The sequence below is a fragment of the Antechinus flavipes genome, chromosome 3 (genome assembly GCF_016432865.1).
Source record: "Antechinus flavipes isolate AdamAnt ecotype Samford, QLD, Australia chromosome 3, AdamAnt_v2, whole genome shotgun sequence".
NCBI lineage: Eukaryota > Metazoa > Chordata > Mammalia > Dasyuromorphia > Dasyuridae > Antechinus > Antechinus flavipes.
This window is the reverse complement of record NC_067400.1, coordinates 241,650,068-241,794,246: the sequence shown is the minus strand read 5'-3', so window position 1 is coordinate 241,794,246 and position 144,179 is coordinate 241,650,068. Positions and strand designations below refer to the sequence as shown.

The following is a 144,179-nucleotide window of genomic DNA, read 5'->3' as shown; positions in this document are numbered from 1 at the left end:
AGACAGTATCTAGTATGTGAGTCAGGGAAGATTAAGGGAATCTTGGCTGACAAGGGACACCAAACCCAAATGTACTGTTACCCTGGGTAAGAAGAAACCAGAACATATCCAGTGGGTATAAAATCAGTATAGCAGGGAAGCTGCTTTTGCAGGCACTAATACAAGTACAGCTGTCAATTTTGGATTCCAAGTCAGAGGGGAGAACTGAAGGAGGACCTGATGCCAAAAGCATCTTCCCTACCACCACCATCACCAAAGTAAAAAGAGATTATTACACTAGCAAATTCTTATTAAGAAAAAAAAAAATAGGCACAAGAGAAAGAATCAAACAATGGAAAGGGACTATAGTAATTGGAAAGACCAGGAATGATCTTCAGAAAATGTTGAAGTAAGAAAAGCCTGTCCTATCCCAAAGAATAATGTTAAATGGTTATCTGCCCAAAAAGAATTCAAAGAAGAATTCAAAAATATTTTAAAAATCAAATGAGATTGAGGAAAAATAGTTGACAGCATAGCCAAAAAGAGGAGACATCTTTTTCTGAGCTCTCCACATGTCCCTCAAATTAACAGCAAATCAAGCTTCTAAACTGGTTTTAGAGTGACAGAACCCACAAATATTTGGAATGTAATAAATTTCCAGCAGAAGATAATTTGGAAGATCTTCAGAAAAAGTTTTATACATTCAGAGACAGAGGGAAGCAGGCCAGCTGAGGCAGTGCAGAGATGCTAGATGGTGTGTCATCCTGACTGTTGGAGAATCTACCAGAAGGAATCTACAGCAGTATTGGCTATTCTGCCTTGGTTGTAAGCCAGTAGATCAGTAGGTGGAATGTTGTTTCATTATGATGCATATTATCTGAGACACTATTACTGATTTCTCTGGATATTGAATCCTATGTTTTTTAAAGACTTCAGAGACAGCTTAGAACATTGAGCTGCATAATTTTGGCACCCTAAATGGTTTACTTTAGTGCATGTAATGATTGCAAATTCTAAGTCTGAATAATATAGATTCATGCATCAGAAGACATCTTGCTAACCCCAGACCCTATTAGCATGCTGAAATTCCCTGTGAGGTCTGACCTTCTTAATGATTGGTATACAACTACAAGGTAAAGCCCTGGTCTACTCACAGGGAAGCTTTTCTGTAAGCTTCCTTGGCTGGATCCCAGTCCCTAGTTTTTAAAGATTTCTGGTTATTGCCTGATGATCCTATGATGCAAATAGGTACCTATATTTGATGCTATTTCTTGATCTTTGCTAAAGTAGTTATGTGAAGAAGCTAGGCTATACTCCTTCTCCCTTCTACATTTTTCCTCCTATTTTCCCAACTTGACAGACTATGTACCTCTTTTAAAATACTTAATGTGTAGTATTTCCCTCTTTTGCTAAAATTATTTGTTCTGCATGATTTGGCATTTAAGTTTACAAGATTGTTTGATTGAGCTACACTTTTATTATATTTGATATTGATTTGATTAAAAATCATTTTCAAATCTAACATTTATTATAATCCATAGATTTTCAATGGGATTTTAAATCAGTATGTTAAAAGATGTTGAATGAGATGAGTTGAGATCTCTCAAGACAGTTGTGAAAATTGAGTAAGTCTTCATCTACTTCAGAGTTGGAGTAGGCCTGAAGGTCTTTGAGCATTGACTCAAGGACATACTTAAGTCCTCTCCCTGCTATACTCTCATGACATCATTTTCTCCCTACTTCAATCAAATATGGGCAACTATGTACTTATTGGCCAAGTTAAACTTTATGGGTAGTTCCCCTGTTTAAAATCTAAAACTCTCAGTCAGTGAGGATGATGGTCAGTGGTGGGAAGGGTATTTGCATTAGGGACTATTTAAAGTGTCAAACCTGCCCTAAAAGATGCTTCCTCCCTTAAGTAATACACTTATTCGAAGAGAAGGATGCCTGATTCTCAAGAGAATGTACAATAAACTTTTGCTTTGATCCTAGAGATCTCTCCAGCTTTTTATTAAATGGTGACCCCCTCACCATTCTGAGCCACACAATGTTTATCTTTATTCCTTGTATAAATTCATCACAATCCCCTCTTGGCTTTATAGGAGCCACAGTACTAATAATCACCCAGGGACTCATCTCTTCAGTGCTATTTTGCCTAGCTAATACTAACTATGAACATATCCACAGTCAAACCTTGATTCTGACTCAAGATCTCCAAATAATTCTTCCACTTATATATTCTTAAGTTTTTATTTCATGTAGTATAGTGCTAGGCCATGCTGTGGTATTCCATATTCATTTGGAAATTTCTTTAATCCTGTAACTTTTCTTCCTTTTCATATATTGATATATTATTATCATTCCCTCAATGGGAAGCAGGACTTCCAGACATGCTAGAAATTTTTTAAATTCCCTAAAAAAAATTTGGTGAATGTTTCAATCTGATAAAAAAATACTTAGACCTTATAAGTTCAATTAATCTTCCAACATATGTTTTTATATTACCTTGAATCAAAAGGTGAGTTTCATCAATAAAAATTACTTTCCCCCCAAACTTCAGCACTCTACTCTATGCCTATGAGAAGCATTTTTTCATAACACTTGATAATAGTTCCTTTTTTGTTTTCTTTTGTTTTTATTGATGTTCTCACTGTCCTTCCAACTTCAAGAAGCCCTAGTGTCCCTTGCAATTGAAAGTTTCTTCTAATTTATCAGTTTGAGAAATTTTAATTTTTGCTTCAGTTTAACTGATATTTTTTTTTATTATGGGGTTTAATGATCCTTGAAATGCTTGTCTTTCTCACACCAACAGTCACTGCAGTATTGAACAAGACTATCTCTATTATATCTTTCAAAGAATATTTTATAAATTTGTCACTTGCATAGGAAGCTCTCTGTTGAAAGATGGGCTTTTATGTGATATTGTGTTCTATTGAATTAAAATTTTTTAAATGATCAACAAATAGTGAGTACAGTGGAAACTTGCGTTCTCTGTATTTTGTTTTGAGTTACATGATGACTGATATTTTGTCAACTTTAAAATACCTTTTGTAAAAGCTTCCTTGTTTCTTTCTGTAATCAAAAGAATCATTAAGACTTAAAGCTTTTTCCATGCTTTTTCCCCCATCCTTCAAATAACTTTAGAATTGATTCCTCAATTCCTTCACAAATATAACACCTCTAGCATAGATCACATGTTCTGTTATGCCAGAGAAACTGAGGTAAGATAGAGATTAGAAAGTTTTTAATATTTTATTTGAAAAGGAGAGATTTACTGGGACCAAATGGATCCATGGTTTGGTCCAGGGCTGAATGAGACTATGGTCTTCAAGAATCCTGCTAATAATGTGAGTTCTCTATGACACATATATATGTGGCTCAGCTATAGAGAGTAGACTGAGGCAGGGGTGGAGTCAGAGTGCTGAGAGCAGGAACAGGACTATCATCAATACGGTTTTGACAGAGTGGGTGGGAGTTAAGGGGAACATCTGATAATTGGGATTACAGAATGGGGAGAAGCACCCAACATTCTGATGATGTCTAAGAAGATCTTTCTCCTTATCTGGATCATCATGATTAGGAGGGAGAGGTGGTGTTACAGTATTGACCAGAACAATTAGGAACTGAGGCAAAACAATTCAGGGAAACTGAGGCAAAACAATCAGGGAAACTGAGTCAGGACAATAAAAGAGAACTGTGGCACAACATTCCACACTCTTTCTCTTCTGAATACTCAAATCATTGAATTATCTTCCTCTAGGTACCTGGAAGGTCTTAGTATCATAACTTTGACCAACCCTATGTGGAGCAAATAAACCAAAATAAAACTAGAAAAATGCAAGGACTTATGGCAAGGACAAGTGTAATGTTCTCTTAGTTCGGTTTTCTTGGAGTTCTCTGGGAGCAGCCTTCATTTCAGTTCAGTAGTCACCACACGAGTAGCTAAGGGTTAAAGTCCAAATCCTTTATTATCTCTTCGAAGTCCTATCTCCTTCACTTGGGGCTCAGCTAGTTTTCTTGGAGGCTTACTTCTCTCCTTGGTTCCGAGAGTGTGAGCTCCCACCTGTCTTCTCTGCCCTCTAAATTTCTCCAAATTCAAAGGTTTGTGCTTTAGCCTCCAGCCACCACAAAGGTAAAAAATGGAATGAATCTGTCTCAGTCTCCAAGAGCTTCTAGTGCACTTCTCTTCTCTGGCCCTGAGAGCTTCTGGTCTGTGGCTCTCAGTCCCTGCTTATATACTCCACTGAGTACACACCAAATATTATATCACTAGGAAGCCATTATTTGTTGTAGGATTAAATCAATGCTAAACTAGATTTAACCACTGTCTCCTCAATTCCACTTAGCACCTTGTAAGCATTCTTTGTTTCAAATTCAGAGTTCTGGCCCATAACAGACAAGGGTGTCCCTGATAATCCCAGAGTTAATCAGCAAATCAAAGGCTCCCTGTTGCTATCATGTCAGGTTCTCTGCAGTTCCAGAGCATCTCAGCCAGAGAATCCAGTTTGAGATGGACAGTTCACTGTGAGTTACACAGTCTGCAGTCATTTGTGCATTAAACTCAGCCTCTGCTTAGATAGGGAGTAGCAGTGCTCAAGACAGTCCTCCTGCCCATCCCAAGAGGGGCACCCCAAGTCTGTCAGGGACTTTAAAAGGGGAGAAAAGTGGGGGCTGAAGTAGCTCCACCTGTCCCCTCTCAATAGAACAGGAGCTCCTACTAGGATCCAGATTTCTGAGCAGATTATTTACAGTTAAAACAAGGCAGGCAACCTTGAACTTTTAGAGGCATGATACCAAACTGCAAGGTCCTTTGAGAATGCTGAAATACTAATTAAGGAACTGGGGTTACAGAAGTGGAGAAAAAGATCAGAGAGACTGCAAGTTCCAAGACAAGTGTCTGATTTCTGGTTGTTTCTAAAAAATAGTCCCCAAAACTGAGTCTGCCAGGGCAATTCCAGCAGAATGAGGGATTCCAAAGTTAAAGCATAACTGCAAATCATAGTCCAGTAAATTTAAGCAAGGAGTAAAAACAAAAAGGACTGTTTAAAGGACTTCCAAGTCAATCTGAAGTAGTGAGACAGGTGGTGGGGCAGAAGTGCTTAAGGCAAAGTGAATAGGAACTAGGTGTTCCCATTCTTTCAGGTATTTTGGGGGAAATCCACTAGTTTCCCCAATTTTCTATCTCTTCCTCCCCTTTTTTTCCTCACAGAAAGGAATTATCAAACAATCATCCCACATAGAAATCCCAAGAGTGAATCAAAATTCCTATACATAATAGACTAGTACAGAAGAATTTCCTAAAAATCCCTCAAACATAACAGCAATAGTTACACAGTTTAATAAATTGTATCCCAAATCTTAAACACACAGTAATAGATGACCCAATCAGGGTTCCCAAATTCCCCATATCAGTTCATCAGGGTGAACTTCTTCACCCTTTAATCTTCATTCAAAACTTCTTCAGGCTGGGCACTGGCAGAGACTCTCAGTCCATGCAGGAGATATGTGTGGTGTGGCCTGACGTGCTGGCAATCAAAGCTGATCTAGGTCCCAGAAGCAAGTCAGTTTATCTGTAATTTGATCAAAATCTAGAACAAAAAACAAAACAAAACAAACAAACAAAAAAACCCACAAATCTAACAAATAAAGATTAGAACAGACTGGTCCACAAGGACTGCTACAAGATGTGGGGAGGCCAAACTAGATTTGTCCAGCAGCTTCCTATATAAAGAGATGCTTGTCTCACAGGCAAAAGGCTGTCAGCTATAATCCCCATAAAACATCAAAAATTAGGTCTCACAGACCACTGTTAATTGTCCTCTCATTAGTTAGAAACCTTTTAAAAAAAACACTTGAATATTAGCGACACAATATCTAATAACAGATAAATGAACAGGCTAAATATTTATTTGCCCAAGTGTTTAGGACGTAATTATTACAGATAACCAGATTGGAAATAGCAAGGTAAGGGTCCATTAGAAAGATCAGGCAAGCGCAACTGGGATATGAGTAGGCCAATGGTCTCGAGGTCCCCAGATGTGATTGGAGTTGAGTACATAGGGACTTCCTTTGTGGGTGGGAGCTCCAGCCACAGCTGGGATCATAAATACTGTGAAATCACATCAGGTTTGGGATGTAATCTCCATCATCAATTGGTTTGTGCCTGTGACCTCATAGACCCTATATCAACTCAGAGGAAGAAGGACTCAACTTCTTTTACTCTCTCTTCTCCATCTCTTTTCTAACCTTCTTTACTTGGAGACTTCAAAAAAGAGGAAAGATATCTAATATTTACCCGAGTTTCTCTGATTAGACCTAGAAATCAGGATTGATTAGTGGTAGTTAGGTGTGAGAGTGGCACTTAACAGTACAGTATAATTGAATTGCAGTAAGTTTCTATTGACCATTGCTCTGATCATAGAAATCAGTCACAGGAGGAAAAATGAAGGCTCATAATTATAACATAACATAAGCAGTTAAAACTCAACTTTCAGCACCTACAGGATAAAATAGCTTTAATTCATTTTTATTCCAGTTAATTGTCCCACTAACTGTCAGAGGGTGGAGCTTTCAAACTCCCAAATAGGATTAACTATAAGCCCAAGAAATTTTATCTCCAATAACAAATCCCATTAACCAAAGTTTCGGATAAATCCCAAATAAGTATTTACCATAACCTTCTATTTATAACACTAAGAATTTGTCTCAGAAGGTTCACTTCTTTCATATCTAATAGAGAGTTTCATAAGTGAACAATATACATACAAGCCAGTTTGCTTTTAAAATACCCAATACATAGACAAATATCCCAAATTGAATATTGTCTATAACAAAAACATTTTCAAGAGGACAAGAAAAAAAATTGTTATCTTCCGAGCCCCTTTAAATAACCTCAGGATGACCCAATAGACTCAATTAAAACTTAGATAAGAATATCCTATACAAAATATCCTAATACCACACAAAAGACTCCAAAAAGTTCTTAAAAATGCTAATCTTTTAAAATAACCCTACCAAATTATGGATTACATTTATGACCATATTCCTTAACCAAGGAAATCAGTATGTATCAAAAGAAACAAGTATTCAGTCAATTAACTTAAATCACACTTTGCTCCTCCAGGTGGCTATGGCTGGAACACACTTAATGGGGGAGAGAGGAAGAATTCCACATGGTCACCCTTCCCCCCATTCCACCTCCAAAGAGGCAGAGGGGAGGGGAGGTGAGCTAAAGGCACCCCTGGCTAACTAGATGCTCATTGCTAAAGTAGCAGAGAGCAGTGGGGGAAGGGGGGTGGAGTTTTAATCTTGACCTTTGAAGACAAAAGATCCCATTTCTCCCTACTCCACCCAACCTTTTTTTTCCACATGCAAATTTTCCTTCTAGTCTCTCCTAAACTGCCTTCAAAACTATTAAGATTCACAATACAGGGGATAGTTAAATGATTCCATAAAACCCCCATGTTCAGCAGAGCGGGATTTAAAGCATAACTTTTAATGTTAACTAATTACCCAAGGTGTTTCAGAAGGTAACAAATTTTACCTAATTAGAGGTACATGGCCCCATTCAGGCAAGTTAACAGAACTCTCTTTAACAAACCATTATTCTTAAGATCTTATACTCAAAGATAACCAAATCTAGCCTGCATAGGCAACAGTAAAAATATTTTCCACAATTTTAAAACTGCCCCAAAGAATAATTTTTTTCACTTAGGTTTAAGCTAGTTCTCTAAAACTCCCCAAGTTTCAAGGCAATTAGTATAAACTCCTTTGTCCTCCAGAGGCCTTATCTGCCCTGCCCAGCCTAGGCCAGGCTTGAATTTGATTCAGGTAAAGTGTTATTGCTCTTTCCTTTAGAAATCCTACTAGCCAGCTTTGAAAACTGCTTCTGCCAGTCTTAAGTTAAAAAGTTTAAAATCACAAGCAAATTCTATACCAAGCACAGTTGCCACATTGAAATAACAAATTCTTAATCAATGTTCCTAAACCTTTAGCAGAGATCTTTAACCAACAAGACAGATAGACAAGTCACACAGAACACAGAACACAAATCACACAGACATAGACTGCATAGTTACAACATTAAACAAAACATTTGAGTTATATATATATATATATATAGTAACTTTGAGTTATATGTGTTATAATTTGTGCCCAAAGTTATAACACATATAACTTTGTGTTATATGTGTCATAAGTACCCAACTTATAATACATTTAAGTCTTATATATATGTTATATATAAGTGCCCCAAAAGGGGGATCATCCAGCATCCTGGAATGATACCCTTCTCAGAATTTAATGCCTGTCATCATTTTATTATTTTGAGAATCCAGATGCTAGCGCAGACAGACAGAGCAGGTAAATAGATTAGATTGTTTCTTAAGACATTCAGACTTAGTCTCTGGTGGCCAAAATGGAGTGTTCACTGTGGCTGAAAACTGCTCTCTTTCTCAGAGACTCTGGAAAATAATCCAGAGGGCCAGCCTTTCCAGGCCAAGGACCCAGATCTCCAGCCACCCTAAGGTCCAAGGCAGAGACCCAAAGGTCTCTAATTGCTGATCCTGCTCTCATTTTCTAATATCTTGGTGGGAAGCCTCCAAAATGTAAAGCCAGAGAAACTGAGGGAATATAGAGATTAAAGAGTTTTTAATATTTTATTTGAAAGGGAGAGATTTACTGGGACCAAATGGATCCATGGTTTGGTCCCAGGACTAAATGAGACTATGGTCTCTAAGAATCCAGCAAACAATGTGAGTTCTCAATGACATATATACACATGACTCAGATACAGGTGGGTAGACAGAGGCAGGGGTGGAGTCAGAGTGCTGAGAGCAGGAACAGGACTATCATCAATACAATTCTGACAGAGTTGGAGGGGAGGCACAGGAGACATCTGATAAATTGGGATTACAGAATGGGAAGAGGCACCCAACATTCTGATGATGCCTAAAATAGAAGGTCTTTCTCCTTATCTGGATCATCATGATTAGGAAGGAGGGGTGGTGTTACAGGATTTAGCAGAACGATTAGGAACTGAGGCAGAACAATTCAGGGAAACCAAGGCAGGACAATTTAGGGAAACTGAGTCAGGACAATAAAAGAGAACTGTGGCACAACAGTTCAACTGCTTTATTTTTTTAAATGTTTTCTTTTTTATTATTATGAACTTGACAGACATGAATGTCTCATATAAAAACTATTTGAAATGAGGATAATTCTTATGTGATTTTTTTCAGTATATAAGCTTAACATAGTTATTCTGAGAATGTCCTACATATCTTTATTTTTTTTCTGAACTTCCTCCTGCTAGTTGAAGTGTATTTTTTTTGCTCTTTCTTTCTCCTTCTCTTTCTTTTTCTCCTTCACAGTCACTCAAATACCTTTTTTTTCTCATGGAAAAAAAAACCCCTGAAATTTAGATATCATTGAAATGGAATGTCATTTGTAACTGAAAGCTCTTTGTATTTTGTTAATCTTTGAAACAATTTTAAATTATGGCCAAATTTACTTAATGGACTTCCTTGTGGATAGAAAGATTACTGAATGTACTCAGTGACAGAAGTTGAATAGGAAAGCTATATATATTTTTCTTCAGATTCAAAGGTAAGTGACAAATGATTCATATTTGCCTGCATAGGTGTGGCTAAAGTGGCTAATATATGACCAGTTTTTTTCCACAATGTTAACACATAAAATTTGTTTTGAGTTTGTTCTAGTCTTTGGAGAATAATAAAAGTGAGAGCATTTTTTTAAAGTAGAGTTCTCTAGAGAAATTCCATATTTGGGAACTGGTATTAAATCTGAAAACCTAGAAAGTAGTCCACATGTTACCAGAATCAAGAAGCTTTTTTACAGTAATCTCTCTGAGTGGGGGATGTAGTCTCGCCTAAATGCACTCAGGGACAGGGAATTCATTACTTCATGAAGCATCTGAGTATACTTTTGCATGATTCTAATTGTTACATAGTTTTTCCTTTAATTCAATTGATATCTGCCTTTCTGAACTGTTCTTTCATTTTTCTACTCAGCCAAATTCCTAATCCATCTTAAATATCATGGTTCTTCAGATGTTTGAAAATGAGCATGCTATTCCCCCTTAAATCTTCATTAATACCCAAATTTCTCTTTTGGAAAAAAAAAAAACTATCTTTGTTGATGAGATTTTTTTTTATATCACATTTGTTTCTGAATATATTTCCTCCTTATTCTGAGAGCCATACCTCATAATAAAGATTTAAAGAGAAGGAAAAAAAAAAGTCATTTTACTCATACCAACCAATTACATCAACTACATTTGACATCTTAGATGATATGCACTTTTCTCCGTGGCAAACCTTAATCATCCTGATTATAGAATACTCATTTTCAATTTGTTGGAGTCATTGTGAATATTGATTCTCTTGTTTTTCTTATTTCTTTCTAGATGAGTTCATATGTTTTTCCAGAAAAACAACACTCATAAGTTCTATTCCCTAATATACCAGGTTAGTTTTTTACCTAAAAGAATGGTTTTATATATTTAAAATTTGATTAGCTGAAAGAACTCAGACTTGTGATGATTGATATGGCTTCCTGATGATTAAGTATAAAAAAGCCAGAACATAAGCTGTTATACCTGTTCCTCCTTCAGGCTTCTGGGTGACAGACCAGAATGACTAAAACAGGGATAGGGAAGTTAATTTAACTGAATCAATATTGTATTCTAAATTAACATGATTGCAAAGTGTCACCATGCCTTCATTTTTAAAAGTCATGTAGAGGCAGAGCCAAGAAGGCAAAGAATAGAGAGGACATTGCCTGAGCTTTCCCTAGCTTCCCTCAGAATCAATGCTAGATCAAGCCTCTCAACAGATTTTAGAATGACAGAACCCACAGACATTTGGAAAGTAATAATTTTCCAGCTTAAGATAACATGGAAGGACTTCAGGAAAGGTCTATCTTAATTGGGGAGGGGAAAACATGTTCCAGCTCAACCTCAGGGAGCTCAGAAGGCAGTGAATCAGCAAACCATCTGTGAGATCTCCAGTGCAATTACAGAAGGCAAATTGTGAATCCCCAAACCATAGCACAAAAGATGGGACTTGGCCAGACCCACCTAATACAGTGGGAAGTCTTGAAGCACAACCGTCACTACCACAGATTTTCAGCTCAAAAGACTCTCCTGGAAGATCTTAAAAAGAATCTTTAAAAAAAGATAGAAGAAAAATGAGGAGGAAAATGAGAGCTATGTAGAAGAATTATGAAAGGGGGCTAGGGAAGAAGCTAACAGCTTGGTAAAGGAAGCACAAAGATTGAAAAAAAAAAACAATTCCTTAAAAATAAATTGGTGAAATGGAAAAAGGAAACAACTTAAAAACAGAAATGACAAAATGATGGGAAAAATCAACTGAAAAAAAAAAAAAACCAGCTTTTTTAAATTAAAGCTTTTTATTTTCCTAACATATATCTGGTTAATTTTTCAACATTGACACCTGCAAAACTGTTCCAAATTTTTCCTACCTTCCTCCCATCCTCTCCCCTAGATGGCAAGTAATCTAATATATGTTAAACATGTTAAAAATATATGTTAAATCCAATATATGTATCTGTACAGTTATCTTGCTGCACAAGAAAAATCAGATCAAAAAGGAAAAAAAATGAGAAAGACACCAAAATGCAAGCAAATAACAACAAAAAAGAGTGAAAACGCTATGTTGTGATCCACACTCCATTCCCACAGTCTTCTCTGGGTGTAGATGATTCTCTTCATCATAATTGATAATTTCATCTAAGAGAATGACAAAAATGAGACAACATGCCAAAATTTATGGGATCTAATCAAAGCAATTTTACGGGAAATTTTATATCTCTAGATGTTTACTTGAATAAAATAGAGAAAAAGAAGATCAATAAAAATGAACAAATTTAAAATCCCCAATTAAATAAAGGGAACATTAATATAACTGAAAGTAAGAAAACTATTGAACTAATAAACAAATAAACAAAGCTGAGTTGATTTTATGAAAAAAAAAATACAACAAAATAGGTAAAAATTTTGATTAGAAAAGGGAAAGAAGAAAATCAAAAGTAGTATCAAAAGTGAAAAGCAAATAAAAAGCTAATCAAAAATGAAAAGCTAATATCAAAAATGTAACTTATTTCTTTTCTATCTTTCCAGCTAGGGGGCAGCTAGGTGACACAGTAGATAGAGCACCAGCCCTGAAGTCAGGAAGACCTGAATTCAAATCTGGTCTCAAATACTTAATACTTTCTAGCTTTGTGACCCTGGACAAGTCACTTAACCCCAATTGCCTCAGCAAAAAGAAAGAAAGACCACCTAGTATCAAAAATGAAAAATGAAAAAAAAAAAATTAGAGCAATAATTAAATTATTTTGCTCAACTGTATGCCAATAAATCTGATAATCTAAGTGAAATGGGTGAATACTTACAAAAATATAGATTGCCCAGATTAACAAAAGAGGAAGTAAATTACTTAAATATTCCCATTTTAGAAAAAGAAATTGAACACATTATTAATCAACTCCCTAATTAAAAAAAAATTCCAGGGTCAGGATTTACAAGTGAATTCAACCAAACATTTGAAGGACAATTATTTTCAATACTATGCAAATTATTTAGAAAAATAGTCCTTCAAATTCCTTTTATAATAAAAATATGGTGCTGATACCTAAATCAGGTAGGGTAAAAACAGAAAAGCAAAATTACAGACCAATTTCCCTAATGAATATTCATGCAAAAATCTTAAATAAAATATTAACAAAGAGGTTAGAACAAGTTATCACCAAGCTAATACAGCATGACCAAGTAGGATTTATGCCAGGAATGCAGGGTGGTTCAATATTAGAAAACTATGAACATAATTGACTATATCAATAACCAAACTAACAAAAACCATATGATTATCTCAATAAATGTAGAAAAAGCATTTGACAAAATCTAACACCCATTTCTATTAAAAACACTAAGTATAGGAATAAATGGAGCTTTCCTTAAAATGATCAGTAGCATCTATTTAAAACCATCAGCAATCATTCTATGTAATGGAGTCAAACTAGAATCATTCCCAATAAGATCAGAAGCAAAACATGGTTGCATTTTTCTCTATTAATTCCCTTGAAATTCTTGATCTTTTTGTTCTTTCAGATGAATTTTATTATCATTTTTTTCAAGCTCTGTAATTTCTTGGCAGTTTAATTGATATGGCACTAAATAAGTAGATTAATTTATGTAGAATTGTTATCTTTATTATATTAGCTTGTCCTATCCATAAGCACTTAATATTCTCCCAATTGTTTAGATCTGATTTTATTTGTTTAGAAAGTATTTGTGGAATATTATTGTTCTATAAGAAACAATCAGCAGGATGATTTCAGAAAGGTCTGGAGAGACTTACATGAACTGATGCTAAGTGAGATGAGAAGATCCAAGAGATCATTGTACAGGACAACAAGATTATACCATGATCGATTTTGATGGGCATGGCCCTTCCCAACAATGAGACAAATCAGACTAGTTCCAATGATCTTGTGATGAAAAGAGCCATCTAAACTCAGAGAGAGGACTGTGGGAACTGAGTGTGGATCACAAGATGGCATTCTCACTCTTTTTGCTATTGTTTGCTTCCTCATTTTTGCTCAAAATTGTTTTCTTTCTCATTTTTTTCTTTTTGATTTGATTTAACTTGTGCAGTGAGATAATTATATAAATATGTATGCATATATTGGACTTTAATGTATATTTTTACCATATTTAACATATATTGGATTACTTGCTATTTAAGGAAGGGGGTGGGGATAAGGGAGGGATTAGAGCACAGAATTTTGTAACAGTTAATGTTGAAAAATTAACCATGCATATCTTTTGAAAATTAAAAAACTTTAATAAAAAAAGTGTTTTATAATTGTGTTCATATATAGTTCCTGATTTTGTTTTGGCAGTAGAATATTTTATGTTACCTACAATTATTTAAAATGGAATTTCTTTTTGTATCTCTTGCTGCTGGACTTTGTTGGTAACATATAGAAATGCCAATTATTTATGTGGATTTATTTGGTATCCTACAACTTTGCTGAAGCTGTTAATTGTTTCTAGTAATTTTTTAGTTTATTTTGTAGGATTTCTAAGTATACCATTATATCATCTGCAAAGAATGATAATTTGGTTTCCTCATTATCTACTCTAATTTCTTTCATTTCTTTTTTTTTTTTCGCTTATTGCTAAAACTAACATTTCTAATACAATATTGAATAGTAATGGTGATAATGGGCAACTTTGTTTCACCTCTATTCTTATTGGAAATCATTCCAATTTATCCCCATTACACATGATGCTTGCTGATAGTTTTAGATAGATATCACTGATCATTTTAAGGAAAACTCCATTTATTCCTATGCTCTTTTGTGGCTTTCTTCTTTTTTAAAATATAATGGTTCTCTCTGGGAGCAGGTTTCTTGGGGAGATTTTCTGGAGGCAGCCTTAGTATCAGTTAAAAGTAAATAATCAAATGCAGCTAGGTGCTAAAAGTTCTGATCTTTTATTGTCTCCAATATAGCCCGGTTAGTTTTCTTAAAAGCCTCTCTCTCTCCTTGGTTGTAAGAGCTCTTGCAGCTTTGTCCTTTGCTTCTGCCTCTGCTTTCTTCAGCCTCCAGACAGCACAAAGGTGAATCTGTCTTGCCTCTGAGAGAGGGCTTCTGGCTCTCAATCTCCCAGAGTGCTCTGTGTCTGTCCCAGAGTGCTCCTCTCCAACCCCTGGGAATGTTCTGAAGTAAAACTCTCTCACCCGAAGCTAAGAGCCTCTTTATATATGATCTCCCAAAGGTTGACTCCTCCTTCTGGAGGCAGGGATTAAGGGAGGTGTGAATTCGGATATCTCATACTAAACCCTGAAATCTCCCAAATGTGTGAACTCCAATGAGTAAAGGTGTGAACACAAGCATTGTTTCTCAATTCCACTTAGTACCTTGTTTCTTTTGGCCCATAACATCTCCTTGTAGGATCAGATCAATCATACTGAACCATGCTAAATTAGGTAATTATTGTCTCTATCGATTCTAATGACTTAACAATTTGTAAAGATTCCAACACTCTTTAATGTTTTTAATAGGAATGGGTGTTGGATTTTGTCAAATACTTTTTTTTGCATCTATTGAAACAATCATATGATTTCTATTAGTTTGGTTATTGATATAGTCAATTATGCTAATACTTTTCCTAATATTGAACTAGTTCAACATTCCTGGTATAAATTCTATTTGGTCATGCTGTATTAGCCTGATGATAACTTGCTGCAATCTCGTTGCTAATATTTTATTAAAGTTATTTATATCAATATTCATTAGGGAAATTGTTTTTCTGTTTTGACCCTATCTGATTTAGCTACCAGCACCATATTTATGTCTTAGAAATTTGGTAAGACTCCTTTTTACCCTGATTCTACTCTACTACCAGCTTCATCAGTTCAAGACTGTATTACTTAAGAGATTGCTGGTGGATTTCTCCATATTCTCAAGTCACTTCCTATAATTATCTATACTCCATTTTGCCCTTATGGTGATTTTCCTAAAGTACATATCCATATTACTCTTCTGCTCAATAAACTCCAATGGTTTCCTTTTGCTTCTAAGATCAAATACAAAATACTTCTTCGAGTTTTCAAAAATCATCATAACTTATTCCTTTTCTATCTTTCCAGTCTTCTTTCACCTTACTACTAGCTATGTACTCGTTGGCTTAGTTCTCAAACAAGATGTTCTAACTCTCAACTCTAGACATTTTCTCTATCTCTTATCCCTGAAATGCTCTTCTTTCACCAATCTAATTAATGACTTCCATGACACCCTCTAAATCCTAACTAAAAATAACCATATTCTAAAGGAATCCTTCCCCAAACTCTCTTAATTCTAGGGTTTTCCCCTTTTTACTTTTCTGAAACTTACCTTCTATATATCCTGCTTTGTATGTATTTGTTTGCATGTTGTCCCTCCTGTTAGATTCTGAGATGCTTGAGAGCAGGCATTCCCTTTTGAATCTTTTTGTGTCCTCAATGCTTTATACAGTATCTGATTGATTGAAATTGGCTCTGAGTCTCTGGTTATAATTCTATAAAATGAGAGTAATTTATAACATTTATTTTAAATGTCTACTATGAGTATAAAATGAGATCATATATGTTAAGTGATTTACACAGCTGAAAGAGCTGTGAAGAGGCCAGCTTTTATTTTTGTTACTATAGCATTTTGGTGGGAAAAAAATAATCCATTTGTTTAGTTATTGTAAATTTTGTTTGGCATTTACTTGGGATTTATGATAATTCTTGCATAGTACTCATTATCCTTATTTTACAAATAGTTCAAAACAAGGTATGTAACTCAGGAATTGTATGTTTGAGATTTGTTATATAATAGAAATCTAACTGATAATAGAAGGATAAAAACTGTATCTACAATTTCAGCGATTTCTGGAACTCTTGAACAAGAAACTCTATCGATACTTTTGTCAGGTCATCTATCACCATCTCTGCAATTCAGTCTTTATTGCTTAAAGTATGGAGAAGTAAAAAGACTTTTCTAGAGCCACTCAGCCAGTATGTGTCAAAAGCTAAAAATCATGTCAGTGTCAAATGTAATCTCCATGAAGCTTTCCCTGATCTCTCTGGTTAGAAATAGACTTCTTACTTGGACCTCATTCAGTACCTTATTATCCACCCCTGTGATGCATGTGTTCGTGTATTATTACCTATTACAGTTATCTCTGTTTTCAATACCTCTGTTTGACTATAAACTCCATGGTTGTAGGAATTATGTCTTAAGGTATTACATCTTTCTGAATATGATCTGCATAAGTCATTACTTAATAAATGCTATTGAGTAAAATAAAAAAAGAACTAGAGATATAGTTTTTAGCAATAAAAAGATCACAATGCCACCATATTCTGCTTTTGTCAAAACTTCATCTAGAGTTTTATTCTGTGCATCAAAGTTTAAGAAGGACATTGATTAAGTGAGGAGGAATTACAGTTACCTTGTTGAGAAGGGCAAACAATATAGTGAAAGACCTTGAGTCTATATCATATAAACATCAGTTAAAGGAAAGTGGGCATGTTTAGCCATGAAAGAAAAGGCTCAAAGGGAATGATGAGATTAGTGGCAGGTTCAGGGTTCAGGGAACCAAATAAAGAAGTTTGGTGCAGGGTTCCCCTAGAATTCCCCTAGGATTCGGCGCAGGGCAGGGACTTGTGGGAACCCCTTTTGGTGGCTCAGAGGTCCTTCTGTAATGCCAAAGAAACTGAGCAAGACAGAGATTAGAGACCAATTCAATAGTTTATTAAATGGAGAGAGATCCATGGTTGATCCCAGGGCTAGACTAGCCCTGAGTAACAGGACAGCAAGCTTTTTATAGAATAACAAGAACAATGACATAATGGAGGTACCTAGGTGGGGATAATCTAATGGAGGGAGGTTATTGATATTCTAATGACATTTAAAATGGATAAATCTTTATCTTGCCAAACATTAAGAAGGAATGTCTATAACCTAAAGATTTAAAACCTTTATCTCAAACATTAAGAGGGAAAGATTATAGCCTGAGGCAAAATAACTAAATAGGATAATTGGAGAAACTGGGTCACAATATTAAAAAGGGAACATTGGCACAACACTTCTTAAAGGAATTTATGAACCCAAAAAACTAGATTAGCAAAAAGAAGTTTATTATTGGCATTGGAAAGTCAACCTTTGTTATGCATGAATAGAAAGATTGAATTCCTTGGTGGCAAGGTCCTGACAGAGAAATAAAGTTTCTAGTGAAGAAATCCCCACAGAAAGGTATAAACTCTTCTTAGGGAAATAGGTGAGAAAGAGATAAAGAGGGGGTAATGCTGAAAAGAATATCATTTCAGCAGGAAGAGGGTTGCAACTTATGCCAAGGAGAGAGAGATTTCTTGTGCCATAGCATGGCATGAAATGGCATGTTGAGTCCTCTGCCCCAAGTTGGCTCTTTTTATAAAAGAAGCCTAGGCTAGCAGCTCTTGATGGGGGCTGGGTGCAGTTTGAGCTGGAATCAGAATGGAGAATCTTGGAACTGAATGAGTATCTCTGGGCTAATCTTCATCTTAATGGGGAGCTTAATCAGTAGTGAGTATTATCAATGGAGGTGGTGCCCTTCTCTCGGGATAACAGAATGAAGCTATTTATCCTGTTTCTCTCTGGCAGGGTATTTTACAGAAGCCAAGATTCAAGGAGACTTTCTCCTTGAAGGAGTTTCAGAGAGAGAGTTTCGGGGTCCCCTCTTTAGTTTCAGGATCCCCTCAGGAATGCAATAAATTGTCTTCAAGAATTTGAAAGGCTGTTGTGTGGAAAAGGGATTTGAATGGTTTCATTTTGTTTCAGAGGTCAGCAACAAGAAAGAATGAAATTTAGGCCTGATATTAGGAAAGACTTCTTAACAATTTGAGCTGTTGAGAAATGGAATGGGATGCTTTGAGAAGTGCTGGATATCCTCTCCTTGGAGGTATTGAAGCAGAAGTTGGATGACCAGATAAGATATGTAGCACTGTGAATTCTTTTCAGATATGATGGACTAGATTACTCAAAGACTCTTTCATACTCTTGACTCTGCTTCTGTAATTTGTAGCAATACTTCATATGGTTAACCTCAGGAAGTAGATATTAGTAAATCAGGAAATGAAAAGTAAGGAAAAAGCAATGTTATTGACCCACCCAAAAGTGTAGTAGAGGTAGAATCTGGTACAAAGCCCAAAATCAGAAAATAAATTTGAGAAATAAGTAAATTAAAGAAGAAATTAGTATTTAAAAATTAGTACAGACCCATAAACCCTCAAAAAGTAGAAAGAGTAATTCTACAATAACTACAAGCAGACAAGCAAAGGAAAAGTGGGTTTTCCACAAGAACTACATAAATGTCTAGAAAAAAATAAAGCAAGCCATGAAAATTAAGTAAAAGTTCTGGAAGAATGAATTTAAAGCAACTTAGAAGAGAAAATGGTAAACCTTACCTAAGAGCATTCCCTGAAAACTAGAAGATACAAAAAAGTACTAAATGATGTCATGAGACATCAAGAAACATTAGAAGAAGATCAAAGTATTAAAATGTAAGATATCTGATACTTTTAAGATATTCCTTAAAAACTGACCTGGAAAAAAAAGTCAAGTATGGATAATTTAAAAATTCTTAGATTCCCTAAAAAATATCATTTTGAAAAATAGCCTAGGTACTATATTTCAAGAAATTATAAATTAAAACTGGAGAGCAAAATGAAGTTAAGGAGAATCCACTAGTCACTTTATGAAAGAAACTTCAAAAGGAAAAGTCCTAGTGTAATGCAGGAGAAACTGAGCAAGATAGAGAGATTAGAGATCAATTCAATAGTTAATTAAATGGAGCTACTGGGACCAATGGATCCATGTTTGGTCCCAGGGCTGGATGAAACTATCATCTCAAAGAGTCCAGCAATTAATATCAGAGCACAAGCTTTTATAGGATAACAAGAACAATGACATAATGGGGGAGGTACCTGGATAGGGGTAATCTAATGGGGGTGAGGGGGGCATTAAGATGACACAATGGAGGGAGGTTACTGATATTCTAATGACATCTAAAATGGATAAACCTTTATCCTGTCAAACATTAAGAAGGCATGTCTATAACCTAAAGGTATAAAACTTTTATCTCATCAACCATTTAAGAGGGAATGGGGTTATAGCCTGGGGTTTTGGGGCAGAGCAACTCAGGTAGATCTTTATCTAATCAAACATTAAGAGAGAAAGGTTATAACCTGAGGCAGAATAAATAGGGCAATGGGGAAACTGGGTCAGGACATCAAAAGGAAACTTTAACACAACATTCCTCACTCTTTATCTTGTAACTTCTGCCTTATCCCCTATCTTACTAGTTCAGATTTAAAGGACTTCCAATAGACAATCCTTTTCATTTTTTGCTCCTTGCTTAAATTCACTAGACTATGATTTGCTGGTTGTGCTTTAACTTTGAAATCCCTTATCCTGTTGGAATTGCCCTGGCAGACTCAGTTTTTGGGATCATTTTATAGGGGAAATATAGCCATGGGGTTTTTTCTCAGGGAAACTATAGAAGTAAAGGCAAGAACTCAAGAGGGAGGAATTAGGAGCCAAATGGCAACCAAACCTGACAGACCAGGTCCCAGACTTCCCTAAAGATAAGCTAATCAATAACTCAAAAGATTGTTTGAAGATAGTCAGTTCTGATGGATGTGGCTCTCTTCAACAATGAGATGATACAAATCAGTTCCAGTTCAGAGATGAAAAAAGCCATATACACTCAGAAAGAGACCTGTTGGAAGTGATTGTGGACCACAACATAGCCTTTTCACAATTTCTATTGATGTTTGCTTGCATTTTGTTTTCCTTGTCAGGTTTTTCTTTCTTTCTAGATAACTATAAATATGTATACATACATACATATATATACATACACACACACATATATATATATGTATATATAATATATATAGTTTAAGATATATTTTAACCTATTCAACATGTATTGGACTACCGCCATTTAGGGGAGGGGGCAGGAGGAAAGGAGGAAAAAATTGGAAGAGAAAGTTTTGCAAGGGTCAAGGTTGAAAAATTACCCATGCATATGTTTTGTAAATAAAAAGCCTTAAAAAAAAATTTATACCAAAGGAAAGAAAAGAAAATTAAGAGGCAGCTAGATATAAACTTGTCTAAGAAGGCATGGGTTTGTGGCTCAGTTGGGGAGAGATTGCCATCCCTTCAAAGCTCCAAAAGTCATCCTTACATCTCAAGGCCAGCAGAGGGAAAAAACTTGAGGGGTAAAGGTTGTTTTTTTTAGTATATCCATGGAGTTCTGGCTTCACAGTCAATAAAAAATGTCATAATGTCTGATAGGAAGTATTCAAAGTGGAAGGAAGCAAAGAGGACCTCTAAATCATGCATGTCTTAAAAGAATACTATTCCTATCTGTGTGACTTATGATTTCACACTTTAACTGTGATTTATCTTTTTTGTGTTTATACATTTATAAAAGAGATACACGAATGTGTCTTTTTTATCTCCAATTAGGTTGTCAACTCCTTGAGAACTGCATTTAATTTTTTTTTCATTCTTAGCACCAACCACAGTACTGTATATATAGTAAGCATTCAATGACTGCTTGCTGAGAGTGTTACAATTTATTTAGAGTAAAGAAGAGAAAACTATATACATATATACCACAAAAAAATAAGTAATGAAATTTTCATCCCTCTCTAGACTGCACCATTGACTCATCTCTACAGAATTTGGTCTACTATGCCATCTCTTGACCATGGAAGCTCACTCCACCCTGGATGACTTTTTCCCTCTCTGATTGGCTGGTTCCCCAATAGCTCTAGTTTAAGGAGAAGGCCCAGGCCAAAGATAACTTCTGCCTTCTTCAGGATGCTTTGCTGACTCATCTTCATTGAAATTTTTCTGTCTTGTACCTGAGTCAGGTACTTTTCTCTGTCTCCTTGCACTGGCTCATTTCAGCTCCCTTCTATGTATTATCTTTAGTCCATTGGAATATCAGGTCAGGGAGGATTCTGAGAAGATGGCAGAGTAGGTTGGTAAATTTCAAACTCTCCAGCTTTCCCCCACAGGTAGAGCAGGTTTGCACCTTGGTGCAAACATGGACTAGTGAGGAATCAAAAAAAAAAAAAAAATACTGGGGTGGAGTGGGGTTCTTCCTCATGCAGCCCAATGAAGATTAACCTGTCTGAAGTGCAAACACTGCCAGGCTAGCTCCTCAGAAAGATCAAGTGGGGACTCTTCCTACTAGCTAAATGTCGATGAAGCTTCAACAGGAACCACAGAGATTTTCACCTGAGAAACTATGTTTCTATTTGGAGTTTGGGTCTAGGGAGGACTGAGTGAGCCTCAACTGATTAAGAACACTAGCTTATCTGAGCTGTGGAGCTACAGCCCTGGGCAAGAAGGAACTAGTGCAGAGGCAGTGGGGTGGGATGCTGCTGGCTGTGAGCATTTGCAAGAAGGTGGAGCTCTTGGTTTGGGGATCCTGGTCAGAGTGGAAAGCTGGGGGGAGGTTTGAGGCATTTATACCTCCACCCCAAAATTAGAAGTACTTGCCCTAATGCCTCTCTTACTGAGGAAAGGATGAATTTTCAAGGAAGAGAGAATCCTACCATTGAAATTTTAAGATTATAGGAGCAGGGAAGATCAGGGTTCAAACTCAAGAGGGGACACTTTAGTGATGAGAGCTTCTGTCCTAAAGTGATTTGAAGTGGCTCCTTGCCCAGAGATAATTTGTAGGGGTATTCAGAAAAGAATTTGGGAGTGTGTGGGACAGTAGAACCCCTGACCAAAAAATGACTACTCAGAGATCTCTCAAAGTGAGGAGTTTTATTAGAATCTCGGGAGAAAATTAATAAATGGTCAAAGGATGTGAACAGACAATTTTCAGATGAAGAAATTGAAACTATTTCTAATTATATAAAAAGGTGCTCCAAATCATTGTTGATCAGAGAAATGCAAATTAAAACAACTCTGAGATACCACTACACACCTCTCAGATTGGCTAAGATGACAGGAAAAGATAATGACGAATGTTGGAAGGTATGTGGGAAAACTGGGACACTGATGTATTGTTGGTGGAACTGTGAACAGATCCAACCATTCTGGAGAACAAGATGGAACTATACTCAAAAAGTTATCAAACTGTGCATACCCTTTGATCCAGCAGTGTTACTACTGGGCTTATATCCCAAAGAGATCTTAAAGAAGGGAAAGGGACCTGTATATACAAAAATGTTTGTGGCAGCCCTTTTCATAGTGGCTAGAAACTGGAAATTGAAGGGATGCCCATCAATTGGAGAATGGCTAAATAAATTATGGTATATGAATGTTATGGAATATTATTGTTCTGTAAGAAATGACCAGCAGGATGAATACAGAGAGGCTTGGAGAGATTTATATGAACTGATGCTAAGTGAAATGAGCAGAACCAGGAGATCATTATACATTTCAACAACAATATCAATGATCAGTTCTGATGAATGTGGCTTTCTTCAACAATGAGAGAATCCAAATCAGTTCCAATTGATCTGTAATGAACAGAACCAGCTACACCCAGAGAAAGAACACTGGGAAATGAGTATGGACCACAACAGAACATTTCCACTCTTTCTGTTATTGTTTGCTTGCATTTTTGTTTTTTTCTTCTCAGATTATTTTTATTTTCTTTCTAAATCTGATCTTTCTTTTCAAGATAACTATATACATATATTGTATTTAACATATACTTTAACATATTTAACATGTATGGGACTACCTGCTATCTAGGGAAGGGGGTGGGGGAAAGGAGGGGAAAAGTTGAAACAGAAGTTTTTGCAAGGATCAATGTTGAAAAATTACCCATGCCTATGTTTAAAAGCTATAAATAAAAAAATGAAGACAGAATCTCTGGAGAAGTAGACAGTTTGTTCCCTTAGAGCTTAGAGAAAGGAGGCCGATTTTACAGAGGCTAAGAGATAGTTTAAATGGTCAAAAAAAGAAAAAAGATTACAGAAACTATTCACCCACCCATCTCCTGTTATCCTCCTAAAATCATTGGCAAACTCGATCTTTATTCCTTTATTTGTCTTTGGAATACAGATGGGCTTTTGTGGTACTAGGGTCTTGATTAAGCAATAAATGTTTCAAAAGGGGTCTATTCTGCTTCAAAGATTAATAATCAATTAAGCCAGAGGGGTTAAATGTTTCTAAAATAACTAAGGAGACTTGGTTTACCTGAGGCTTTTCTCAATCAACAAATAGAGACAGTCAGTTTGGAGACTTCTGGAATATCTCCTGGCCATTAAATAATTAGTCAGGTTCTTCTCTAAGCAATTGAGTAAAGGTCAAGGGAGTTATCTCTTAAATGTTTTTTGCTGGAAGAACAAGTCTTTATTCTTCTTCCCAGAACCTAATGATTAAAAAGATCCTTGGTGCTGAGTCTTGAATTACCCAACATTATTATTCTGAGAAGTCCTCAGTTTACCATTTCACTCAAGGGTTAGGTGAGAGACATTGAGGAAAAACTAAAGTGACAAGTGGAAACCATTCAAGAAAAACAGGAGATGTTTGAGGAGTAAGTTGGCCAACTGGAAGGGGAGGTACGGGATCTCAAGAATGAAGGTAATTTTTTGGAAATTGGAATTGGTCAAGGGGAAGCCTGTGAAGCTGTGAGAGACCAGGAGATAACAAAACAGATTATAAAGAATGAAAAAGTGGAATAGAGTTTAAAACATCTTATGAGAGGAATAGGGAATCTGGACAATAGATTAAGAGGAGAAAAAGTAGGAATAGTTGGACTGCCAGAAAGTTGTGACCAAGAGGAGATACTTGACACAATAATACACAATCCAGGGAAATTGTCCTGGAGTGGTGGAACATGGGGGAAAAGTAGAAATAGAAAAAAATCCACCAATCACCATTTGAAAGAGATCCTTTGTGGAAAAACACAGGAATAGTATTAAATATTGTATACTAAATATTATATTAAAAATTATATTAAATATTGCATGTTAAATTTACAAAATTTTAAACCCCCATTTCAAAGAGAAAATTTTGTAAGAAACAAGGAAAAAATAATTCAAATATACTGATGTTACAATTAGAATTGTATAAGACTTAGCAGCAGCTACAATAAAAAACAAAACAAAATTGCAGGTCCTGGAATCATATCTACTGACAATTAAAAGAACTAGGCCTTGTTGTGCCACAGTTCTCTTTTATTGTCCTGACTCAGTTTCCCTAATTGTCCTGACTCAATTTTCCTAAATTGTCCTGCCTTTGTTTCCCTGAATTATTCTGCCTCAGTTCCTAATTGTTCTGGTCAATACTGCAACACCACTCCTCCTTCCTAATCATAGTGATCCAGATAAGGAGAATGTCCTTCTTAGACATCATCCAAATGTTGGGTGCCTCTCCCCAGTCTGTAGTCCCAATTTATCAGAATGTTCCCCCATGCCTCCCCCTATCATGTCAGAACTAGAAGAGATTAGAGACCTTCGTCTCTACCTTGGGCCTCTGGGTAACTGGGGATCTTAGTCCTTGGCCTGGAGAGGCTGGCCCTCTGGATTTTTTTTCAGAGTCTCCGGAAAAGAGAGCAGTTGTCAGCCACACCCACGCCCGAATGGGAGACACCTCCAATTCTGCCATGGGAGAGTAAGTCTGGATGTCTTAGGACATAATCTGATCTGTTTACCTGCTCTGTCTGTCTGTACTAGCATCTGGATTCTCAGAATAATAAAATGCTGCCAGGCATTAAATTCTTAGAAGGGTATCATTCCAGGACGCTGGACGATCCCCTCTGTTTTGGATGTCTTCTAAGACACATCTGGTCTGACCTGACTCTGAGCGCCTTTTTTGAGCACTCTCTGGTTATATGTGTTAAATGTTTTGTTTAATGTTGTAACCATGCAGTCTATGTCAGTATGATTTGTGTTCTATATTCTGTGTGACATGTCTGTTTTGTTGGTTAAAGAGCTCTGCTAAAGGTTTAAGAACAATGATTAAAAGTTGGTTATTTCAATGTTGCAACTGTGCTCAGCATAAAATTTATTGTGATTTTAAACTTTTTAACTTATTATTTTTTTTATAATAACTTTTTATTGACAGAATCCATACCAGAGTAATTTTTTTTACAACATTATCCCTTGCACTCGCTTCTGTTCTGATTTTTCCCCTCCTTCCCTCCACCCCCTCCCCTAGATGGCAAGCAGTCCTATATATATTAAATATGTTGCAGTATATCCTAGATACAATATATGTGTGCAGAACTGAACCGTTCTCTTGTTGCACAGGGAGAATTGGATTCAGAAGGTAAAAATAACCTGGGAAGAAAAACAAAAATTCAAATAGTTCACATTCATTTCCCAGTGTTCTTTCTTTGGGTGTAGCTGCTTCTGTCCATCATTTATCAATTGAAACTCAGTTAGTCTCTTTGTCAAAGAAATCCACTTTCATCAGAATACATCCTCATACAATATCGTTGGTGAAGTGTATAATGATCTCCTGGTTCTGCTCATCTCACTTAGCATCAGTCCATGTAGGTCTCTCCAAGCCTCTCTGTATTCATCCTGCTGGTCATTCCTTACAGAGCAATAATATTCCATAACATTCATATACCACAGTTTACCTAGCCATTCTCCAATTGATGGGCATCCATTCAATTTCCAGTTTCTGGCCACTACAAACAGGGCTGCCACAAACATTTTGGCACATACAGGTCCCTTTCCTTTCTTTAGTATCTCTTTGGGTATAAGCCCAGTAGTAACACTGCTGGATCAAAGGGTATGCACAGTTTGATAACTTTGGGGGCATAATTCCAGATTGCTCTCCAGAATGGTTGGATTCGTTCACAACTCCACCAACAATGCATTAGTGTCCCAGTTTTCCCGCATCCCTTCCAACATTCATCATTATTTTTTCCTGTCATCTTAGCTAATCTGACAGGTGTGTAATGGGATCTCAGAGTTGTCTTAATTTGCATTTCTCTGATCAATAGTGATTTGGAACACTCTTTCATATGAGTGGTAATAGTTTCAATTTCATCATCTGAAAATTGTCTGTTCATATCCTTTGACCATTTATCAATTGGAGAATGGCTTGATTTCTTATAAATTTGAGTCAGTTCTCTATATATTTTGAGGCCTTTATCAGAACCTTTAACTGTGAAGATGTTTTCCCAGTTTGTTGCTTCCCTTCTAATCTTGTTTGCATTAGTTTTATTTGTACAAAGGCTTTTTAATTTGATATAATCAAAATTTTCTATTTTGTGATCAGTAATGGTCTCTAGTTCATCTTTGGTCACAAATTTCTTTCTCCTCCACAAGTCTGAGAGATAAACTATCCTTGTTCCTCTAATTTATTTATATCTTTTTAACTTATTAAGACTGGCAGAAGCAGTTTTCAAAGCTGGCTAGTAGGATTTCTAAGGGAAAGAACAATAAAACCTTACCCGATTCAAATTCAAGCCTGGTCTAGGCTTGGGTCGGCAGATAAGGCCTCTGGAGGACAAAGGAGTTTATGCTAATTGCTTTGAAACTTGGGGAAAGGTTTTTGGGGAACTAGTGCAGAAAAAACAAATATATTCTTTTGGGTCGTTTTAAAATTGTGGGAAATACTTTTACTGTTGCCTATGCAGGCTAGATTTGGTTATCTTTGAGTATAAGAACAAGAACAATGGCTTAGTTAGAGAAGTTCTGTTAACTTGCCTGAAAGGGGTCACGTGCCTCTAATTAGGTAAAGTATATTACCTTCTGAAATACATTGGGAAATTTATTAACATTAGAAGTTATGCTTTAAATTGTAATGCTGGAGAAACTGAGCAAGACCAATTCAATAGCTTATTAAATGGAGAGAGATACTGGGACCAAATGGATCTTGGTTCCAGGACTGGACTGAGACTATCATCTCAAAGAGTCCAGCCATTAAGTATCAGAGGGCAAGCTTTTTATAGAATAACAAGAACAATGTTCTTGGGGGATAACCTAATGGGGGGAGGCACCTAGGATGACACAATGGAGGGAGGTTACTGATATTCTAATGACATCTAAAATGGATAAATCTCTATCCTGTCAAACATTAAGAAGGAATGTCTATAACCTAAAGATATAAAACCTTTATCTCATCAACCATTTAAGAGGGAATGATTATAGCCTGGGATTTGGGGGCAGAGCAACTGAGGTAGACCTTTATCTCATCAAACATTAAGAGGGAAAGGTTATAACCTGAGGCAGAATAACTAAATAGGACAATGGGGAAACTAGGTCAGGACATCAAAAGAGAACTTTGGCACAACAAACTCCAGCTCTGCTGGACATGTGGATTTTATGGAATCATTTAGCTATCCACTGTATTGTGAATCTTAATAGTTTTGAAGGCAATTTAGGAAGGAAAATTTGCATGTGGAAAAAAAATGGTTGGGTGGGATAAGGAGAAATGGGATGTTTTTTCTTCAAAGGGGAAGATTAAACTCACCCCCCCACTGCTGTCAGCTACTTTAAAAGTTGTAAGGTTGGGAATTGGTTAAAGTATGTAGCAAGAGGGAAAGAGGAAGTTGAGTAGAGGGTCGGGGAAGCATGGTGGAGTTAGAAGAAATGCCACACAGAATAGGGGAAGGGCAGAAGAGAGGCCATGTGAAATCCCCTTCCTCCAATTAAGCCTGATATGGAAGAGCAGCCACATGGAATCCTCTCCTTCCTTCCCCTCCTACTAAGTGTGTTCCAGCTTGGCTTTGACAAGAGATAGGCCCACTTTTAAGTTAATTGAATAAATATTTGTTTCTTTTGATACATAATGATTTCCTTGGTTAATGAATATGGTCATAAATGTGATCCATAATTTGGTAGGGTTATTTCTAAATGCTTATTACTTTTAAGAACTTCTTGGATTCTTTTATGTGGTATTGGAATATTCTGTAAAGGATATTCTGTCTATGTTTAATTGATTGTATTGGGTCATCTTGAGGTCATTTATTTCTGAAAATAAAAGTTTTTTTTCTTTGTTCTTTTGAAAAGGTTTCAGTTATGGACAATATGCAATAGACAAATATGGGATATTTGTCTATATATTGGGTATTTTAAAAGCAAACTGAATTGTATGCATAATGTTCACTTATGAGAACATTATGCATACAATTCAGATATGAAAGAAGTGAACTTACTGGGATAACTTCTTACTGTTATAAATACAAGGTTATGGTAAATACCTATTTGGGATTTATCTGAAACTTTGGTTAATGGGATTTGTTATTGGAGGTAAAATTTCTTGGGCTTAATCCCAATCCTATTTGGGAGTTTGAAAGCTCCACCCTCTGACAGTTAGTGGGACAGTTAACTGGAATAAAACTGGGTTAAGACTATTTTATCCTGTATGTGCTGAAGGTTAAGTTATGTCCCTGCTTGTGTTATGTTATGTCCCTGCATTTTTTCCTCCTGTGACTGATCAGAGGCAATGGTTAATAAAAACTGTTAATGCAATTCAATTATGTCATGCCTTGCTATTTTCAGTCTAATTGTGTGTAATCATTATATCTTAAATACTTAGGCAAATGAATCATCCATCTGATACTGAATATTTGTGTCTGTAGTTATTTAGGTTTTTAAAGGTTTCTAAGTAATGAGAGGACAATTAGCACAGTGAGACCTAGCTGCTATTTATTTGGGACTATACCTGCCAGCCATTTGCCTGTCCTGTGAAGCAAACTCATCTTCTCACATAGGAATCTGCTGGCTCTTCACATTTTGCAGCAATCTTGTGAACCAAGTTGTTTTTTTTTTGTTTGTTTTTTTTTTTTTTTCTCAGACTGTTCTAAGCTTTATTTGTTAGATTTGTGAGGGTTTTGTTTGTTTTAGATTTTGGTCAAATTACAGATATTAACTTGCCTCCGGGACCTAGATCAGCCTTGATTGTCAGCACACACCATATCCATCCCTCTACATGGACTGAGAGTCTCTGCCTTCGCTCAGCCTGAAGCAGTTTTGAATGAGGCTTAGTCCCTTATCTCTGATGGATTAATATGGGGAAGTGGGAAAGTGATTGATGAATTATTGTTAACATTTTAACTGTATTACTGTGTGTTTAAGATTTGGGATGAAAATTGTTAAAACTGTGTAACTATTGCTGTTATGTTTGAGGGATTTTTAGGAAAACCTACTGTACTAATCTGTTACATAGAAATTTTGATTCACTCTTGGGATTTATATATGGGGAATGTTTATTTGAAAATTCCTTTCTGTGAGAAAAAAAAAGGGAGGAAGAGATAGGAATTGGGGAAACTGGTGTTTTTTTCTTCTGCTCCACACCCTATCTCACTAGTTCAGATTGAATTGGAAGTCCTTAAATTTACTGGACTATGATTGCTGGTTGTGCTTTAACTTTGGAATCCTTTATTCTGCTGGAATTGCCTTGGCAGACTCAGTTTGGGGGATTATTTTTTAGAAACAACCAGAAATCAGACACTTGTTTTGGGATTGACAATCTCTTGGATCTGTATAATCCCAGTTCCTTAATTAGTATTTCAGCATTCTCAAAGGACCTTGTAGTTTTATATAAGGCCTCTAAAAGTTCAGGGTTGCCTTCCTTGGTCTAACTGTGCACAATCTGCTCAGAAATCTGATCTTTTTTGGAGCCCTATATGTTCCTTTGAATGGGCCTTGCTGCTCTATAAGCAGAGGCTGGGTTAAATGCACAAATAACCACAGACCTAATTCATAATGAGCTGTCCATCTCAAACTGGATTCTCTGGCTGAGATGCTCTGGAACTGCAGAGGACTTGACGTGCTAGCAACAGGGAGCCTTTGTATTACTGATTTAACTCTGGGGTTATCAGGGAGAGACTTGTCCTTGCCATGAGTCCTTGCATTTTTCAAGTTTTGGTTTTTGTGGTTTTTTTTTTGTTGTTGTTGTTGTTGTTGTTTGTTTTTTGGTTTATTTGCTTCACATAGGGTTGGTCAAAATTATGGTGCTAAGACCTTCCAGGTATCTGGAGGAAGGTAATGACTTGAAATATTCAGAAGAGGGAATGAGGAATATTGTACCATAGTTCTCTTTTATTGTCCTGACTCAGTTTCTCTAATTCTTTTGACTCAGTTTCCCTAAATTCTCCTGCCTCGGTTTCCCTAAATTGTCCTGCCTCCATTTCCCTGAAATGTTCTGCCTCAGTTCCTAATTGTTCTGGTCAATATGCAACACTACCCCTCCCTCCCAATCATGATGATCCAGATAAGGAGAAAGACCTTCTATCTTAGACATCATCAGAATGTTGGGTGCCTCTCCCCATTCTGTAATCCCAATTTATCAGAATGTCCCATGGCTCCCCCTCCCCTGTCAGAACGGAATTGATAGTCCCCCTTTCTGCTCTCAGCGGTCTGACTCCACCCTTGCCTTGGTCAATCCCTGTAGCTGAGCTACCTGCATATATATGTCATTGAGAACTCACATTGTTGGCTGGATTCTTGGAGATGATAGTCTCATTCAGCCCTGGGACCAAACCATGGATCCATTTGGTCCCAGTCAATCTCTCACTTTCAAATAAAATATTATAACTCTCTAATCTCTTTCTTGCCTCAATTTCTCCAGCATTACAACCTGCAGCCAAAAATATCTTATTCAGCAAAATTATCTATAATTTTGAATGAAAAAAAAAATGGACATTCAATGAACTTGCAGATTTTCAGGACTTTCTATCAACCAAACCTAAACTTAACAAAAAAAAAAAAAATTAACATATATCAGTCAATATAAAAGATCAGTTTTAAGGAACCTAAACATGGACAAATTGTTTGTTTGTTTTTTAACATGGAAAAAATGTATGCTTTTTTTTTTTTTTAAGATTCACAAGAATAGAGTAGCTCAAAAGAAAAATTGGTAGAGTTAAGGTAAAAATAGTAACCATGCTATATAAATGAGGTGCAGAGAAAGAATAGGCACAGAGCCACTGGAGGGAGGAGGAGGGCTCATAGTTCTGAAAACCTACTCACATTGAGAATGGGTTCAACAGGCAACACTACATATATCTCATGAAAGGTGTAGCACCCTCCAAAATCTATAAAGAAGTAATGTGGGAAGAAAGCAAAAGGTGAGGAAAGAAGACAAGGAAGGTATCTTGGAAACGGGGAGGTTGAAAAATAGCAAGACAAGTTTTAGAGCAGAACTTAATTAGAGGCAGCACAAATAGGAAAGACATGGTTTGTGAGGGAAGGGGGGAGTGTTAGTATGTGTATATATCTACATATGTATATATAAATATATCTTTTCTTAATTGTAGCTTGCTTGGGATTAATGGGGGGAATGAAAGGTGTAAAAAAGAATAAAGTAAATAAGGTACACAGGAGTGAACTAAAGAACAATTTACAAGGAAGTAATTAAAAGATGGATATTAATCAATATAATTTCTTCAACTAATACATATACTTTTTTGATCTGGCAATTTGTTGTTATATATTATGAATCCTCTCTGATGTTCTGCTAGGCACATGAAAATATTCTCTTTTGTTTTGCTTTATTTTGTTTTGTGTTTCCTGTTTTTCTTTTTTCTTACTCTTTTTTCAAATAAAATAAATTTTAAAAAAATAGTTGCTTGTCTAGATCTTTGTGGCTACTGATCATAGATCCATTAAAACACATAAATATTGAAGCATTAAAAAAAAAAAAAGAATATAAGCTCCTTGAAGATAGGGGCTTATTTTTCTGTTTACATTACAAAGTACTTGGAACATAGTAAGAACTTAATAAATGCTTGTTGAAAAACTGGCAGTAGATTGAGTATTGGACCTAGAATGAGGAAACTAAATTCAATCTTGCCTCAGATAATTTACTGTGTGACTTTGGAGATATGACTTTGCTCTGACTTTGTTTCCTCACCTACAAAATGAGGATAATAATGATATCTACTTCAATGTCATTGTAAAGATAAAAAGAGATAATAGTTTTAAAGAACTATATAAACATCAGCTATTATATGCTTATATGCCAAGTTCCATACTTATATGAATAGGGATTAACTCTAGAGGAGTCTGACCTAACGGAGAGAAGGAATCTAGGTCTTTTTTATTATCTCCTGTCAACACTCCAGAGCCTGAGGGAAAATCACTTAAAGTTTTTGTTTGACTCTTTTCTAGAGTCTCCTCAAAGGATATTAATACAATCTCTTTTAAAAATATGCTTGGATTACATATTAGATCGAATATATGATACCTATTTTCTCTTTATGAAAGAAATGCTTTCAAATGCAGCAGTTGGGTTGAAAAGGAGAGGTGGAGAAGACCATCAGATTTGATTATTGAGAGATTAGTGTTAAGTTAGAAACACTAGTTTCAGTTGAATGATAAGGTGAGAACATTTTCTCTGATAAAGTGATATATTTCCCAGGGTTACAGCTCATCCTAGGGGAAATGTAATAATGGAAAAAAGAAACAAGATGGAGAGATAATGTCATGGAAGCAACAAATAAGAAATTGAACAGACTTTGAGAGATTGAAAAAGATAAAAGAACCTAAAATGCTATGATTACAAAGGCAGACACAAAAGAACCACTGAAAAACAAGATTATTATATGGGTAATTTGGAGCATGATCAAGAAATTATTGCTTATGAAGGAACCCCAAAACTCTAAAACTCCTTGAAGGAGAAAATCTTCAATTCTGCCTCAGTGAGGGACTCAGCCCAAGGGAAACAAGATAAACAGCTTCATTCTGCTATCTAAGTGGGGTTGATTTAGTCCTGAGCAAAAGAATTCCATCCCTATTCAATTAAAGAAACTCATTCAATTCTACTCAAATTCCAGCTCAAGCTGAAACCCAGCTTATAGATGAGCCAACTTGGGACTCCACCCACTAGCCCCCTTCAGCTTGTAGCCAAAGTTCCTATTATAAAAGAGCCAAACTAAAATCCTCTCTTTGCAGAGGTTCTAAATATGCCATGCTAGGCCATGCTAGGCCCAGGAAGCCTCTGCCCACTGAAATAATATTCCTTTCCAGTGCCATCCTTTCTTTATCCTCATCTATTTCCCTAACCAGACCTTATGCCTCTCTGTCAGGATTTCTAACTTTAGTTCCCAATCCCTATAATAAACCTCTTTTATCAATCTAGGTTTTCAGGTTTGTATATTCCTTTACAGAGAATCTCTGCCCCACCAGAAGAGGGTTCCCCAAAACTCCCTACCCTTGTACCAAATCCCAAGGGGGTGCAAGGGAGTCAAACCTTTCCATGTGGTTCTCTGAACCCCAACTTGTCACTAGACCTTATCATTTAACTCCCTGACCACCAGAAACTCTAATTTCATTTTGATTCCTTAATCTAGACATTTTTATTTAGTTCCCTAATAAAGGGAACCCCAAAACCTAAACCTCATCATATTTTTGGTTCCTATGCTGGGAGCCCCCAAAACTAGACTTCACCTCATCACTTATATGGGCAGCTATGTGGTACAGTGGATAAAAGACTGCACCTGAGTTCAAATCTGACGTGAGACATTTATTAGCCGTGTGACCTTGGGCAAGTAACTTAACCTTCATTGCCTCCCCCAAAACAAACAAACGAAAAAAGAAATTATTGCTTATCAGAAATACATTTTTGAGTGCCAGTAATTGTTCTGAGCAATATAGAATCTAAAAGAAGAAAATAAAATTTCTCTGTCACAATTTTTTGTCTATTTAATATTATTGTCCATTTAATTTATTGTCTACTTAATATACAGATCACACCATAATCAACCTTTTCCAGAGAACTCTATTATCTCCCCTAGGATATTTTTGTTTCTTGTTTTTCTCTATATTATCCATATTTTTCTATGTAGGGAGCTTTCAAAGTTGTATTTTTAAAAATAATATTATTGTTATCTAAACTCTTAATCTGGACCTGCTCATTTCATTCTTCATATTTATTTATATGTCTTCAAAATTATTTAGGTGTTTTGTTTTGTTTTTAACATTGCTATTACAGATTGTTCTTTTCATTCTGCTTTTATTCATACAAATCTTTCCATGTCTTGGAGGAAGTAAACATTCTTCCTTCTCATTTCCATTTTTTAGCTTTCCCAGTTTCCTTCAAGACACAGCTAAAGTTCTGCCTTCTGAAAGGCACTTTTCCTAGTCCTCCTTTTTATCTGAGATTATCTGAAATGTACTCTGAATGCATTCCATATATATATACATATATAGCTGTTTACATATTGTCTCCCCCATTAGATTAGGGAGTCTTTAAGAACAGGAACTTTTTTATTACCCCTCTCTGTATTCCCAGTGATTTGCACAATGTTTGGCATACAGTATGTATATAAATATTTATTGTTCTACATTTCTTACCTCCCAATAGTATACAATATTTATATGCCAGAACTTGTTTAACCCTTCCCATTGACAGATATCCTCGTAGTTTCCAGTCTTCTCTTTGATATTTTATGGATATAGGACTAGTAGTATGTCTGAATCTATTAATTTAATAATTTTTGTATAATAGTATAATTCATAAAATAGTGATTTTAAATTTATTTTCCAGAATGGTTATACCCATTCGTGTTCTACCAATAATGCATCAGTGTGCCCATTACCTACAGCCCCTCTAACATGTAATTTTATTACTTTGAAATCTTTGACAATCTGACAAGTGTGAGATAGAATCTCAGAAATTTTTAAAATTTTTTTCCATCTAGGTTATTTTGAATATATTTTTTAATATATCTGTAGATAGTCTTGCTTTCTTCCCTTGAAATATTCCTATTCTTATCCTTAAATAACTCATTAATTGGAGAATGATTCTTGTTCCCAATAAATTTTAATTAGTCCCTTATGTATCTGGAAAATAAGATCTTTGTTGGTAAATTTTGCTATAAATATTATTTCTAGTTAAGATTGAAATTTTAAAGATTTTCTAAACTATTTAATTTTACATAATCAAAAATATCCATTTTAGCCTGTCTGGTCTTCTATATCCCTGATGATAAACTTTTCTTCTATCCATAGATCTGGTAGTTAATTTCTCAATCTTGCGTCTCTAATTTTTTAATGTGACCCATTTCTGTTACATAGACATCAGAGTTTATTTTCATATATGTTGTGAGGTATTAGTCTAAATCTAATTTCTACTATTGTCCAATTTTCCCAGCAGTTTTTAAAAAATATATTATGAATTTTTAACTCAGTAGCTGAGATCGTAGTATATACTGAATGCTATGCCACTAAATATTACTAGTTTTTGTATATTTGCACTGTATTTGATTTACTGAGCAATCTCTATTTTATAATCAATGCCAAAATTTTCTATTGTTTAACCATTACCAGATTATTTTGAGAATTACTACTTTGTAATATAGTTTAAAATCTGGTACTATGTCATGCTCGTATTAATTTTCTATTACCAAGTCTTGCTTCTCTCTTCTATATATTTATTTCTTTTTCTGTGAATTCTTGGCAAGTTTCCTACATATATTTCTTCAGATAAGTCCATTTTTTCCCCTTACTCATTGGAGGTTTATCCATTTGTGTCTTCAGAATTTCATACTTGCAATTATGACACTTCATCATTTCCTCAGATTATTGACCTTTTTCCTTCCTTAGGAATTATTTTTTATAGCTCTATGAAATAATCTTCTGGAAGTTTGATTAATAGGACATTAACTAAATTAATTTAGGTAGTATTATCATTTCTATTATTTATTGATTCATCCTACTCACAATCAATAGTTCTCTAGTTATCTTAGTGTTTATTTCTGAAAACAGTATTTCTATATTTGTTTATTCCTACAAATATATATATTTATATTGATTTTGTATATATGTTGGTAGGCATACTCCCAAGTATGTTATGCATTCTATAGTTGTTTTAAATGAAATTTGTCTTTCTATGTCTTCCTGCTTTTTTTATACAGAAAACAGTATTTCTATATTTGTTTATTCCTACAAATACATATATTTATATTGATTTTGTATATATGTTGGTAGGCATGCTCCCAAGTATGTTATGCATTCTATAGTTGTTTTAAATGAAATTTGTCTTTCTATGTCTTCCTGCTTTTTTTATACAGAAATGCTGATGATGTGTGTGGGTTGTTTTAGATCCTTGTGATAATTATAAGCCTTATATTGTTTGATTATATAACTTTATTGATATTATGTTTGTAAGGATAAGATTCCAATGAAAAGTCATTTAGGCTAAGTGTTTCTCTTCTTGGGGATAGCCGGGACAGACTTATGAAGGGATGGAGGGCAGAAAATGGTCCCTTTGGTGGGCAGAAGATATTGGTCAAAGGTCATAAGCCTGGGTGCAATTCTAGTATTTGGATACAGTTGCTCCTCCTACTTTCCTAAAATTTGGGATTATGAAAAAAACTAAATTTTTGTTGATTCATGGTTTTTTTTTTAATTTACTGAATAAGTTAGTAATTGTACTTTTAAAATTCTTTACTCGATACCTGATAAAGGTTATTAAAAAAAAAAAAACAACTTTTGCCATCATCACATTGGAGGTTTCTCCATGATAATTTTAACACAGTTGGGGGGGAAAGTAACCTTGGCCTAGACTCTAGATGAATGGTTGCATCTACACCTCTCTTCTTTTCCTGATTTAATCACAGAATGTACATTTAAGAAAGGTAGTAAATACCAAAAAGCATATTAATTACCACATGAAGACTACATAGATATTTAGGAGGGAAAAGCAGAATTTATTTGCAAGACATATGCAAATATGTCTTAACTTTACAGCTGTTTAAAATAATATAAAATGCAACACACAATTATCAGTTACATATAAATAAAAATAAGCCTCAGGAAAAAAAAAATTATTACAGATATCTGTCCTTTAGAAATTGGGCTCAATTGGCTGATATCTTGTGGTACCAGACGCTGTTTGGAAATTTCCAAAGAGTATTTGTTGAAAATAATTACAAAAAAAAGAGTAAATTTTAACATGAAACAAATATAATATTCATAACTTGATTCCATGTTGTACAACAGAGTCAAAATCATTCAGAAGCCTTGGAATCAGGGCATTCAGGAAGGAGATGAACAAAAAAAAGGTGAAATTTATATACAAGTATTTTAATTGTATACATTTGGTTTAAAACAATTAAATTTCCTCTTTCACAAATTCAGCACCATTTAAAATATAAATTTTGTTATTTTGAACTTGGCAAACACCAGGAAATGAGGATTCCATATACAAAGAAGGAGGTGGGGGGGGTGGGGAGGGGAGAAGTGGGTTATACATGAAACCATGAATCTCCATTAAAACAACTTGTTTTTCACATATAAAATACATTCACCATGTTAGTACCAAAGTTGTCCTGCTTACTTATGTTTCTCTGAGAACTTCTACTTTTAAAAATACTTCATCCATGTTGCCCATCTCAGTTTAAAAAAAAAAAAATTTCCTTTTATCCAATAACATGGTCTAGAAAAACATTATGGTCATTTCTAAAAACATATGTCTAATCTTCACCATAGCTCATCAAATGTATGAAAGCAAGTTCCATCATCAATCTTCTGAGATCATGGCTGATCACTGCATTGATCAATCTTTCAAACTAGTTTTTCATCCTAATTTTTAGTCTTTGTATAAATCATTCTACTGATTCTGCTCATCCGAATCTCCCCTTTTTCTCTGAATCAGTTTCATAACTTATAATATTCTGATACATGATTTTTTAAATCATAGTTTGTTTAGTCATTAATCATCTGATAGTTACCTCTAGTTTTCAGCTCTTTCTTAAAACAAAAAATGCTGTGATAAACTCCTTTGCACTACAGATCCCTTCCTTCTTTGGTGTATAAGCCTACCTAGTAGTGTTATTGCTGGAAAAACAATATGTATACTTTAAAGATTTGGGGAATTTAATTCTAAATTACTTTAAAAAAAATACCTGTAAAGATTCACAACTCTATCAATATTGTTTTAGTATGACTTCTCTCCTCAGTCCCTCCAATATTTTTTTTTTGTCATCTTAAAAGCAGTACCATTTATTTGGAAAACCCCAGAAGATATTGATGTCACATATTCTACCAACATAAATCAATCAAATCTAAAGTATTTCAGATATTCAGTCGTCAAATTTCATCAACATAGTATTTCCAAAAAGCCAAATAGTGATGTAATAGTTTAAAGCTTCAAAAGTAAAATCATATTAACAGAGAGGTATACATGGAAAACAAAACAAAAACACTATAATTAAAATAAAACATCCCTGATTTTCCCCCAGGTGTCTCAATTAAGTTAATCATTCACTTCTAGCCACTGTACAATGCTACTAAAAAAAAGAAAAATGCAAATTAACAAATACCTCTGAGAAAGTTATCAGGCTTTCATATGAATGTACTGCTGGGGTACTCTCACATTCTCACTGGAGAAGGCTTATCTGCTTCCCCTGAATCATGTTCAATTTCAAGTCAATTAGCAGCCAAGTAGTTCTAATCAATATCTTTAGTTAAACAGTAACTGTTGTTGTGTCATATAAAATCTTAATTATTAGAGAACATTATTGTGCAATCAGTGAGTTTATCAATTATGAACATAAGTCATATGCTAATGAACCATTCTGGTTTGATTCACAAGTCTCCACACTCCAAGAAATATTTGGCATTCATTTCAGACACATAAGTAACACTTAAAGTTCAGGTACATTATGTTTAGAGTGAGAAATCAGAAAAAAAAAAAAAATGACTGTAGCCAGCACAGAACTGTGAAGAATAAAAAGGACAACTGAATTAACTATTTAATAAAAAACAAAGAACCTGTGCATAACTCTAATTATACATAATGTACAGAAAATCCACTCCTTGGTTAGCTTGATCATTTTAAAGATGGAAGACATACAGATCACCTGTTTGCCTGTAAGAAACAGAAAAAGAGAAAACATCAGTACAAAATTTAAAAAAAAAAATCAATATATATTTTGCTTGGCTTTGATAATTGAAACTTTTTGTTAGCTGGGGAAAGTGATCCAGAACTATGATTTCAAGTGATTCAGTGACTTTCCAATGAAGAACCTCCTTCTGCCAATAAAGAGCCATCAAATAAAATTAATAAACATTTATTAAGCTAATACTATTCAAAGCATTATGCTAAGTACTGAAGCTAGAAAGAAAAGCAAAACAAAATCCTACCTCTCAAAGAACTCAAGAGTCTAATGAAAGAGACAACATGTATACAAATATTTACAAAGCAGATAATGTACAAGTTAAATAGGCAATAACCAACTAGGAGGAGGTGTTAGCATTAAGGATAATTAGGGAAGCCTTCTTGGAGAAGACAGAATTGAAGTCAGGAAGATCAGAAAGTAGAGATGAGAAGGAAGAGAATTCTAGGCATGAATGACAGCCATATTCAGCATGGCTTATATGAAGAATAGGAAAAAAAAAAAACAGTGTCACTGAAGTATAGACTGTATGAGTGGGGCTAAGGGGAAAAAAGGTGTAAGAGCACAGGTTATGAATTCCCTTAACCACCAAAAGACTTTACATTTGATTTGGGAAGCTATTGAAATTTATTGAATGGGATGAGAGAGGACGACCTATGTTTAGGAAAATCAATTTGATAGCTAAATTAAGAATATACAAGAAGAGGAAAAGACTTTAAGGCAAAGGGAACTACTAAAAGTGAACTCCAGACATGGTGATGAGGACTGATACCAGGATTTTATGAAAAGAGAATAAATAGGTTTTGGGGGAGTGGGAAGTGAGAAAATAAAGAATCGAGGATGATTTCACCTTGCTAAACTGATTGTGATTGACTTCTTATAAATTATAAAAAGAGAATTAGTGGGAAATGTCAGGAATTTTGTTTAAGACATGAGCTTAAAATATAAGCTGTTAAAGTTCTGAGTCTAGCAGTTTTGTGAGAGGTTAGGGCTGGATAAATAGATCTGAGAAAAATCTTTGTCATTATCTTCATCATCATTATCCCTAATTGCTTACTATGTGCAAGATACTATATAAGCATATATATATATATATTTTTTTTTAATCTTATTTGATTCTCAAACTAACCCTGGAATATTGTAGGTACTTTGATTAATCCAATTTTTCAGATGAAGAAGCTGAATTAAATTGTGCAGGGTCACACAGCTAGTAAGTGTCTGAAACCAGATTTGAACTCAGATTTTCTTGACTCTAGGAACAGCACTCTATCTTATCACCTAGCTACCCAGAATCATCTTAGCAAAATGGATAATTGAGCTGATGAAATCAATAATTGCAACAATTTAGAGGAAAAAGAGAAAGAAATTCACCCAATTAATGTGTCAGAGGTATGATCTGATCTTAATATTTTATTACTTTTAGGATGACTCTTTAACTACCACATAAAAACAATTAGAATGAATCATTGAAATCCCTGAAAAAAATCAATGGAACATTCATTATAGTTTATTTTATTCTCCACCAATCCAAGTCTGGCAAAATTTCTTGGTTTTCTGTTAGATCAAAATATCCACAGTTGAAAATGGAAAAAGATAATCTTTTCAGTAATAATTTTAGGGATCCTTTACTTGTTGAAATGGACACTTGGGTCCCAATGAATTTGAAGTTCAAAGAATCTAGCAATATGGTATAATTAACCACTGATAAGCAGTAATTACAAGCCCTTGACCAGAAACTTCTCCTATCCTTAGAACCAGAAAGTAGTCAAATATACTAAGATTCTGCCTAAAGTGAGTTGATTTCAAATAGGCCTGAAGTTAAGGAAGGCAAAGTATGAAGTATGCCAGATTATACCAAAACCCATAGAAGGATCCCAACTGGCACCAAGAACATAGTTAGCTGAATGTTATTGGCTTTTCTCATCCTACTAGATGGCACTTTGGCCAACCTCATTCACCATCACCATGATTTTCATCATATTCTACATCACTATCATCATCAAAATTATCATTTACCAGTCATATTCAGTGCTACTCTGGAATAAATGAAAGATAATGGCATAGACATATAAGCCTGCGTAATGACTATGGATTTTGACTTACAAAATTTCAATAATAGCCTAGCAATCAGGGCAGCTTTTACAAAAAGATTATCAAGTGGTTAATTTTGTTGTTTTTTGTCACAAGTTATTTCATGAATTGATTTACCACAAGATTCACCTAAGTTACAGGCAGTGTTCAATTTCACTAGACATCTAATGATTACCAGTTGAGCACTTCAGCTATGTCACATGACCATCTTTTCATCTTAGTTGTTTTTACTTTGTAACTTTTACCAACACTTCTTTCTCTTTCTCAAATTTATTCAAAACTTTAAAAGTATATTTTCTAGAACTAGGAGGGATTTGAGACATAATCTAATCCAAATGACCCTCTCTTTACATTTCATTGTCTATTACTAATTATTTCACTTTTTAAAATAAATGAAATTTGAATAATAAAAAATTGCCATAAAGAAACATAATTGTAGGGCAGCTAGGGTGGCGCAGTGGATAGAGCACCAGCCCTGAAGTCAGGAGGATGTGAGTTCAAATCTGATTTCAGACACTTAACACTTCCTGGCTGTGTGTGACCCTGGGCAAGTCACTTAACCCCAATTGCCCCAGCAAAAAAAAAAAAAAAAAAAAAAAAGAAAAGAAAAGAAAAGAAAAAAGAAGAAGAGGAAGGGGAAGAGGAAGGGGAGAAGGATGACGGGGAGAAGAGGGGAAAGAAGGGGAGAAGATTTCTACAGAAATCAGGAAAATGGTAGATATTGGAAGAGGGGAAGAAAATTTAAGGAAGAAAGATAATGAGTTCTATTTTGGACAGATTAAGTTTAAGATATCTTCAGCATATCCAATTCTGGATAACTAGGCAGATGAAAATATGATTGGAGGTCTGCATAGAGGATAGGGCAGGAAAGGTCCACTTGAGAATCTTCTACATAGAGATGGTAATTAAATTGATGGGAGTTGATGAAATCAAGTGAAATAAGATAGAAAGAGAAGAGGAAGCCCAAGATGGAACTTTAGAGGGCACCCTCAGTTACAGGGCATAATCTGGAAGAAGATTGTTTTTTTTGTTTTTTTTTTGTTTTTTTTTGCTAGAGTAAAGAAAACAAAGGAATGATCAAATAAGGAGGAGGGAAACCTGGAGAGAATGGTGTCCTGAAAACCTAGAGCAAAGAGAATATCAAGGAGACTGTGTCTAGGTGCAAAACACTTGGGATAAGTCAAAAACAAAATGAAACCTAATCCTTGAGGAATATCTATTCTGCTAAGGGAATATAACTCCTATGCAGAAAATAAAATCAAAATATATTTTAAAATAATATAATTTAATATCAAGATGGACAAAACATTACCTAGAGTTGTTTCAAAAAAGGGTTCCGGGAGATGATAAAGGAATTGTATTTTGAAAGAAGTTAGGGGTAGGAATGAGAAAGTGCATACCAAATATAGGGAGGGGAAGAAGGGCCACCAGTGTAAAGGTAGAAGATAAAAAAAGTTACAAATCAAGAAAAATCAGGAGAAATATTTGACTTGACCAAATAGTCAATGGAGGCAAATAACATAAAATAAGAAAAAGAAATATAGAAGGCATATTGTAAAGGACTTTGCATTCCAGTATAAGGATTTTGTATGTATCCTAGAAATAACAGGTAGCCCCTAAACATTTCTAAATAGGGTAATCATATAGTAAGATCTGTTTCATGAAAATCAGTTTGACAATTTGACTAGAGAAAGGAGAAACAGCATAGATAAATTAGAAAACTATTATAACAGTTGAGAATGGGGATCAGCAAACTACAGTTTTAAGGCCAAATCTAACCCAATATCTAAATTTTTATGATTTGTGAACCAAGAAAAGATTTTTTTTTAATTTTTAAATACAATTTATGTAAATACAATTCAAAAAAGACATTTCAAAATGCTATTTATTTTAAACTACATCAAACCATTCCTGGTTCATGGGCTGTTTAAAAAAAAAACAAAAACAGGTGGCAGGCAGATTTGACACCCATAGCTTCCAACCCCCAAGAGTTTTGCAGGCCCCTGGCCTAGAGAAGAGATAAAAAGAGTTTAAAAAGGAAAGAGGCTGTGGTAGCATATGAAGAAATAACAGAGATATCATTAAGGTATGATCAACAACTGATTAGATTTCAGAGTTAAGGGAGATTTATGAGTGAAGAGTGACTCTCAGATTATGAAATGTTAGGCTAGATTGTTAGAATAATAGTGTCCTCACCTATCAGATTGGCTAATATGACCAAAAAAATGATGGTTCTCGGAGGAGATATGGGAAAACTGGGACACTAATACACTGTGCTGTGAACTAACTCAACCATTCTGGAGAACATTAGGGCTTTAACACTGTAAAGACTCTTTGATTTAGTAATATCATCGATAGGTCTATATCCCAAAGATAGAGAAAAAAAAAAGGGAGAAAGACCTATGTACAAAAATATTAATAATAGCTCTTTTTGTGAAGGCTAAGAATTGGAAAACAAAGGGGTGCTAAATGGGAGATGGCTAAACAAGCCGTAGTATATAATTATGATGGAATAATATTTAGCTATGAGAAATGATAAACCGTGTGATTTCAGAAAAATCTGGTAAGATTTACATGAAGTGATGCATAGTAAAGGAAACAGAACCAGAAGAACAGTGTGTGTGTGTGTGTGTGTGTGTGTGTGTGTGTGTGTGTGTATATATATATATATATATATATATATATATATATATCAACAGCAATATTCTATGATGAATTGTGAATGACTTAGCTATTCTAAGCAAGATAATGATGTAAAACAATCTCAAAGGAATAATGATAAAGCATACTAAACACCTCCAGAGAAAGAACGGATACTGTTTGAATAGATTGAAGTATGCTACTTTTCACTTTCTCTTTTGAATATTTTTGTACATATTGACTAACATTGAAATGTTTTACATAATTGCACATGTATAACATATCTTCTTATGGAGGGGACAAGCGACAGAGGGTGGGAGGAAATAGGGAAAAGGAATAGAATTTGGAACTCACTTTTTTAAAATGTTAAAAATTTGTTTTTAACATGTAATTGGGGGAAATATATATATTTATTATTATTATTATATACATACACACACATATATTTAAAAGAATAATAGTGTCCTTCACATCAGTCAGATAATTTACAAAAGAGGCAGATTTCGGGGAGGTTTTGTTTTAACTATATTTAATTTTAAATGCTTAAGGAGGGCTATGCTAGTAAATTCCTAATTACTAAATCTCTGAAAAAAAATTTAAGTTTAATCTGTATAAACAATTTCTCCATTATTTTCTTAAGTGGAGATAATCAAAAATCCCTAATTTTGTAGTGTCTGCCAAATTTTAAGGAGTAAATGTTTACATTGAAAATGTAAAGTTGCCAGTTAGAGCCATCTTTAGCACACTCCTGCCTATGGGACAGTCAGGGATGTCCATAAACTCCATCTATCATAGATCTTCATTTCATTCATATAGCATCTTCTCTTAGTTCAAATTTCTTTTCCTATGATATGCTGAAATAACATCCAAGCTGTTGAACTTTTGAAGAATTGGACATTACTGAATAACCCAACAACAAAAACATTTTTTTCTGGAGGTTAGATACTAACCAGAGTGCCTTCAGTACCCAAAAAGAGCAACAAAAAATAGCAAATTATTAAGTTATAACTTGAATAAGAACTCATTATTTGATAAAAATTGCAGGGGAAATTGAAAAATATCTGAAACTTGGCATAGACCTACATCTCACACCCCCTATCAAAATGGATACATGATTTGAGCATAAAGGGTAGATGCCATAAGCAAATTAGGAGAGCAAGGGATAATTTCCCTATCAGATCTTTGGAGACGGGAGGAATTTATGATCAAATTACATTAAATCAGAAACATTTTGCACAAAGAAAACCAACAGAAACAAGATTAAAACAGAAGTACAAACAACCAGTGTTTCCCAATGGTCCAGCCATTGAGGAAAGCAACTGGAACAATGCCCAAAGGGCTATCAAACTGTGCATACTCTTTGATCCAGCAGTGCCCCTACAGAATCTGTATCCCAAGGAAATTATAAAGGAGGGGAAAGGATACACATGTGCAAACATGGTTGTAAGAGTTCTTTTTGTGGCAGCAAAGAACTGGAAAATGAGTACACACACATCAATTGGAGAATGGCTGAATAGGTTGTGGTATATGAAGATAATGGAATATTATTGTTGTATAAAAAGTGATGAAGAAGTTGATTTTAGAAAGGCCTGGACAGATTTACATGAACTGGTGCTGAGCAAAACAAACAGAACCAGGAATACATTGTACACAATAACAACGAGAATGTGTGATGATTCATTATGAAAGACTTGGTTCTCGGTGATCCAAGGCAATCCTAACAGACTTTGTTTAGAAAATGTCATCTGCATCCAGAAAAAAGAACTGTGGAGAATGAATGTAAATCAACACATGTTATGTTTTTTGTTTTTTTCTTCTTTCCAAATATGATTCATAAAGCAATGTGTATTAAAACAAATAATTAAGTTTTAAAATTACAAATAAGTTGTAATTTAAAGGAAAAAAGAAAAATCACATCATCAACTATTTTCCTGCCAATTGTTTGGAAGAACTGCAACTGATTTTAAAAAGTTATATTAAGGAATCATCTTAGTATTTCTTACTTTTTCTAACATAGCCTTCACAAGTGCAAAGAAACTTTTCTCTAGGCAACTGTAAACAGTCTGATGTAGGTTTCATATAACCATATCTTATCCTCTTCCTTCATCTGACTTTACCTGAATAAGTAAAATGTGAACACTTTGGGAAAATGTAGTATGAAAGCAATATTTTTCAGAAGAAAGTACTCTACTATCTCTATTAACAAATGAAAGATATAATCTTAAACTAGAAAACTTTTGATGGCTTCAAGACCATAGAGGACATATGCAAACAGATTTATTTCTTCTAGGAACAAACAATTCAAATGATCAAAGAGATGTTCAAAGGAGAGTTATGGCCCTTTGCATTTATTAGTGGAAACACCTTAGGATAACCTACCCTAACAAAATTCTTATATATTCTTACGAGGAGGTAAGAATCCATTCCAGATCTTGAATCTTACAGTAAGTTGGCTCACCAACCTCCCTTTTCTTATTGAATAGCAAAGAAATACATATTGATGATTAGGAACCTAGACACTGAAGCAAAATGCAAAAACTATTACACAATGGATCAAAGGCTTACCTTTGATCTTAGGACAGGAAAAGCAGCCCACAATGAAGACTAAAGACATTTGGGGGAAAGGTATTTGAAGACATTGTTATGATAAGTTTACTCTTGTGTGTATCTCAACTATTTACATCTCTAAGTAACCAAGATCTGGGCATAGTCATTTACATCTCAGTAGACAGTGTTTGTGAGATTTTGTATCAAGTCTATAAGCATTGGAGGTATGTGTATACATATCTGAGCAATAAAATTTAAAGAGTTCATATTGAACTTTTTTCTGTCTGGTCCCTGCATTTCATACCCTTAAATTCACTACTGGAGCTGGACTTCAACACTTATACACTAAAACTTAAAAAGTTAAATAATATTCTTCTAGTTTTGAGTTCACATTGCTTTATTACCATGATATATCTAAATCTAAAGTAGAATTGATATTAAGTTATGAGATCATAATTATATTTGCATCTTCAGTGAGAATCAGAATAAACTATAAAATAATGAACCATGAAAAAATGTTCTAAATCAGTATTGATAAGAAGAATGCAAATTAAAAGAACTCTGAGATACCACCTAAAACTATCAAACTGGCTAATATGATAAAAAAGAAAATGATAAATGTTGAAGAAAATGTATGAAAACTGAAACACTTTGATGGAGTTGTGAACTGATCCAACCATTTTGGAGAGCAATTTGGAACTATACCCAAAGGGCTACAAAACATGCATACCTCCTTAAGCCAGTAATACCATTACTAGGTCTGGATCACAAAGAGATAATAAAATGGGGTTTCAAAATGATTCACATGTACAAATATAATCATAGTGCTTCTATTTCTGGTGAAAAGAAGTGGAAACTGAGGGGATATTCATCAACTGGGGAATGGTTGAAGAAATTGTGGTATATGCTATAAGAAATGATGAGCAGGATTATTTCAGGGGTAAAAATGGAAAGATTTATATGAACTGCTAATACTGAGCAGAATCAGGAGAATGTTGTAAATAGTAACATCAACATTATGCAAAAAGCAACTATGATATATTTAGCTTTTTTCAGCAATACAATGATCCAAGACAATTCCAAAAGATTTATCATGGAAAATGTTATCTACATTCAGAGAAAGAACTGTGGAGTCTAAATGCAGTTTGAAGGATACTGTTTTCACTAAATGGTTTTTCTTTCTTTTGGTTTTTCTCTTTTGTTGGTTCTCCTTTCACAACATCACTTATAGGGAAATATGTTTAGCATAATTTCACATGTATAATCTATATCAGATTTCTTGCTGTCTTGGGGAGGAGCAAGGTAGGAGGGATCAAAATCACCTTTCAGAATAGTAGAGGGAATAACAGCGATGATTTCATTTGCTAAGCAAGAAGAATGATTTAAGATTTTCTCCTTACTCTGTGAGAAAGGAAAGTTAAATTTCCTTTTCTGGTTTAATACTATTCAATGTTTTTTTTTTTTTCCCCAGTCTTCTATCTTTTCTTGAATTATATTATATAAATAAGAATAAAGCAAATGAATTTTTTCAGCTTTTCACTAAAATAAAGTACTCCAAGTTGGTTTCCACTATTTTAGAACTGGTACTAAATTTTAATTTTAATAATATTATATGAATTAAGCTTAAAAATAGCCTAAAAGGTATAATGGTACTATATTTTAAAAATTCCAATATTTTATCCTTCCATCCTGATATTCTACTATAAAATCCCAGACAAACTTTGGGATGTATAAAAATAGGAGAGATGCTGAAAACTACTTTCATATAAATATTTCTTTAATGGAAATTTTTTCATTTGGGAAAATAGCTGTGGAAAGCTTATTTTAATGTTTACTGCCTCATTTATTCAAGTTCAAAATGTGGAATCCTAACTAAATTGTAAATATGACTTAGAATTCAATCACTTGAATGCCACAGCTAGATATTTGTCATGTTTATCACAAAAGTAAACTCCCACTTTCAGTATTCTCTCATGAGGGATATGTCATCAATAATTTATCAACTGGGTTAATTTTCATAATTACTCAATAAATTTAAAATACAGTGACTTGAAAAATACTTGAAATAGGAGACCTGGGTTCTATTTAGAAGCTATATGACCAAGAACAAATATGGCGGTTTCTACATCTGAAAAATGAGGATAATATCTGAAATACTTACCTCACAGGATTGTTTTGTGGGCTATAAACTTTAAAGTGTAAAAGAAATTACAGTTTCTATTACAAATATTTCCATTTTTATTATTGAGGTTATTTACTCCACGATTCCAAATTTCTCAGATTTAAAACTTTTTCTAAGTCACCATAAAATATATGCCCATTTAAATAATTTATTTTGATGGATATAGGGTCTTACAACTGAGATGAGAACATCTAATTCATTAGAACAAGACATGTGCAAGAAGAGCTCGACAAAAGAAATGTAACATAAAATATCTGAGGAAAAGAGGTCTGAGGAAAGGTCTAAAAGGTACCAAAATATTCACAGAAGCATTGTTTGTAAAAGCAAAGAATGGGAATAGCTAAATAAGTTATAGTAAGAAAATGTAATGGAACTTCACTGTGTAACAGAAACTCTGTAACAGGAACTTTATAACAGAAAAATGGGATAATAATAATGTAAAGGCAAAAAGACAACAACCATCTATCTCTTTTGGCATGGGGAAGTATAATAATAATGAAGATAATAAAGATAACAAAAATTGAGTGCTAGAATTTCTATAGCAATTATTATGAGGGTCATTGTGCTAAGCACTTAAATTATTTCATTTGATTCTCTAACAAACATGGGAGGTAGGTCCTGTGATTAATTCCATTTTACAGATAAGGAAACTAAATCAAATAAAGATTAAGAGACTTGCCCTGAATCAGGCAGTTAATAAGTGTCTGAGAGTTGGATTTGAATTTAGATCGTCTTAATTCAAGACATAGTCCTATTGTGTGCTAAACAAAGATAATATTCTATATCGAGCCTAAAATGCAGATAACTTTTCAGCAGGCATAAGACCTTTTCAAGTTCTGTTCAAAGATATTTCTTTCTTAAACAATCTACCTGTGACTATGTTTATTGATGTTTCTATATTCTAAGAGGACAAGTTGTGTTCTTTGTCACAATACTTGATAAACAAAATAATGAAAATGGGAGAGAAAAATTAATAAAAGGAAACCAAATTCTGAATATCTGTAACTATAATCTTGGTCTTGAAGAACTGATAAAGAAGCATATCTCCCTTTTTTTGATAAAGAAGAGGGAATAATGTTATATCAGATGTGACTACTAGATCTGTTTCATGGACTGTTTTTTGTTACCAAAGAAAGTACTCTGAGAAGAAATACAGAATTGACTTTTGTCAAATGAAATGTGCTTTTTGAGGGAAAAAAAACTTTTTTTTAAAAGTGCTGTTACAATTTTTAGTGAACTTCAAGATCAGTAGGAATCATTTGCATCCAAAAAAACCTCATGCAATCCCAGATTGCACAGACAAGAACAGTGTGCAAAAAAGGAAATGGTAGTCATGCTGTACTTCACCCAGGTCAGATCATATCTGTCTTCAAGTAGTTGAAGGGTTTTCATATATAAATAGGATTAGACTTTTTCTGCTTGAGCTGAAATGACATAGCTAGGATCAAGCAGTACTAGAAAAAAAATCACTCAATCACTTGAGCTACCCAAAATAAATTGTTTCAAGAAGTAGTGGTTGTTTTTTTCTCCCACAGGTCTTAGAGAAAAGGCTTTTCAAGTACATTATAGATGACATAATCAATCTGATTTATCTCCCAATTTCCAAAACCTGTGCAGAGACTAGAAAAATGGATTCCAACTAATATCACTATTACTAGGGGAAAAAATACCAAATACATTTCCTAATTGGCCATTTGGGTCTGTATTAATGTAAGTTAGGGTTGTCCTTCATTTTGGAAGAGAACCAAAATGACAGCACTATGTTAGAGTCGAATTATAGTATTTCCAACTGTGGCTGATCAAACCAATATGATTTTGGAATGCTCTTCCACAGATCAGTTACAAATAGTTCATATGAACATTTGGGGTAACTTTCCTAATTTTGCATATTTCACATTTCCTTTGGGCTAATTCAATTCTGCTTCAGATATAGAGCACAGCACCTTCTGTGATGAGAACATAGAATACCAAATATATTTTCTAATTGGCCATTTGGGTCTGTGTTAATCTCCTAATTTCCAAAACCTGTGCAGAGACTAGAGAAATGGATTCCAACCAACATACCATGCTGGGTGGTCCTGTGTCAGTCCTATGTCATGCAATCAATTCTAACATTCTTAAGAGAAACCTTGAGATTGTCTTTGTATCATTTTTTCTGACTACCTTGTCAACACTTGCCCTATGTGAATTCTTCATAAAATAATTTTTTTGGCATTTTAACAATGTGGCCAGTCCAATGGAATTGTGCTTTCTTCAGCAGAGTTACAATGGTTGGCAGTTTAGTTTGAGAAAGGACCTCAGTGTCCAAATACATTTCCTACTGCTAATAATTCTCTGTTTAGATCTGTGTTAATATATATTACATATGTATGAGCTTTAAAAATTAAGGAGGAAGGAAGGATATATTTAATGAATGGAAGACAAAACAGAAATTTTACCTGCATTTGTTGGTAAATCCAGTCTGTAAATACTGTCAGGTTTCCGTAAACTCCAGGTCTGTTTGCCTTGGCACATCCAGATCCCCAGCTTGTATCACCAACCAACCACCACACTGAATTTTTCTCAGTGACTAAAGGACCCCCACTGTCACCCTAAAAACAACCAAAAAAGTTATAGAAAAGGACAAAATCCAAAGAAAAAATAATGATGTTTGATATGAATGAATACATGAAATATAACGGGGGGAGGAAGAAGGAAGGAGGAAAGGTTTTAGAATAGGGAGGATAATACAAGGCAAAGAATGTTAAATTGGGAGTAAAAAAAACTCAAATTGAAATCCTTGCTTTAGAAGACTTTCTACCTACCTCTTTCTCTCCCATCTTATAGCTCTCCTCTCTTCTACAGTCAAACTTCCAGAAAAAGTTGTATGTGTTAATTTCCTTCATTTTTTCTCCTGCCTTTCATCTCAAATTGATTAGCTAAAATTGCCTTCAGTGTCAGCAATGAGCTCTCCTTCATCACTTTTATAGCATTTGATACTGCTCTCCACTTGCTCCCAGATTTTACTTCCTCCTGGGATTTTCAATGACACTGTTCTGTTATGCCTTTCTCTGTTCCAGTAGAATGAATCATTTTTTATTTCTATTGCTGGATCATCATCCATGTTCTACCATATAGCCTCTAGGATTCTATAGTAGTCCTTCTTTTTCTACATACTTTCTTAATAATGTTTGAATGAGTTCATTTACTGTACAGGGCCAGAACTCTGGAGAAGTATACTTGAAACAAGGTGTTAACTCAGTAGAATTGATGAGATAATGGTTCTATAGTTCACATATATCTAGTATGATATAATGATATAATCACTTTAGTTTGATATAATGATATAATCCCTCTAGATTGACTTATACTTAGTGTACTGTAATGATGTAATGGTAATAGGGTATTTAAGGGCGGAGAGCACTGGGGACAAAGTCAGACTCTTAGTCTGAGACTGGTTGAGACTGGCAGACTGGCAGATTGCTGGAGGAGACTGGGTCAGACTGAGACTGGGTCAGACTTAGACTAGGTCAGACTCTGACAGAAAGCTAGCCTAAACATTACAATTGACTATTCTATGCTGATGTTTCTGAAATCAGCAATAACTTTACTCCTAATCTCTCTCCAGAATTCTGCTTCTGCCTCTCCAGATTGTTAGGGACAGTGAAGTATTCCTAAAGAAAACAAGAAAGGCTTCAAGTGAGAGGGGATGGAGGATTAGTTGATGGAAGTGGGAAAACTTAGGGGTCTATAATAACTATAATGCAAATTTGCTCTGCTTGAACTTAGAAGGAAGGGGTAGAAATTGCAAAGAGACAAATTTAGGATTAATACCAGGAAAAACTTTAATTAGATCATTCCAAAATGGAAATGGACACCCTTGAGAAATGATGGGTCTTCTCTGACCTTCACTGCAATACACACAGACACACACACTCACATGCTCATGGAAGTCTTTAAGCAAAGACTGAATGAAAAAATTATTCTGAATATGATTATGGAAGTCCTTTTTGATTATGAGCTGAATTCAATCTTCATCTAGATGCTTCAAAGAACTCTTTTAAAACTCAACATTTCTAAAATAAAACTCACTAACTTTCTGCTTAAAACCATTACCCATTTTCTAATGTCCCTACTTCTAACCATGCTAGTACCATCATTCATCCATTCAACTAGTTTTATAAATTAGGAATCATTATTCACTCTTCATACTCATTCATCACCATCACCATCCCCATCCAATCAGCTGCCAAAACTGTAGGATTCTGCTACATTGATATCTCTGGTATCAGTCACCTTCTTTTTATTTCATCTAAATAATCTGAACCAGACCCTCATTCCTACTTAGATTATTGAAAAAATTCCTATTTGGTCTCCCTATATCTAATCTCTTCCTCTAAATAGTTACAAACTTGATATTCTTTGCATGTGTTCTACTGTAGTTTCATTTATTTTCTTAAAAATTTCTCAGTTACATTTCAAACTTTTTATTCATTTTAACTTAAATACAAAAAGAAAAAAATTTCTATATACATAGTACAACAGAAATAAAACCATAAATTTCCACTTTAGACTGTTTATTTTTAAATATATAAATATATAAAATAAATACCAGATAGTTTTTTTAATTGCCTTGTTTTCTTCTGCTTCATTCTAAGTTTTCTTTTGTTCTCAATAGTACACTATTTTTTTTCTTTCTTTCCCCACCCATTCCTAGAGAAGGCAACAATAACACACACACAACCATAATATACAGTTCTTTCTCTGGAGCTAGATAACACCTTCTTTCAAAACTTCTTTATAGTTGAGTTGAGTATTTATGACATTCAAGATGACTTAATCATTTATTTCTAAGACATTTTTTTTTTTTTTGCTGTGTGCTACATTCTCTTGGTATTGCTCATTTCATTTTGCATTATTTCATGCAAGCGTATTCATGGTTTCTAAAATCAACCAGCTCATTGTAACTCATAGCACATCAGTATTTCATCATAATTATACACCACAACTCCTTCAACCATTTTCTAATTAAAGAGTATCTGTCAATTTAGACAATCTTATATCAAATGGTATATCAAAATTCTTTCATTTATATTTCTCTAATAGATGATGATTTTAAGCACTTTTTCATGACTCTATATGGTTTTGATGTCTTCAATGGAAAGCTATCTGTTCATATTTTTGACCGTTGATAAATCATGAATAATTCATTTCTAATAAATGTTTTTTTATAGACCATTCCCCAAGTTATAATTACTCCACACTTCTACCTTTCTGATTTCCTCTTTTTGTTTGTTTGTTTTTCCACTTAAACATTTTTTCCAATTCCATATAAAGATAATTTTCAACATTCATTTTTATAAGATTTTGAGTTCCAAGCTTTTTCTCCCTCTCTACTTTGCTCCCTAAAACAGTAAACAATCTGATATAGATTATACATGTACAATCATATTAGATATTTCCATATTAATTATTTTGTGAAAGAAAAAGCAGAACAAGATGAAAAAACCATAAGAAAGAAAAAGAAAGAGAGATGAAACCAAAATGAAACTATCATTTCTCTTTTATTGGTTCAGGTCATCCCTTTCATATCTAGTTATACTTACTAGTTTTGTATTTCCCTTCTTTCTGTTTTTCCTCACTCTTTACCCTTTCTGCCCTATTTATATCATCCTTTGTCATGCAAGTAATTTATTTCTAACCACTACTTTGCCTCCTATTCCTTAATCTATTCACTCCTCTAAAATCCCTCTATTCCTAACTTCAAAGAAAAATGTCAAATATGGTCATAACCCTAAAATGAATTCTTGGATAAGCTTAAAAATTTAGAAATCAAATAAAAGAGGTTGGGGAAAACTAGGGGGGAAGTGAACAATCCAAGAAAATTACGATAAAAAATTCAACCAACTTTAAAATGCAAAAAATAGACATATTAAATGCATTTTGTATAGATAAATATGCAATAAAAATTTTAAAAGGAGCTATAGAAATACAGAGTAAAAAATAATGGGGGACTAAATAACTTTATTGTTTCTATAATTTGTTCTTTATTTTTTTAAATTATTTCATTAAAGAGAATGACAATACTGAAACAGCATATCTAAACCTATGGCTGCAGCAAAAACATTGATCAGAGGAAATTTATATCAAAATGCATACAGAAGAGAATTAAAAGAATTGGTATCTGAGAGAAATGATTATATAACTAATAATTTGGGGAGATTCATAACTCTCTCCCTCTTCAAAGTTCTGATTTTAAAAGTTCAGTATCTTGGAGGACATTGATAATAATAAAGCTGGACTAACTTTCCTGTTCAAAAGCTAGCACAAGTTATTTTCTGCTCAGGCTTTGGTGGAGTATACATTCTTTGAATATAGATAGCCCAAAGCTGTCCATGGTCTGATATAGAGACAGCTTCTCTCCAAAGGTAACATGTCACTTTCAGCTCTTTATTTTAATGTAGCTCACCTTCCATTTTTTTTTAACTTTTTTAAAGCTTTTTATTTACAAAACATATTCATGGGTAATTTTTTGAACATTTACCTGGTAAAATCCCATGGTTCTTTCTTTGTCACCTTCCATTTTGTTATCCTAAAAAAATTGCTTGCTATGCTTCAGGAACAACTGCTTTTTAAAGGGTATATAAACTGTGAGCCCATGGGCATCATTGTCTTTGATCTAACAGAGAGGACCAAATGACCATCATTTTATTAATAGAATACTGATCATATTATTAATAAAATGGTTAAATGATCCAGAATTACTTGAGCCTTTTTTGATTACTACAGGACACGATTTTTTAAAAAACTAGAAAAGGAACAAATTTTAAATCTCCAATTAAATGCCAAATTGGAAATCTTAAAAATTAAAAGTGAGAGTAATAATACTGGGTATAAAAATAATTGTCAAAACTATTTGGTATTGGGACTTATATCCCAAAGAGATTTTAAAGAAGGGAAAGGGACCTATATGTGCAAGAATGTTTGTGTCAGCTCTCTTTGTAGTTGCAGAAACTGGAAAGTGAGTGGATGCCCATCAATTGGAGAATAGCTGAATAAATTGTGGTATATGAATATTATTGTTCAGTAAGAAATGATCGCAGGATGATTACAGAAAGGCCTGGAGAGACTTACATGAACTGATGCTGAGTGAAATGAGCAGGACTAGGAGACCATTATATACTTCAACAACAATACTATATGATGATCAATTCTGATGGACGTGGCCCTCTTTAACAATGAAATAAACCAAATCAGTTCCAATAGAGCAGTAATGAGCTACACCCAGCAAAAGAACTCTGGGAGATGACTGTGAACCACTACATAGACTTCCCAATCCCAATCCCTCTATTTTTATCTGCCTGCACTTTTGATTTCCTTCACAGGCTAATTGTCCGATTCTTTCTGTACAGCAAAATAATTGTTTGGGCATGTATACATATAATGTATTTAACTTATACTTCAACATATTTAAAGTGTATTTGTCAACCTGACATCTGGGGGAGAGAGTAGGGGGAAGGAGAGGAAAAGTTGGAACAAAAGCTCTTGCAATTGTCAATGCTGAAAAATTACTTATGCATATATCTTGTAAATAAAAAGCTTAATTAAAAAAAAGAAAGAAAGAGCAAAAGGAACAGAGCCAAGAGGACATTGTACATAGTAGTAACAATAATGTTTTAAGAACAATTTTCAATGATCAAGTCATTTTGAATACTCAAATCAACTACAAATAAAAAGAAATTATGAAAGAAATGCTATCTACATGTAGAAAAAGAATTGATAAATAGAAATAAATCGAGCACAGTTTTACATACATACATACACATATTTGTGTCTTATTGTAGCTTTGTCTAGGACTGAGTGAGGAGAAAACAAGAAAAAATTAAAAGTGCACAGCAGAGAACAAAAGAAAACTTAGAAGGAAGTACAGAAAAGCAAGGTAGTTTTGGAAACAATGTGTACTATTTATATCATAATGGGTTTTTTTTAAGTAAACAGTGTGATATGGAAATTCATTGATGTTTAAATGTTTTTTTATATTGTGCTGTGTCCATGGAGATATTTTCTTGTCCTCTTGTATTTAATTTCAAAATGAATAAAAATTAAATTTAAAAATACAATGATTAGGAAATTCATACAGTATCTAACATGAAAATATGTTTTAATTTCACATATATGGTGGGTATCATTGCTTGCCTTCATAAGGAGTGATGAAAGAGCTGAAAGGAAGGAGGGAATTAGAACTCAAAATTTTTAAAAGAACGTTAAAATGAAAAAAATGAAAATACATATAGCCAAAATAATGTTTCCCCCAATTAAACATAAAACAGAAATTACCTGACAGGAATCAATTTTCCCTTTGAGATAACCAGCACAAATCATGGCAGGGGTGATCATGTTATTGTAGACATATCGGCTATTACATTTCCAAGATTCTATTATGGGTACCATGACTGCATTCAAGATGTCTGAAGTTTTACCTGAGGATCAAAGTTTAAGACAAGGATGGATCATTTCAACTGGAAAAGTTAATAGGTATTCTATTAAGCTACTTTCAAAGCAATTATATTTCTATTTATTTTTTTTTTAAATTATCCCTTTCTATTCTTTCCTTATTTTTCAATTTCGCTGCAGAGTCAGTCTTCTAAGAAGCCTGAATCATCTTTCCAATAGAGACAGGCCTCACCTGATATATGTTAAAAAGCTTCTGACAGTCAGTAAGTGCTAAATAACAACAGGAGGCATTATATCTTCTGTTAAAAATTATTCTGGATGAGTATTCCAGATTTACATAGCCAATTTTAAGTAAAGCCAAGCAACTTACAGAAAGGATGTTCAGAAAGAATCTAAAAAGATGCTTTTTTCTTTCTCTTCCAAAAAAAAAAAAATCATAAGGATCTTTATTTCCAGAGGGTAATAGATTCTTATTCAATACAATTCAAGTACAACTCAGTACAATTCAAGCATCATGAATGTTGCATGTGCAAATTCTTGGAATACTAAAATTCCTTTGAAAGCAATTTTCTGTCTTTCTGCTTCTCTGACTGCCTTACCTGTTTAGACTCATCATAATCATGTAAGTTTCAATTCTTAGTTTCTAAATATAACAACTCTGGTCTTGCTTCACTTTCCCCTTTAGCCATGAAAATATTGTCAGCCACTTCAACAATATCTTCTCTTCCACATTCCGATCTCTTGACCCTCTGCTATTTTAACTCTACAAAACCCTTAGTCTTAGATATTCACTCCAGTCTACCAAACGCTGTTGAAGGAAACCACAAAATTATTTTATCTATTACAAATTTATGTTATCCAGCTTCAAGTGGGCCTTCACTTTTGCAAGGTAATTTTAAAAATTATCTCTTATTGAATCACATTTCCAACAATGCTTATTCCAAATTTCCTTTCTTTCAAGCCAAATTTGACCTCACCTATTTTACAAAGTAGAGGTCTTTACAAAGTACAGACATCCTATGCAAACTCACTCAATCCCTCTAAACTCTTCAATATCCACATATTTCTTTGCCTTTCCAGCAATAACTTACAAATACCCATTTCCTTTTGCTAATGGTACCACTAACTTCAATATCATTCTCCCTTCCCCATTCTTCTTTGGCTTTCATCCATTAACTCTCCTCTCTAAAGACAGACTCTTTCTACATTAAGTATTCCTATCTTTATCCTAGGTATCTTCAGTTTCTTCTTCTTTAATGTATTTTTTCCTTCATCCTAAAAGTATACATAACTATCTTTTATCGCTTAAAAAAAGAAAAGGATTCTTTCAAAAGAACCTGCTACCTACTCAAATAATGATTCTTCACTGAAAATTTCTAGAAAGAGCTGTCTATATTAGCTATATCTCTTTATTTTACTACATATTCAACCTTTTGCAATTTGGTTTACATCTTTACCATTCTATTAAAATAATTTGCTTCAAATTCACTAATGAAAAAATCCAATGGTTTTTCTTTTTCTTATTTTCCTTGATATTTTGGGGGTATATGATATAACATTATTGTTTCCCTTACTTATGCCCTTTCCCTCTTTTGCCTTCTGTAAACTACATTCTCATTCTCTTTCTTTAACATATCTTCTAACTATTCCTCCTCTGTCTCACTGATTGATTTTCATCATTCTCACCTACCCTTGAAACAGATATTCCCCTAAATTGCCCTTTAGACACTCTTTTAAGCTCTTAAACTTTCAATTATAAACCCTATCAATATAACTCTTAAATCTGTATCTCCAACCTATCTTCTTTTTGTTTTCACCTGTCAGCTGCATGGTCCTACCTAGATAGACCTTTAAACTCAATATATGTTCAAAATGAAACTTTCTATCTCTTTCCCCTAACATTATCTTCTATACTCATCCTTCCAAACAAGAAATTTCAACCTCTTAGAGTTATTCCTCTCACACCTCATATTTCAATTAATTGTTAAGTCCAGCTGATTTTACCTCAACAAAATCCTTATAGATGAATACTTCTCTCCATTCCTATTTCATCCTCCCTAAACCAGACCCTTGTCTTTCCTTGCACATACTATTATGATATCCCACAATTGTTCTTTAAAGTCTTTATTCATATGCTCTCTAATTTATCCTTCACACCTGACTCAATACTTTTCCTTATCACACTTTTCATTATCACACTTCACTCAAGAAACCAAAGTAATTCCCTGTTACATTTTAGCTGGAAGGCAAACTTCCTCCATAATTTGGCTCTAACCTGTTTTTTCAGATTCTTCTATGATTAGTCATCTTCACATATTATATATATATCATCCCCACATTTTCTCTCTTTGTCCTTTCCAACTTTCTGTTTTTCATATCCACTGGCATGCTGGTAAGTGTTTAACAACCAGTTCCCCAGAGGGAAAAAAGATATATGCACAACACACTTTTAAGTTCAATTTGCATTATTAATAATTTTCCCAATACTTTTTTAAAAAAATAAATCAAACACTGATTTATAGCATTTGATGATTTCTAGGGAATGAATGCTTACACCAAAAATTTATCAATGCATTTATAAAAATTTGTCAGGCTAGTTTGAGCTAGCCATAGCATATAACTGCTTGTGCCTTTCCTCCTGTTATTTTCTGATCCTTAAATGTATCCTTCTTCATTTTTGCATTTCAAAGTTCATTCTTTATTTCCAGGCCTACATAAGAAATCACTTTGTTAAACTTTCCTCTGCAAGTGAAAGTGATCTCTTCTAAAATTTCCCATAACACTTTGTATCTTTCCTTTGTACTTTTTTGTGTTATTGCCTTATGTTATATTTGCTAAAATAAATGTCTTTCTCTCCACAGAATGTTTTAAATAATACTATAATAATGTTTTAAGTGTTTTAAATAAAATTTTATTTCTTCAATAAATGAAATTCTGCTTTCTCTCTTACTTTCTCCCTTCTCCCCACATCACTAAAAAGAAAAACAAATACCCATTATAAACAAAAATGCCACGTGAATAAATATACACACATATGTATACACAGATACTATATATATATATATATATATATATATATATATATATATATATATATATATACACATTCATGTTTGCATATACAGATACACACACACACACATATGAAGAAAAGACTTTTCCAAGAAATACTTGTATGGACTAAATTTACTTGTATGAAATGATGCATCATGAAATGAGCACGACCAAAACAATGAAAACAATAAAAACAACATTGTTAAGATAAATAGCTTTGAAATACTTAGGAACACTGATCAAAATATACTACCTGAATATCACCCCAGGTGATAGCTTCAGAATACACTATTTATACACTAAAGACATTCCCTAGATATTTATTTCTGTGTCCCTATTCCATTTCCATGATTCCAATAATTTCTGTCAGACCATCATAAAAAGAAGAGTGAAGTAGGAATGGAAAACAAGCTTAAGAAAAAAAGAAAACAATACTGATGCAGAAGAGGTACATTTCATATAGAATAGGGAACACAAGAGTTTGTTCCTAATAACAAAATGAATTATAGTTACTTAACTACTTTGCATTTTTTCTAAAAGTTACAGTTAGATTCAGATAAATCTGACTTTGCCAGTTCCTCCCACCCTGTTCTACCCTAATGTCAGATACATAAGACAAAGGATCCTGGCCTTAGAACATTAATTAATAGAAATACTGATAACATTTATTTGAACTGATTAGAAGTTATACCTAGTTGTTTATGTCAGAAACAACCAATCACAATCTCAACTCCCAATTTCAAATATCTTCCTAGCAAACTCTACTCTAACCTTTCCAACCATGATAAAGGCCAGTCCTTTGGAATCTTGACTTTAACTCTGTTTCACTTTCCTTACCATTGTGTCTTTTCTGGTAGATTCTTAATAGCTCTCTATCTACTAACTTATAATATACCCTACTAACTTAAAATTATAGGTTTGGCAACAGTCTGCATTAACTGTATGATTATGAAAGTTACTATAAAGCTAGAACATTTTGAATGTTTTCCCTGCTAAACCATGCATTAAATGAAATGTGATCTGCAAATCATTACTTCTTGGAAACAGCCATCTCACCTTTTTCATAGGTTGCACCCCATCCTGATATCCAGCATAACTGAGTAGGTTCAAACATCATTCCTGGGTTAGGCAAACATACTGGTCTTATTTTTTCTGTTTTAGAATAAGAACATAAAATATAACAGTTCGTTCTTGTACTTGTGAAATAGTCTGAAAAAATACCATTTCTTTCACTGTTTTTTCTTAATGAAATACAACTAGGCACCCACAAGAGTCACCATACTCTAAAATGACCAGATTTTACTAAAATATACAAGACTATGGGCCCCATAAGGAAAGGTACCATATCTTATCTAAACTTTTTAAAAATTTCCCTCAGTACCTAATATAAGTTCAGAACATAGTAAGCACTTGATATCTATTGAATGATTAATAAAACAAAATCTCAAGTTCATAAGTCCATTGTCACATCCCTACTTCCAATGGGAAACAACTGCCACACAGATAGCAATTATGCAAAATATATGAGGATTGGGGATATTTTTCCCTGTCCTAGTTACAAATGCTAATATATATTAGAACTAAAGGCATACAATAAAAAGTCCAAGTAGCTTCAAATTAGCTTCAAAATATCATTTCTTACACTCTAGCTTTATGATTTCGAAAGTATGGTTTATATGGAGTTAGAGAACCTGGTTTTAAATTCCTATTTTACCATTGCACCTGTGACTTAACCTTCTTGGACTTCAGTTTCTTTATCTATAAAATGAGGGGGATTGAATTAGATGAACTGTTAGGTCCCTATCAGCTCCAAATCTGTGATTCTGTGATCCTGCTGCCTGCTTTTTATCTTTGTAAAAATACAGGAGTGTTATGGGCTAGAACTCTGAACTTGAAACAAAGGATTCTTACAAAGTTAGTCAGTGGAATTGATAGAGCAATGGCTATCTAATTTAGCATGTTGCTTAACAGTTATCTAGTTCAGTATATGTACTTAGTACTTACTATAGTTCTACAAGATTCACATCTTTGATAAGAGAGCATATATAAGCTAAGAGGCTCAGACAGAATTCAGTTAAGGAGATTCAGAAGCCAGAGAAGGCAGGCAGGAGCTCAAGCTCTCGGAACCAAGGCCAGACTAAAAGGCTCTCCAGAAAGCTGCCCAGTCCCAGGAAGGAGATAATAAAGGATCTGGACTATAAGAAAGCTAACCAGGCCCCAGGAAAGGAGACAAGACTTGGAAAGAGACAATAAAGGATTTGGACTTTAACCTCTGGCTACTCGTGTGGTAATTACTAAACCAAAAGGAAGGCTGCCTCCAGAGACCCCAAGAAAACCCCAACAACAGAACATTACATTTTAGAGAGAATATTACATATGAGTTAAATGAAATATAACATCCATGACCCATGTTCCTGGAATATTCTTCTTTATAAACTATACCTTAATTTCTAGCTTCCATTAAGGCACAGTTTATTCCTTTCTAGATTTCCCTAGATGTGAGTTCTCCTCTAAGGTTATTTTCCATCAATTCTGAATGAACTGTATGTGTCCCAATTTATGGGTAGACTGTCTTCTCCATTAGATTATAAGCTCCTTAAGAACAGTAAATATTGTTGTTTCTTTTTTTGTATCCTTAGCACTTAGCACAAGTCCTGGCACACAGTAATGAATTGAGAAAAAAACCTTATAACCATAGCAATTATTAAGGGCATTCTTTAAGGTGATGCCAGACAAACAACTGAAATTATCAACTGCAATATTTGGAGGAGTTGGGGGTACGGTAGGGGTGGATTATCGTTGCAAAATCCATCTTAAGTTTTTTTCTACTAACATATTTTTTCAAATTTTTTGAAGTTTGCTAAAAATATTTTTCCCACTAAATTATTATGCACCATAAACTGGACACGAGTAAATACATACCGTTAAATATTAGTGGTGTTTGCAACTTCATAAGAGCAACATCGTTGTTCTTGGTTTTAGAATCATAATTTGGATGAGAAATTATTTTTTGCACTTTATAACCACTTCCATAGAACATCACAGACTGCCTCAAAAGTCCTGCAAATGCTGTCCAATACCGGGGATTAGAAAGAGGTCTGGAAAAAAAAATTCAGATAATCTCAAGAATAATGAATCTATAAACACTAATCTGAATCTTTGTTTTTGAGATCTACATATACAAGAACCAAATTAATTCTAACTATAATGAACCATTGCAGATCACTGGAGACCACTATTACCTGCACAACAATAGAAACAATATATAGACAAGGAGAATGTACAAAATGGGCAATGATGTCAAAAATTAAAAAAAAACAAAAACAAAAACAAAAAAACCTTGACTACTACAATTATAACTTACATCTTATTATAAATTTAGGACAATTAAACCTATAATCTTACCAATAACCTGCTTAGGCATTATTCTCCCCTCTTAGTTTTGTTGTATTAGGCATTTTTATTATTGTTTATTTGGTTTATTTCTGAGGGATTCTTGAGATCATCAAATCTTTGTATGAGATTTCAGATATAAAACTTATTTTACTTGATGCCAGTTTTACAGCTTATGCCTGCCCACAAGAAGCTCACATTCTAATGTGGGAGATAACATGCAAAAAAATGGCACAATTTATAAGACTAAGTGGTTTTACTAAAGTATTAAGCAAAACATTTTTAAAAGGCAGATGGGAGATTTTAGTCATTTTAATTATAATTAGATTTAGTACTAAAATGGAAAGAGTACATAGACCTCTTTTCAAGGCACTGTGAGTCTAGAAACGATCTAACTTTATTAGGGTAAGTATTTAATAGTAACACAATTAGAAAGAGAGATTTTAAAAATAATCCTATTAAAAATTATTGTTATGGAATGTATAAAATATTGGAGAGAATATTATCCAATATATAGACAAGATATATAATGCAGCTATAAACATATTTACAAAAATAAAGACAAGCCAAAATAATTACTAAAATATTAAGTACAGATGGATAGGATAAGCTAATAAAAAGCAATATAATAAACAATATTGTGTCATACCAATCAACTGATAACAGCTACCAAAGGAGTACTTTATAGAATTGGGAGGGTAGAATGATAAGATTCATATTGCTGAAAAAAAAAGGTTCAAGAAACTCAAAATAAATTAATATATAGAAATAAAAGGAGAACCCAACAGTGCCAGATCACAAATTATACTACACAATCATTAAAACCATGTAGCCCAATTTAAAAAACAATCAATAAACATTTATTTATTGTTTACTATGTACCCAGAATGGGGCAGGTAGGTAGTGTAGTACATAGACCGCTAGTTCGAGAGTCAGAAGAACTAGAGTTCAAATGTGGCCTCAGACATTTAGTACGTTTGTGATCCTAAGCAAGTCACTTTGCTTCTTTGCCTTACTTTATCATCTATAAAAAAGAGCTGGAGGAGGAAATAGCAAATCATTCCAGTGTCTTTACCAAGAAAATCACAAATGGGGTCACTAAGAGTCAGATACAACTGAAATGGCTCAGCTACCACCATCACAACAACATGCTAAGCATTCTGCTAAATACTGAGGATACAAAGAAATGGAAAATACTCTTTCTACCTTGAAGGAGTTAACAGTCTAACAATAGATATAACATGCAAACAACTATGCATTAATTGTAAATAGAATAAATTAAACACAATCATTGGAAGGAAGGCACTAGAATTAGAGTAGGAACCATTCCTAAGGAAATTTTTATATTTTTTTCTTTTTTCTTTTAATTACATAAAATTTAAAGGGTTTTGTACTAAATGAAGATAAAAGGAGAAAGGAAGTGAACTGGAAAAAATTCATAGCAGCAAAGTTTCTCTGATAGAAGTCTTGTTTTGATGATAAAAAAATTTAAGTCATATTCATAAGAAAAATATCCATTCTTTAATTTAAAAAAAGATTTTGAACAGGCAGTTTTCACAATAAATCAAGCTGCCAAGAGCCATCTAGTTTAAAAAAAAAATAAAAGGAAATGTTCCAAATCACTAACAATTAGAGAAATGTAAATTAAAACAACTCAAGTACTGGTTTCAATTCATATCCATAAAACTAGCAAAGTTGACAAGAAAGGAAAATGAGAAGTTTCAAGTGTTTTGTGTATTTTCCCTCTTCAAATAACCTTATATTTATCCATCTGCTTATATGCTACATCTCCTTACCTCCAATAAAATGGTAAATTCTTTGGGGTCTAAATTATTTTTTTCATTTGCAGGCTTTACATACTCAATGAATGGTGACTGAATTGAATTTTTAAATCCTTTATAACTCTATAATTCTATATCAATCACTCCACATGTAGGGAAATGGTGCAAGAGGTATAATAAGTAAAACAAAATCGAGGAAAAACAAAGAAAATAATTGAATTCACAGGCTTTTTCTTCCAGATCAAGTACCAAAGCAAATTTCTCTTTTTTAAAACCTTTGGATGCGGGAAAACTGGGACACTGATGCATTGTTGGTGGAGTTGTGAACGAATCCAACCATTCTGGAGAGTAATCTGGAATTATGCCCCAAAAGTTATTAAACTGTGCATACCCTTTGATCCAGCAGTGTTACTTCTGGGCTTATATCCCAAAGAAATACTAAAGAAGGGAAAGGGACCTGTATGTGCCAAAATGTTTGTGGCAGCCCTGTTTGTAGTGGCTAGAAACTGGAAATTGAATGGATGCCCATCCATTGGAGAATGGCTGAGTAAATTGTGGTATATGAATGTTATGGAATATTATTGTTCTGTAAGAAATGACCAGCAGGATGAATACAGAGAGGCTTGGAGAAACTTACATGAACTGATGCTAAGTGAAATGAGTAGAACCAGGAGATCATTATACACTTCAACAATGATATTGTATGAGGATGTATTCTGAAGGAAGTGTATTTCTTTGACAAAGAGACCTAACTCACTTTCAATTGATAAATGACGGACAGAAGCAGCTACATCCAAAGAAAGAATACTGGGAAATGAATGTGAACTATTTGCATTTTTGTTTTTCTTCCCGGGTTATTTATACCTTCTGAATCCAATTTTCGGTTCTGCAAACATATATTGTATCTAGGATATACTGTAACATATCTAACATATATAGGACTGCTTGCCATCTAGGGGAAGGGGTGGAGGGAGGGAAGGGAAAAATCGGAACAGAAGCGAATACAAGGGATAATGTTGTAAAAAATTTACCCTGGCATGGATCCTGTCAATATAAAGTAATTATAAAATAAAATAAAATATAAAAAAAATAAAAAATAAAACCTTTAACAATAACTTTTACCAATCCAGACTTCCAATTCAGCTCCTCTTTTGACAACTCTGAGTGAATATATAGCTGGAATAGGGACAGAAAAAAATGGGAATAATAAGAGCTACTTTGAATGACTGGTAAAATACTTACTCTTCCACACAATGAGCTGCTGTTACAATCCATTCAGGAGTGATAATAGAACCACCACAGACATGGATACCTTGGACATGAAGGCTAACTTGCCATGGCCATTCCCCTGGAGCAGCAATTGTCCCACCTACAATCCTGTTTAATTGATTCACCTTCATCACTGTGCCACATTCTAAAGGCAATAATTGAAATATAAATCCATCAGTACATTTATCAACCTTAAGCATGAACAAAAATAGTTCCACAGAACCAAGTGTGATCTTTCATAATTGAATCTTTATTTTAACAAAATGCCGGATTTTGAGGAACATATTTGTGCAACCTGTTTCCTTGTTTCAAACATCTGAAAAGAGGAGAGAGAGAATGTTTTACAAGCATCAATTTTTGTGAATGAGAAGGGAGAATTCATGATGAGATCCAAAACCCGCTCATAGGCCAATTTTCTAAAATGTACCAGACATGAAAGAAAATTGTGTGAGATAAGGATACAAAATAGGTTGAAGTCAAATTGTGGGATGGTCTTAAATTCCAGGTTGAGGAGCTTGTATTTTATCCTATAAATAATAGAGAATCAGGGAAGCTTTTATGAAAAAGAATTTTTTTTTACTTTCTGCTTAACTGACTTGCCTAAAATATAAACTGTATAGTTACTCTGTCTTTGATCCTCCACTGACCTAAACTAACCTATTTCTTGGTCTGAAAGAAAACTATTGTGCTTTTCTTTCTTTTCTATACACATCCAATGAAAATACGGGATCCCAGCTTCCAGGATGGCTTTGATGAACTTATTTACCTCAAAACATTATTGTTAAGTATGACATCTGGACATTTCAAAGCAGGTAGAAAGCCCAAACTTGTGTGCTCTATGCTCTGTTCATTGTTCTCTTACATTTAATTGCTAGTTAAACAAATAGAACAAAAAAGAATAAAATCTCTACTTACTATTTTTTCTCAATGATTCACTTTAGTTCCGATGTAAGTATTCCAAATTATTGCATTAAAATGTTTCCACTATGTCATAGTTGTACTTTGAAGTTATACTATGTTCTGTCAGAGTTTTCCTTCTACTCTACATCAGTTCATTATTCAAGACCTGCCCCATCCTTTTAGTGGCAACTTCTTTCTAAGTGTGCTGAAGAACAATATGAAAGCTATAAGGACCTTTATCAAAGTATTTCAATAGTACCTTGTGAACCCTAAATGAAAAATACTAATAATAATTCTCTAAGACACTATCAGGCAGGCATCTACACTGTGGTAGTCATTAACATAAAACCAGAGCTTCCTCATTTGCAAAATGAGAATATTAATAGTCATATTCTCAACTTGACAGAATAAACATTAGCTTTTCACAAGCCTCAGAGCATAATAAAATGTGACATGATTTTTGTTCTTGTTCAGTCATGTTTGATTCTTTGCAATCTTATTTGAGGTTTTGTTGACAAAAATACTAGAATGTTTTGCCATTTTCTTCTCCAGGATATTTTACAAATGAGGAAAGTGAGGCAATAAGTTGCCCAAGATCATAGAGCTAGTATTTGTCTGAAGGCAAATTTGAGCTGAACTCTTCCTGATTCCAGGTTGACTCCAGGCCCGATTCTTTATTCACCATGACATTTAGCTAGCCTACAATGTGAAATATCATTTATTATTTCAAATGAGGTAACTTGCTCTTAGTTGGGCAAACCTCCTTGCCTTTGCCTCCTAATTCCAGTGTTCTTTGTATTATATTACAGTTCCTAAATAACCCATCTTAACTTTCCAATTTGGTTTAGGGCACAACCATCCTTCCAATCAATTGGACTTGCATTTCAGAATCATCCTTCAATCTTCCCTCATCTTCAGCCCCACCTCTATTCAATCAGTTGCTGATTCTTACCTATCCTAACTTGACAACATCTCTTGTTTACATTATTTCCACTCACTAAAGATCACTCTACTTCAAAATTTCACCATCTCTTGCCCCAATTATGAAAAACATTCTCCTAAAAGTGATATGTCTGTTTCTACCATCTTTCCCTTCTTCAATCTATTCTCCAGACAGTTACCAAAGTAATCTTCCTAAAGTAGAAGTCTGACCATCTCACTCACTAACTCAGGAAGCTACAGGGGGGCAAAGTGTAGAAACCTGGGAAATTTTGGGTGTCCAAAATGTCTGTTTCCCTTTGACTATCTTTAATGCATAGAATGAAATTCTAGGATTCAAGAGGGCTTCTTGAGTTGCTATTTGTGCCTTACTTTCTAGGAATTATGTTTTCAAATATGCTATTTTCCAATATATTATTTGGGTGAGAAAAATTTTAAGTAGTATTAGATATAGTTAGAATGACATTCTATCCCATGAAAAAGAAAATTAAAATTAAAAGTACTAACCTATGCAGCGGAGAGATACCACTGTTTTTGAGAAACAAACATTACTAGGGAAAAAGAACAAAAATAATTATCACAAATTATGAACACCATTTCCAGAATATGTAAGAAAATCATCCTTTTAAATATTCTCTTTAACTCCCAAGAATTAACAAGATGAAACAGATAAAAATATATTTCTCATTCATAAAAAGTAAAAATTACTCAAATAGGTCTTCTTGCACTTCCTTAAGGAAGTCATTTATTTTCAAACAATTGTGCTCATAATATTGTTGCCATTCTTAAATATAAACAGTAAAACCAATCATCTTTCTGGGAGAAAAGTAAAATAAGTCAGAATTCTATATTCTATGTATAATTCTACACATGCCAACATGTATGCTTTCAGATGAGAAAATGACCAATTTCTCCACATAGAACAAGAACACTTCTATTTAAATAAAATAAAAAACCCTAAAATGAAAAAGGAATGTTTTCAAAATAATGAGATTAGTTCAAAAGATATTGTTGTTAAAGTAACAGCAGATAGATTCCAGATATATCAATGAGGAATGAAAACTGTGTATCAATGGACTTACATAAAAAGATCTCCCTTCCTCCTCCCCTTTCTACTTTCCTTACTAGCTTGCTCCTTTCCTTCTTCCTTATTTTCAGAACTGAAACTGTAACCAAGACAAACACTCAAAGCTTATGACTAGTCCAGCAACTGTGTTTTGTTTGTTGGTATGTAACTTAGTAAGCCAGGCTTTTATAAATGAAAACATTAGGGCATGTGCATATTCTACTTTCCTCAAGGTTATGATAGTCTTACTTATTTTCTATGTAAAAAATGGAACTGGAAATCTAGTGAACTAAGAGACATTGAAATGTAACTCCATTCCCAGATTTTCGAAGGAGAATTAGGATAATTAACATCAAAAACGCATCTGGCTAGCTAATATCAGTAGCAACCTTTATAGAAATAAAATAAATTAGGGAATAAATAAGCTTCATAGAAAGCAGAAAAGGTTTTGGTTTTGGTTTTTTTAAGCCATATTCAGAAAAGAATACCTTTTCTGTTTGGGGGGGAAAAAAAACTTTTCTCCTTTTTAAGGACATGCAACTTACGGGCAATATAATATTACTTCTCCCAAGTAAATAGGACAATATCTATTTCAAAGTATACTAGTGCTTAAAGGGAATTTAATCCATCATCCTAGTTAAAAATTAACCTACAACTGTAGGAACAGAGATTTAGAGCTAAAAGAGACCTTCGGTTAACTAGTCCAATCCCTATACTTTACAAATAAGGAAAGTGAGACCCAAAGAGTTGCTGCCAGTCTTGGAGATGATCTCAGATCCTTTCTTTTCTTTTTTTTTTTTTAATAACTTTTTATTGATAGAACTCATGCCAGGGTAATTTTTTACAACATTATCCCTTGCATTCACTTCTGTTCTGATTTTTCCCTTCCTTCCCTCCACCCCCTCCCCCAGATGGCAAGCAATCCTTTACATGTTGAATAAGTTACAGTATATCCTGGATACAATATACGTGTGCAGAACCGAACAGTTTTCTTGTTGCACAGGGAGAATTGAATTCAGAAAGTATAAATAATCCAGGAAGAAAAACAAAATGCAAGCAGTTTATATTCATCTCCCAGTGTTCTTTCTTTGGGTGTAGGTGCTTCGATCTCAGATCCTTTCAATCTAAATTCAGCATCTCGCTACTCTAGAACCTTGGAATTCTAGATTCTTTACCATAACAACCAATGGCACACTTAAATTCACAGCTTATTATGATATTGACAGTTTTAGAGCACTAAACCTGGAGTTAGGAACAGCTAAATCCAAATCTAGCCTCAGATATTTCTTAACTATGAGATCCTGCAGTTAGGAAGACTCAAGTCCTAGTTTCCTAGCTATGTGATCCTAGGAAAGTTGCTTAACAGATCTGCTTCAGTTTCCTCTTCTATAAAATGAGGATAATAATAGCCTCTATTCATAGAGTTATTTTGAGGATCAGATGAGATAGTAATTATAAAACAGCCCAATATCTGGCACACAATAAGTGCTATATAAATGCTCATTGTTATTGCTGTTATTATCATTTCTAGTTATATGACCCTAGGCTAGTCACTTAATCTGTTTGGTTTCATTTCTTTTTTCTGTAAACTGATTATAATAGCATCTACTTTGCAGGATTGCTGTGAGGATAAAACCAGCTATTTCCAAAGACCTTAGCATAGTATCTGGTACATAGTTAGTGGTATATAAACGTTATATACTTTTAGCTATTTCAATGAGAATTTTTCTTTTTTTTGCTGAGATAATTAGGGTTAAGTGACTTGCCCAAGTCACACAGCTAGGAAGTGTTAAGTATCTGAGGTCAAATTTAAACTCAGATCCTCCTAACTTCAGGGCTGGTCCTTTATCCACTGCGCCACCTAGCTGCCCCTGAGAATTTTTTCTGAAGTAAGACAGAAGAAGAAAGAGCATTTGGTTCATTTGACCTAACTTTAAGGTGTAAGTAAAGGCCACTTAACAGGAAAAGCCCTTTGGCAGGACACTGAACTTCATTTTCCTCATTTGTAAAATAATAAAACTGCTATTATGTACTGCCAACCTCATCAGGCTGTTGTAAAGACCAAATGAATGCTAGAAGGACTAAAGATTAGGGATTGTAGAGGGGGAGAAATCTGGAACACAAGGTTTTGCAAGGGTCAATGTTGAAAAATTATATGTTTTGAAAACAAAAAGTTTTAATAAAAATAGAATGGGGATTGTGAAGCCCTTTATAAATGTGAATTATTTGGTCATTAGAGAATTTGAAGAAGAGGCAGAACAGGAAGTAAGTGTAAATGTAGGCTAAATTAAAAACAATTAAATGAATAGGGTTCTCAGAACAGACCTAGTTAAACTCCAATGTTCTCCTGATAATGGGTCTATCTATAAGGAAAATGCATCATGCAATTTCTCCATGTTATTCTTTACATTTCCTAGATATCCCCAATATGGCAATTTTCTTTTCCTTTGTGAGGCAAGTAGGATTAAGTGAGTTGCCCAAGGTCACACAGCTAGTATTAAATATCTGAGGCCATATTTGAATTCAGGTCTTCTAAATCCAGAGCGGGTACTCTTATCCACTGTGCCATTTAGCTGCCCTTATGATGCTTTTCAAGGAAGAAAAAACTGCTGTTGTAGAGGATCTGTCTACCTGGTGTAGAGTTTTTCATATAAGTCTACATTTCCAGCACTCAGGTTCAACTTCATGTAGCTCGAGGCGCCGCTATCATCTGTTATTCCTTGACTAGAGTAAAAACTATTCCTGGGGAAAAGAAAAAAGTGAAATTTAGCATCAATTTTCATAAGTAATCACATCTTATTTTGTCTCATAAGGCCTATTATATTGATACACTGAGTTAAAATAACAATCTCTTACCTAAAATCTCAATATCTAGCCATCTAGTCACCCTTCAGAAATGAAATCTTAATGGACTTGGCTCCACTCAACACTGCAGTGATTCAAGGTTCCACTAGACTTGGGATGGAAAATGCTATCTGCATCTAGAGAAAAGACTATGGAGCTGGAATGTTCATCAAAGTATAGTATTTTTATTTTTTGTTTGTTGGTTTGTTTTCTTTCTCACATTTTTCCTCTTTGGTCTGATTTTTCTTGTGCAACATGACAAAAATTGAAATATGTTTAAAAGAATTACATATATTTTACCTATATCAGATCATCTTTTCTCTTGAAGATGGGGAAGTTAAGACGAAAATTTTGGAACACAGAGACTTACAAAAACAAACGCTGAAAACTGTATGTGCATTTGGAAAATAAAGTAATATTGAAAATAAAAAAGTGTGACATTTAAAAAATTAAAGCATTATTGAATTTCACTAGCCCCAAATGGTAAATAAAATCTCTATAACTGGTGTTCTACTAAAAAATAAAAACAATTGATAATGAGTCAAAAAGATAGATACATTGGTAGATACAAACTGAATTGTATATGTAACAAAATATACTTTTCAGATCTAAATCCCATAGTATGATTGGTGCCTTTTGTTTTCTGAATATACTATGTTAAGCCATCACTGATTCAAAATAACATGAGATCATGCAAAAAGTAGGAAGGTTTTCATACATACTACCCAAAATTTCCACCCTGCCCCTGGGCTGCTTCATGTCTAGTCCCACATCTATACTTTTTTTTTCCTTCTTAATAGCTACAAAAAGTAGAAATCCCATTCAATATTCTACTTCTTTCCTTCAAAGTGGCTGCAACTAGAAGTGCAGAAGGTAATCAGAGTTGAAGCAAAACAAACTGGACTATATAATAAATAAAAAGGTAACATTTTAAGTAAAAACATCACCATATTACAAGGTACCAGTGTTCCCTGAAAATGAAGAGAATCTCAATTCAGATGGAGGATAGAAAGTGAATAAAGAGAGAACACTTTTTCTTTTTTGTGCTTCAGCTATGGAGACCATCCAGATTATTCCCTGATTCTACCTCCCACCAATGGTAAGAAAGAAGGCAAAGTGAGAAAAAAGAAGGGAGAGATTTTTGGATTGGAACTTTAACATGGCCCATGAACTACTTCATTTTGACTGGAGAAAGACACTGTCATCTTTCCTTTCAAGGAATCAGAAGTTAGTTTACCTAAACCTGCCTCTTAGATCATTCTTCCATTTCTCTAACCAAGCAACATTTATGGCCACCTAAACTTCCACAGAAGTTGCTTTGCTCACACCTGAATACTTCCATGTTTTTGCCCTTCTCTTTGCTTTTCTGTCATACATAGATGCCCTATGACATCTCCAACTAAGGCCAAAATCTACCTGAATTCATACCTCAAGGATTAATATACTGTCACTCCCACCTCTCTCAATTATTCTAAACCACTCATTGCAATAGTTCAAATTCCATTTTCCACCCCTCCCCTTTACTACCATCCCTTTCAACCCCAACTTTCAACATCCAACTCTAAAGCTACCCAATCTTTCCACTTTCCTCTGTGGAATACCTGAAGCACAGGAAATAAATTAGCTTTAATTTTATATCTTTTCAACAATGATGAATGTTGGAGGAGAAATGGGAAAACTGGGATACTAATATTGTTGGTGGAACTGTGAATGGATCCAGACATTCTGGAGAGCAATTTCAAACTATGCTCAAAAAGTTATTAAACTGTGCATACTCTTCGATCCAGCACTGTTTCTACTGGGCTTGTGTAAAGTCCAGGCTAGCTCCCTGGAGGCCTTGGAAACAGCCAGAATCAGGATAAGTAAAAGGCTTTAGAGGGAGAAATGAAGGAGACAGACATACCGCCCCAAGCTCACCACCAACCTCCCTTCTCCTTGTCCTGACACAAAGTGAAGTTCTCTGGCCTCTCTCATCCTACCCCCTCATCCTTACCTACAATTCTCTTAACCCCAAACATTGATCCAGTATTAACTGTGAGGAGAGCAATTCCAAACGTTTGCTAATAGAGTCATTGTCTTATTTCACATAATTAGCCTTAAGCGCTTGGTTGTCTGATTCAAGTGCACCTACTCAGAATTTCAGCCCTTTATAGGCTTGTATCCCAAAGAGATCTTAAAGGATCTCTTAAAACATATGCAAAAATGTTTGTGGCAGCCCTTTTTGTAGGGGGCAAGAAACTGGAAATTGAGTGGATGCCCATCCATTGGAGAATGGCTGAATAAGTTATGGTATGTGAATGTTATGGATTATTATTGTTCTATAAGAAACGATCAAGAGGGTGATTTTAGAGAGACCTGAAGAGACTTACATGAACTGACGGTAAGTGAAATAAGCAGAACCAGGATATCATTGTACATAGCAATATCAATATTATAAGACAATCAATTCTGATGAATGTGACTCTTTCTAACAATAAGCTGATTGATGCCAGTTCCCTGTTATGGGAACCACCTGCTAATGGCTGATGGGGGATCATTCTGACCAGCAGACTAGATCTCTTCATGTGAGAAGATGATATTGATAGAAGGAGACTAAGAAGCAGTTGCATTCTCTGACCTCTCTCCTCTTTTCCCTTGTCTCCAATATATTTCATTCCCAATTCACAAGCAACATCTGTTCAGTAAAGGCTGGTTTGCAATTTCTTCAAGTGTATTATGATTCTCAGCTGTGGAGGCTTTCAGAGAACTAACCCACCCCTTCATACTTGATCCTTAACAAGATCCTTAACTTGTGATAAAGAGAGCCATCTACACACAGAGAGAGGACTGTAGGAACTGAGTGTGGATCACAACATAACATTCCCACTCTTTTTGATGTTGTTTGCTTGCATTTTGTTTTCTTACTCATTTTCTTTCTTTTTTGATCTGATTTTTCTTGTGCAACAAGAGACTTGCATAAATATGTTTACACATATTGGATTTAACATATTTTAACACCTATAACATATATTGGATTGCTTGCCATCTAGGGGAAGAGGTGGGAGGAAGGAGGAGAAAATCTGGAACACAAGGCTATGCAAGGGTCAATATTGAAAAATTATCATTGTATTTGTTTTGAAAACAAAAAAGCTCTAAAAAAATTTTTTATACCGTTTCCCTTTCTTACTTCCCCATCTTTTTGCATTCATTGAGACTTTAATGACACAGCTTCCCTGTCTACCCTTTCCTTTACTGTTTATGTGTTCACTGAAACTCCACATTGACCAGGCACGGTGAGAGAATTCGAATACTTCTTGCCCACCATTACTACTTCCAGACTTCCTCTACCATCATCCTCAGTCAAACTTTCCTTCTTTGAGGTTCATTTAATCCATAATTACCCAATCAAGATTTTGGTAGCTACTACAGAATACTCTCCTTCCTTCCTCAATGAAATCAGTGTCTGGTCTATAGTCCTTATCTTCTCCCCAACTCCAACTGTCATACTAGGGGACTTTAACATCACATTGTCACTCCTTCAAACAATCTAACCCTCCCTATTCTTCAATTAACTCATCTTCTATGATCTGTCCTCAATTTACCTGTGCCATACACAAAGATGACAAGATCATAACTTTGATCTTGTCATCACCCAGGAATGTTCCACATTCACATTTGGGAATTTCAAAACTCTTTTTATCTGATCATAATCTGTGTTCATTCCACCTTTCCCTTAGTCTTATAAGTCCAAATCCTGTTCTTTGTTTTCACCACAACTTCTAAACTTCTTCTAAATTTTCTGTTCTTTTCTAGATTATCATCCCTGTACTGACTATTGTTCTCCTTTCTGTCTTGGTGAACCCACTGAACTCTATCACTGATCTTTTCTCAAGTATCTTGCCATTATCAAAACTCCTGACCTACCTAGCCCTAGCCCTACCCTTGGATTACTCTCCCCATCCAAAAACTTCACTCTTTCTTTTGTGTTACTGAATAGAGTTAGAGAAAATCACATGCTATGATCATTGTGCTGACCAGGATGAGAAATAATTCATTTGTACTCCAATTCTGTTCCAATTGGTATTAATCAGTTTGATGTAATTCCATAGTAGTAGTGATTATAAGTTTTATATATTAAGCCCCAGAGCATCAAACTACAGATTTTAAATTCACTTGCTTAATCTTAGGGAGTTACTGAAAGCCCTCTATCTTTTGTTTTTTCCTTTCCTACCATGGCAGAGGTGACTCAACAATATGGAAAGTCTCTAAACTTATTTTTATACCTCCAAACCACTTTCTCTTGTCCAACATGAGCAGGTAATCATCTTATGACCACTTAATTAGTGGAAAAGCCCAATGTTTCACCCAATCCTATCACCTTACATACCTTTTCTAAGGAAGCATCTCAAATCATGAGGAAGATTTGAGGCCCATTTCACTAGAGAGGAATCAAGGATCCTTTAATACAGTACCATTAGTTCAGAGCTCTGCCTCAATGATGTTTTCTTCTAGGATCAGCAATTATAATCTCCATAAAGGTTCACTATGAACCTATGACCCAAAATTTCAACTAGGCTCTCACTACTGCAGAGCAATTTTTTTGCATATATCCCTAACTGATTTATTATCCACTCACCACAGCAGATCTTGCAAAACCTTTCATCCCTCCACAAACTTCCCATGTCTGCACTATATAACTTCTTAGCTGAGAACCTCGACTCATATTGCACTTAAAAAAAAAAAACAAAAAAAAACTGAGACCAAGTAGCTGAATGGCAAAGGAAAATAGAATGGATTTGGACAGGTTATTAGCAGAAAAAGGAGGAACATGTACTACAATTGGAGGTAGTTGTTATACCTTCATCCCTAGGAAAGCCCTGTCAGAAAAATTAGCAGAGAATTCAAAGATTAATTATCCACTGACTGACTAAAGTCATGGTTTAGAAAATACAAAGAAATAGTCATCTTCATCCTGACCTTCTTGTCAGTAGTTGCTGGAATAATAATAATAGCAAAAGATTATATAATATCCTATGTAAGGAGATCTATGCAGAGGTTAATAAACTTTTGTGAAGTGGGATATAAAAAGTATTAGTCAAATTTGAGGATTAAAAAAGGATGTAGAAACAAAATAATGGAGAAAAAAGATAGGGGGAGATTGTGAGAATTGGATGGGTATTGAATTTCCACCAAGTTATGAAAATTAAACTGGAGAAATGAAACTTAAATTAGAAAACTGAAATATAAGAAATAGGAGGTTTCCACAAGGAAAGCAAAGAATGTAATCATGAGTGAGAGTTTTAAATTTGAAAAGGAACCCTCTGGACTTTGTCTCCTCCTTTTCTGGTTCCTTCAAATATTATATTTCCCCCCAAAGAATGTAAGCTCCTTGAGAGTAGAGACTGACCTATGTTATCAAAGGTAGAGAATTAAAATAGGAGATACTTGTAAAATGTAATGAGGGATGGAGATTCATACTCAGTAACTTCTATAAACCCAATTATTACAGAATCAGGAGAATCAGGGAAAGGACTTGCACTTCAGGATAGAAAATAAAAGATAGCCTTTGCAGTTTCAAAAACATAACCTACTGGCCCAGGCAAAAATGTAAAATAAAATCTTTCCAGCATTTAAAAAAAAAATTGAGGCCCTTCACTAAGAGCTCTCTTTTTTCCCATTTCTCATCTAATATCATTAGAATATCTTCTGCCACTATTTCTTTCTATGCTCTTGTCTAATATGAAGAGGTGATCCTTCTTACTAAGGCAAATTCTCCTACCTGCACAAATGACCCCATTCCATCCCATTTTCGTCAGGGAGACTTCTTTATCATTACTATCCTTTTACTTATCTTCAGTCTCTTCCTCTCTACTGGTCACATTCCTACTGAATACAAACATACCTTTGTCTAGCTCATTTTCAAAAAAACTCTCATTTGATCTCCTTCCATCCCTACAAGCTATCATTCCATATCACTCCTTTTTTGTGTGTCTAACATGCTAGAGAATGTTGTTTATAATTAGTGCTTCCACTATTCTTTCATTTTCTTCTTAACCCCTTATATTTCTCTTTCTGACCTCATCAAACCATGGAAACTGCTTTCTCCAAAGTCTGCAATGATATATTAACTGCCAAATCTAATAACTTTTTCTGAATCCTTATCCTCCTTGACTTCTCCATAACCATTTATACTGTCAATCATCAACTTCTTGTTGATATTGTTATGATATTACTCTTTCTTAATTTTCTTCTTAGTTGTCTATTCTGTCTTTGCTGGATCTTCATACAGATTGCATTTACTAACTACGAGTGTCCCTAAAGGCTCTGTCCTGGAGACTTTTTCTCTTTTCTCTGTATAATATGTTCCTTAGTGATCTCATCCTCTCCCTTGAATTCACTTATTTATCCAAATACAAATGACAATCAGAACCAATAGTCTAACATCTCTCCTGATGTCTAGTTTGCATCTTCACTGCCTCCCAAACTGAATCTCATGTAAACATTATTTAATATTCAACATGTACAAATATGAATTTGTTACCTTTGCCACCAAATTCTCCTTCCTTCCTAATTTCCCTATTGTAGAGGGATGAAACTCCAAAAAGTTATGCTTGAATCAGACAACCAAGCACCTAAGGCTAATTACCTATTCGATATGAGACAATGACTCTATTAGTATATGTTTGGATAAATGGCTCTTCTCACCATTAGTGCTTGATGAATGTTTGATGTTAAGATAATGATAGGTAAGGATTGAAAGGCAGAGGGAGAGGGGCCAGAGAGGCACTGGGCAACAGGACAAGGAGGACAGAATTTGATGACTCCAGACTCCTGAATCCAGAATTCTGTTTGCCGTCTTCTTTCACTTCTCACCCTAAAGACTAAGGACTTTAATTTATCCTGATTCTGGCTGACCCCAAGTCTTCCAGGGAGATAGCCTTTTTCCTACAATTGGCATCCAACATGGACCAAGCACCCTAATTTCACTGAAGAAGTCCCTGTGACCAGGAAATAGGATGAATATTTTAATAGACAAACAGGGAACTTACTTTGTTAAGAGTGAAACTAGGAACTTTCATTTTCTAGCGGAAATGGGGCAGATATTAGGAAAAAATTCTTCCCCCATCCCCACCCCCACCCTGAGGAAGCTCTATCAGAAGCATACTCAGACAAATAAAGAAGCAAGGTTTGCTTGTAACTTGGGAGCAGATTGATGGATTCTTGGACACATTAGAATGCACATCCACTTAGTTCTTCAAGGAAGAAGAAATAAAGGCAGATAATTGGAAACTAGTAGGAGATCAACTATGTGAATATTACAATGATAAAAATCCTGATTCATTTTCTAAGGAAACATTCAATATACACAACATAATATAATTGGCCATAAAGAATCCCACAAGTTCTAGAAAAAAGAAAAATTTTAAGAACACCCAGATGAGGAATTGTGAGGAGAAAGAGGAAGAGACTGGAGAGGATAATGGAAATATCACTGGAGGGCATGGGGAGTTAAGTGAACTTAAAGAAAGTTAAGTGAACTTAAAGAATAATAAAGAAATATCCAGGAATATTCTGGACTACAGCAGTTACAACTGACCGACCTATGCTCACTATCTATATAAATGGCATATCATTAGAAGGATTGGTAGACACAGGCTCAGATTGTACAGTCATTAGAAGTGCCAACTGGCCCAGTCACTGGCCAAAGATTAAGGCAGACACCTATATGTCTGGCATAGGAGGATCAATAGCAGCTGAAGTTAGGACTACCTCTTTGAAATGGACATTTGAAGGTGAAACAGGAGTTTTTACTCCTTTTATAGTTGAAAAAACCCTCATCAATCTGTGGGAAAGAGACATTTTACAACAGGGTTAAAAATGAGTACTTCGGTTTTTTAGGCAGGGCTGCTGTTGAAGGCCTGCCAACACTTTCACCTCTTCCTATCCAATGGAAAACTGATACAGCAGTGTGGACAGAACAGTGGCCCTTAGCTAGCAATGAAATTCAGGCCTTATTAGATATAATACAGGAGCAACTTGACCAAGGACACTCACAACCTTCTCTAAGTCTTTGGAATTCCCCTGTATTTGTGTAAGAAAAATCTGGAAAATGGAGGATGTTGACTGATTTAAGAAAAGTAAATGAACTATGGGAACTCTTCAGCCTGGACTTCCATCTCCTTTGACCTCTTGGATATCCTTCATACATTATATTCCCTCTCCTGATTGAGCATTTTCATGGCTGTCCCACATGCCTAGAACACTCCCTTTTCATCCCCATTTTTATAAATGTGTTTTATATCTATAATGTGTATAATGGCTTGTCCCCTGAGCAAAAATGAGAAAATTTGCTACTCTTCCTTTTAGTGAAGATATGACTGTATTAAATATTGTATGTGTTACCACACACAGTTGATGAACTGTTCATTTTGCTAGTTTAAAAATAATTAAATTTAAAAAATAAAAAATAAATCTGAGATAGTCTGAGTGGTTGCTGAATGTTGATTTGTTATAAAGAGAGCTATTTCCACCATACTTCAACAATCCCACTATTTTGTCCAGTCTATAGAGATCATAATAGGGAATATGGCATATATTTTGGCCACAACATGGCCAGCCATAGACCATATGTCAAATATCTTGAAGACTTTTCCCTTATTATTTTGAATAATAGAAAAACAAATAAAGATTCCAGAGAAAGAAGAATGAACTATCTTCTACTTCACAGCAGAGAGGATATGGACTATAAAGACAAAATATTGCATATACTATTAAAGATATTCACTGCATCAGATATATTTGCTTTGTCTTTCAAAATAAATGAAGAAAAAAATGAGATGGAGGGAGCAGTATGACTATTACTAAAATATTCTTAAACTTTTAATTATAAGAAATCTACTACCTCCAAAGGAAAGACATTCCACATTTGGAAAACTCCAACAATTAGAAATTTTTTTTCTGTACATCTTCTTTACTGCAACTTTTAGACATCATTTCCTACACTACTATTTTAGACCAAGCAGAAATAATTTAATCCCTCTTCCACATGGTAGCTGTCTTCCAGTGTTTAAAAGGGAGGCATAATGCTGGCTGATTGTCTTCCCTGACATCAATCTCTTTAGAGACCTTTAGGGACATCATTTTAGGTTAGTAATTATTTACAGCTCATTCATACCCAAACTTGTCGAAATATCTCTTCATTCTTGACCAAGTAGGACATCAGAGACATATTATATGCAATCTTTTCCCCTCCCTATTAGATTTGTCATACTTACATGTTATATCCCATGTCTTTACATGCTATTTTTCCATAGAAATCATTCCAGTCATCTTGGCATACAGGATACCAGGATTTGTTGTGAGATGAGTAAACCTGAAGGATAAATTTTGGTCCATAGAGGCGAACTGCATTTAAAAATACAGATTTGATTTGATGAGTTTTATAAAATCTAGGGCTTAAATTCTCTCACTTAGATATGTATAAATAACTTTAAATCCTTATTTTATATAAATCTGTAGAATCCTAGAATTAGAAAATCTCTTAGATACCAATGTGGCCAATTCTATCATTTTACAGAAGAAACTAAGAACTAGAGAGCAGAATCGTCTTGTACAAGTCAGAACCTTGTCTGTCATTGTAGTTAGAGTTACTAAACTTAGGGCAGACTCATATCTGCCATGTCATTGTATTTATTTCATGTAATTTCTGTGGTTCTTTATATTATACACACACACACACACACACACACACATATAAAATCAGAAGAAAAGAAACAAACACGATTAAGCTTTGTGCCAGGCACTATGATAAGTGTTTTACAAATATTATTTCATTTGATCCTCACAACAACTCTGAGAGATAGGTTTTATTACTTTCCCTCAGGATATCGTTCACTGTTCAGAATGTGTCTCACTAAAGGCAGAGCTGGAAGTCAACCCTCTGGAAGAAGTCATTTAATTCTCACAAGCATAGCTAGTAATTATAATCTTGCTAAGATATTTGCTTCAGGTAATTAAACTAAGTCAAGGAAAATAGATAAATGTCAACAAAGAATAAGAAAATCTAGGAGTCAGAGGATTAAGACCTCAAGAAAAGTGAGGGAGGGAAATTAGGGTCTGAGCAAGATCTTGTTACCCGTCAGAGAGTGTTCATTCTCATCTAAGAAGCAAAGACAGGATCCATTCACTAGTCTGGGGCAAAGGAGCATTGCATTATTAGAGTAGGGGACCAAGAACTCAGACAAGACTCACACTTGTGTGCATCTGTATGAGTACTTGAACAAAAATTAAGTATAAGCAAATGATAAGGGAAATAGATTCTAGAATATTTAAGATACCTACAAAGATTGCCAGAGGAAATCTACATCAATTCCTAGAATTTATTCTTACATTCAACCAAGCTGGCTGACCCTCAACAAGATCAAATGCTAAAGAAAAGAGGTGATGAGATAAAAAGACTCCCCCCAAAAAAAAACCAAGAAAGGACAAAATCTTATATCTCCATTAAGGAACATGATTGACAAATAAGATCTTAATAACATACAGCTAGACAGCAATGTAAAAGGGTATAACATATAAATCTCACTCTTAACTGTAGAGTTACTGAAACAATTTTTTAAATTGTTTAATAAAAAAATTATATAAAAATTTAGTTTTAAAATTTTCTAAGTTAAATAAAAACAATTTTAAAAGTTATTATGTTATTAAATGTTATTCAACTGCCATAAAGAAAACTTTATTGAATTCACCAACTTGCAGAAAATATTTTAAAAGCAATAAATAATGATTATAAACATTCTTATTATATAATATTTTGTTATATTCTTAATCAACAATAATTATTAATAAGCAATATCCCTTGCTCTTATTCTGATTATTTTTCTATAATATACAATTTTATATTATCTTGAAAAACAAATGTCCAAAATAAACTTAAAGACACTTACTTTTGAAGAGAATTCTTTCAGCTCTATAATTTGCTTTCAATTGTCCATGTTACATTGACTAAAGTTAACTTTGACTGAAGTTCAAAGTTTTTTTTAAACTACTTATGATTAGAATACTCTCCTAACTTTTCTCTCTTTACAACTAATAAAATTCCAGGTCCTTAAAATACTGTGAGACTTCTCTCTACCAATACATATCATGGGTCTACCACATGTTAATAGGCCATCTCTATGAATTTGTCATTAAAAAAAAAAATCATAAAATAAATTAATAAAAGTCATGGGACAGCCAGATGGTGCAATGGATAAAGTACTAGCCCTAAAATCAGGAGGATCTGAGTTCAAGTGCAACCTCAGAGACTTAACTAGCTGTGCGACTTGAGCAAGTCACTTAACCTCAATTGCTTCATGACTCAAGCACTCCCCCCAAAATTCCCTATTGAACAGGAAAATTGCTAAGGATAAGAAAGATCTACACAGGGCAGTATCTTCATATTACTAATTTTTATATATACTTACCACAATGGTTCTCATCTTCCCCACTTGGACAATGTGATATTCCATCACACCAATTAGCTGGATTGATACAAGTTCCTGAAGTTCCACATTCTATTCCAGAATTTGGGCAGGTATTTTTCACTTGAGGGGAAAAAAGCAAATGAAATGTACACATTTCACTAAGAAGGAAAAGAGTAATAACTCACAAATTCTACTGTTTTTAGTTCCTCTATCTCAATGTTATATGTAATTTTAGCAAATTTAGAACAAATACAGCCTCTATTAAGAGATAATAAGACTGTCAAAAGAGGGAAAACATGTTAATCACTTTCAAGTCATCAGATAAAGCATCACCCTCAAAAATCTGAAAGAATATTTTTTTATGGAGCACCTAATTGGCATATGGACCGAACACTGGCCCTTAAATCAGGAGGACCTGTGTTCAAATCTTACCTCAGATACTTAGCTGTGTGACCCTGGACAAGTCACTTAACTCCAATTGTCTCACACACAGAAAGAAAAAGAATATTTTTTTGTTATTGGCTAAGTGTTCACATTTACTATTAAATTGTACTCACACTAGCTAATAAAAATCCTATACTGCTTTATATAAGTATCATGTGTATTTTAAAAGCTGGGGGAGAGGGAAGTATTGGTCTAAAGATTTGCAAATCTAATCAAATGGAAAAGGAAGAAGGCAGCAAACAGTCACAAATAATTTATCAAGCAACACTTTACAAAATAGATAAAATGTAACAAGAACAATAGTAGAAATGCACAAAAATTTTTTAAAAATGATCCAATAACAGAAATTAACGACCTATACACAGTTTCCTATGCACAAACATAAAAGTAGGTAAAGGATAGATCTCAATGCAGTACCATGCAGTACTCAATGCAAGCCAAAAAGGAGTACAAATACCAAGGATCCCTGATAAAGAATCCATATGAATAAACAATGGCAATTAGAAAGGACAAGACAATTTAGAATGCAATATTCCAAAAGTCAAGACTAAAGACTTACCAAAATAATAATAATAATAACCCATTAACAAAATAAAGTATAATACTCTAAGGATGTAAGGCAATGGCCTTTAGTAGGAAGGATGGATTTCCAAATGTTTCTAATGATAAGGTTACAACAAAATAATTAGACAGTAAAATTATAGTGTTGGGAAAGTACTCCTTTCAGAACTTGACAAATTCTAATCAAAAGTTAAACAATAAACAAGTTAAGAACTTGACTAGAACTTGAAAATAATTAGAAATAATATTTTGTTTCTTAATGAATAAAAATAGAAATAAATTAAAATATTTCTTACTTTTCAACAGCACCTTAACAAAAATTGATATTTTAGGCATAGTGACTTGCTGACAAAAGAAGAAAAGCAGAAAGACAAAACATATCATTTATTTCAAATAGACTATGAGGCCTAATCAGTTAGGCTATAGAATGAATTCTTAGTTTGGATGCAGGATAAATTACAATGGTGGTATATATCAATTTTAAATCAGATTTTATGAAATCATTTCAAAGGCCCAGAAATGAAGGAAAGTCTTGCAAAAACCCAACAATTTCAAAATTCATGCCTAATTATCAAATTTTGAGAATGGTAGTGTACTTTACTTAATGACCCCAAAAATATTCAACTAAATATTAATAGACACTCAATACATGAGGCCAGAATCCAATCTGTAGCTAAATCCTATCAATATTACCCTTCTGATATTTCTTATGTACTTCCTCCTTTGCTCAGATATTGCTATAACTAATGCAAGGCCATATCATCTCACATAAGAGACCATCCAAAAGTACAAGAGCAGAGTCTAATCAAAGCACAAGACCTCTACTCAGACATTAAGGGTGATGATGTGAACAAACTAAAGAAAAGTCAGGTAATATGATGAAATACCTTGGACTAAGTGTTGACCAAGGGATAAACCTGGAAGCAAAGAATAACCTCACAAGTCCAAGTAAAGCCTCATTACAAAATATCCTTGCCATAAGGATTGTAAGAGTACCTGGAAGAAATAAAACAAAATGTAAGGGATAGAAAGGAGAAAATGACAAAGGGAATGATACCTTATAAGAGATGGTGGGAAATCTCATATAAATAGTGATTATCCCCAAAATCAGAATGGGCTAAATGGAAAATAAGCTAGTGAGACAAGAAATATTTTTTAAAATTTAAATTAAAAAATATAATATATTGAAAATATTTAAAGTACAGAAAATATAAAAATATTTGTACTTGAACTTGAAAATCACAACAACAACAAAAATGCCTGAATAATGGCATCCAAAAAAATCATAAATGAACAAGAGGACAAAGTAAAAACAAAAGGAATCCAAGGTAAGTTCAGAAAGAAATCTCAAAATGGAAAATTCTCAAATTATCATAATCAAAATCAGGAGTATACCGGTCAAAGAATAACTAGCAAAAAAAAAGAGATCAAATATTAAGGAATCATAATTGCAATCACACAAGAATTGAGAGCCTCTATAAAAGCTCAGCTTAAAAAATGAAATTCCAAAAATCAAAAGATAAAGACTTTCAATAAAGAATGTTTCATCTGAAAGAAAAAAAACCCTAAATATAATTCTATAATGGAAGGGGAATAGAATTTTATGACAGAAAGAATTGCTAAACATTTCTATTGTATTCTATTCTATTTGTACTTTTAAAAGGGATAGATTTTATATATATATATATATATATATATATATATATGAAGGAACACAAAGAATCTATTACAATGGAAGGAAAGATGGGAGGGTGGGTGATGGGCATCATTTGACTCTTATTCTCATCAGAATTGGCTCAAAGAGGAAATATTATTATATTTCCTATATATAGCCAATGAGTTGAATATAAAAATCTATCTTACACAACAGAAAAATAGGAATGGATAGTAACTAAGGACACAAGAGAAGGCAAACCAAAGAAGGCAGAAGAGAGAAAAACAAAACACTTCAAGAGGGAAAGGGTGAAAGGAGAGCGAGGAAAAACAGAAGGGAAAAATAGAATGGAAGGAAGGATACAGTTACTAATCATAATTGTAAGTGTGAATGGAATGAACTCTCTCATAAAAGAGAAGAAGACAACAGAGTGGATAAAAAAAAAAAACAGAAGTTACAATATATTCTTTATAAGAAACATACTTGAAGAAGAGAAACAAAATATGGAGTAAAGGGAAGTGACTGGAAGAGAATCTATTATGCTTCAGCTGAAGTTTTCAAAAACAGAGATAGCAATCCTGAGCTCAAAGGAAAAGCTAAAATGGACCCAATTTAAAGAGATAAGGAAAGAAACTACATGTTGCTAAAAGGTACAATAAAAATGAAGCAATATCAATACTAAACATATATGTACCAAGTGATATATCATCCCAATTCATTTTTTAAATAATAGCTTTTTTATTTTCAAAAAACGTGCACAGATAATTTTGAACATTCACTCTTATAAAATCGTGTGTTCCAAATTTTTCTCCCTTCCTTCCCCTCATCTTCCTCCCCTGCACATCAACTAATCCAGTCTTCTAAACATTTCCATCGTAGCTCTTTTCAACAATGAAGTGATTCAGGCTAATTCCAATAGACTTGTGATGGAGACAGCTATCTGCATCCAAAAAGAGGATTGTGGGGACTGAATGTGGATCACAACATAGTATTTTCACCTTTTTTTGTTGTTGTTTGCTTGCTTTTTAAATTTTTTTTCCTTTTTGATATGATTTTCTTGTGCAACATGATAAATGTGGAAATATAAATAAAATAATTGCACAAGTTTAACATATTGGCTTACTTGCTGTCTAGGAGAGAAGATGGGAGGAAGGGAGGGATGAAAATTTAGAACACAAGGTTTTGCAAGGGTGAATGCTGAAAACTATCTTTGCATACATTTGAAAATAAAAAGCTATTTAAAAAAAAAACAAAAAACTGCAGTATTAAAAATAAACATTTCCATATTTATTATGCTACACAAGAAATATCAGATCAAACAAGGAAAAAAAATTAGAAAAAGCAAGCAACAACAACAAAAAAGGTGAAAATATTATGTTGTAATCCACATTCAGTTCCAAGAGTCTTCTTTCTGGATACAGATGGCTTTCTCTATCACAAGTCTATTGAAAATGACCTGAATCACCTCATTGTTGAAAAGAGCCAACTCCATCACAGTTGATCATAACCTAATCTTGTTATTGTTACATATTCACCTCGTTTAACATCAGTTCATGTTAGTCTCTCCAAATCTTTCTGAATTCATCCTTCTGATTATTTCATATAGAATAATAATATTCCAGTGCATTGATATGCTATAATTTATTCAGCCATTCCCTAACTGATGGGAATCCACTTAGTTTTCAGTTTCTTACCAGTACAAAAAGGGCTGCTACAAATATTTTTGCACATATAGGTCCTTTTCCTTTTTTTATGATCTCCCAGTAGAGACTGCTAGATCAAAAAGTATACACAATTTGATAGCCCTTAAAAATGCAAATATAGATACAAAATGATCATTTTTATTACATTAAACCAAAAACCTTTTGCACAAATAAAACCAATACAATCAAGATTAGAAGGAAAGCAAAAAGCTGAAAAACAATTTTTACAGCAAATGTCTCTGATAAAGGCCTCATTAATCAAATATATAGAAAACTGAGTCAAATTTATAAGAATGCTAGTTATTCTCCAATTGATAAATGATGAAAGGATATGAACAGACACTTTTCAGATAAAGAAATGAAAGTTATCTATGCAAGGAAAGAAGAACTCTAAATCATTTTGATTGAGAAATGCAAATTAAAACAATTCTGAGATGCCATATCACACCTATAAGAGTGGCTAATGTGACCAAAAAAGAAAGAAAAATGATAAATATCAGAGAGGATGTGGGAAAATTGGGATACTAAAATGCAGTTGGTGGAGTTGTGAACTAATCCAACCATTCTGGAGAGCAATTTGGAACTACGTCCAAAGGGCAACAAATTGCATACCTTTTGATACAGCAATACTACTACCAGATCAATATTCCAAAGAGATCTTTGAAGAAGAAAAAAAAGAAAAGCACCTACATATGCCAAAATATTTATAATAGCCTTTTTCATGGTAGGTAAATATTAGAAACTGAGGAGATACCAATTAGAGAATGTCTAAACAAGTTGTAGTATATAAATAGAATAGAATAGTATTTTATTGTATAATATGAAGTGATGAACAGGCAAGATAAAACCTGGAAAGACATATAAATTGATGCAAAGTGAAATGAGGAGAATAAGGAGAATGTTGTATACAGTATCGGCAACACTGTGTGATAATCAATTGTGAATGACTCGGCTCTTCTCAGCCACACAATGATACAAAACTAGTACAAAGGACTCAGGAAGGAAAATGCTATCCATATCCAGATAAAGAACTAATTCAGGATTGTGCAGATCAAAGTATACTTTTTTCACTTACTTTATTCTTTTTCATGTTTTTTTTCTTTAGATCTTTTTCTTCTTTTATAACTGTGACTAATAAGAAAATAAGTTTACAAGATACACACTCTTCCACTTTGTCTACCACTTTTAGAAGCGGGGAGTTGGAGGAGAGGGAGGATAGAAGAAAAATTTGGAACTTAAAATCTTATAAAAACGGATGTTTAAAATTTTTCTTGACATGTAATTGTGGAAAAAAACTATTTTAGTAAAAAATAATAAAATACTTGCAGAAAATAAATAAAAACTTTCCTTCTATGAGAGTCATATCACACAAATGATACAAAATCTTAGCCCTCTTAAAGGCCTCTGCAGATGAACTGGCTCCTTAGTCTATAGGCTAAAATAATCACTCCTTTATCCACATCTAGAGATACAGAATTATCACCAAGTCAAGTAGAGAATCTCTTTTATTCCCAAGGCAATGCACATTCACAATACTTACATGGTAATAGTTTCATGTTACCACATGCTATCAAGAAAGTATCTTCCAACAATATTACTTGGTCCCCTAACCCCTTTCTGGGAAGACATTTTAAAAAAATAATCACAAAGAAAAGGAATCCTGTCAAAGATTGTTCTCCAGAGTATACAGAGCCCTCTGAAGGGAGCAAGAACCTTAAAACCAAGACAATTATGAAAATGAAATAAAGGTTAGAGAGGATCAGCAGAAACAACTATGTCCGAAAGTCAATCCATTTTTATCAAATAAGTCTAGATCTTAGATTGGATCCCAGAAACCATTGAACTAGAACATTTTCCTCCTTCCTAGGATGCTGTTGATTAGTCATAAATTTGGCTTTAGAAATGTTGGACACCTGATTTGAAAGATCAGACAAATAATTATGTAGTTGTTGATTAATAGGAACAAATCTTTCCCCCTAATATTTTGCCATTGAAGAAGGTTGAGAGTCACTTTGGTTAGGTGGGTGTTCTAATTAGATTAGTATGAGAAATGATTCATTTGGACTCCTACTTTATTCCTCAGTGTTGATAGTTTATATATACATATATATTGATAATTAGATAAGATGGGTTTTTATAGTAGGTCTTTATATTAGGTCTCAAACTTTAATAGTGACTACTTATTTACCAGTTACAAAACTAGCTTGTACAACCACAAGAAAGCTGACAAAGATCCCTATATTGTTTTGCTCAGATTCCATGTACAAACCCAGCATGAAATGGGATGCCTTGATTCTTTGAAAATTTCCCAAATTATTTTTGTAACTCTGAACCACTGTGTCTTGCTGAACATGAGTAGATGACTATCTTGTGACCACTTAGTCAACAGGGATGTCCCATTCTTTACTCAACCTATGACTTCCCTGTCATTTTTAGCCCTCAAGAGCAAAGAACAATGAGATTTTGTATTCTACTGTTTTGTATTTTTGAATAGCAAATCCTATAAAAAACAAGGTCCTGTGTATCAGAAGCATCTCATATCATGAGGAGAAGATGAGGTCCACTTCATTAGAGAGGACTATGGACTCTTTAATAAAGTGCTATTTATTTGGAGCTCTGCCTCAGTGGCTTTTTTCTCCCACATTAACAGATTTTTTAATACTAATCTTTTTATCCAAGTCAAAAGAAAAAGTTACATACTTTATCAACAGGAAATAAAAAGAATTTACATTTACAGGCATTTTGGTCTATGATAATTCTCTTTTTGGCTCCCTAAAATATTTCAATAGAAACAAACACACTAAACACTTACTCATACATAGTAAAAAATGCATTTTAAAAAATATAGGCTCTTCAAATAGTAACAGAAACACCTTAGTCACATACCAAGAAACTTGTACATATGAGGCCTAGTACTCAATAAACAACACAATTATTTCTCATTGCATTTACTCACTCATATATTTTTCATTCAAACACTCACTTATCATAGAAAATACTTTGAATGTGGATAACATTTGTCTAAGAAAGGTCAGGCAAAAGGCTCTTATAATTGCATTTCAAATACCTATGTGTCTCACAACACAAAGAATCATTCCTCCAGAAAACTTTCTTATTTAGGGGGGAAAAAAAACCAGCAATGGAATTCTCATATTGGGAAATCTTTTAATGATATATAGCTCAGCCTCAAATCCACCAATCATATACTCATTTAACTTCCATTTATATTCTTGCAAAGTAAAAATGTATTAGTAATTCACTTTTTCGCCACCATTTTATGATTAAATTAAAACCCCATAAATACCATGTTAAAACTATACATTTTAATAAGTTAAACCAACAATTTTAAGAGACTAAATGGACACTTGGGTAACAAAATTAAGTCATTCACATCCCTCCCACTCTTAACCAAAATATTCCCAAACTATACCATTTGACTAGAAGAGTACGTGTGTTGCTTGTATGGTCAAACTTAAAATCTCCCAATCCATTTAAGAACCCCAGTGAGTAATGAGGTGTTGCTTTAACACATACTAGATTAACACCTTTATTTTCAAAGACAGTACTACTGATTTCTTTGTTCTTAAAATTCATGTTTAAAATAAAACAACAGATCAGGATTTTCCCTGAAATGAATCAATAATAGTCCCTGGGAATATGAAAAAGTTACATGTAAATTAACATTAAAATGTTGGCAATTAAAAATCCATCAGGACAATTTCTTAATTTTACCATTTCACTGAAAAGAGAAGTATGGAAGTCCAAAAATGGCTATAGTTAACCACCAGATCTTGCAAATAGCAAATGTGAAGGAATCTTAATCTTTCCTACAAATGAAGTAATGTGTCACTTTTTTTCTAGGTGATTATGGATAAAGATGATTGTTTCATGAAGATTTTAGAGAATATACACACATGAAGTGAAAATGCTTATAGTAATCTAAGCTTAAAACATGACCAAGCAAACCAACACATACACAGTACTGTTCATCCCAAAATGGGGAATGATGGGTATGATTGGGCTCCAAGAGCAAATGTGTGTGTGTGTGTGTGTGTGTGTGTGTGTAAGAGAGAGAGAGAGAGAGAGGAAGGGAGGGAGGAACAGAGGGAGGGAGGGAGGAGGGAGAGAAGGAGGAGAGAGGGGAAAGGGAGGAAAAGAGGGAGGGAGGAGAGAGAAAGAGAGAGGGAGAGAGAGGAAGGGGGGAGAAAGAGGGAGGGAGGAGGAATGCCTGTTGTTTATTATGTCTACTTCTTGATGCCTGACAAGTTTCATTGAGCATAATCTTTCTGAACATTGATCTCCAGAAACATGAGTCTTACAGGATCATGAGGGACAATGGGAGAGACATCAACACAACCAGCTACAGATACTCTAGAGCTGTATCCTGTTCTGGGTCCCACTTGAAAGAGACAGATTTATAGATAACTTAGTAAATGGGGACCATCAGGATACTAAAGTGGAGAATGTGGTGTTCTCTAAACCTTAAATCAGTCAGCAAAAAGTCTTCCTTCTTAGATTGTCAATAGACCTGGAATCAGGAGAAAAGTTCAAATTTGGCTTCACACACTAACTAACTGTGTGACCCTGAGCAAGTCATTTTGTTTTCTGGATTATTTCCAGAACCTTCTGGCCTTTCCCTAACCAAAATGGACTGGATTAGATCCTAGATTTTCTTAGGGTTGATTTCTTCCTTCATATGGAAAATCATGTGATTTAATGCATCTGTCACCATGGCCTTATCTGGCCTTGTCAGCAATATGTCATTGATGTAAAAATGTACAACAACGCCTTTAGGAAGGAAGAAATCAGGGACAATGTAAGGGAAATTTCAGATGGCCCTGGAAAAGGACTATATATTAGACTGCTTCCCAAGTGAAAACAAAACTGCTTCTGACTAATCTCAGTTACAGGAGTAGAATGAGATGGAGGTCAATAACTGCAAATCATTTCCCTTGGGCCTATTTGTTCTATAACATTTACAAGGTCAAGGACAACAGTAATCATGGGCTTTATTCAGCTCTTTGTTTTCTCACGGTAAGCTGTCAATTGTTATTTGCTTTCCTAATAGGTAACAGAGGATTGTGGTAAGGGATAATAAATAATATATTTGATATATATAATATTATAAATATAATAATATTATAATAATTGTATATATAAATACAATAATAATAAATAAAATGAATAAGCATAAGAATAATAAAATTATTACCACCATCATTTTTAAATGTATTTTGGATCTGAGACCTTTATCAAAGAAACCTGCTGCAAAGATTTTTCGTAGTTGACTATTTCCCTTCTAATTAGAATTTCTTTAGTGTGGTTCCATAAAACTGAAGTTTTTATACAAAATTATTTTATCTTCTGTGATCTCTCTTGGTTAAGAACTCTTTTCTCCATTTTTATGGAGAACATAACAATGTTTTTTTTATTTATTTATGATATTTATGATGATCCATCATCTCCATCACTGGAGGGGAAAAAAACCTGTCACCAACCAGACCTAATATTGTTTGATGTGGACTACATAAAATGGTTCTGGTAACACCAAGTATTTCCACTTGGCCTCACTTGCATAAATGATGCTGATAAAGCCCACTCCAATTCATCTCTTAAATTATTTAGATCTCTATTTCTATAAGGCAAGTTTTATACTTATATTTTTCTGTGTATATATTTTTTAGTCATTTTGAATGAAATTTCAGTTTTTATTGTATTTTATTATGTAATGTTCATAGAAGCTGGTAATTTCTGGGTTTACTTATCCTGCTACTTCATCAAAGTTATGTATATTTTGAAAAACTTAATTTTATTATTTTTACTTATTAAAAAGTAATTTTCTTCCTTTTACACTTCCCCTTCCAAATTAAGATTAGATCAACAGCTTATACTATATCCTATAAGATCCAAATGAATATATAATCTAGATATAAAAAGCAATATCATAAATTAAAAAGAGAATAATATATACCATTCATAACAATGGAGAAAAGAGTTCTTAACCAAGAGAGATCACAGAAGATAAAATAATTTTGTATAAAAACTTCAGTTTTACAGAACCACACTAAAGAAATTCTAATTAGAAGGGAACAGTCAACTACCAAAAATTTTTGCAGGTTTCCTTGATAAAGGTCTCAGATCCAAAATACATTTTAAAAAACTATCTAAATTACTCTGAGAAACTGCTTCATGCCTCTCAGATTGGCTAAGATGACAAGAAAAGAAATGATAAATGTTAGAGAGTATGTGGGAAAACTGGGACACTAAGGCATTGTTGGTGGAGTTGTGAAATGATCCAACCATTCAAGAGAACAATTTAGAACTATGCCCAAAGGGTTATGAAACTGTGATCCAAACTGTGTTCCAAATTGCTCTCCAAAATGGTTAGATTAGTGATCTTTGATCCAGCAGTGTCTCTTTTAGGTCTGTATCCCAAGGAGATCATAAAAGAAGGGAAAGGACCTGTATGTGTAAAAAGGACCACTACCACTCTTAGTGGTAAGAAACTAGAACTTGAATTGGGCCCATTCTTTGGGGAATGGCTGAATAAGTAATGATATGTGAATGTAATAAAATATTGCTCTATAAGAAATAACAGCTGTTTTCAGAAAAGTCTGGAAAGACTTACATGAATTGATACTAAGTGAAATGAGCAGAACCAAGAGAATATTGTACACAGTAAAAAAAAAAAAAAAATTATGTGATGATTAATTGCTATGGACTTGGCTCTTTTCAATAATGAGATGATTTAGGGCAATTCCAATAGACTGGGATGAAAACTGCTATCCACATTCATTCAGAGAGAGAACTATAAAGACTGAATGTGGATCAAAGCATGTTTTTCAACTTTTTTGTTGTTATTTGTTTAATTCGTTTTTTTTTTCTTTCTCGTGTTTTTTTTTTCCTTTTGATCCAATTTTTCTTGTGCAATATTGTGAATATGGAAATATGTTTAAAAGAATTGTACCTATTTAACTTGTATCAAATTACTTGCTGTCATGGGGAGGGAGGAGAGAGAGAGGGAAAGGGAGAGAAAATTGAAATACAAGGTTTTGTAAAAACTATCTTTGTATATATTTCAAAAAATAAAATACTATTTTTAAAAGAGAACTATTGAAATTTATAAGAACAAGAACTGTAACAAAAATATGTGATGATCAACTGTAATGAATGTGACTTTTTTCAACAATGATGTGATTCAAGCCAATTCCAATAGATTTGTGATGAAGAGAGACATTCACATCCAGAAACAGGAGTATGGGAACTGAATATGAATCATATCATAGTATTTGTACCTTTTTTGTTGTTGTTGCTGTTGATTTGTTTCTTTTTTTTTTTCTTTCTCATTGTATTTCCCCTTTGATCTGTTTTTTTTCTTGTGCAATATGATAAATATGGAAATATGTTTAGAAGAATTGCATGTTTAACCTATTTTGGATTACTAGCTGTCTAGGGGATGATGAAGGTGGGGAGGGAGAAAAATTTGGATCACAAAGAATGAATGTTGAAAACTATCTTTCCATGTTTTTGAAAAAAATTTTTTAATTTTAATTGTTCTTGAAAAAATAATAAGAGCAGTTCCTCAAAAAATAAATGTCTGGAAGTTATGAAAATGCAATACTCAACAGAAAAAGTACAAAATGTCCAACTGTCATGTGAAAAAAAAACAATTCTAAATCACAGCAGAAAATACAGTATAAATCTATGTGCATATAAATATAAACATAGAATATACAGTAAAACAATTCTGGGATAACATAATAACAACATAATCATATAATCACATTGCAAAGATGACAAAAGAAATGACAAAATGTCACAAGGGCTGCTGGAAAACAGATGTAACTAGCAAGTATATTGTTGATGAGACTGTGAATTGGTCCAACTATCCTGTAAAGAAATTTTGAATTATAAGAAAAAACTACACCATTCATCCTTTGTGCTATCTATCTCATCACCACAAGTATGCACACACATAAATATAAACACACACACACATACAATGGGGAGGGAGAGCATGAGTGGGGAGAGAGAGAAAAGAACTTATTTGTACAAATATATTTATATCAGCACTTTTTATTGCAAAAATAAAAGGACTACAATTAGTGATTATATTATAAATAGCTGCTTTTAATACTTTTAATACTATCACTACTTTCCCACTTTGTCCCCAAATTTTTCACCTCTTTACAAAAGCCCTTACTTATAGATACTCCTGCTACAAGCAATGTTTGAAATTTAAATATATATATATGCATGTATATATACATATATGTGTGTGTATGTATGTGTGTGTGTGTGTGTGTGTGTGTGTGTGTGTGTATATATATATATATATATATATATATATATATATATATATATATATATATATATAGTATGTGTGTGTGTGTGTGTGTGTGTGTGTGTACATATCAATCAGTTTTTTTGAGTTAGGGTTTGATATTTATTGTATTGATCAGTGTTTTATTAAATCTTTAAAGTTGTTTAAATTTACAGTGCTGTTGCTATTGTATAAATAGTTCTCCTAGTTAGACTCATCCTACTTGACATAATTTTATACAACTTTCCCCATATTTCTTTGATTCCATCCCTTTGGTCATTTCTTATTGTACAATAGTGTTCCATTTGTTCAGTTGTTCCTCAGTTGTGGAAACTCACTTATATTATATCACTATATATAATTTGATATAAAGTTAAAGGAATAAACTATTTGTAGTAGACTTGCAGTTTTATGAAGAATCTGCCCTTTCTAGCCTTTTTACATGGAAATATGCATATTTATTGACAATTTTCTACTTTATGGCAAGGGGAAAAGTCTGGATTTGTTATAGCCAATTGTTTTTCTAATAATATAAAAGGAAGAAGGAAAAATAATTTTATTTACCTAATTATTTCCTTAATTAATAAATTTTGTTTTCATACAAATCATCTCCCCCCCAAAAGTTGCAATAAATTAACTAAAATGTGTAATCAATCAACAAACATTTAAATGCCTACCATGTTCCAAGTACTATTTTAAGTGCTAGGGAGACAAACACTAAGTGCTAAGTGAGACAATTCTCGTGCTAAAGAATCTTATATTCTGCCAGGTTAAATCATGTTCACAGAAAAGTAATTATAATATTTAAATAAAACCAATACTTAAACATTCATGAAAAAGAGGTGAGTAAAGTCAAATAAAAGTGATTTTCACTGATTCAATTTTATATTTTTAAAGTTTACTATTGTTAAAAGAAAAAGTATATGCAATTAATTTATTTAATAATCATACAAGTATATTTAAAATGTTCTATTACTACCTCCTGAATATTGTTTTTTAAATTCTTATTTTATTATTTCCAGTGTTAAAGTTTTATCAAGTTACTGAAGATACAAGTAAAAAGAACTATTTCTACTTGTTGCTATATTTCTCAATTTTTATTTTAAAAATAGATAATTCCAAATTAAATAGAAATTATTTTCATTTCATTTCTTTCTCTTCATCAATGTTGTTCACTGTGTATGACATGAATTTTGTTGATATTTGATATTTATTACAGTACTAAGTTGCATAGCTATAGTAATTCTTTGGGTGTTATTTTCTTTATTCTATACCACTTCATACAATTTTTATATTTCTACAGCATTCCATATTTCTATTGAAAACTTTTACAACAACTTTTGAGAGAGTCCAGACTTATGATTATATCAGTATAGGAATCTTACAAATGTGAACTTCCTCTACTAATGTAAATCTCCATTTGTTTTATGACCTTTAGTCTTAGCAAACTGTCTCAGGCAATTCAGAAGTTGTTTATTCATATATTATTACTAAAGAAACAATAATATTCAAATTCCTTTATTTACTACAATTTGTTCAGCCATTTCCTATTAAATGCTAATATAATACTTTAGAAATACTAATTTTCATTGTAAAAATTAGAGAAAATACACTTACCAAACTTCCAAAGAAAGATAGTTGCAATCACAGCACCAATAAGTATTATTCCAATGCTAATGGCAACACATATGATTTTTTTGGCCTCTAGAATAAAGTGGGGAAAAGAAAGTGTGTAAAACAAAATCAAACTATCACATACTCAGCTCCCTACATGTTGTAACTTATTTAATAACTTATTTAAAACATACTGACCTATAAAAACTTAATTTCTTATTTTTGTTAAAATCTGTGTTAGGAATTCAAACAACTTGGGGATAGCTAGATGACATAGTGGATAGAGCACCAACAGTGAAGTCAAAAGGACTTGAGTTCAAATTCAGTCTCAGACACTTAATACTTTCTAGCTGTGTGACCCTGGATAAGTCACTTAATCCCAATTGCCTCAAAAAAAAAATTTAAAAAAGTTTTTTACATGGATTCACACTTTTTACATGGATTTCACACATATGCCTATACATATCATCAGTAACAATTCTAGTTTTTGCTTTATTTGTATGAAGAGCAAGAAACAAAGAGTTTACCACTTCAACAGATCCATGATTTCACCACTATGGTTATAATCTACCTAGTTACAGATCTTAGCCCATCCAGACCTTCTTATTATATAGATTTCACCCACACATATGATATACCTAAGCTAAAATTTTTCCTCAAGGTTACCAAAACTAAATTCTTAGAAATAACTACATTAAAGAGACCCCCTAAAAACTAAAATGGATGAGATTATAAATACTCTAAGGAAAAAATGTTACTATACTAGAGTGATAACTATTATTAAGCAAGAAGAAACAATAATAAGAAAATGCACATATTTTTTTAGAAAATTTGAGTACTAAATGAATACAACAATGACCAAACAAAGATAACAAACTCAAAACAGAAACAAACAAATCAATTCACCAACATTTACTCAGGAAATGACTGATAGAGGCAACAGTATTAAGCAGAAAGAACATTGAACCAGAAATTTTGACTTAGGTTCTAAATACTATAATAATAAAAAGCTTACAATATATACCAATTTAAGATTTCAAGTAATATTCTCAACCCGAAGTTTTGTGTTGATATCATTTTTATTTTAGACAAATGTCATCTCTCTGCATATCAGTTTCATGTTCAACAAAAATAAAGGAATTGCACTATATAATTTCTCTTCTAGTTCTAATATTCCATATCTCTATAACTCTTATTTCAGAGTTTGGTCTAAGAAACAAGAGGTAGAAAGGAAAGGGAAAGAAAGATAAAGCAGTAAAGAGAAAAGGGGAAGAGACACAGAGAGAGAACATAGGCAGAGAGGTGGGTGAGTGGATAGGGCTTCCAGCCATAAGTCAGGAAGACCTGAGTTCAAATATAGCCTCAGATACTTGATAACTACATGTTCCTGGGCTAGTCACTTAACCCAGATTGCCTCAAAATATATTTTTTAAAGGGGGCCGATTTCAAATTCTGAAGAGTTGGTTTGCATTCTGGGATCCATTTCCTATTATTTATGACATTCTGGCCAAAATCATTTAATTTCTCTGAATAACATTTCCTAATATGAAAAAGGATAATAATAATTATAGTATTAATCTCATTGAGTTGTTATAAAATAATAAAAAATGTGAGCTATCATGTTTCTTCATCTTGGAAAATCAATAAATATCCTACTTGTATTATAATAACCATGATTCACTCAAGAGTATCTTAAATATACAAGGCACTATACTTATAATAATTCTGTAAATCAGATTGGACAAATATTGTCTCTGTTTTAATGATAAAATATAGCCTTCAGAGAATTATAATACTTCAGAAGCAGCTCTGGAACTAAAGGAAGTACATTATTTTTACCCAAAATTAAAAGAAAAGTAGAAATACAAACCAAGAGATAACCAGAAGTAGTACAATTCAAGTTCAAAGGGACTGCACAAATATGTCCAAGCTTCTGATTTTATAATGAAGAAACTTAAGATGAGATTTTTTAAGTGAAATGATTTATCCAAGGTCACATTTACCCAAGCAGTAGTATGAAAGAAAAAATTCTAGCCTGAAGATCAAGAGATATTGTAGCTCAAATTCTACCTTTAACACTCACTAATTATGTGGCCATAGGCAATCCATTTAGTTTCTCAGTCAGCTTTCCTAAACTGTAAAATAGGAATAATGCCTATATAGTATTTACCTGATAGGATTTGATGATATTAAAACCTGATAACATAAAGCACTTTGTAAAGTTTAAAATGTTATATTTGTCAACAATTATTGTAGGTAAAAAATATAACCAAAAACCAACCCAATATTTTTTGTACCTTCATTTACTTGGAGGAATAAAAACCTTTTTTATTCTTATTATCCAAAAGAATACAAAAGAGGAAGTGGTTAGGCTGGGAATGAAAAATGAGAAGAGTCTATCAGTCCTTTTCTAAATCACTCTCACCTCCTCTTGATAAAAGTTAACTTTAGGTAAAATTAATCCTCTAGGTTACATTTCTGGCAAGAGGGCTTTCAAGAACACACACCTAGATAATGTTACATCATGCTTTCTGTCCTTTTCACCTGGAGATGATGATGGTGACAATCAACAGAGAAGTGTTACTATAATTTTCAGCACTCAAAAAAAGTCTTTCATGCTTTATTTGTAGAAAAGACAAGGAAATGTAGTTTAAAGAAAAAACACATTCACAATTAAGTGGATTTGAAACTGGTTGGCTCTCTAAAACCAGTTGTTAGATGTTTGGTCTCCAGTGAGGTGTTTCCTGGGATCTATGCCCTGTGTTGCTTAACATTTTTTATAAATGATTTGAATAAAGGCACTTATGATATATTTATCAAATTTATCAAATTGTGTACTTAACACAAAACCACTAGCAATAATAATACAATAGGACAACCAGATGGTAAAAGACTAGAATGTTGAGCTGGATCAAATATGATACGATTTAGTATAAATAAATATAAAGTGAATTTCAAAATTCAACTGAAAATACAAGATGAGGGAAGTATAGCTAGATATTGGTTTATCAGAAAAAATGCTAGTGATTTTAAAGTGGACAGAAGGTTGAATTTGTGTCAGCACTCTTAGATGGCAACTTCAAAAGTTAATGAAATCCTGGACTATTTTAAGAAAGACAGAGTTTCGAGAAATCAAGAAGTAATAGTTGTCTCTACCCTGGTGAGACAAGATGTGGAGATTTTATTCAATTTTGGTCCTTGCATTTTAAGGGCAATGATAAACTGGAGAACATCCAGAGGAAAGTAACCAGGATGATGAAAGATCTCAAATTGATTATTACAAAGAGATTGAAAGAATGAAGAATACTTAGTCAAAAATATTTAAGGAACACATGATAGGTCCATATTAGTATTTAAAGGACTATCACATAGGAAAAAGATTCTACTTGTTCTCTTTGGCCCTAGAGAGTAGAATTAGGAGTGATGGTGGCAGATTTATGAAGACAAATTTAGGCTTCATTATTCTTCAGGTTTCAATTGAACTAGTGGTCAAAGGTCCTTTCTTGTTAGGTGGTTCTGAATCAGTCTTCCAATGATTTTTGTCTTCTAATGATTTTGTGCTCTACACTCCAACTTCTTAAAATAAGGTTCCCAGCCCCATGTGTCTTCCTGTAATTGAATGTGGGGATCATGAAATCATGATTTATTATCAGGAAATATTTGATTGGTATGCCCATTTAATAAACCTATATAACAGAGTCATTATGAGTAGAAATAGGTTTTTAAAAACGCTCTTCCCTACACAGTACATACTTGATATTGTATTTCTTTGTAGACTGCCCAGGATTAGGTAGAGACATTGCTAAATGGAGAGATGGACTTGAACTCAGATAACTTCAGTATGTATCCTGATTCAGCCACTTGTAGCCACATGAAATAAGACAAACCCATTCAGTTTTTGAATCTTTGCCTCTTTATCTGTAAAAATGAATTGGTGTGATTGAGGAGGTACCTTCCTCTTATAACATATAGCAATTCAATGAATGGAAAAAGCTAACTGTTCCTATTATTCCTTTGTTCTTGCCAAATTAACTAATCACCTTAGGTAACTCCTTGGTAAACAAGATAACCATAGCAAAGTCTGGATTCTTTTCAAGGAGGCAGAATCAATTACCCTACTAGACCAACAGAGAAAATTCAAAGAGCACTATTAGAGTAAGAGGTAGCAGAATAGATGTGAGGAATATGAGTAAGAATTAAGGTGGAAGGCAGAAACAAGGGAACTTGAAGTTCAGGGAGAATTTTGTAGAGAACAGAAAAAAATAAGAAGGAAGAAAAAGAGGATAAAATTAAAGTACAAATAAGAGAAAATGAATGAAAAAAATTAGTCTAGAAATCGCATTTTCTTAAAAACCCATCCCATCTACCATAGAGAAAGTCTGATATGCTGACTCCAAGGAAACTCTTTCAGTATCAATTAGTCTTCACAAGGAAATTGAATTCATTAATGTCATATTCATAGAGCTAATATATACATAACACTGTGTTGGGAGGGGGAGGGAGAGAAGGAAAATATCAAGTAAAAGTAAAAGACAGCCCTTGCTTTCTAGGCTAACAATGCTATGAGAGATAAGACATACACATCTGAGAAAATATAAGTAGGAATGAAATAATATTTGATAGTATTAGAAAATAAATGCTATGAAGTTTAGCTTTGAGGGAGGTCACTGTGAGGAAGGTCAAGAAGGTCTATGGGGAGGAGGGGAATGAGATTTAATCTGGGTCTTGCAGAGTACATAGGTTTTGAAAACTCAATAGAAATAGCATGAACAAAGATTTGAAGCAGGAAAAACCATGTGAGTTATATAAAAGATTTATTCTGGGGAAAAATAATAAGAGAAGGTTTAATGAATAGAGTAAGACTATGGCATGTTTATTTAAGGTAAAAAAAAAATGTAAAATGGATCATACTTGAAGTAAATACTATCCCAGATGAAGATTTTGGTTGTAAATGGACAGCTGGTGGTGTTGAAGTATCAGTAATAACTCTTGGAATGTATTGTGGCACTGCTGAAGCACAATATGGAGCTGGATAAGGTACATAAGCATTAGTATTCACAAGATGTCCTGGAGGATAGTTTTCCAGTTGATAACCATGGTTTTCATAGTATGGTCCAAATGCTGGTGGCCCCTAAATAATTGAGAAGGGAGAAAAAAATGCAAATTCCTTAATTGTCCTACACAATTAAAAAAAACCACATTCAATTCTAACAAAACAAAAAAAGCAACATACATCTTATATAGTAAAATTGAATTAACCAGAATCTTTCATGTTAATTAGGGTAATAGATCAATGTAATCAAAGTTAAGAAGAAATAGGAAAATGAGCTGATAATGATTTGATTTCACCAAACTTTCAAGAAGGCATTTAGCCACTTATCTCCCATGTCTAAGAAATGATATTCATTCTAACATTTGTTAAGTACCTACTAAGTGGTAAATAAGAAAGACCACTTGGCATACTGGATAGACAATTGGAATGGACACAGGAAAATCTACCTGCGTGTCCCTCTTTTAATTTATAATAATGGTTTGATTCTGGGTAAATAATTTTTCCATGTCCCAAGTAATTCTTAGAAGAATATGAATTATAAAGTGTATACCAATCTATACTAGGAGAGATAATTCCAGAGGAAGAGGAAGAAGAAAAGGAGGATAAAGAGGAAGGACAAGAATCAAGTGATAAAAGGATTTAAAATGACACTTCTGAATTTGCTTAATTATCTGTATACAAGATGTATATAGGAAAAAGCATAAAACAAAGTTAAACAGTCAAAAGAGATTCAAATAAATACTTTAGACAAAAAGGGAGATAACATTCAGGGCAGGGGCAGGGAGGAGGAGGAGTTAAGAAAATCTTTACCAATGATGAAGTGGAATCTATCTAAACCAATTCTTGAAAAAAGCTATGGATTGTTAGAGACAGAGATGAGATAGGATTGTACTGCTAGATTTGTAAAGATGCTGAGCTAGGAAATAAATTGTCAAGATAATAATCCATTTTGGCTGAAATTATGAAATGAGGGGGGAAAGGAACGAGTAGATATCTTTTTAGCAAGATTGTGACGGTCCTTAATAATTAGGTTAAGGAAATTCTTAAACAGGGGAACAATAAAGTATCTGCTTTTAAAATACTATTTTGGTCATAGAGTGAAGAAGGGATTAGAAAAGGTAAAGAAGGAAGACAGAATTAAAGCATTAATAGTTTAAGAAATAATTCTCATCATTGATAGAATTCTCTACCACCTCAGACTACCTTATTTACTTGTCTGCATCCATGTTGTATACCACAGGGAAAGGTAAGCTTCTTTTTAAGACTATTTATTTGCCTTTTCTCTTTATATCCCCAGCACCTAAAAACAAAACCAAAAAACCAATCTTCCAAGAATCTTCCTCATCTCATATCTCCCTGAAATTTGCTCTTGTTCTGTCATTTATTCATATCTGATTCAGTGATCCTATGAACCATGTAAGTCCATGGGATTTTCTTGGTAAAGATATTGAAGTGGTTTGGCTTTCCTCCTCCCCTGGATCCTTTTGTCAGGAAGAGGTTAAATGACTTGCTTAGGGTCACAGTTAGGGAGTATCTAATGCTGAATTTGAATTCAGGTTTTTCTGAATCCAGGTCCAGGATTCTATGTACTAAGCCACCAGATGTCTGTCCCCTAATTTTATCCTTCTTATTATCTCAGAAGGCAGAAACAAACAAGTACCAATACTTTCTCCTCTAAAGGTACCTTCCATCTAGCTTTGCATTTGTCATGTATGTACTTAAGTATATAAATGAGAGATTTTCATATATAATGAAAGATGTCTCATTAAAATGTAAGTCTCTATGAGGAAGGGCTACTTTTTTGCTTTTTGTTTTTGTTTTCCAGTATCCCCAGAACTTGAAAAATGCTTCATAGTTAGTCAATCAATAAGCATAAATGCTTAATAAATGTTTGTTAATATCTAATTGGGCTTTTGTCCTTTTTCTATTTAAAAAAAGGAGTATTAATTGTACAATCCATCAGAGCAATTATACAATTGACTCTCATCATCTGAACTCTTCTTTGCCAACATGCCAATAAATAGAATCCTAGCTTTTTCTGTAACTTGCCCAAGAATAATTAGATAGTAAGAAAAGCCAAGAATGAAACTCAGTTTTTTCACTTCAAATCCAGCATTCTTTTTAATGCACCATGCAATTTCCTTCTTTCTTCTATCCCATTTTGCCTGTCATCCTCTAAGACATAAGATTTACAAACATAAACATTTCCCAGAAGTATTAGATCTTATTTAATTAATACTCTCATGTTATGATAATTTATAACATCATTAAAATTCAGTTCAATAAACATTTGTTAAGTGTCTTTATTGTGCCAGGCACTGTGCTAAGCAATGGGGAAACAAATAGAGGCAAAAGACAGTTACTGCCTTCAATGAATTTCTAATCTAACTATAATGATTATAAATCATTATTCTCTAAATATAATTATATATCAATATAAATACAATCAACATGAAACAAATATTTACAAAACAATCAATATACAGAATGGGAAATAATTTATAAAGGGAAAGCACTAGAATTAAGAGGGGTTAAAAAAGTCTTCTTGTAGAGGGTAGAATTTTATTCAAAACTTAAAGGAAGCCAGGGAGCTCAGTAGTCAGGGAGAAGGTGAACATTACAAGCGTAGAGGATAGCTAGAGAAAATGCCTGGAGCAGAGATATGGAGTATCTTTGTGAAACATAGAGACCAGTATCATTTGACTAAAGAATAGGAGTGGGGAGTAAAGTGTAAGAAGTTTGGAAAGGTAGAAAGGAGCTGGCATATGAAAAATTTTAAATGCCAGACAGCATTTTGTATGCTCCTGGAATTAATAAGAAGCACTGGAGTTTATTGAGAAGAAAAGGTGTTAGAGGCCAGGATTGCTGTAATCAGAATGTGTTTTAAGAAAATCACTTTAGTGGCTGAATAGAGAATAAATTGGGGATGAGGACAGACTTAAGATAGATAGATTCTAATGCAGCAATCAGTGGCTGCTTTTGTTCACATGAGGGAAATTTAAGCAATTCTGATCATATTATAAACATATACAGTTTTCATTCTTTAAGAAAATTGAAGTTTTCTGGGTAGAAAGTTTTATATTCATAAACCATCAATCATGCCTTTATTTACCTTGAAAAATCCACCACAATCCTAATTACCTAATAAGTAATTTTTATCTTCAGGCTCTGGGTGTACATTTTTCCCTGACTACTAATTATAACAAGTGGAATAAAATTATAATGTGTCAAGGAACCAAGAAATAATCTATTTGTTTTCTGTTGTTTATATGAGGTATTCTTTAATAATTTCTTGAACTATACTCTTCAGATTCCTTTTTGCTTAATTTTCCTGTTCTTATTTTCTAGGCAATTAAAAAAAATTGCTTCAATGAAGTGATAACTTCATTAAAGATATTCTCAATCTGTGTATAGATTCTGGTACTCATCATTTTTTGTTATTATAGCTGGGGCAGTAGTCGTAGAGGTTGTTATTTTCTCAGTCACCTTTTTTTGTATCAAGAATGTCTCGCCTCCATATCTTTAGTATCTTCCTCTACTTTCAAATCATTTAATCATTCTTCCTAATTTATATTCAGTCCCTCCATGCACAATAATATCAGCTGCAGCAAGAGATGACATATATATATATATATATATGATAGGTTTCAAATGAGTATATGTGTATGTTGGGTTTCTTTTTAAATTGTATTGTTTAATATAATTTTTGCAGATGCTTTTCATTTTTCTTCTTTTTGTAATCCTTAATCTGTTTTTATCCTTGAAAACCCTTGGGATAATTTCCTTAAATATCTTGACTAGCTTTTTTGAGTGGAGGAGCTTACAGGGAGGAAGAAAGAGAAACTGATTTTACCTTCCAATGCTTCTCTCTGGTTTAAGTCAGATAATCGATCATTCTTTTTTTTTTTTTTTTGGTAAGACTTTACATACAAGTATACACTCTCACCTGTTGTTGCTTTTACATGGTTTCTATTTGACAACTGAGTCAAATATTTCCTAAGGCATTTGCAACTTACTGTAGAAATTATTTTGCATTGGTTTAACATCTCCATGAAATTATTGTCAGTGATGCTATTTCTTCTGTTTCCTGATTCCAATTTTTCCATTTTTCAAGAGCACATTGTTCTGTAATAAATACTAATTTTGTGCCATTTCTTTTTTCCCATTATGATGCTTTCATGTTTATTATAAATTCTATATTCTATTCCAATGAGGAAATGATATGACTGTTCAAACAGTTGACCCAGGAACAATTCCACTTCCATTATTTTTTTTTTCCTATTTAAAGATGGTCAATTTTACTGTGATATCCTAACAATATTTTTAAATTAAGAGCTTCATAATATTATGGAGCTTCTTTCTGAATGATATAGAATCTTCAAGCTCTCTTGTTTCTTTCTCTTGAACCATCCCTTTTCATATATTTCCCAATATCCTCACCTTTTCTCACCTTTTCATTGAATGCACAAAGCATCAGAGAATAAGTTAACTTAATTTGAAAATTTCATTCTTTCTTATACCAATGTTAATTCTTCCTTAATTTTTTTTTTAAAAATACATCATTTAAAACATTCTTAGAGGAAAATTTGTTACTTTTTTTTCCTCATCTGCATTATCACTAGTACTTTATCTATTTTAGGTATGTTGTTTTCTTGTTTCTATTTTCTTTTTAAAAGACATTTTCTCACATTTTACTATTCATATTAGTGTTTGTGGTAGGGTGTGACAGAAGCCTAACTTCTATTAGAGAGAAGTATCTCTCACTGAACAATCACAACTAAAAAGCTGTACACATATAAACATGGAGAAAACTGGACAAAAAAAATACCATAAAAATTATTTAATATACCAGGATGAAAATGCTTTACACATAGTATATTTCCAAACCTTTACATAAATATATTTGTCATAAAAATGAATTATGAATTTTTATTACATACCTTCTATATTTTTGTTAATGCCTGTCATTTTAAAATTCAAATATTGATAAGCATGATCATTCCATTAGTAAAATTAAATTGCATGCAAATTTTATAAACTTTCAACAAATGTCACATATACAACAAATGTCACATGTCATGATATTATATACAAAATGGGGGTGTTATATACAAAACAGTTTAGTACCCTAAGAGTACCCATTTCACACAATTGTTATGAAGAGCAAATGAGATAAGTAAAATGTTTTGCATTTTAAAATTGTATATAAATTTTAACTATCATGATTATGCATTTTTTTTATCATGCACTCTAAAAAGCAGGTCATGCCCACATGCCATGGCAGCTTAATAATTAAAACAGTATTTACACTGTTATCTCCAAAGAAACATTCCTATTAAATGAATAAGCAAATATTGTCTGACTAGTATTAACTACTCTGCCACTTCCTCATCAATATATCTCTCTATAGTCTCTACAATCCAAAGAGTATAACAGTAAACCAAAAAAAAAGGGAACCCTATATATAATTCTTAATCTTAATGTTGTCATGGTAGGCCCAAAAAGGAACAAAGACAATTTTTTTTAAAAGCTTGTAAACATTTTTTAACCTACATTGAAACCATTTGAGAAATCAAATTATTAAAAAAGAAATTCAATCATATTAAAAAGAAATCAATCTGACAGCTATAGGGTTATCAAAAATAAGATGATTTAAAATTTAAAATATAGTGAGGAAAAAACAATGGAAAGAGGTACACATCCTATTAAACAGCAAGATATATTTCTAGATTTAAAAGAGAAAAACATCTATAAAGATTATTGTTCCCAGGTATGTAAATAAAAGAGACTGGAGAGTTGGGATCAGTAATTCTATATCTAGAAGAGGAAATTTTGGAAATAAAAGCCAGTATCTCCCAGTTCAATAAGGAAGAAATCGCATGACTATGGAACAGGTTCTTAGTTTTCTTTCTTCTTTTATACATAAATGAAGTCAAATCACACACACACACTTTCCTATTTCTCATGGCCATTCTTTTTTTCACCATCCTTCTTTCTACTTTTCCTTCTTTTTCCCCCATCTTCCTTCTCTAATCTCTGCATGCCAAAAGAGAGAGAGAGAGAGAGAGAATGGTAATATGATGGAAATGTATGCAATGGATACCAGAATATTGTATCATAGATCATTCCCTTAGGCATCATCACTTCATAAGTCTAAGAAAATAGGTCATTTAAAACATTCTTAGAGGAAAATTTGTTACTTTTTTTTCCTCATCTGCATTATCACTAGTACTTTATCTATTTTAGGTATGTTGTTTTCTTGTTTCTATTTTCTTTTTAAAAGACATTTTCTCACATTTTACTATTCATATTAGTGTTTGTGGTAGGGTGTGACAGAAGCCTAACTTCTATTAGAGAGAAGTATCTCTCACTGAACAATCACAACTAAAAAGCTGTACACATATAAACATGGAGAAAACTGGACAAAAAAAAATACCATAAAAATCATTTAATATACCAGGATGAAAATGCTTTACACATAGTATATTTCCAAACCTTTACATAAATATATTTGTCATAAAAATGAATTATGAATTTTTATTACATACCTTCTATATTTTTGTTAATGCCTGTCATTTTAAAATTCAAATATTGATAAGCATGATCATTCCATTAGTAAAATTAAATTGCATGCAAATTTTATAAACTTTCAACAAATGTCACATATACAACAAATGTCACATGTCATGATATTATATACAAAATGGGGGTGTTATATACAAAACAGTTTAGTACCCTAAGAGTACCCATTTCACACAATTGTTATGAAGATCAAATGAGATAAGTAAAATGTTTTGCATTTTAAAATTGTATATAAATTTTAACTATCATGATTATGCATTTTTTTTATCATGCACTCTAAAAAGCAGGTCATGCCCACATGCCATGGCAGTTTAATAATTAAAACAGTATTTACACTGTTATCTCCAAAGAAACATTCCTATTAAATGAATAAGCAAATATTGTCTGACTAGTATTAACTGCCACTTCCTCATCAATATATCTCTCTATAGTCTCTACAATCCAAAGAGTATAACAGTAAACCAAAAAAAAAGGGAACCCTATATATAATTCTTAATCTTAATGTTGTCATGGTAGGCCCAAAAAGGAACAAAGACAATTTTTTTTAAAAGCTTGTAAACATTTTTTAACCTACATTGAAACCATTTGAGAAATCAAATTATTAAAAAAGAAATTCAATCATATTAAAAAGAAATCAATCTGACAGCTATAGGGTTATCAAAAATAAGATGATTTAAAATTTAAAATATAGTGAGGAAAAAACAATGGAAAGAGGTACACATCCTATTAAACAGCAAGATATATTTCTAGATTTAAAAGAGAAAAACATCTATAAAGATTATTGTTCCCAGGTATGTAAATAAAAGAGACTGGAGAGTTGGGATCAGTAATTCTATATCTAGAAGAGGAAATTTTGGAAATAAAAGCCAGTATCTCCCAGTTCAATAAGGAAGAAATCGCATGACTATGGAACAGGTTCTTAGTTTTCTTTCTTCTTTTATACATAAATGAAGTCAAATCACACACACACACTTTCCTATTTCTCATGGCCATTCTTTTTTTCACCATCCTTCTTTCTACTTTTCCTTCTTTTTCCCCCATCTTCCTTCTCTAATCTCTGCATGCCAAAAGAGAGAGAGAGAGAGAGAGAATGGTAATATGATGGAAATGTATGCAATGGATACCAGAATATTGTATCATAGATCATTCCCTTAGGCATCATCACTTCATAAGTCTAAGAAAATAGGTCATTCTGAAGCTGGTCCTTAGACTCACCTCTAAAGTGGAAAATTACTGGGAAAATTAGAAAATTTATATAACTTTGTTCATTGTTCAAATAATAGATTTTAAAACCATGGACCATGTTACCAATGAAATTGACAGAAGCAGTTAAAGAACAAATAGTTTAAAAGATAATAATTAACTTACTGAATTTAAAGCCATTTTGGCTTTAACAGCAACAGCATCTGAAGTATTTGAAGGTAATCTGAAGTATTTGAAGAATTCCTAATGACCTAGAAGAATAAATAAAAGGAATGTATTATTTTGTAACAGTTGTTCTTCTGAAATTATCTGATTATTTCTAATATTATCTGCAAAGGTAATTGTAATCATTTCATTAACTTATTTAAATTGGGAAGAAGAAAAAATGCCTACCATGACAACATGATATTAATCCTCTTCATTTTCCTGTTCCTCCCTTTACCCCCAATAACAGAAATTCATCTCCTCCCACAGAATTTTGGAGCCAGAAAAGATGTTAAATGTCCAATATCATCAACTATCACATAAAGAAATTGAACTCCAAAGCATCTTGCTTATGGTCATACACTGAGTTGACTGCGTAGTTTGTGACTACAACCAAATTCTCCCCATTCCAAGGTCAGGCTTCTTTCCATCACACCTGTCTTGTTTATCCATTTCTGGAGATTCAAACAACCTATACAACTAAAAACAGTAAGGTTTTTTTTTTTTTTTTTTTTTTTAAGATAACTAATCACCCTCCAAACATTAAAATAATTCCTCAAATAAAATTTTGGAGAGGTAATAAAAAGTTGAGGTAAGATATTTTTATAGCCTAAGAAAACTTAAAAGGTCAGAAGTCTCTATCACCATAGTGGAGGCCTGTCTGTACTCCATACCTACAGAAGCAATAGCTTCAGGAGCTCTCAGACCAGAAATGGATCTAAGCGAGTCAGAAAATAGTCTAGAAAGAGATTACAGCAGACCCTTTGCTGTCACAGGTATAGCTGGCATTGATTGGCAACTCTATTGTACACAGTTCTGAATCACAATTCCAGGGTGGAAAGGAGAGCTAGTATTGAGTCAAAAGGGGCAGGGCCCCTGATCACAGTTCCAAAGTAGAGGAACACTATCACTGTGGCTACAGTAGATAAGGGCCTTTCCTGGGTAAAGACAGCAATTAGGACCACATTTTTCCTAGGATCATACCACTTGGGAGATAAACTTGCAGAATCCCTTAAATACTCCAAAAACAGCAGCATGGAAAAGCCTGAAGTTTAAAAGACAGTGACTCTCCAACCATAGGAGAGCAAAGTTCAATTTGAATATAAAGTATGAAGTCAAATACCTTGGGAAAAGAAGAAGAAAATTTAAATTGTTTTGGAAACAACTTCTGTGGTGTCAGGGAAAACCAAGACATAAAATCAGAAGACAAAAATCAAAAAAAAAAAAAAAAAAAAAAAAAAGCTGTCAAAAAAAGACTCAAAGAAAAATACTAATTGGACATAAACTTGACAAAAAGTCTTGGAATAGGAAAAGAAAGAGATGAGAAGTAGAGGAAAAATTAAATTTGAAACCAAACCAAACACACACACACACACACACACACACACACACACACACACACACATCTATACAAAGTTAACACAAAGGTCTGATGCAAAATCTACTAGGCTTTGGCTGTAGTTAAAAAAAAAAAAATCAAGGGTATGATCTCAGACAAAAGTAAAAATAAGCCTAATTAAAGGAGATAATCAGAGAAAATTCATTATGTCAAAATATAGAAAATTGTGTAGTATCAAAAAATTTTACAGCAAGTTTCTCTGATGAAGGTTTCATTTCTCAAATATTTACTAAATATAAAGCTGAGTTAATTTTTTAAAAATATGAGCAATTCCCAAATCATTATTAATCAGAGAAATGCAAATTAAGACAACTCTGAGATACCACTACATACCTGTCAGATTGGCTAGAATGACAGGGAAAGATAATGGGGAATGTTGGAAGGGATGTGGGAAAACAGGGACACTGATACATTGTTGGTGGAATTGTGAACACATCCAGCCATTCTGGAGAGCAATTTGGAACTATGTTCAAAAAGTTATCAAACTGTGCATACCCTTTGATCCAGCAGTGTTTCTACTGGGCTTATACCCCAAAGAGATACTAAAGAAAGGAAAGGGACCTGTATGTGCCAAAATGTTTGTGGCAGCCCTGTTTGTAGTGGCTAGAAGCTGGAAAATGAAAGGATGTCCATCAATTGGAGAATGGTTGAGTAAATTGTGGTATATGAATGTTATGGAATATTATTATTCTGTAAGGAATGACCAGCAGGATGAATACAGAGAGGACTGGCGAGACTTACATGAACTGATGCTGAGTGAAATGAGCAGAACCAGGAGATCATTATATACCTCAACAACGATACTGTTTGAGGATGTATTCTGATGGAAGTGGATCTCTTTGATAAAGAGAGCCTTAATTGATCAAAGATGGATAGAAGCAGCTATACCCAGAGAAAGAACACTGGGAAATGAATATAAACTGCTTGCATTTTTGTTTTTCTTCCCGGGTTATTTATACCTTCTGAATTCAATTCTCCCTGTGCAACAAGAAAACTGTTCAGTTCTGCACACATATATTGTATCTAGGATATACTGCAACCCATTTAACATGTAAAGGACTGCTTGCCATCTGGGGGAAGGCGTGGAGGGAGGGAGGGGAAAAATCGGAACAGAAGTGAATGCAAGGGATAATGCTGTAAAAAATTACCCTGGCATGCGTTCTATCAATAAAAAGTTATTTAAAAAAATATGAGCAATTCTCTAGTTGAGTAGTAAAATAAATGTGCAATTTTCAGAAGAAATTTAAGCTATATATATAATATTACATTAAATATATATTTAAATAATGAATAAATATTTTACATATATATATGTATGTATGTATGTATGTATATAATGTTCTAGGGGCAGGGAGGTGGTACAGTGGATAGGACACTAATCCTGGAGTCAGGAGGACCCGAGTTCAAATATAATCTCAGACATTTATTAGTTGTGTGACCAAGTCACTTAACCCCATTTGCCTCAAGAAAAAAAAAATGCTCTAACTATTGATTTGAGAACTACTAATTAAAATAATTCTGAGTAATCACCTGGCATCTATCAGAAATGACAAATGCTAGAGAAAAATGGTGGGGTGGGGAGGGGAAGGGGGTAGAGAATAGGTTAACTGCAGGTGAAGTGGTGAATTGATCCAACCATTATGAAAAACAATTTGGAACTATGTTCAAAGGGCTATATAAAATGATCACGCCCTTTGTGCAATACCAATACTAGGTCTCTCTCCCAAAGAGTTCAAAGAAAAAAGGATAAGGATCTATATGTACAAAAATATTTAAAACAGCTCCTTTTTGTTATGGCAAAGATCTGGAAATTAAAGGGAATCTCATTAACTGCAAAAGGGCTGAACAAGCATATGATTGTGATGGAGTACTACTGTGTTATAACAAATTATATGGCAGGGGACAGGTTTCAAAAAAACATTGTAAGAGCTATATGAACTAATACAAAGTCAAATGAGCACTGAGTGATCATTGTACAAAGTAACAATAATGCAATGATGATCAACTCTGAAAATACCTAAGATATAAGACAATCCCAAAGTACTCATAATGGAAAAAAAAAAAAAAAACTGCTATTCATCTCCAGAAAGAGAACTAATAAATTCTGAGTGAAAAATTGGAGAATACTTTTAAAAATTTTGTTTTTCTTGCTTTTTTTTCCAATAAAGCTAATATGGAAATATGTCTTGTATGATTTCATTTATGTAATTGATATATTGCTATAGAAAGGGGTAAGATAGAGGTAGAGTTTGGAATTCAAAATTTTAAAAGACAAGGATGTAAAAAGATAATAAACTAAAATGTTAAAAAAAAATAAAGATACATAACAGAAAATATGAATAAATAGAAAGCTTTTCTTTTTTAAAACAAAAAGTCTAAAGGATATTTATATATCCAAATGAAAAAGCCAGATACTTTTGGAAGGTAGGGATCAGGGAAAGAATGAAGAGCTAGTCTTCCTCCTTTGAGGCTCACTGCAAAATGCAGGTATCTGGACATGAGCAGGATGGCTTATTTCTGTAAAAGCAAAGGGTCCTTTTCAAGTCCTTTAGGATTGAGAATAGTTTGTCCCAAGGATTTGAGAAGTCTGGAACATAGATGGAAAATCATATTCAGGTGGAAGGGGGGGGAGGGAGGGAATGAGAAGAAAAATATAGTTCTCTGTAACTTATGGAGCTAAGGAAAGGCAGCTATATGTGAAGGAGCAGGTCACCTAAATTAGCCCAGCTTCAATTTCTTTCTCTATAAAATGGTGGTATTTACCATACAGGATTATTACAAGACTTTAATGAGATAATATATACAAAACATGATACACAATTCCAATCAATGTAAATTGTTATCATTTTAATTAATATGTGGCATTCACTATGATAAAAATTCATATACATAACCATTCAATCCAGCTTTAAAGCCACAATAAGCAATTAAGCATATAGGAACCAGCCATTTCATTTACTACAAATTTATCTATGATAAAGACATTCTTTAAATTATCATATAGCTTTTTTAAAATTCTTTTTATATTATCTTGAAAAGCATGAAAAAATATGGAAAATTCTATATATAAAAAACAGAGACTGGTATATGAAACTGTCTCTCATGTGCAGTTTTTTAAAAACTATATATTAAATTGTATGTCAATTGCTTATCAATAGGGTCCTGCTTCATCCTCTTCTGAAATTCTTTAGCTTTTTTCAGTATTTTTGTTAAATATTTTATTAATGTTTTTCATCATTTACTTCTTTTCCTTCATCAGTATCTCTACAGTCAGTGCCTGCCCTCCTCCCTCCAAAAAACAAACAAAAAAACAACAACAACAACAACACTTTCCTTTTCAAGAAAATAAAAGTGATCCTTTGAAACAAATAAACATTTTAGACCTGACCTGTTATTTCACTGATATAGACACCTCCTGACAATATAATTATTGTTGTTCAGTCATTCAGTCACCTTTAACTCTTTATCACTTAATAGATCATAGCATGAAAATATTGTCCAGATTTTCTTGGCAAAGATACTGGAGTGATTTCTTTCTCCAGTCAATTAAGCAAAAAAGGGTATCTGCTCAGGGACACACAACTGTGTGTGTCACAGTAGTGAGGCTATGTTTCAGCTGAGGTCTTTCCGACTCCAGGCCCAGTATTCTATATGTTGAGCTACCTGGCTGCCTCAATGAGATCATTATCTTAAGTAAAAGCAGACCATCACTTGCTCTGAAAATGATCATCTTGGAAAATTGTCTGAGACATTAAAATTACAGAGTCCCAATAGTCTATGACCAGGGACACAGAATCTATGTGTGACGTCTTAATTCTGACTTCACTTCTCTAGCTCTAGTAGATAACACCATGGCTAATAAAGAGAAACAGTACACGCAGTGGTCTCAGAATATATGTCTTTTTTCTATACATAGTCCACCAACTCCCCTTTTTTTTCTTTTTGAGGTAATTAGGGTCACACCATCAACTTTCTACCAAAAGCATGCTTCATTGTTAATCTTCTGGATTTATGACAGGTCCTCCTGACTCCAATGTTGGTGCTCTATCCATGCGGCCATCTAGCTGTCCTGATCCATCAATTCTCTACCAAAAGCATGCTTCATTGTTAGTCTTCTGGATTTATGAGTGGTCATTATATAAATCAGAATTGTCTTTGAAAGTGGTTTCCCTTTACAATACTGTAATCATTACATAAATTGTTCTCCTAGTTCTACACATTTCATCTTATATCAGTTAATACAATTTTCCAATATTTCTCTGATTCTACCTACTTTCTTTTTTTATGAAACAGTAATATTCCATTACATCCAAATAACTTAGTTCTGCCATTCCCCAATTAATTGACACTCATTTTGTTTCCAGCTCATTTTTACACCAAAAAGAGTTGTCCTTGTTTTAGTATATATAGGTTCTGTAATTCTTTTATCTCTGAGATATATAATTATATAATATATAACTATTGTTGAGATAAAGAATATGCAATTTTAGTGACATGTTCCAAAACATTTTCTCATTCCATTTCAATATCAAACCTAAAATAAAGAGATTACTGGCCTGAGTCAGATCCACTCATCATAAATGGCATACTAAATTAATGGGAAGAGTCTGCATTTTAGCTTACATCATGGCTGCAGTGGAGGAAGAATGATATAAATATAGAGGATGGGGACGAGAGAACGGTCAAATATGAGATCATGGGATCCTATGTCAAAGCTTTTTTCCTATAGGCAGATAGTCTTCTTAATAGGAAAAAGAGAAGGTTATCACTGACACAGAGTAACTTAATGAGTGTTGAAGAAGATGAAGAAAGGGCCAGGTCCAGCATTCCCTCACTGTTGTTGGCTATCCTAAAGAAGTTGGATGAATTCACATTGTAGCCAGAAGCACAATGGGAAATTGCAATGAAAGAAGTAGTTTCTAAAGAAAATGAGCTTAGGGGCAACTAATTGGTATAGTGGATAGAGCACCAGCCTTGAAGTCAGAAGACTCGAATTCAAATTTGACCTCAGCCACTTAACACTTCCTGGCTGTGTGAACCTGGGCAAGTCGCTTAAGCCCATTGCCTCAGAAAAAGAGAAAAAAAAATGAGCTTGATAAGACTACAACATGCAAACCTTCCCTATCCCATGCTATTCCCCAAGATTGTCAAACACTGCCTTGAGATAAATTACATTTTGCATTCAGGGTATAATCCCACCAGTATGGATTTAGGATTTGGTTATGTCACTGCTGGCAACTATATTAACTAATGAAATTTAACTGCTATCAAGAATTAGGTGATATGAAAAAGGACTATTAACTGTGAGAATAGATGCATTCGAGATAAAAAGGGTGTTTTATTGGCATGCAATTAGTTCAGGTTCAATACTAAGATAAAATGAAGCACAGATATGTTGTTGAACAGTTAAAACAGAAAAGAAGTTTACTTAGATCTAATATAGAAAGGATACATTAAATAAAGATAAAGCAGCATTTAATCACAGAGAATGTTATTAGACCCTTGCCACTAAAAATTGGTATGTAATAAAATAGCGATTTCCTGACTTAGTTCCCCTTCCCCTGACAGATTCCTCCCCACATCCCCAGTTACTCTGATGGCTGCTCTGTTAAAGCTGTCTCCCCCAGGAACCCTGACAAAGCTTTCCTGCCTAGGGCCAATAAAAAGTGCAGGGCATTTGGGCTTTTTGCCTCTCAGACTTGGTGGATAAATCACTATACCTTGATGACTGCATGATAAACTAACTGATCAAACATGATTCCAAATAGAGAAGAGAAAGGCTATGTGTATAGAAACTAAGTGCCACTGTATTCTTGTAGCATATTTTTGCTATGTTAGAGCAAAGTAAAATTCCTTTGTTAAATATTCAGTGACTCATAGGCAACGTCAAATCTGAAACCTGACCTAAGAGTTTGATAGCTTTAAAGCCAGGCCTACGAGGCCAAAGAAGCAAGCCGCTAGCTCTCATTAATCTAATATCTCTTGTCAGGATCCAAGACTACCTCTTTCTTTTTAAACATCCTGTTTTCAGGATGCTAAGTGCTAAGCTCCAGCAAGCAAACTATGCTATTAGCTTGGCCTAACAACAATCCTTTGCGCTTTGGTGATCTCCAAGCTCAGGCAAGCACCAACAGACATGAATCCCTGCTACTTTGTCTCCCTAGACAACCTTGTTTCACTGTTGCTTTTGCCCTATTGTTAGAGTTTCACTACACTGTTTGATTCATTATCTAGCAACAAAGATATAAATCAAGGTTCAGCCCCACTTTTCATGTCTCCCACTAGAGAAAGCCCTGACATGTTACATTTCTTTTCCCCCAGTGAATAAAGACAGTTTTTTGCTTTTAACCTGGGTAAGCTCTGGTATTTTTGGAGTTAATACTGGTTGCAAAACCTCTGTAACTCTTTAATCATTTGTTACTAGAATTGACCCGCCCTATTCAATGAAAATGTACTTCCTGTAGCTCTAAGGTTTCTCACCAGGTCTCTGGGTGAAATTTCAGGAAATAAAAATTTGATCTCATTGGCAGTTTTCCAGGTTTACTGGACTCTTAAAAGGTAAGATGAATTAATATTCAAAGTCTCCTCTTGCTATTTAGTTAAGCTTCTTAATAGAAAAATGTAACTAAAAGAAGTGAAGCCTACTTCTGGGAAAAGAAGGTCAGAGAATGTTTGTTCAAATTCCACAACTGAGCCTCAGTTTCTTAGTCCATGACATAAGTGAAATTATATGGTCTCTGAAGTCCCTTCCATTTCTAAATTTATGAGGGAAAAAAACCCAGAAAGGTAACTAATACTACAAACTATCAAAAGAGGATTAAACAGGTTTCAAAATACAATTTTCAGTATAATTGAACTTAATGCAAATACCCTCATGACATGACAAATATGACTGAGTGAAATCAGAATAACTATCATGGTCTTTGGGATATAAAACAAGATTAGTGGTCCCTGGAATTTTCTGGAATAAGAATGTGGAAAAAAACTCAACTGATATATTAAAATAGAAGCCTTATCTAAATTATACTCCAAATCTACAGAACAAGTAAAGCAAAAGAAAATCAAATCACTAAGGGAAAGCTGAACTCTGAATAATCAGAAATTCAATTAAGCTTCAATATTATTTAGAACTAATTTTGCATGTTCATTGTATTTGTTTATCTATACGGGCTGGTTTCAGATCAGGCCTATTGTTTTTATTTCTTGTATCTAGAACAGTGTCTTGTCACAGAGCAGGTATTTAACAAATACTTGTTCAAGTGAATTTGAATGAAGGACTTTAGTTAGAGTATCTAAAGAACACCCAGTACCTTTCCAAATACCAGAGACCATAGAATATTCCCACATATATGAATATAAGAGTGTATAATCCCAAATAAATTTTAAAACTCCTTAGGATAATCATGTATTTTTTCCCCCATCTTAGGCTTAGTGCTATATAAATAAATAAATATATATATATATATACACACACACACGTATGTATCTATAGTAGGCCTACAATCAGTGTTTGCTAAATTCTGTTAAATCCAAATGCAATATAAAGCCCTCTAATCAGCTCAAATTTGAAAGAGAGAGAAAAGGATTGGGGGGAAGGAAGGAAGGAAGGAAGGAAGGAAGGAAGGGAGAAAGGGAAGAAGGAAGGGAGGAAGAGAGGGAGGGAAGGAGAAAGGGAAGGAAGGAGGGAGTGAGGAGGGAGGGGGGAGGAAGGAGGGAGGGGAAAAGGGAGAGGAAGGGAAGGAAAAAGAGAGGAAAGAAATAAAGGAGGGAAGGAAGGAGGGAAAGAGATAGGGAGGAAGGGAGGGACAGCAGGATAAGGAAAAGAGGAAAGAAGGAATGGAGGGAGGAATGAAAGGAAGGAAGAAGTGAAGGAAGGAGAGAAGAGAAATATGAAATTTGGTTTACCAACATTTCATGTGAAAAGAACCTAGAGATATGATAGTCACATTAACAACCATATCTGGAGCATTCTTTTCAATAGTGAGCACATTTTTTGAAAAACAACATAAGCTTAAGAGTGCAATGAGGAAGAGGATCAACTACTTTATAGATATACTTGAAGGAGAAAGGAAGAAAGGATATGGATGAAATGTGATAGGTGATATTTGAAACATGGTCCTTTGTGAAGGTTTAAGATTTACCCTTCTTGGCTCCAGAAGATAGGCCAAAGGACAATATAACCTTCTACAGCAAGACTTTCCCAGCCCCTCTTAATTCTAGTAGTTCTTTTTTTCTGATTATTTCCTATTTTACATATTATTGAGTAGGTAGATAAAGCATCTGATTTGGAGTTAGGAAGACTCATTCTGAGTTCAAATCCAGACTCTAACACTTACTATATGATTCTAGACAAGTCATTTACCCCTCTTTGCCTCAGTTTCCTCATCTGTAAAATGAGATGAAAAAAAAAGTAAATCACTCTAGTATCTTTGCTAAGAAAACACCAAAAGGGGTCATAAAGAGTAGGACACAACTGAAAACAACTGAAACAAAAACAAAAAAAAAATGTGTATGTTTTCCCCATTAGATTGTGAGCTCCTTGAGGGTACAAACTATCTTTTGCCTTTCCTTATATTTCCATTGTTTAGCATAGTCAGTGCCTAGTAGGCACTTAATATTTCCATGATTCAAACCCATATGACACTGCTAGAAGAAGTTTAAGAGAGAGAGAGAGAGAGAGAGAGAGAGCTCTTTATATGATCAGAAAATTACACAAATTGCTTTTTTAATCCCACATCCTCAAAAAGGAAAAATTATGCAACATATGTAATTATAACTGAATCCACAAGATGATAAAATGAATTCTCTCATAACCACAACATAACAAAAAATATTAAGAATTAAACCTGTGAATTTGAATACTTTCACCTCTATGACCACCTGACTCTCTGTACCCAGCTTCAATCCCATTCACAAACTCATAATTTACAATCCAGCTGAAGGGATTCCATAAACTAGTGTTTCTGCCTGAAGTTGATCAATATTGAAAGAAATAACTAACACTAATTCTTCCAAGCTATTCAAAGGAAAGAATAGGAGAAATAAACAAAGATCTTAGAGAAGGGTAGATGTGTCCAGTGTGGCTCTCAGAGGTATAAATTATAATGAAACAGAGACTTAGTTCTGAAGAAAAGAAAAAAATCAAGCAAGGGGGCAATCATCTTCTTTTAACGCTAACTCTACATAAACTGATCTGTCAAATCCTAAAACTTTCATATCTCCCCAAACAAGCAAGTTCTTCCTAATAGTCCAGTCATAGAAGATGAATGAGAAAAAGTGGAAAGGATTTCTAAAGGCAAAAAAAAAAAAAAAAAAAAAAAAAAAAAAAAAAAGTACTTTCAGGGGAGTAAAAAGGATACAAGGGGATAAAAATATACATGGAACTAATTTTTTTTTTTTAATATATAGGAAACTTAAAAAGAATCAGAAGGGAAAGTAGAACAACACAGTGGGAAAAGAGGAAGTTGAAGCAGATGTAATCACCTAGTTCTCGCCTTCTTAAAAGTATGGAGATTTAAAAAAAAAATAAGTAACTCAAAGATATTTATGATTAATCATATATTGGCATGTTCTGAAGAGCAATTTGAAACTCTGTCCAAAGGACTTTGAAACTGTGTGTTGATCCAGAAATATCATTAATCTAAGTCTGTATCCCAAAGAGATCATAAAAAAGAATAAGAATCCACATATAGAAAAATATTTATAACAGCTCTTTTTGTGGTAGCAAAGAATAGGAAATTGAGATGCCCATCAATTGGGGAATGGCTGAACAAGTTGTGGTATATGAATGTAATAGAATACTATTGTGCTATAAGAAATGATGAGCAGGTAGATTTTAGAAAAATCTGTAAAGACTTAGATGACACTGAATGAAGTGAGCAGAACCTGTACACTATACATGGTAACAGTAACATTATGTTATGATCAATTATGATAGATTTAGCTTTCTCAACAATACAGTGATCCAAAACAATTCCAAAACACTTGTGATGGAAAATACTATCCATATCCAGAGAAAGAATTATGGAGTCTAACTGCAAATTGAAACATGTTATTTTCACTTTTTTGTAGTTTTTTTGTTATTTTTTCTTTCTCAGTTTTTCCCTGTTCTGATTCTTCTTTCACAAAATGATTGATAGAGAAATATATGTGAGCTAATATAATAAAGATGACAATACTACCCAAATTAATCTATTTATTTAGTGCTATATCAATCAGACTCCCAAGAAATTATTTTAATGACCTAGAAAAAACAACAAAATTTATCTGGAAGAACAAACGGTCAAGAATTTCAAGGGAACTAATGAAATATATATGTAACATGATTGTACATGTATAGCCTATCTCAAATTGCTTGCTGTCTTAGGGAGGGGGAAGGAGATAGAAGGAGAGAGGAAACTTTAGAACTCAAAATCTTACAAAAATGAAAGGAAATTCTTTTTTGTATTTTAATTCTGTTTAGTATTTTATTTTTCCTCAGTTATATGAAAAACAATTTTTAACATTCATTTTTTTAATACAGCTTTTTATTTACAAGATATATGCATGGGTAATTTTTTTCAGCATTGACAACTGCCAAAACTTTTGTTCCAATTTTCCCCTCCTCCCCCCCCCCTTCCCCCAAATGGCAGGTAGACTAATATATGTTAAATGTAACATTCATTTTTAAAACTAAGTTCCAGATTCTCTTTTCCTTGTCTTAGATCATTGTATTCTGAGAAAAGTTATGTCATTAACTGTCCAGGTTTCACAGTCATAAAACAAGGAGGTCAACACAATGGTTCTGTAGACATTCAGTTTGGTAGTCATCTAACATTAACTTCTCTTCTCCTACACTTTCCTTTGGAGCCTCCTAAACATTGACCTAGCTCTGGCAATAGATGTATCAATCTCATTATCAATGTGGACATCCCTGGAAAGCATACTGTTGAAGTGAACTTATCTACAACATGCAAAGCTTCACCATTTATAGATGGTGTAGTGCAGGCTGATGGAGGATGAGTATTTTCTTGATATTAATTATTAGGCCAAAATTAGTAGAAGCAGCAAAGAACTGAACTTTGTTACATCTCCGCTTCATAGGTTGTATTGAGTGTACAATAATCTGCAAACAAAAAAATTATGCACCAACACTCCCTCAACTTTAGTTTTGGCTTGTAGCCTTTTCAAGTTGAACAATTTATCATTATTGCAATAGGTGATTGATTCCATGTTTGTCCTCAGTGAAGGCATTTGACAACATAACTGAAAATATTATATAAAAGGCATGGGATCAAGCACATTTGAATTGTCTTAAGAAGAAGATTCTGAAGATCACCTGGCAGGATAAGATACCAGACACTAGGTTCTTTTTTGAACTACACTACCAAGCATTCCAATTCTATAGAAGAAAGCACAACTCAGTTGGGCTGGCCACATCATTTGAATGCCAAATATATGCTTGCCCCAAAAATTATTTTATGAAGAATTCACACAGGGCAAAGAATGGTCAGAAAAAGCAATAATAATATACTCTCAAAGTATCTCTCAAGAAATTTAGAATTAATTGCATGACTTCAACAACAATACTATATGATGATCAATTCTGATGGACATGGCCCTCTTCAATAATGAGATGAACCAAATCACTTCCAATAGAGCAGTAATGAACTGAACCAGCTACATCCAGGGAAAGAACTCTGGGAGATGACTATGAACCACTACATAGAATTCCCAATCTCTCTATTTTTGTCTGCCTGCATTTTTTATTTCCTTCACAGGTTAATTGTACACTATTTCAAAGTCCGACTCTTTTTATACAGCAAAATAACTGTTTGGACATGTATACATATATTATATTTAACTTGTATTGGTCAACCTGCCATCTGAGGGAAGGAGTAGGGAGAAGGCGGGAAAAAGTTGGAAGAAAAGGATTTGCAACTGTCAGTGCTGAAAAATTACCTATGCATATATCTTGTAAATAAAAAGCTATAATAATAAAAAAGGGGGGGGGGGGGGAGAATTGATTGCATGAGAAGGGAGACACTGACACAGAACTGCCCAGCATGGTGTGCCTTCAGAGAAGATACTGTGCTCTTTGAGCAAAGCAAAATTGAATTACTCCAAAGGAAACAAAAATGGGTAAAACTGGAGAAGCTACTTTAAATGTCCATATGGACTATTTTGGTCCAATCTGTGAGAAAGCATTCCAAGCTCATATTTAGTCTGATCAGCCACAGTCTGACACATTGTAATTCAACTCTAATAAAGTGATGTCATCTTGGTCCTTTTCAAAAATGAAGGACAACTATCAACCAATTGTCATTCACAGTTGATAATCTTACAATGCTGCCACTACTTTGTACAGAGAATATTTTGCTTCACGTAAGTTTATGAAAATATTCCCATGTTATTCTGAGAGCATCTTGCTGATCATTTCTTATAGCACAATAATATTCCATTATAATCACATACCACAATTTATTCAGCCAGTCCTCCAACGATGGGTATCCCCTCAATTTCCAATTCTTTGCTCCCAGAAAAGAGCTGCTATAAATATTTTTGTACATGTAAGTCCTTTTCTATTTTATTTTTTTAATCTCTTTGGAGACATAGACTTTGTAGTAGTATTTCTGAGACAAATGGTATGAATGATTTCAAAGCTATTTGGGCATAGTTCTAATTTACTCTACAAAATAGTTAGATCAGTTCACAACTCCACCAACAATGCATTAATGTCTCATTTTCCCCACATCCCTCTGACATGTGTCATTTAATAGCTATGTGGTTGTACTTCAGAATTGTTTTGATTTACATTTCTCCAATTAATAGTGAGTTAGAACATGTGAAAAGGAAATATTCTTTTCTCCCTTGTTTGCAGAAATGAAGAATCATGGGCATGAAAATTTTCATATATCCTCAAACTCAATTATTCTACATATTTAAAATGTTGAGCTTTCTTTTCTTCTTTTTTTTTTTTTTTTGATTTTTGCTTTCAAGGCATAGCTCTTTGAACAGCAAAGAATTGAAGTCAAAACAAATTTGATCTAAATAAAAGATATTAATTTTTTAAAATTTTAATGAGAATCATTCAGAGAGAAACACAAGTCATTTAAAATTTCATAATCTAGTTTTCTCTACTATTGTTCAAATCTTTATTTATACTTTAACATATTTAATATGTATTGGTCAACCTGCCATGTGAGGGAGGAAGTGAGGGAAAGGAGGGGAAAAATTGGAACAAAAGTTTTGGCAGTTGTCAATGCTGTAAAATTACCCATGCATATAACTTGTAAATAAAAAGCTATAATAAAAAAAAAAAACCTATTGTTCAAATCTGGGCATAACTCATCCTTCATTGTTCATTCAAGAGAAATATCCTAATCTTTATGAAATGATAATAAAATAATATATGAAAGTTTAAATAAGATATCTTTATTTACTTGTTTGTTTTCTTATATGAATTCTTTTAGGAGATAATAGCTCTTATTCAGGAAACTTAAGTATTTAATAAAATCAGCACTAAATGTTATAGAATATTACTGCTGTAAAAAAAATGAACAGCAGGACAATTTCAGAAAGACCTGGAGAGACTTACATGAATCTAAGATCAGGAGTGAAACAAGGTTGCCCATTATCACTGTTACTATTTAATATTGTATTAGAAATGCTAGCTTTGGCAATAAGAGTTGAGAAAGAGATTAAAGGAATAAGAATAGGCAATGAAGAAACCAAATTATCAGCTTTGCTGATGATATGATGGTATACTTAGAGAACCCCAGAGATTCCACTAAAAAGTTATTAGAGATTTACATGAATTTATGCTAAGTGAAGTGAGTAAAACCAAGAGAACATTGCACACAGCAACAAGATTATGTGATAACCAACTCTAATAGACATAACACTTTTAAACAGTGAGGTAATTCATGCCAAATCCAATAGACTTGTGATGGAGAGAGCCATTTGCATCCAGAAAGAAGACTAAGAAGACTGAATGTGGATCACAATATAGTATTTTCACCTTTTTTGCTGTTGTTTGCTTTTTTCTTTCTAATTTTTTTTCCTTTTGACCTGATTTTTCTTATACAGCATGATAAATGTGCAAATATGATTAGAAGAACTGCACATGACTAACATAGATTACTTGCAGTCCAGGGGAGGAGGCTGGAGGGAAAGGAAGGGAAAATTTTTTTTTTATTTTGCAAGACTAAATGTTGGAGCCAGTGTCTAGCCTGTGAGCTAATTGCTAAATTGCTGGATTGGCTCGCCTCCCATTGGCAGATACCATGCATACCCAAAGCCCACGAGCTGCTTCTCTGAATTAAGGGTTGTCTACTGTTCATACACTGATCACACTTGCAAAAATGTATATCAACAAGGCTGCATGGCGTAATAAACTGGAACTCTTTTCACACACACCCCCCAAAAAAAAAAAAAGACTGAATGTTGAAAACTATCTTTGTATTTTAAAAAGAAAAATCTATTGTTAAAAAAAAAAAAGAAAAAAATAAAAAGCAATATGAAAAAGAAAAGAAAATCAGCATAGAGAGAGCCAAGATAGCAGAGAAAAAAGCCAGGTCTGGACTTTCTTCAGTTTCTCTCAAAACAACTTTAAATCAAACCTCTAAATGAATTCTGGGGCAATAGAACCCACAAGAAGATGAGGTATAACAATTTTCTAGCACAAGATAACAGGACTGCAGGAATGTCCATCTTATTTGGGTAAAGGGGGAATATAGTACAGCACAGGTGAAATCCAGATACGCTAGTAGGAGACTTTTAGCCACAGCACAGATCAGCAGCCTAGGCTTTGTGATCCCAGCTCAGTAGACCAGCAGCACAGCAAACCATCTGTTAGGCCTCCAGCTCTAGCACAGTAGGTAAAATGCCAGCTCCAATCATTCCCTCCAACAGACACAACTAGGTAGAGCCACTTTGGCATAGTGAGCAAGCTACCAGCAATGAATACCCAGATTTGGAAAGCCAATGACCAGGCCTCTGGACTCCAGTGAAAGAAGCTTGGAACAGTACCTCCAGTTCCCCAGGAAAAGAGTTCAAATTTAAAATTCACAAAATAACTGAAAAATGAAAGAAAAACCCCAACCTTATAAAAAAATTATGGCAACAAGAAAGATCAAAGCACAAACTCAGAAGAGGACAACAAGGTCAAAACATCTATATGTGAAGCTTCACTGAGGAATGGCAAGTGACCTGAGGTCCAAAAAATCCTTTTGAAAGACCTCAGAAAGGATTTTTAAAATCAAATAAGAGAAGGAGAAAAAAATGGGAAAAGAAATGGGAGTGATGCAAGAGAATCTTGAAAAAAAGAGTCAAAAACTTAGTAAAGGACACAAAAAATGTAAAAAGATGTACACAAATTCACTGAAGAAAACTTCTTAAAAGTAAATTGGTCAGATAGAAAAGATACAAAAGCTCACTGAAAAAAAATTCCTTAAAAATTAGAATTGGGCAAGTGCACATTAATGACTTTATGAGACATCAAGAATCTATCCAACAAAATCAAAAGAATGAAAAATAAAAGAAAATGTAAAATCTCAGTGGAGGGAAAAAAATGACCTGAAAAATAGATCCAGGAGACATCATTTAAGAATTACTGAACTACCTAAAAGAGCTAGACTGCCTCTTTCAAGAAATTATGAAGGAAAACTGCTTCGATATCCAAAACTCTGAGGATAAAATCATAATTGAAAGAATCCACCCATCATCTCCTGAAAAAGATATCAAAATGAAAAACTCCAAGAACAGTATAGTAAAATTTCAGAACTGCCAGGTCAAGATAAAAACATTACAAGCAGTCAGAAATAAACAATTCACACATGAAAGAGCCATAGTAGAACCATATAGGACTTAGCAGTACATTCAAGGATCAGAGAGTTTGGGGGAATTATGATCAAGAATCAATGATCCAGAAAAATTGAGCATAATCTTTGGCCAGGGGTGGAGGTAGATAGACATTTAATGAAATAGAAAACTTTCACACTTTCCTGATGAAAACACCAAAGGTGAACAGAAAATTCAGTCTTCCATGTATACATATATTGTAATTAACTTATACTTTAACATATTTAACATGTATTGGTCAACCTGCCATCTGGGGGAAGGGATGAGGGGAAGGAGAGGAAAAGTTGGAACAAAAGGTTTTGCAATTGTCAATGCTGAAAATTTGCCTATGCATATATCTTGTAAATAAAAAGCTATAATAAAAAAAAATTCAGTCTTTCAATACAATACTCCAGGGAAGCATAAAAAGCTAAATAGGAAAAAAAAAAAAGTCAATCTGTTAACATCCCTACTTAGGAAGATTATATGACAACTTTTAAGAATTTTAACTCTTATTAGTACAGTAAGAAGGAATTTACATAGGCAAAAAGTATGGATATAAGTTGACTTTGATATGAACATATTAAAAAAAATAAGGGATTAAAAAGGGATTATATTGGGAGAAGAGGAAAGAGGGAGGCAGAATGAAATAAATTATATTTCAGGAAGAGGTGTATAAGACAGTACAGAAGAGGGAAACAAGGAAGGGTGAATATTGTTCAAACTTTACTTTCATCAGATTTGGCTTAAAGAAGAAATAATTTACACAGTCAGTTGGTTATAGAAATCTATCTTACTCTATAGGAAGAGAAAAAAGGAAAAAATAAGGGTGGAGGAATTAATAGAAGGGAAAGCAGTTTAAGAAAACTTGTGGCACAGAAACAGAAGTTGGTTGTGAGGAGGGACAGGGTAAAGGGAGAGGGAGAGGGGGAGAGAGAGACAGAGAGAACTATTAACAGAAGAGAAAATAGGATAGCGAGAAATAACAACAATAGTTGTTATTACAACTATAAATATGAATGGGATGAATCATCTCATAAAACAGAAGTCCATAGCAGAATAGATTAAAAATTAGAATCCTACAATACGTCCTTTACCAAAAACCCCACACCTTTGAAGCAGAGAGACAGACATAGAATAAAAGCTGGAGAAGAATACATTATGCTTTGGGTAAAGTTTTTTTAAAAAGGGGGCTAGCAATCTTTATCTCAGACAAAGCAAAAGCAAAAATAGATCTAATTAAAAGAGATAAGGAAAGAAAACAAATCTTGCTAAAAGACACCATAGATAAAGAAATAATATACTAAACAAATATGCACCAACAACATAACATCCAAATTTCTTAAAAAAAAAAAAAATTAAATGAATTACAAGAAAAAATAGACAGTAAAAATATATTAGTAGGGATTTAATTCTCAGAAACAGATAGATTTAAACACAAAATAAAAAATAAAAAGTTAAGGAAATGAATAGAATTAAAGTTAAATATAATAGACGAGGAGTGGGGGGTGAGGGGGGGGCAGGTGGCAAGGAATTGGATGGGGATAGAAAGAAATATGCCTTTTTCTCGGCAGTACATGCCACCAACAGAAAAACTAACCATATATTGGGGTATAATAACCTCACAATCAAATGCAGAGAGGCAGAAATAATAATTGTATCCTTTTCAGATCTAAATGAAATAAAAACTGCATTTAATAAAGGGCTATGGAAAGATATCTTAAAAATTAATCGGAAACTAAATAATCTAAACCTAAAATATCATCATATTAACTTAAATTAAATCATTAGCATTTCTATATATTACCAACAAAGCCCAGCAACTAGAGAAAGAAAGAGAAATTCCATTTAAAGTAACTGTAAACAACATAAAATACTTGGGAGTTTACCTGCCAAAATATAGGAATAAATATATAAACATAAATATATAAATATATATATAAATATAGGAATAGGAACAAAATTCATCTGGAAGAATAAAAGGGTCAAGAATAGCCAGGGAATTAATGAGGAGCTAGGAAAAGAGGATGAAAGAGAAGGTATACCAGATCTAAAATTATACTCTAAAGAGGCAATCATCAAAACTGTCTGGTACTGGCTAAGAAATAGTGGTGAATCAATGAAATAGATTGGTGAATCGAAGAAATAAATTAGGTAAATAAACACAATAGTAGATAATTATAGTAATCACTATTGGATAGATAAATTTCAAGATTTCAACTTCTGGGGCAAGAACTCACTATTTGAAAAAAACTTCTTAGAAAACTAGAAAATAATTTGGCAAAAACTAGTAATAGACCAACCTCTTACACTATTTACCAAGATGTGGTCAAAATGAATATATGATTTAAACATAAAGGGGAATATCACAAACAAATTAGAAAAGTAAGGAATAGTTTGCCTGTCAGATCTATGGAGGAGAAAAGAATTTATGACCAAACAAGAGATAAAGAACATTGCAAATGCAAAATGAAGTTTTACACAAACAAAAGCAATGCAACCAAAATTAGAAGGAAAGCAGAAAGCTGAGAAACAATCTTTTCAGCAAGTGTTTCTAATAAAAATCTCACTTCCAAAATATGTAGAGAACTAAGTCAAATTTCTAAGAATACAAGTCATTCCTCAATTGATAAATGTCAAAGGATATGAACAGGCAGTTTTTAGATGGAGAAATCAAAGCTATCTATAGTCATATAATGAAAAAATTCTTTACATCACTTTTGGTTTAGAGAAATGCAAATTAAAACAACTCTGAGGTAACAACCTACACCTATCAGATTGGCCAATATGATGGGGAAAAAATGATAAATGTTAGAAGGAATGTAAAAAAAATGGGAGCGGGGGCAGCTAGATGGCACAGTGGATAGAGCACCAGCCTTGAAGTCAGGAGGACTTGAGGTCAAATGTGACCTCAGACATTTAACATTTCCTAGCTGTGTGATCCTGGGCAAGTCACTTAACCCCAATTGACTCAGCAAAAAAAAAAAAAATAATAATAATAATTTGAGACACTAATGCAGTGTTGATGGAATTGTGAACTAAATCAACCATTCAGAAAAGTAATTTGAAATTATACCCAAGTGGCAATCAAAATGTTTATATCCTTTAATTCAGCAATAGCACTTCTAGGTTGGTCTGTATCCCAAAGAGAGAAAAGGACTTACAAAAACATTTTTAACTTCTTTTTGTGGTGGTAAAGAATTGGAAATTCATGGGATACTCAATCAATTAGGGAACAGCTGAACAAATTGTGATATGTGAATATAATGAAATGCTATTGTACTATAAGAAATGATAAGCAGGAAGATTTCAGAAAAATCTGGGAAGATTTACATGAACTGATGCACAGATATCGTACACAGATATCGTACACAGTAAAACAACCTTATACAACAATCAATTATGGATGCCTTAACTATTCTATGTATTCTATTCTATTGTATTGCTAGCAGTACAATGATTCACAGCAATTCCATTATGGGCTAGAACTCTGAACTTGAAACAAAGGATTTTTACAAGGTAATAAGTCAGTGGAATTGATAGACAATAGTTATCTAATTTAGCATAGTTCAGTATGATTGATCTAATCCTACAAGGAGATGTTATGGGCCAGAAATTCAAACAAGGTACTAAGTGGAATTGAGGAGACAATGGTTAAATCTAGTTTAGCATTGATTTAATCCTACAGCAAATAATGGTTTCCTAGTGATAATGTAATGCCGAAGAAACTGAGCAAGACAGAGATTAGAGACCAATTCAATAGTTTATTAAATGGAGAGAGATACTGGGACCAATGGATCCATGATTGGTCCCAGGGCTGAATGAGACTATCATCTCAAAGAGTCCAGCCCTGAAGTACTCAGAGGGCAGGCCCTTTATGGGATAACAAGAACAATGGGGGAGGTACCTGGGTAGGGATAACCTAATGGGGGGAGGTCCCTAGGATGACACAATGGAGGGAGGTTAATGATATTCTAATGACGTCTAAAATGGATAAAGCTTTATCCTGTCAAACATTAATAAGGAATGTCTATAACCTAAAGATATAAAACCTTTATCTCATCAACCATTTAAGAGGGAATAATTATAGCCTGGGGTTTGGGGACAGAGAAACTGAGGTAGACCTTTATCTCATCAAACATTAAGAGGGAAAGGTTATAACCTGAGGCAGAATAACTAAATAGGACAATTGGAGAAACTGGGTCACGACATTAAAAGGGAACTTTGGTACAATAATATAATGATTGGTTTGTATCGGTGTACAGCATATAAGCAAGAAGCTCTCAGGGCCAAAAAAGGACAAGCACACTAGAAGCTCTCTGAGGCTAAGACAGATTCATTCCATCATCCACCTTTGTGGTGGCTGCAGGCTGAACACAAACCTTTGGATTCGGAGAGATTCAGAGGGCAGAGAAGGAGGCAAGAGCTCAAACTCTCGGAACCAAGGAGAGGATGAAGGAGATAGGATTTTGAAAGAGATAATAAAGGATTTGTACTTTAACCCCTCATTGTACTCATGGTGATTACTGAACTGAAACAAAGGCTGTTCCCAGAAACCCCAAGGAAACCTCAACAGATAACATTACATCTTAAAGATAACACTACAACTCATAAGGGAAAATGCTATTCACATTCAGAGAAAGAACTGATATAACCTGAATGCAGGTAAACTATTTTCATCTCATTTTTTCAGGGTTTTTTTTTCTTTTGATCTCTTTCATCTTTTATAACATAACTAATGTGAAAATACATTTTACATGATTGCATATATATATATAACCTATATTAAAATGTTTACTATCTTAGGGAAGAAATAGGTTGGGGAGGGTGGAAGAAAATCTACTTCATTCCTGTTTCATATGATGAAGTGACCTTATTCATTGCTAAAGCTAATCTATTTATGAGTTTAAATAATCCCATTTCCTCAAACAAGTTGACCCCTCAGTCGTTTCCACCTTTCACTTATTTTCAGTATAATATGCTCATGTCTCCTCTCTTAAACTCCTATCTCCACCTGCCTTTCAGACATCTGAAACTGGATATCCAGTAGATACATTAAACTCAGTATGTCCAAAATAGAACTTATTACTATTAAGTCATTGGAGTTGATAAGACACAATAATTAGCTAATTTAGCATGGTTTAGTATGATTGATTTGATCTTACAAGAAGATGTTTTGGACCAGAACCTGAAATAAGGTATTAAGTAGAACTAATTGATACAATGCTTGTGTTCACACCTTTACTCATTGGAGTTCACATGTTTGGGAGATTTCAGGGTTTAGTATGAGATATCCGAATTCACACCTCCCTTGAAGCTCTTAGGGCCAGAAAGCACTATGGGAGAAAACCCATAATCCCATTCTCTGATATATAAGAAGAAAGCAGAGGCCCAGTGAAGGGAATTCAGCTGAATTATATGGAGAGGGAAGTGTCAAGTCAGAAGAAGCTATGTGTCAAGAGTTCAGTTGAATTTAGATTGAGAGGGGAGCGTCAAGTGAGTTCAGCCAGAAGCCCTCTCTGAATGAGGAGTTTTACTTCAGAACACTGACTGGGGTCAGAGAGGAGCATTCTGGGAGATTGAGAGCCAGAAGCCCTCTCTCAGAGGCAAGACAGATTCACCTTTGTGCTGGGGGATAAAGGACAAACCTTTAGATTTGGAGACATTTGGAGGGAGCTCTTGGAACCAAGCAGAGAGATAGGCCTCTAAGCTAACCGGGCTATATTGGAGGCAATAAAAGATCTGGACTTTTATCACCTGGCTGCATTTTGAGTGATTATTTACTCTTAACTGAAACTAAGGCTGCCTCTAGAAAACTTCCCCGAGAAACCTGCTCCCAGAGAGAACCGTTATTATTTTAAAAGAAGAAAATCACCACATGACTCCTCAGTCATTTCCACCTTTCACTTATTTTCAGTATAATATGCTCATGTCTATGCTCATGTCTCCTCTGTTAAAACTCCTATCTCCACCTGCCTTTCAGACATCTGAAACTGAATATCCAGTAGATACATTAAACTCAGTATGTCCAAAATAGAACTTATTATCTTTCCCCAAAAACTCTCACCATTTCTTACCTTTCCCATTACTATACAGGGCAAAGCCATTCTCCCAAACCCTTGCTCTAAAACTTAGAAGTCATCATTATTTCTCATCCCCCATATCCAATCTGTTGCCCAAGCCTATTCATTTGCAACATCTATTGAATATTCCCCCTTCTCTCATCTAATACTGTCTTCATCACCTCACACCTTGATTGTTGTAATAGTTTGCTGGTTAGGTCTGCCTGACTCTATTCTCTCCCAACTTCAATCCACCCTCCATTCAACCAGTGATTTTCCTAAAACTCAAATCCAATCATATTACCCTCTACTAAATAAACTTTGGGACTTCCTATTGCCTTCAGGAGAAAATATAAAATGCTCTATTTGGCATTTCTAATCCTTCACAACCTTTCCTCTTCTTGTCTTTACACTCTACCTATACCTTACTCCCCCAACTCCTGCTCTTTGATCTAGTGATACTGACCTCCATATTCTTCAACAAACTAATACATTCCAACTCTTAGCTTCCAGCATTCTCTCTGGCTATCCCCAATTCCTGGAAGGCTCTCCCTCTTTTGGTCTGACTACTGACCTTTCTAGTAGCCTTCAAATTCCAACTAAAATTCTAAATTCTACAGGAAGCCTTCTCTAACCTCTCTTTATTCTAGTATTTCCCCTCTCTTAATTAATTCCTATATACTGTATATAGCTTCTTTGGTATATATTTGTTCAAGTGTCTCCCCCATTCAATTATAGGGTCCATGAGATTAGGTACTACAGATACCATGAAGCTAAAAATGACAAGATTTGAGAACAGATAGGCAATTGGGGCAAAAATGGGGAGATCAAAGATGACACCAGTTTGGGATTCCATTATTGGCTGCTTCTCCCTAGTAGTTTGGGATCAAACATGACTAAAATTGATTCAAAGTAACTTAAAAAAGCAAACCTCTCCACTGACCCATCCATCATTTTCTGGAGCTGTTAGCTTTTCATGTTCAAAAAACATGGATTGAAAAGGCTGCCCATGACCCATTCTGTTTAATATGGGTACCTTATCATATACTTTATCTGGTATCAGAAGACCTAGGCCCCAGTCTTCACTACCTTCCCTTCCTCCTCTCAACAATCTATATGGCCTTGGGCAACTTAATTCATTAACTTCTCAGAACCTGTTTCCTACCAACTCACCAAGTTGTTATGAAGGGCAAATGAAAGCCATAAAAATAAAAATTGTTTTAGAGAGATACAAGATCCTGTCACTTCCTCTTTCCCACAAATTTAGTTTCTAGTAGAAACAATCTAATTTTTGTGTAGTTGTTAGGTGTCAGATGAAAAGGGAATGAAACAAGTGCGAAGTCCAAGAACTTGGGGGGGGGGGGGGGAGGGAATACATTTTTATTTTCATGAGCCAATAAATTTTTGCATTTCCTTCAAATATGAATGTAGGCAACAAACATTAAGAAACAGTCCATAAAGCTTCACTAGAAGACATGCAAAAAGATTAAGAACCTCTCACATAATGAAAACCTTTTCTTTGGCTTATTTCTATTACATGTGTATTTAATCATCAAGAGTAACTTTAAATAAATGTTATTAAAAAAACAAGTCAATACTATTATTCTTTCCACTTAAGTAACCTCCTACATTCTATATTCCTAGTCACTTAAACTCTATCTTAATCTTACCAAGTTTTAGCATTTTGTATATAATAATATTAGAACTAGAAGGCATCTCAAAAGAATCTAGAACAACTTAACATTCTGAGTTGTTCTTTGATGATATACATATCTTAATGACATTTCTTCACTTCTTTGGTTCAGGCAACTAATGTGCCCACCATGTAAGGAATACAAAAGTGCCTATTCAGTTTGGTTTTTTTTTTTTGTGGCAAAGAATTGAAATCCCCCTGTCAGTGCTGAATAAGCACTGAGATATGATTGTAATGGAATGCTATTATTCTATGAAAAATGGCTAGCAGGATGTTTTCAGAAAAAACCTGGAAAGATTTTTGTGAATTGATGCAAAGTGAAGTCAACAGAACCAGCAGGATGTAGTTAACAGAAATATTTTATGATAATGAATTGTAAATGATTTATCTATTTGCAGTACAGTGACCCAAAACAGTTCCAAAGAATTCATGATAGAAAAATGCTATCTAAAAATCCAGACAAGGAGATGATAGATTTTGAATGCAGATTGAAGCATACTTTTTTTTCCCCACTTTATAGGGGTTTTTTTGGTTTGTTCTCTTTCACAACATGATTAATATGGAAATATGTTTTGTATGATTTGTATAATCTATATCAAAATGCTTGCAGTCTCATGAAGGGGAGAAAAGAAGGCATCTAGCAAGAGAATTTGAAAGTCATTTTTTTTTCAAATTAATGTTAAAATTGTCTTTACATAAAATTGGTGGAAATATTACTTAAAGTATCTGTTAAGTTCTTGCTGATTATCATTACTAATAAAATTGGAAGTTGAGACCAAAAAATAATTTTATTATCAAATGGACAAGGTGCAGAGGCTCTGGAATCAGGAGGACCTGAGTTCAAACCTCAGACACTTAACATTTACTAGCTATGTGACCCAGGGAAAATTACTTGCCTCTCAAAAAAAAAAAAAAATACATAAGCTGCCTCACACGGTCTGGACATACCATAGAAGGTTCAGCAAGGATGGGGGAACTGAAGAAAAAGAGACAGCTTTGGTACTTTCAACCAATCAGTACTTCCCACATTTTTTCAACTAAATTGGGATTTCCTTCATTTAAAACACTCTAAAATACTTTTAGCTGGGCAGCTAAATGATCCAGTAGATAAAATGAAGAGCCTGGAGTCAGAAACTCCAGTTCAAATCAAACTCCAGACATTAGCTATATAATGCTGGGCAAGTCACTGAACCTGATTTGCCTCCATTTCCTCATCTGTAAAATGAACTAGAGAAGGAAATGAAAACCACTTCAGTATCTTTGCCAAGAAATTCTAATTAGAGCCATGAAGAGTTACATATGTCTGAACAACAACAAATAATGCAATGTGCAAATTGATGAGAAATAGACATAGAGCTATTAATCAAATAAAGCATGATGTACCTGAATATATAATAAATGTCTCTGCACAATGATAAAGCAATATAAGATGAAAATTGAATATGCCAAAAACAGGAAAGTTGATGGATTGACATGGTGAAAAGGATCCAAGCACCACATTTGACTAGAAAATATTTTAATTATATTTAAATTTACTTATCATCCTACAAACAACCACTTTGCATCTTTTTTTCTTACCAGAAGAGGCTCCCTAGAAGCAGGGAATCAAAGAAAACGCTTTTGAGTTTCATTTACAATTAAATCCATAAACCATAAATCAAAACACTAATTTAACTCCAATATTCAAAATGTTATGAAGTTGAAGGATCTAGATTCTAATACGCTTACTCTGATGTTTACTATCCTTGTGATCTTAGGCAATTCAATCTCCTTAGCCTCAGTTCCCTTATATATTAAAGAGGGAGGTTGGAGTTGTGGTCTCTTCCAATTCTACAGCCTTAATCTTCTATAGATAATAGTTACTTACTAAGCATAGAGTGCCTTTAAACATCTATTAGAAGCTCCCAACCTTTTGCCAATCCCATACACACACAGGTTAGCACTTTTATCAATATCCCTCCTTTCAAGGCTGTCTTAATTATTCATTTTAAATTGATTTTACTTATTTAAAAAGCAAACCTTATAAAATGCAATGGGAATAGTACCTTTGGAAAGGAAATACTAAAGGAAAATTCAAAATCATTCCCAATACCACAACCTTCAAGAAAGAGATGGCAAAGCATACCAGGTGTTAATTCAGAACAATTTTTAAAAGGAAAGAAGAAAAAAATCAGGAAAATTTGTTTAGTCTCTCATGTAGGGGTCTTATTTCTCAAAGTTATAGAGAACTTTGTCAAATTCATCAATTGATAAATGGTCAAAGAATATGTATAGACAATTTTTTGATGAAGGAATCAAGACTATCAATAATTATATGAAAAAAAAATGCTTTAATTCATTATTGAGGCGCAGCTAGGTGGGTAGAGCACCAGCCCTGAAGTTAAGAAGACCTGAGTTCAAGTCTTATCTCAGAAACTTGACACTTCCTAACTGTGTGACCCTGGACAAGTCACTTAACCCCAATTGCCTCAGCAAAAATTAAAAAAAAAAAAAAAAGAACAACAACCAATTCATGACAATAAGGGTTCAAATTCTTGATAAAATATAACCTAACTCTTTTAAGATTACAGGTTAAAGAAATTACAATTCTGCACAGAGGAAAATTCCGTACTTACAGGTCTTATCATTGAAATCAGAGGTCCACAGGAGATCATTATATACTTCAACAACAATACTATATGATGATCAATTCTGATAGACATAGCCATCTTCAACAATGAGATGAACCAAATCAGTTCCAATAGAGCAGTAATGAATTGAACCAGCTACACCCAGAGAAAGAACTCTGGGAGATGACTATGAACCACTACGTAGAATTCCCAATCCCTCTATTTTTGTCTGCCTGCATTTTTTATTTCCTTCACAGGCTAATTGTACACTATTTCAAAGTCTGATTCTTTTTGTACAGCAAAATAACTGTTTGGACATGTATACTAATATTGTATTTAATTTATACTTTAACATATTTAACATGTATTGGTCAACCTGCCATCTAGGGGAGGGGATGGGGGAAAGGAGGGGAAAACTTGGAACAAAAGAATTTGCAATTGTTAATGCTGAAAAAATATCCATGCATATATCTTGTGAATAAAAAGCTATTTTAAAAAAAGAAAGAAATCACAGGTCCGTATTAAATAAAAATATAAAAATGAGCCATTTCATAATTTTTGTTCAAAACAATTCATTTAGATCCTGTTAAACCTAGAAGTAGCCTATGGAGCTAAGTAGAAAGATCTGAATTCAAATCTAATCTCAGAGATTTACTAATTGTGATCTGAACAAGTCACAACTTCTGTCTCCCTCAAGCTCTACAACTATAAAATGGGGAGCATAATGCTGAACTCCCTGGGTTGTTAAGGATGAAATGATGTAGTAGCATTTGTATATTCCTTAGCACAATATCTAGCAGATAGTAAATGATTAAATACTTGTTTCCTTAAGTCCTTCCATTTCTCTACTATTGATACTGTGAAACCAGTGTTGGAACACTGTTCTAGATCCCAGAAGTCTAGAAGATCAAGAAATAGTTACAGGCAAAGTTACAAAGTGGGAGGGGGGGTCCTTTGTTTTGAGTAGAGGGAAAAGGAACAAAATGAATATATATGCATACACATACCCTGGCCTCCCAAAAGCTTTGTCTACATCCCAGTACAAAAGTTAATTACTGTTCTCCATGGAAACAAACATTCCCAGAAGCACTTTACCAATAGAATTTGCAAAGTCTCTGACAAGTTTATATAATTTCAAAACTTTGAAACTTAAAAAAATAATCTTTGGAAGTAGTTTCTGAGTAAGGTGTCCTTATCGTGTGTTCAATGATAGATCCAGTATTACTACATTTTTCTTGTGGAAAATCAAATTTAAGGGTCTGCAGTTCCTCTTCAAAAGAGGGAGGTTTACAATTCACAAATTCTGCAATACCAACAGTATTTCCCCCCTTTAGAGACAACCTGACCCTCTTTTTTAGAGACTAAGTTTCAAAAGTTAAAAAAAAAATTCAGACAAAACACATATTGAAATAAACAGCATTCCTCTAAGCAGAGATTAGTTTATTGGCAGTCTATCCTTTTCTCTGATTTGATCAAGTAACTAAAAACCTCTAAAAGGTTCCCTCAGAATTTAAAATGAACCAAGAGGCTCAAACTGTTCTGTTAAACCAAGAGCATATTCTTTGAGTTATTTCCACCACCACCCCCAATAATCTTCATATCTAATCCCAAAAGATATCCCACAAAAGACAATAGCACAGAATTAGAGACCCTAAATGGTCCATTCAAACCTTGAAGATCCCTCCCCCCACCCCCCATTCACAAAACCATGGCTCTGATAGCATCAAACAAGTTGCTAAATGCCCTATAAACTTTGTATCAACTAAAAAGCAGAAGTTACTCACGTAAAATCCACGGCATCTTTGCCTACTGAGATTTTCCACAAAGAAACAACCAGCTCAGCCAGAAAATCTAGTTCTCACTCTCGATGCTAATCCAGGGGTAGCTAGGGGAAAAAAAGAGTAAATGAACCCACCAGAATCCACAACCACCAGGAAGTCTCTTTCTCTTGTAAATTGACTAAGTAGCAAAAGCCAAAGTCTTTCTCGAGCCAAAAGGCATCTCCCGAAGAGAAAGATTTTTGAGGGGCTTCCTTCACCTACTAATTTAACATTTTAAAAGGCAAGTTTCCTTCATCCCCACCTCTGAAGAATTGTAGGTGTAAAAAAGTTTCCCTTAAGGCGAGGAAAACCCGGATGGCCAGAGCCTAAGGAGTTGGTACTAATTGGATAAGTTTAATTAGTAATTGCCGCGTTTGTTCAGAAGCGATTCACCCGCTCCTTCCCTTTCTCACCCATCTGTCCAAAATCTATAATTATTTCGGGTCTGTAAATAATTCCTATTCTCTTTCTCTCTATTGACAGAGATATGGGCTTGGGAAGGAAAGTTGGGTTTGTTATTCGGGAAACAGAACCCCCAGATCCAGCTCCACCTGCCTCAAAGTAATAGCCTCCAACACAATCCCACAAGACATCCAAATAAACTGACAAACCAGCTCTCAGATTGTGCCCTCGATCCCCATTGCCAAGACCGATAAGTTTCTCCTTATTTTTCATTTCTCCCCCAGGTATCACTTACCTGCTGTATAGACAGAACTCTACGCCCGACTCCTCCCCAGCAAAGCACAGGTGAACTCACTCAGCTACCGCAGCTCTCGGAGCCCTCAGGCTACTTCCTCCTCCGCCTCCTCCCCAGCCTTTCTTCCTCCTTCCTAGGCTCCCAGCCCACTGGTTCTTTTACCTGGTAGGTGGCGCCCAGGCTGTATGAGCCTTCACACGTCCAGGAATGACCTGAGAAGATCCCTGGACGGGCACTAGACCCGGGGCAGCTGTTTCACTACTCTTGGGACAAGCCAGTAAATTGCAACGGAGGATAGGAAGAAAGGAGGTGGCAGAGTCCTTTCCCGAATGAAAGTCTAGTGAATTTGTTGGGTTTCCCAGCCTGAGGGTAGACATTGCTCCTGTGATAGATTTCCTTACCTGAGAACCTAGGTCTCATAAGTGGACAAACAACAATACCTGAGGGCAGACACAACTCCTCTCTCTGTGGTCAAAGAAAACCACTCATCACCTACTTCCCCTCGCTGCATTTTTGGAAGTCCTGATGAGCAACCTATTAATTTTGCCTTAATGATTTGAACGAAAATTGCTTGCTATGTAGTCATTTTAGGCCTAGTACCTTCAAGTTGGCTTAGATTCCAGACCTGTAAAGCTTGAGTTAATCAAGCCTCCTTACGTTACAAAGAAGAAAACGGCTACTGTAAATTTAACTAAAGTCATATGAGGTTTTCTTGTATAACTGAAAGAAGGCAAGAGCAGAGATGCCCTTCCTGGTGGATAATTACATTTACAATTAAAGATATAGCATGCATGTTTTAGGGAAGAGGATGTCCAGGGATTCTTTTCTCTGGCCATGTGTAAGCTCTGAAAGATTCTGATGATGGGGATAAAGATGCAACCTTCTTATTGGCAGCTTATCTCAAGAAAAGCCCTGATTCAATAGATATTTGAAAGGAGAGGGAGTGACCTGCTTTAAATTATCTCTTATTTTCCAGAAGCAGATATTGTCAATTCTGTGATGTTCTATCTCTGTTGAACACTTCAATCTGTCCCAGGGATGTGCTTATGGCACATAGTAGCAAGAGCAGGAGATTCAACTAAATTGGATGAGCCTAAGCTTCTGGCCACTTCTATTGCTCTGTGTTTCTTTACCAAATCATTGGTGCCCAAATAGAAATCCTGAAACGTATGTGTCTAGTCTTGGAGGCAAATTGCTGACTTCCAAAGGTTGGGAATTTAAAGTCCAAGAGTTAGAATTGACTGGTACTAGAGAATGTTTCTGAATCGGGAAAAACATACAAGATGATTAATCCAAGCCATGACCTGGTTTGCCCTAAAACATTTACTTTAAGAGAGACATTGCAGAGTTGAATATACCTATTCATCAGTTCCATAACTACATGTCCTGATGTTTAACTTTCAGCTTCCTGGGAGAATAGAGCAATAGTTATGAATTAGTGATTATTTAAGGTTTATCAATTTGTCCTTGTACAAGTTTTGTAGAGGAAAGAAATAGGTGTGCCAAAACAGATTTATTTTGTCTATTGAGTGCTTTTTTATTCTGTCCTTTGGGGAGACCCCAGACAGCATGAGTCTAGATTCCTTAGAGGAAAGGAAAAGAACATAACACTTTCTTAGCTCTCAACATCATGGCATCTATTTCCCTTAAAAAAAAAAAATACTCTTTTAGATGGTTTCCCAATATCTTAGAACTGCCTTGAGTCAGTGAGTTGAATTTTGTGGATTGTTCCTCAAGTGCCCCTCCCCCATTTTCAAACAATGTGTATTCTTTTTGAACTTATGCTTTAACCAATCTTTCTGTTCTTCTGGTACATAGAGGTAACTGAATTTGAAAAAATCTGACTTGATGTGTTCTATTTCCCAATTCTTTTATTATTTGCCTGATACTAGGAGACCTTAGGTTTTGGGGCCAAGGCTAAATTTTTAATATTAATACATCCAAGGTGTATATAGCCATCTAATATACAATTTTAGTAGAAGCTGGAGCTCTTTCTCTGATAGTGTCCAAATGTGAACCTATATAAGGACTCTGTGACTTCCATTCCCTTAGTATCTTACTTTCTGAGAAATATAATAAATAGATATATATATTATAATAAATTAATAATAAATATACATTATTCTTATTGCTCATTCAATCCTCCAGGGTTTCTGCATCTCCACTGTGGCAACCTTGTTTTGCTTCCAGCATCCATACGTGAAAAAAAATGTTTTTGGACCAGTAAAGGTAGATCCCTTCTTTGCAAATATATATATTTAAATGCCACTTTCTCCCCACCTTTTTAATCTTATCTACTCTCTCAATTGCTAATTCACCTCTAGGTGTCTCTGTAATCAAGTATCTGCTTCAACTAGACAGCTTTATTTTCCGTAGCTCCTTACATAGAATTGATTGATATGTATTATTATTCAATCACACCTGACTCTTTGGGACCAGATAGACCAAATCAAGCCAATGTTGACCATGGAGTTTTCTTGGCAAATACTGGAGTAGTTTGTCATTTCTTTCTTCACTGGTTTAAGGCAATCAGAGATTAAATCACTTCTTCTGGATCACACAACTAGTAAATGTCTGAGGCTGGATTTTAACTTTGGTCTTCCTAACTGAGCCACCTAGCTGTCTCAATTTGTATTGTCTAACTGACTGATGTAAGATTTTCTGTAGAATCTCTACATCACCATATTGCATTTCTAGATTTTATAGATATGCTTGTCATGTCATTCCATACAAGTGCCTGCACAAAACAAACTCTTAATAAAAAAGTATACCATATCTAT

At 33.9% G+C, this 144,179-nt stretch overlaps 1 protein-coding gene across 1 annotated transcript; it reads right to left on the bottom strand.

Moving 5' to 3' along the window:
* Window positions 1-37,165: 37,165 nt before the first annotated feature.
* TMPRSS2 (transmembrane serine protease 2) lies at window positions 37,166-140,763 on the bottom strand. Its single transcript, XM_051984767.1, has 14 exons — window positions 140,667-140,763; window positions 111,262-111,347; window positions 103,170-103,389; window positions 98,262-98,348; window positions 83,960-84,079; window positions 81,770-81,899; window positions 72,303-72,413; window positions 69,113-69,156; window positions 66,740-66,911; window positions 63,246-63,421; window positions 61,380-61,475; window positions 57,153-57,295; window positions 51,275-51,427; window positions 37,166-39,348 (listed from the first exon to the last, which is right to left on the bottom strand). Exons 2-14 carry the CDS (start codon window positions 111,274-111,276, stop codon window positions 39,337-39,339), a joined length of 1,479 nt encoding a protein of 492 aa, XP_051840727.1. The 5' UTR covers window positions 111,277-111,347; window positions 140,667-140,763; the 3' UTR covers window positions 37,166-39,336.
* Window positions 140,764-144,179: the final 3,416 nt, after the last annotated feature.

Excerpts from the sequence above, each read along its gene's own strand:
- TMPRSS2 (XM_051984767.1), bottom strand. Across the intron at positions 66,912-69,112 it reads GGTATCTCTCCGCTGCATAG|AATGTGGCACAGTGATGAAG; the intron begins GTTAGTACTTTT and ends TATTGCCTTTAG. Across the intron at positions 61,476-63,245 it reads AACACCACTAATATTTAACG|AAAAAATAAGACCAGTATGT; the intron begins GTATGTATTTAC and ends ATTCTAAAACAG.